Source organism: Arachis stenosperma, chromosome 10 (assembly GCF_014773155.1).
Source record: "Arachis stenosperma cultivar V10309 chromosome 10, arast.V10309.gnm1.PFL2, whole genome shotgun sequence".
Lineage (NCBI taxonomy): Eukaryota > Viridiplantae > Streptophyta > Magnoliopsida > Fabales > Fabaceae > Arachis > Arachis stenosperma.
Window position 1 is genome coordinate 6249474 of NC_080386.1, and position 108294 is coordinate 6357767.

The window sequence follows — 108294 nt, forward strand, 5'->3', positions numbered from 1 at the left end:
TTCTTTGAACCTTCCAAATTAATAATCAATTGTCATGTTCATGTATTAGCATACTTCCAGCATTACTATTTTCCCCCTTATATATATATACACCTCATCTTCCAGATCCGTAGAAAACAAAAATTTCTCAAGAACTAATTGTTAAAGACATCACCTTCAAGAAGAAATAATTTTGGATCTAAACAATTGATAACACAATTGGATTTTACAAGAAATATTGCAGATCACACTTTGGACAAAAATAAGAACTACATTTTAATTTATTATATTTAAACATGAACGTTTGAGTCTTAGAACTAGAAATGTATATAGTATATACCATACTATCCATTTAATAATGCTGCTATTTACAAAATGAAGGCTAACTTTTTTCCTTTGCAGTTCATAGATGGCAAATATTTATCTTGCTAAGTGATAGATTAACTGATTAACCTATATATCATAGCCTAATTTTATGATGGACAAATATTTTGTGTACTCCTTTTAATTTACATTATATATATAAACTAAATAGAATATGAGATCATCTAAATTAGATTAGACGAGTCTTACACTCCATTGTTTAATAATGAATTTTTTTTTAACTCAATGTATAAAGTAAAATAAATATAAATAACATATCTCATTCAAAGAATGACATAGTACGTAACTTGAGCCATGTTATCTTTAATAGAAGAATATTTGTTTTGTATATTCATAGAAAGATATTAAAACTTAAAAATTTTCGTTATCCCTTTGAAAAGTAAAGCTTTTCTTTTGTTTAGACTTGAATCAAATCAGTGGGTCATTAAGTATTAATATTACAACAAAAACAATTTCGCCTTATCCCACTAGACAGAATTTACTACGGTCATTTTAAGTCTTTTTTATTATTTATTATTAAATGCTAATATTAATTAATATATTAAATTATTATGTTAACCTATAAAAGAGGGGATGAATGGCGTTTTGGTTAGGGTCGCATTATAGTATAAGTTATAATCACTGTGGAAATAGCTAGGAAAATATATATATGGAAACAAGCATGCAATATAAAATGTCAATCAATGTTTATATTGTTCTCTCTTTCAAGAACACTGAATGTTGACTAACATTTGTGCATGCAATATCTACATGTGCCAAATATCAGTGGAAAATGTTAACCCACTTTTGACCATTTAATTCAATATACGTATTATGGTACTAACTACTAATCCACTCAAATAAAAGATTAGACAGATGTGGCAAAAAGAAATTACGTGGAAAATTACTTCATTAAAATAATGAGAAAATATCACTCCCCTCTTTTGCGAGATGTTAAAATGATATTCTCCTCTTCTCTATTTATAAAATGTATATTCTCTTTCTTTATAATTTTTAAAAAATTTCATCTTTAATCTATTTAAATTTTTTTGTGTTAACTAATGTTAACTTTATTTATTTTAAAAAAAAAATAAATTATTTTTTTATTAACAAAATACTCTTTAATAAATTATTTTTTAATTAATTAAATTATATTTTTATCAAAATATTTTTTTAGATTAATAATTAAATTATTTTTTAAAATATCTTTCAATAATTTTTTAATTATTAAATTATAATTTTATCAAAAATTTTTGTTAACAATTTTTTTATATTTTACTATTAATTTTCTGATATCAATATATATTATTTTAACATTAAATAAAAAATTTTAGTAAGATTATTTTTCAATATAAATATGTATTAATTATTATACATATTAACAATAGTAAATTTTTTTTATTTAATTTTAAAATAATATATATTGATATTGAAAAATTAATAGTAAAATATAAAAATAATTGTTAATAAAAATTTTGATAAAATTATAATTTAATAATTAAAAAATTATTGAAAGATATCTTAAAAAAATAATTATGAAATTTTTTTAAAAATAGTTTGGTAAAAATATAATTTAATCAATAAAAAAATAATTTATTAAAAAGTATTTTGGTAAACAAAATTTAATGATAAAAAATTAAATTTTTGACAAAGGATATTTTTATAAAAAATAATTTATTTTTTTTAAAAATAGATAAAGTTAACATTAATTAACACAAAAAATTTAAAACGGATTAAAGAAAAATTTTTTTAAAATTTATAAGAAAGTGAAATATACATTTTATAAATAGAGAGGAGGGGAGTATCATTTTAGTATCTTATAAGAAGGGAAAATGGCATTTTCTCTAAAATAATTCGTACAATACTACTCTATAGACCTTTTTATTTTCTTTCTTTTTTAGTATGTAAAATATTAACATTATTGTTGCATGGACTTTTATTTCATATATATATATATATATATATATTGTGTTCACAAAACGACTACATGTGATGATGTGAACATACATAAGAAGTTGAGAGGTTGAATTCAATAATTCAGCAATTAAAAAAAAAAACTAGAATATTTCAAAATTTGAACTTGATATAATTAAGCTTCAATAACAATAAGAGCCATTAATTTTAAAATAAATAAATAAGATGGACCAAGAGAAGTCAAAGTAAAATCAAAACCACACAATGAGTCCTGGACTTTCATATATCTACAATTTTCAATGGTTTCAGGTTAAGATAAAGCAGTGTATTAATTAAATAATTAAAGCCAACTTAATTCAGCAGAAGATTTAAAAAATAAAAGATGCTACATGCATGCATATATGAGAGCTGTTAGATATGAAATAAAATGGTATAATATTAATATAATTTATCATTGCTTCACACGTTATTATGACAAACCTCAATTTAGACAAAATACTAACAATAAAGCCGCTACAGAAAATGATTGGTCAATTGGAAATGAATATAAAACAATATGATCAAGTTATCAACCCAAATTGATGTTGTTTTCCGACAACAAATCACAATAATAATTCACGAAAGATGATGATATTCCACGTGCGCGTGACACATGGAATTTCCAAATTTGTATTAAATCTCTCACATCCACTAAAAATTGAAAGTAGAAAACACAAACTATTACTAATTTACTATGCTAATTTTGTTAAAGGACGGGAATTACTATTATCATTATAGAAAATAGAGTTCCATATATATAATGTATTGAAATTTTAACAACTTCGTTATTGTATTTGAAATTAAATAAAATAGTTACGCACGTTAGCATCAATTATTATATATGTTGATATGACTAATGATGAAGAAAAATCTACTCAAGTTATTAGACAAAAGATTCCTCACACCAACCACAGGACAAATGGTCTATGCCCTCTATCTCATCTCCATATTTTTATATATTTAAAAAAAGAGTCCACTGATAAGGAGATTTTCTAATAATTAATTTAATTGACGAATAAAGATTCTATTAAATGTTTATGAAATAACTATTTTTAGTTTTAGAATTCTTTTAGTTGTGTCCATTTACATATAAGTATAATAATTTTGTTATATTTATGTAATATTATTTGATTTTATTTTAATCCATATAATAGTCAACAAAAAAATCCATATAATTAATCTTCATTTTAAAATATTTAAAACTCAAAATTTTTTTAGATAAAAATTTACATGCAATTCTCTTAATATAAAATTGATAATTAAAAATTATTAAATACTAATTTAATCGAATATATTAAATTATCTAATAATTTTCAACCATTAATTTTATATAAAAATATCTATTCGTGAGCCTTTATTTTTTTTTCTTCTCTCTCATCTCTATCATTTTCAACCATCAATTTTATATAAATTTTTCTTCTTTCTTTCAATTTTTTCCCTTACATTTCTCTATGTGTAACATATACTATTGTCAATTTATCAGTATTGTGCCGACAGAATATTGTTTTTAAAACATTAATATATATTTTTAGTGATAATTAATATTTATATTATTATCTTGCTTTTATAAGAAAAAAATAAAATAAAGTATATTCTGTTAATTTCTTTTATATATATTTCTCAAAGATGTTAATAAAATTTAAAAACAAAAAATAGTTAATTTAAAATAAAAAGGCAAATAATTTAAAATGAATATAGTATTTCATCCACAGTGGCAATGTTTTTTCTTTCCCCAAAAAAAAAAAAAAATCTAATGTCCAAATAGTTTTGTCTTTTACCGCAAAAAGTAATGACTAGAATTAATGAGGGGAAATCGTCAAACTATGACGTGAACTACGTACACCGGGAAACTTATTTGCAATATCCATGCAACTTCGCTTTTTACTCATTTAATTTAAGAGCAATGCTAGGGCCAGCAATTTTTGTGATTGTTAGTCATCAACTAACCATCAATGATGATTTGATGGTGTGAGATTGGTGTGAAATTTCATTCAATGACTCACCTTCCTCTGCTGGTTACATGCTGGCCAAAATTCAATAAAACTGCTGGTCCCCTAGACTATATATTCGACACAGCACTTTCCCGCAAGAAATTATTATTAGGGGAATGCTTTTACAATAACGTGTAAAACTTCTTTTTGTAAAGATGTTTACGTGTTACATTATTATTAAATGTATTAATAAATTAATTATTTTTTATTTTTTTAATAAATTAGAGTTGTTCGGTAGATTGAGTACCGAACAGTTTTGGAAGATTCTTGAGTTGATAGGTGGAGTGTGACCTGGAACCAGGTCGCGAGGGTGAAACTGGAGTAGCCGACGTTCCGAGCTCCGGATATAAAGGGGGTGTCACCTGCAAAGGTACTCCAACGCGCTAGTCAGTTGAGTGTGCAGGCGAAAAAGGGATAAAGTGGTAGGTGTCGTACCTTGGGGGAGGGGTTGGACCCTCCCCATATATACTGCGTCAGAAGTGGGTCCCACCAGAGAAGACCCACCTTCCTCGAAACTTCCTTATATAGCTGTAGTGATGAGCTGCCAAGGAGCGTGTCCGGGTCGGTGGTTAAGCAGCTCGCACCCGACTGTTCGGGTCGGGTGGTCTATGGGTTGGGTCGGCCTGCAATCTGTTTGGGTCAGGCCGCAACAGTGCCCCCACGCGCCAGCAATAGTCGTGAGGGCTGTTGGCGGCGTGTTGTCTCTTCTTTCGCGCGTTGTCGCGAGGTCGGCCATCCGTAGGGGAACGTGCCTCTTGCGCGCGTCTGTTTGTTGTTAGGGTGATCATTCGTCGCCTCGTTTCTCGCGCCGAGCATTAAATGCTCATAATGAGTTAAAAAAAAACCCGCGCAAAGACCATTTTTTCCCCAGTCTTTTCGCGCCTCTTGAGTGGCAGTTTTAAACCGTTTGCGTTTCTTTTTCCTTTCCCATTCTCGTTTCTCCTATCTTCATCTTCTTCTCTCCTAAGTATTCCAGAGCATCATTTCTGCATCCTTGTGCATTTCTTTTTTTTTTCAGGTTTTCGCAACTACTCCAGGTAAATATCAATCCCTTCTCTTTCTGTTGCAAGGTCCTTTTTTCTTCATTATTGGTTCTTCTGCTTGCATGCTGCTTGTTTGTTTTGTATGATAAATGATCTTAGTGTTGAGTAGGTGTGTTAGGGGGTCACCATTTCAGGATATTAGCTTTTAGGCTTTTGCTTGGATTTTGCTTTAGCCCTGCTTGATTTTAGTTGCTGGATAGGCTAAATGTAGTTTCTAAATTTTTTCCGAGCTCCCGATCTCATAGACTAACCGAGTGGTACCCCCACTGTAGGTATGCCTCGCGTCGTCTCTCGAGCTTCTACCTCCGCCGCAGATTACGACCCATACGCTTGGGTGGCTTCCGACTTGAGGGACTCCCCGAACCAGATGGGTGAGGAGGAGCTTACTGAGTTTCGTCAGGTCAAGTACCTGTGCGAGGGTACTGACGAGGAGGCCAACTACGACGTCTTTGTTCCTGCCCCCACGAACAGTTGTACGAACTCAATTTTCACGTCCCGGGTTGCCGACTGAATTTGGTTTTACAAAACCATGTTCACTCAAGTGGGGGTCCGCATCCCCTTCTCCGCTTTTCAATGGCGCTCCTCAGTCGGATCTCCGTGGCACCGTCGCAAGAGTAAAGTCAATTTTTTTATAATAATAATAAATCTATTTTTTTAGAAATTTAATTATATTTTTAATTTTTTAGGAATTTAAATATTCATAAAACAAAAAATTAGGGATATATTTGTCTTTTTATCAAAAAATTTAAAGATATTCGGTTTAAATTGTGTAATTCGATCGGATCAAATCAGATCTAATAATTATAATGTAGATAATTGAGTTTATTATTATTACTAAAATAAACTAATTTTGTTCTGATTTATTAAAAAATAAATTATTAATCGATTTAATAAAAATGTCCAATAATAATATAACACATGTAAACATTAAAAAAAAACATTTTTAATGTATTTATTAAAATAATCTCCTTATTTTATATATGGTAATATTTCTCACTATTATTATTTAAAATATTATTTTGTAAAGAGTTTAACTAGCTATGTTTTGACTTGGGAGTTGGAGCAGTTATAATTACCCCTGGTTTATCGCCGGTGTGTATTTGTATAGAGAAGATAGTGCACGTATATAAGTACGAATATTGGGAAAATATTCACGTTGTTATTCTTGATTTTTATTCCCTATTATTCTTGGTACTACTCTTACCATTTTTTATTATTATTAGAATGGTGATATTATCACTCTTATTTTTGATAATGTTATTTTGCATATAATTTTAAAATTTTTTAAGTATATTAATATATTGGTGTTTTAGTAATTTTTAACTGTATGTTGATCTTAATTATAAAAATTATATATAATATATGATTGAGATTAACAGTAAAAAATTACTAAAATATTAATATATTAATATAATTTTTTATATTATATATTTGTATGATTCATAATTATACGTAAAAAATGAATAATATTATTAAAATAAAAGTGACAGTACAATGTATATTTTCTTATTTAAAATGCAATTTATCTGAATCTTTCATATTATATAATATTTTTAATGAGAATTAGGGATCAATACTTTTTTATTAATATTATCTAACACTTGACCACCACTTTATTTTTATATTATTAAAATTTCAAATTTAATATTTAATATTTAAAATTTTATTTGGCTAATAAATATTTGCCAAAGATAATAAATCTTTTTATTCATATAATATTACTAATTTTTAATATCTCTTTTATATTGCTTAGCTAGTTCAGTCTTGCATTCATTTGAATAAAAAGATATCTTACATATGTAAAAGAAAAAGAAATTCCACAAAAATTAAATTAGGGCAACTTCTTTAATGCTAAAATAAAAAAGTAATATTTGTACTAATTTTTTATAATTTTTTACGAAAAATTATACTAAAATATTTATAATATTATTATTGATATATCTCTTCGTATCAATTTAAATTTAAATTAAAAAAAAAATAATTTTATCATATAATATTAAAAGGGTAAATTTATACAAAAAAATTTATGTAAATCTAAAAAAAAACTATTGCATTTTAGATTATATTAAAAATATAATTATTTATGTGTTTTATTTTTGTTATTTTAAATTTTTAAAAGAATAATCTCATAACGGCTAAAATAAAGGAAAACTGACTTTTCTGGCCATCCAATTATATTTAAAGGAAATATATATCCAGATTATATATGACTTTAATTTTGGTACATTAAAAAGTTTTCTAGATATAGAGTAGTAGCAGTAGTAATAACAATAATAATAATACGTCACGACTGCTACAAATTAAATAAATACAAAATATATGGCCATCCATTATTATTCTGGTCAACATAAAAAAATTATGATTAATATCTGAGGTCTTATATGAATGGGTTGACTTGATGGCTTGCATTCCCATACAGCATGCAAGGTCAGAATAGTGTTCTATTTCCATTGATAATTAGTACACTGCACGTAATTTTATTTGGTCATGAATTATGTATATATGCATGATAGGAACTGGAATACATGCATGTGTTTTTTAATTTGCTTTTTGCCTAACACCTTATTCAGTTATTATTACCTTACTACTCATCAACGTATTCAACGATGCCTTTTCCATCTATATATAGAGTGGCAACTAATTAGTCATTATCATCATTTTTGGAATATAAATAGTCTACATATAATTAGGTTGCACGGTGTAATGTTAAAAAAAAAAAAAACAAAATTTGTTTTATTTAATATTCATTAATTATCACAAAACACTAAAAAAATTGTCATAATTCGTTTCTCTTCCTTTCTTTTTTTTTTCTTTTGTTTTTCTATCAATATAACTATTTTTGTGTGACTTATGAATATAAATATATAACTGTATTTTAAAGTAATTTTATTATTTAATATTATATTTTTTATGACAAAAAAATTTAGAATTTGTTTTTGTTATTCAAATGAAAAAAAAAATTATTGTTAGACAAACTAAAAAAAGCAAACAACAACAATGAAGTTTTATTCTGTAATAAGGTGAGGTTGACTTAGAGATGACAATACTATTCGAATTTGTGGGTATCTATTCTGTCTCTACCCGTTCGGAGCAAATAATTACCCGTCCGCCGCATCGGAGATGAATTTTTAGTAGGACGGGTTCTGGACGGGACAGGACGATGTTGGGTTTAGGTTAAATCCGCTCCTATCTATTTTGGCATATATAATATATATACTTTTAATATATAATATATGTAATATATATAAAATAATTAGTAAAATGATTATTAATATTGTATTATAACTAAATTTGTACTTTAATTTATGTTATGTATGTGATGATGGTTATATAAATTTTAAAATTTAATTTTATTTATTGGATTTTAATAATGATAGGGGCAAGTAGTAGGAACGAGACGAATACCTGCACGCACGGTTTAATTTTTTACTATTCGTGAGTAGAAGTGGGATAGGTTCGATGCAGGTTATTGTATGAAGGGATTTGGTCGGATAGGACAAAAACCCGCCCCATTATTACCACTAGGTCGACTACATGGATCAAATGATATTATTACACTTTATCATGTATATATCATGTTTATAGCAAAACAATTGACATGTAGATCTCCTATTATCACTTCATATATAATCTTTTTAAATTTTTTTCTATTGATCCTTAGTTGTCCACCTTCTATCTTATCTATCCTGGGTGTTATTCTTTTTATATATTCAAACCACCTAAGACAAAATTTTACCATATTTTTTACAACAGACACTACTTTAATTTTATATCTTTATTTATTATTTTGTTTATACGTGTGTGAATGATTATCCATCTCAACATTCTCATTTTTGTCACATTAAATTTCTATACGCACAGTTACATTTTTTGTCTAAAAAAAGTTATTTTGTGAAAAAAATATATTAAAAATATAATGAACTATATCATTTATGTTATTTTTTTTATTAATTTAAAATTTTAACAGAAATAATTTCATGATAAAACGTTTGTCTACTAATACTATTCAATAAAATGAAAAATTATTATAAGTTGATTCATTTATTAAATAAGACTTTTTTGTTTTATTATTAGTGAAATATATCTTTGTTTTCATCAAATTTCTATGATAAACATTTGACCATCATATTCCCCTAGTTTGATCAATTTATTGCGTCAAGTGTTACCATTCCACCATCTTGGGTCCGCCATTTTGCATTATTATGATTGACCAAGTGCCATTAATCAAATACTCTTCAAAATTGCCAGATTACAACATCATCATCAAACAGGAATTCAAGGGTTTTGGGACACTAGGTTTTATGAGAGAGGGAAAAAAAAAAGTGCTGCCAAAATGGAAAATGTAGTTGATTTTTTCATGCTTTTCTCTTTTAAAAAGAGATGGATACATCATACGTCTAATTAAACTAGAAAAAACAAAAATGCACCTATATATTCAATAAATTAAGTTGATATTTCATTTCTATCGCGAATAGAAGTTGTATCTGAATTTCATTTGAATTCTTTTGTATGATATTTATTATTATTAATAACTATATGACTAGTATTACTTGAGAATCTTTGATATATAATTTTAATTAATAAAAACAAAATTTTTTGCCTTTTTCTAAACGCAAAATCGAACTAAAGACTTAGTATTAAATAATAAATACGAAAAACAGATTAGTAATGCCTTACTTTTAATACGATCATGACGTGTTGAACAATAACAGATAATTTTCTTTTCTCTGTCGGTAAGTGCAAGCAAGCCAGCTAGCTAAATTTATATCTTAATCGAACATTAACACATTTCTCTTATATATATTGGATTAATAATATCAACCTCCTTCAATAATATACTTGTCTTTTCATTTCAATACGCAAGACAAAAATCTAAGTATATTCAATAATAGGTCTACTATTATGCTTGATTATTGCATGCGCTCAAAGGCCAGAAACAAAGGGGAAAACCAAATAATAAATTTAAGCATTATAAATGTACGTAATATAAATCAATCGAGTTAAGTATACACTAAAATTAATTATCAAAATAAATTATTAGTATAGAATACATATAAAAATACAAAATATACATTAAAAATAAATTAAATTATAGATATATTTATACACAAATATATATAATGACTAATTTTAATATATAAATAGTATTTTTGAATATAAAAAATATAGAATAAATATGAAAAAAACTATTTTTTAATTAGTTAATATTAGTCATTTTTTTAACTCTCATTTTTTGAGATGATTTATGATTTAGAGTTAAGATTTATATTTTAAAATTTATGATAAAAAGAATTTTAAAATGTTGGCAAATTGGGCTCTCTAATTAAATTCTTTAGCTGTGATCAAATGTGCATTTGTACTTTATAGTATAATAATATTTTGTATTCTCATCCAACAAATACCATAAGATGTGGTTGTGTGACTCTATTTACATTGATAGTTTTAAATTATGCAAGTCAATCAAATAAATAATACTTCTTTATGTCACCATGATCTAACAATTTGGAATTCATGTTAATCACAGGTTAAGGACTAATCCGTCGCGTATATAAGCTGCATTTAAGGGTCTGCCGCTGGCCAATGAGTTGCTACATGCACAAGGCGGGGTTTGAACTCCCGACACTTGTTTAAGCGAACGAGTGAGCTGACCACTCGACCAACCCAATTTTATAACATACTTAATACAATTTTTTTGAGTTAATACTCAAATTCGCCCCTGAAAGATACCTCGATCTCCATATTAGTCCCCGGATGATAAAGTTAATCAAAAGAGTCCCCGAAAGTTACACGAGTTAATCAGGTTCGTCCTTCTGTCAAATTGCTTGATGACATGGCTAACGTCTGCTCACGTGGCACGTTAACTGCCATGCTGGCAAAGAAGGAATACGACGCCGTTTTGATGGTTCGGCCAGATAGACATGAATCGGCGTCGTTTTGTGGAGATAGTGGATTCAAAACGTTTCAGAGTGGAATCACCCTCCTCCATAACTAGTATCTTCACCGTTGGCTCCAAATTGTTTCGTCTTCGTCAAGCCATGCCCTAACCCGTTCACGTTGCATTCGAACATCGCCATCCACGTTTGTCGTCGTTGGTTGACGATCAAAGCGGAGCAGCTGTTGGTAATGAGAAGAGCGGTCATCAGCGGTTAGCAGCATTGATTGTGGAAGAAGCAAGCTTGACGGTTAGAGGTAAGCAGTAAAGTTTTTTCCTTTTTTTTTGAAGTCAGTTTGTAGGCTGATGTCGTAGGGGTGTCGTTATGTATAACTGTGTCTGGTTAGGGGTAGGGGTTTCTGTGATTGTTGTTTAAGGTCAGAATGCATTGCTTTGAATGCCGTTGTGATGATATTGTGTTATTGTTGTTTGATGTTAATGGGAGTTAGTTTTCGGTGTTGCATGTTTGTTTTGGGGTTAGGGTTTCTTATGTTATCATTGAGAATAGGCAGTTGCAATCTGTGTGGGCTAAGGAGGTTTTCTTCTTTCTGCTTGTAGATGGAAGGTCCTCCGATGACCTTTGTGTTTCACCATGGGGGACTGTTTAAGAAGAATGAGGAAGGAGATATGGTATACGAACCCGATAATACAGAGGTGCTGATGGGGGTTGAGGGAGACACGCTTGACGTCTTCTTTGTAAGGGGTTATTATAGGGAGTTGGGTTACATTGAAGCTGGAAGTTGTTGGTGGAAAGATCCTGGAGTTCCTCTTGCATCAGGGTTGAGAAGCTTAGTGACAGATGCAGACTTGGTTGCCATGTGCAAGGATTGCAGGAGAAACCACAATCTGATCAATATCTACTTGGAGCATTGTATATCTCAGCCTTGTATAGTAGAGGAGATTGAGGATGAAGTAGTGAATGTGGAAGCAGAAGGGTTGAAACAGGGGAACTGCAGCTCCCAACCTGTGAAGAAAACAACAAGAATTGGTCCTCAGTCCCAGAAGCAAACCTCTCACCCCAACAGAACAACCTCACAGCCCAAGTCACAGCCTAATCCTACAATAAAGCCCATATCTGAGCCCAATCAACCAAAGGTGAAGCCCATGTCTCAGCCCAATAAAGCAGCCCACCAACCCAACAAGACAACATCTCAGCCCAAGAAGACAGCTGCTCAGCCCATGAAGCGTGTTCCTCAGGCAAAGAAGACCAGTTATCAGGCCAAATCAGTCCCACCTCAATCAAATTCGTCATCAGAGGCAGGCAGTAACTCACAAGGGGCAAAGGACAAACAAAATAGCATTGGCTGCAGAGTCACAAGGTGTGGAAGACAAGTGAAGAAAGCTCCCCTCCAGGAAGATGACACTGACTCTCATGACTCTTATGAGAGTACTGAAGATGAACTGTATAGGCCTCCAAAGGTTGTAGGAGACAACCTCTATAGCAGTGAGAGTGATACTGACTCTGGGAAGGGAAAAAGAAGTGCAAAAAGGGACAGCAGGTCTGAAGTCAAAGAAAAGCACAAGCCCCCTAAGAAAAGACTAGCTGATAAAGAGATAGACACTGATGATTCCAACTATGAGGGCTCTGAAGATGAAGAAAGTTCTGAGTCTGGTATGTTAATTCCTTTAGGGTTAGTTGTTTGGGGTTTTTATTATGCAAATGTTAGCCTTTGTAATGTGTTACAATTTTTTTTGTTGCCAGATTTAGATGAAAGTGATGCTGCCTCAGATGCTGACTCCTGGCATTCAGAGGATTCTGATAAGGTGTTGGAGTCTGATGAAGAATCACCAGCTGTGTACCCACAGTTCAATGAAAAAACAAAGTTTGGAGAGTTAAAATTCGAGGTCAGTATGGTATTTAAATCCAAGTCTGAATTCATGCAAGCAACTAGGGATTATACAATCCAGTGGGGTAGAAATATTCTATTTTCAAAAAATGACAAAGTTAGAGTTAGGGCTGTCTGTAAGTCTGAAGATTGTCCCTGGGTAGTTTACTGTGCATGTAATAAGCAAGATGGTTCTTGGCAAATTAAGACACTAGTAGATAGTCACACTTGTCCGAGAAGGAGAAAAAACAGAGCTGCAACCCAAACCTGGACTCTAAGTAAACTAGTACCTAAGCTTAGAAAACACCCAACCATGAAGCACCGAGAGGTTTACGATTGGTTTGTTAGAAAGTGCAACGTCTATCTGAACAGCACATGCATTACAAGAGCCTTGAAAGCGGCTAGGAAAATAGTTGAAGGTGATGAGATAGCTCAATATGGGTTGGTGTGGGACTACGCGAATGAGTTGCTCACTAGTAACCCCGGATCCACAGTTCAAGTGTCTGTTATCCCCATGCCTGAGAGTCCTCCCCTGTTTGATCGCTTTTATGTTTGCCTTGATGCCTGCAAGAGAGGTTTTAAGGCTGCTTGCAGGCCCTTAATCGGTCTGGATGGGGCGTTTCTCAAAACACTACATGGGGGTAAGATTTTAACAGCTTGTGGGCAAGATGCTAACAATCACATAGTTGTGATTGCTTATGCCATAGTCAGTGTTGAAAACAAGGACAACTGGAAGTGGTTCCTTGAGTTACTGCACAGTGACCTGGGAGACTACAGGGAGAACAAATGGTGCTTCATTTCAGACATGCAGAAGGTGAGCATTGTTTTTGATTCAGATAAGACAATACTGGGACTATTTTGACTTGATCAATTAACATTGAGGGATCAATTTGATTTAATGAAGTTAGTGTAGGGACGAATTTGACATGTTAACTTGTCGTGTCTGTTTTAACTTGCAGGGGTTAATACCAGCTGTTCAGGAAGTATTTCCCAGGGTACACCATCGATTCTGCGTCTGGCATTTATGGCGCAATTTCTCAAAGCAGTGGTCTAGTACTGAACTGAAGGATATGGTTTGGGAATGTGCTCGGTCTAGGACAACAGTTGAATTCAACAGAAACATGAACAAAGTGAAGCTAATAAATCAAAAAGCATGGGAATATCTCGACAAGTGGCCAAAAGATGCATGGACAAAGGCCCACTTCAGTGAACTGCCAAAGGTTGATAACATATGCAACAATGCTTGCGAGTCTTTCAATGCAAAAATCAAGCATGATAGGGGCAAGCCGATTCTGACATTAGCTGAGGAAGTAAGGAGAATCATCATGAAGAGTATTGTTGACAATCGGAAGAAGCTAGAGAATTATCAAGGGATTCTCCCCCCTGTTCAGCAGAGCAGACTTGAAGCCATGACAGCTTGTCTAGCCACTGGGCTCCTCAATGGTCTGGTGATGAAAAAGAAGAACTGTATGAAGTTCATGGGTGGCCAACCAATATGGTGGTTGACCTGGGAAAGCATACATGCAGCTGTCGTTTTTGGCAACTAACAGGTAAATAATTCGAGATTTACTCAATATAATTTACTTTTATGCACGACTTTAAAATAATGATTGGTTTCTCTATGCAAGGGATGCCGTGTATGCATGCAATCTCAGCTATACAGGATAAGAATGACAAGCGTGTTGAAGACTACTGTCACCATTGGTTGAAGATGGAAGCGTACAGGAAGACTTATTGCTTCAATGTGAATCCTGTGAAAGGTCAGGATCTGTGGGAAAAAACTCCACACCCAGCTCCCGTCCCACCACCATTTAAGGCAAAGCCTGGAAGACCAACGAAGAAGAGGAGAAGAGACAAAGAGGAACAACCCACTGGGTCAAAAACAAAGATGAAGAGGAAGTATAACCCTATCAGATGCATGTATTGCAGTGAGATAGGACACAACAAACGAAGCTGTGCAAAGAAAAAAGCTACCGAAGCTGAGGAGCATGCTAGGCAGCTGCAGCTGCAACTAGCTCTGGTTGCCCCTGCTGCAGAAGGGGCTGCCCCTGAAGCAACCACTGTCCCAGCTGAGCCTACTCCAGCTCCATCACCAACACAGACTCCGACAGTAATTGATATTAGCCAGTGTGACAGTATACCACCAACCCAGGAAACACAACAGGTAATCTGCAATATGTGATTCATTTTAAACATTTTCATAAATCTCATTTCTTTACTAAGCTAAATCTAAATTGTACCATTAATTTGTTTAGGAACAAGTCGCTGTTAGGCCATCCAAGTTGAAGGTCATTAAAGGGAAAGCCAGAGTTCAGTCGTCTCCTAAAGCTACTGTAGCCGCACCAGTCGCTATCTCCGCTGAGACAATCAAGGGGACTAGTTCAGCTACTGCTAAAAAACTGGCCGACTTTATGACCTTCGTTCCTACTCCCGCCTTCAAGCCCCCAAAAAAGACTGATAAATGACTTTGATTAGAGTTACATTATCTACATTTTGGTCATCTATGTCACTGAAACTTGTACTCTGCCCTTTTATTTTGGTCTATTATGTATCCTCATGTAAAAGCTTATGACTTTGATGTGGTCTGTTTAGTTTGTTAAACCTTTTGTTGTTCAATGTGACATCTAGCCTTCTATGGCAACTCAAATATAATAGTACTTTGACTACTCAATGTTTAACACTACTTTCACTACTGATTATGTCCATTCCTTGGTACATGTTACTTTAATAGTCATTGAATTGGTTTGGAACCTTTCAATCAGATTGTGTTGTTTACATATAAAAAAAACCAAATGAAACATCTATTCTCATTCAATACATTCATCTCATTACATCATCAAGTGTTTGGAATTTGCTTTACTTGGAACGACACAACAAACTACAAACAATCACATTAAGCACAACTACCACAAACAGGAAAACTATCAACATTTTCAATGCTTTTACTTCAGCTTCCAAGCAGCCCAGTCTCCATGCCACCTTCAACCTCCATTCATCATAGTCACTATCAACCTGCAGCTCAGCCCCATAATCTTTCTTCGTCCCACCTTGGCCCATCCCTTCATACTCATCATCCTCAACCCACTTAAAGTAGTTGCAGTGGCTGCCCTTCTAAAAATTCGGAAATCAGAAAATAAAAAAATTAAACATAATCCCAACACACAAAACAACATCAAAAACCATTAACATCTGTCACAACACTCACCCGGTACCTTGGACATGCACGGAATAGTCTATCTGGGTTCTCCGCTGTCCCAGACTTTCTTATTGCAGCCTTCAACCCACAGAAACATGATTCCTCATGAGGTTTCCTCCTGCTTCGCATTGAGGCGCTGGAACCATTACTGCCGTTCGAGAACAACGACACACCTCCACCACGGCCTCCATTTCCATTTCCGGCCTCCATCGTCGCCCAAAACCACTAATTCCAACACGAACCCAGGCATATGGCCATCTGATTGATGAAGGCGACCTATTTATCGTGGAATTTAGGATTAGGTTTCAAACACTTAGGGACTTATTTGAACTGTTTTCTCAAACTCTCCTTGTCAGCAACAGCTCATGACACGTGGGCCTCTTCCACGTTGCAAGCTAACCACACACATCAGCAACAGTTAGCCAGGTCACCAACGGAGTTAACGGAAGGACAAACGTGATTAACTCCTGTAACTTTCGGGGACTCTTTTGATTAACTTTATCATCCGGGGACTAATATGGAGATCGAGATATCTTTCAGGGACGAATTTGAGTATTAACTCCAATTTTTTTTTAGTCACCAAAAACCTGCACAACACTGCAGATTGGAGACGGACTTTTATTTTATTTTCCATCCTTTTTAGTTATATACATGTTTTTTTTTCCCTTGGACCGTACAAGAGGACTAAGTAGGAAAGAAACAAATATATAACTCTGGCCCAAAATAGTGGCCAATAATGGAGAAACAAAAAAAAAAGCCCATAAGCAATGTCCAAAAACACCCATAATGAAAGCGTCATAAGCACGCTGAGCCCTTGATAATAGCCCATAAAAAAGGCGTGGCAAAAACGCTAGGTCGCAGCATTAAATTCCTACACCTGCTCTTACCGCAACTAAACCCTTTCCTGCACACTCGAGTCATTTCTTTTTCTTTTACTAACTCTCCCTCCAAACTGCAAACACTTTTTTTTCTTTTCATTTCTTTTCTGTTTTTCAGTGATTTTCTCAGAGAAAATCTTCCGAAAAAAAAATTGGCGTAAAAAATGTCGAATTTCTTGACAAGCACGAATCATAACCCTAACAAGTCCATTGAGGTATCATAGAATTCTCTATCTCTTCCTCTTTTCTTCTTCATCAGAAGCAGCTTCTGAACTTGTGTTTTTGGGGATTTAATTTTTGTCAGGTGAATCAACCTCCAACTGATTCAGTCTCAAGTCTCAGTTTCAGTCCCAAAGCTAATTTCCTCGTTGCCACTTCCTGGGACAACCAGGTGAATCATCATCATTCTCTTAATTGTTTACTTGTGTAGCGTAAATTTCACCCTTTTTTTTTTCTCTGCTTGCAATTGAATGCAACATTTTGAAAAGGTCTCAGTTCAACAGGCTTATGATATAGTGCTACTTTGTGAATCTTTTTCTTGTAGGTTCGGTGTTGGGAGGTAGCAAGGAATGGGGTGAATGTTGGTACTGTCCCCAAGGCATCTATATCTCATGACCACCCGGTAAGGTGTTTAGGTTGTGCTAAGTTATCATTACCATGTATTGCATGTGAATTTATGAGTGTGTGTGTGTTCAGTGTTCTGTATAAGCAAGATGGTTTTTAAAATTAGGAATGAGAAGTAGATGGTCATGGTTAGAGTGCAAGAACCAGGGTGTTATGTTTCACTATGACATACAGGATTGACTACTATTTCAATGTCTGACTGATTTAAATGAAGAACATAGTTAGATCACTTGCATGTGTGATCTTCGTGGGTTGATTATGCATTGTTGTCCTGTTGGACTTTCAATGTATGTGTGCTAGTTACCACATGTTTTTTTTTTGTTGATATATGCAACTAATATTTAATGAGATGCATTCACTGTCGAAATGATTAAGGTAATAGATTAATAGTAGTAGTAGTAGTAGTACTTAGTAGTAGTACTTGACGATTAAAACCTACATTCTGGAAGCAGTAAGCTCTTTCAATTGGTCTGCACATCATAATGTTTCTCTTTCTGCATAGGTTTTGTGCTCTACTTGGAAAGATGATGGCACAACTGTCTTCTCTGGTGGCTGTGACAAGCAAGTAAAGATGTGGCCTTTGTTATCTGGTGGTCAACCAATGACTGTTGCAATGCATGATGCACCAATCAAAGAGATCGCCTGGATTCCGGAGATGAGTCTTTTAGTAACAGGAAGCTGGGACAAAACTCTGAGGTAAGGTACTAGAATAGAATTTGCTGATTTTACGGTATCCATTGAATAATATAGCATGACTCAGGTGGTTTTTTTTGTTTTTAATTAGAATTGAAGTAAATTATTACAGGAAAAAAAGGGGGGGGGGGGGTATGAAAAATAAGTCTCACTCTATATATAGCCTCACTATAAGACATATGAGGATGGTTTCATATCTAGCTCTTCACTGATATTTTGTGTGATCTGGTACTTCTTTCCTCTCCGTGTAACATTTTCTGGCTACTTTTAGGTACTGGGATACAAGGCAACCAAATCCAGTGCACACCCAGCAACTCCCGGAGCGCTGCTATGCAATGACAGTGAGGCATCCTCTGATGGTTGTTGGCACAGCTGATAGAAATCTGATTGTATACAACTTGCAAAATCCTCAGGTAATACTTCACTTGGATCTAGTTTATCACAACTTAATCATATTTTACATTAGATTTGTGTTGTCTTTCAGTCATATAATTAACTTGTGATATTGGGTCTACTTTCTCTTTATTTCATGAGGCTGTTTTGTTGCTTACACATCATTGGTTTCTCAAATTGCTTAGCTTGGGCATTATTGTTCATGTGCAACAGGTTGAATTCAAGAGAATCGTTTCACCCTTAAAGTATCAAACAAGGTGCCTTGCAGCATTCCCTGATCAACAAGGTTTCTTGGTATGTATCATGCTCCACTTCTTTTAGATGTTTGGTTATTTTTACAAGTCACGCTTATATCTATTCTTTCCAGCAAAGAAAGGGGAACTACACTTCAATTTCTGTCTGTCGTCTAATGAAACTAAGTTCACCTGTTAGCCTAACTATTTGTCCTCCATGGTTGGGCTCCATCTGTATAAGTCTAAGTTGATTAATTTGAACTGTTGAAACTGAGAATATACTTACTGCAGGTTGGATCAATTGAAGGAAGAGTTGGGGTGCATCATTTGGATGATGGTCAGCAGGGAAAAAACTTCACTTTCAAATGCCACAGAGAGGGAAATGAAATATACTCTGTCAACTCCTTAAATTTCCATCCGGTGAGATATATGCTCCCGACTATGCTGATTTGAGTCTTGATTTACTTTATATTTTACCGATGATCTAAAGGTCTGGTGTGTTGCAATATTTGACAAATGCGTAGCCTGTGGCAATTTACGATTTACTTATTTTATCTATTTTTTCTTTTAAATCTACTATTCTATATCCTTTAGTTGTGCAATTTTCTGGAATTCTATGCACGAATTCTATTTTGTCTTCTGTCTAGTGCATAGCTGATTCTTTACTTATGTATGATTTGTGGGCCTCCCTGTTAATGCAACAGTTGTCCTTAATTTCTACTTTTTAACCACAGTTCTACCAATGGTAGACATCCTATATCATTGGGAACTATGTTGACCCTTGCCTATTATCGGTTCTCTCGTTACTTTCCCATTGTCCTTAGATACACCACACATTTGCAACTGCTGGATCAGATGGTGCTTTCAATTTTTGGGACAAGGATAGTAAACAGAGGTTGAAGGTAATTTGTCTTTGATGACATTCGTTGAATTTCTAACTGGCACATGCATAGTAGTATTTCTGATAAATACATGCTTTTCTAATTCAAGATTTCTTATCCAGGCCATGTTAAGATGCAACCAACCTATTCCTTGCAGTACCTTCAATAATGATGGTTCAATATTTGCCTACTCGGTATACCCACATCAATTCTTGAGTTTGCAGCATTAATGAATAAACTTTAGCACCAATTTAATTTCAAGCACTTCTTTAAGTTAATTATGGTACTTGTGCATCAGATTTACCAAAACTTGCATATGTATCTCATGGTTTCAACTAAAATTAAGATTAATACTACTTGTGGTGATGCCGAGATGGGAAGAGTTTGTAAACATTTAGCATTAATTTGTTTGTATCTTGCTTATAGGTCTGCTATGACTGGAGTAAAGGGGCAGAAAATTGTAATCCTGCTACAGCAAAGACGTACATCTTCCTCCACTTGCCACAGGTATTTTGGTTTGATGACTCATATCTAAAAGAATATATCTTTATTATCTCTTAATGACATTTATGCACATGTGATACACAGGAGTCTGAGGTTAAGGGCAAACCACGCATTGGTACCACAGGAAGAAAATAATGAAATGGAGATGATCCTCTTCTGGGATTCTGTTCTATGTATAGTATATTAGCTGGCTCTGTATATAAATAGAAATTTGCGAACGCTTGAACGAGATTTGTTGCCTTATGACAATTTTTTTTCTTTAAAAATATTGTCGAGCAATTTTGGGTTATGACAAGGTGAGATGTAGGTACAATTGTGGATTAGATAGTGTAATGCTCCTAGTCCCTTACCTGTTCACTCTTGGTTATTGTGGTCAGTGATTCTTGTTCTTTTTCATTTTTAATCTCTGGGTCACAAACTACAATGGCAGTGCTTCTGGTTAGTTAATTTGGAACTTCATACGCGGGTTTGTTTCATGGCTGACATATAGTGATACAGATAGGGATTTCAAGTTACCTTATGGCTTATGGGTGCATATATAACTTGAGATTCGTTCTTGTTATCTAGTAGCAGTTAATATGTAGGAAGATCCACATTAAAACTTCGTAGCCAAAGTAGGTGCATATCTTATGGACGAGTCAAATTAATTTAAAAAAAAATTATATTTGCATGATTCTTTGATAAATATATATTTTTACGGTATAAAAGATAAATTTTTTATTCTCTTATTTCTTATTAATTAGTTTAATACCAAAAATAAAAATGCACACACAAAATGTACACAAAAAGTGATGCATAATATTTTGTTCGCATAATAATGTAACATTCATGATTGTCGGAATGGCTGAATCCACATCAACAGAAGACTACCTACCAAAATATACCTGTCTGAGAACGATAACAGAATTGTATTTATTTCCATAAAGATCTATACTAATTTTCTCATACATACATTGACAAAAGTGGTGGTTTGCTTGTTGGGCCACACTTTATCCTGCAACATGACAACCCAACTGAAATTACAACAAATTTCTTCTTTCTTTTAATAATCACAACATATGATCAATGGGGCATGTTTTCTTAACATTAACATAATTTCAAAAAGGATGAAAAAGAAAGGGTGAAGAAAATCATTATGCACAAATCAGAAGTGTATCTATTTTCCAACAGAAAAAGCATTGTCAGTGCAGGATTTTGGTATCCTTCTGCTGCCTTCTGAATGTTGAAAAGGATCATCTAGGACCAGATAGTTCATCTGCTTGGATGTGAGAAGTAGAGTCTACTATCCAATTTGCATTGGGATGATGGATGTGGTTAAAATCTTGACGGAACATCTCCTCTTTCTGCCACTGCTCCCATTTTTCGGCCAAACCGTCGCCTTCTAGCATTCTAACCACCTCGGACATCTTCGGTCTTTCCATAGGGGAGCCTTGTGTGCATAGCAACGCTACTTGGATTAGCTGCTCTACCTCCTCATCGTTATAATTGCCCTGCAGATCCGCGTCAACCAGTGTTTCCAACTTCTTGTCTTTAAGAAGCCCTTTAACCTGCACCCACAAAACAATGCCAGTTGCCAAAAATGGTTACTCATTCATGCTAATATTACACATGGCCTATGCAATTCAGAACAATGCAGCCAGGAACTTGAGGTTACAGAATCATGGATAGAAAGCAACAAAATAAAATATTCAGCATGAGTAATCATGTCAAGAGATTCATAGATAATACAGTTAGCAAAATTTGTTCAACTCCTTGGGATGACATGTTTTGAAAAATCTGAATACTTACCCAATCAAGCAACATGACATCATCATCATTGGCAAGTCGAGCCAGATCGAAAGCCCTCTGCCCGGTTATTAGTTCAAGAAGCATCACACCGTATCCAAAAACATCTGTCTTCTCTGATGACTTCCCAGTTGAGAGGTACTCTGGTGCTATATGCCCAATTGTACCACGTACAGCAGTGGTAACATGAGTATCTTTGTAATCCATAAGTTTCGCTAAGCCAAAATCTCCAACAACTGCTTCAAATTCTTCATCCAATAATATATTTGCAGCTTTGACATCACGATGAATAATCTTAGGGTCACAATGGTCGTGCAAATAAGCAAGCCCCCTAGCAGCTCCCAATGCAATACGCTTGCGTATTGGCCAGTCAAGTGGCGGTTGAGATTCATTACGTTCTACAATAAGACAAGCAATATCAATCAACAAGTATCTAACATAAAACAGTTTGAATACCAGCCGTAAGAATTAATTTGCATTTGAACTGTATAAAATTTTCTGTATATCTATGCGTGTTATGTTCTAGAATAGATAACATCCAAAAATACATAAATGTCATTTCTTCAATACTAAATAAAAAAGAAATCCATGATTTGACTATAACATTTCTAACATAAACAGCATACAAGAGAAGTTATATATAATGCATAGGAAGAAAAGTAATTTATGAATAAAAGCAGTTTGTATTGTTGACTCAATAATTACCTCGTAAACATGATGCCACACTTCCGTTAACCATGAAAGGATACACAAGCAACCGTTCAGTAGGTGTCATGCAAAAACCACGGAGCCGAAGCAAATTGCGATGCACGGCCATGCTGATCATTTCCACTTCTGTTTGAAATTGCAGCTCCCCACCCTGTGTGCGCTCCTCTTTCAGCCTTTTTACTGCTACAAGACTACCATCAGCTAAACGCCCTTTATATACCTTCCCAAATCCACCTCTACCAAGAATATGTTTGTTACTAAAGTTATCTGTTGCAACTTGCAGCTCACGCAGCGAAAACCTTTTAAGCTGGCCTAGGTGAACTTCAGGATCCTCCTCAGCTGTCATTGAAAGACAGATAAGATGTCAGAAAATCAGTGGCAACTATAATGCACAGCATTTATCATTATGTATACCATCTTTTGTGTATTCAACTAACCAGGGACATCAAAGAAATGATCCTGAGGCTTCCTTCTTCGCCAATATGCAAGTGCGATAGCAGGGGCTGCAAACAACAAAGCAGCACCTGCAGCAACTCCTCCAGCAATAGCTCCAGTAGCACTGTTACCTGCAAAAAGAATTAACGGATTGAGTAATAAGTCATGAGTCTATTCAAAGAAATTGAATTTAATTTAATGGGATAAGAATCCCAAGGTTCTACATAATTATATTTTGACTTATACGACTACACCATTAGGCACATTAACCTGTGGAGGCAATACATTTAAGCATGAGACATATACACTTGTCCTAAAGGGGCTATCCTTAATGTCTTCAGAGACTAGTGTTCATCATTTCATCCTTTTCATTAATTAAAAAATAAACGCGGGGAAAAACAGTAGCCTGCCACTTATCAAAAATTACTTTTCTCCTTGTCCTTCAGGGGTAACAGGGTGAACATAATGTTGGAATGCAAGGTAAAGACCGGAGACAGCTTCTAAAGGAAACAAAAGTAAAGTATGCACAACATGAAAAAGTTGTTTCACAAAGTACTAAAATTGTGAACATTGAATTTTATCAATTCAACTGTTGAATTAAATTTTCCTACTAGCACTAAATATAACAAACGACTTCATACCATGTTAAAAAGTTTCTTTTACTTTTATTTGATAAAATACTATTAAGAAAAGATTTGAAGCTTCGTTGGGGACTCATTTACTTCAAGAGTATACGAGTACATCTTCACACATTTACATTTTTGAATAACTTTTAACAGACATTTAACATTTTGGATGAGCTGCTATTAACATGTTATTGATCTAGTTGGCCTGAAGGAGCTGTGGCCCCTAGCCCCCAGTCTCATTATTTTCCAAACCAAAATTGGGTCTGGCTTCAAGTTAAGGTAGTTATAGTTATAAACTTGTAATTTGTTCTAGCGTCTAGCTCAACAGACTGTGACATCAATGGGAACTAGAGTTACGATACAAACAAACATATTTAGGTCAAGTTATCTTCAACAATTCAAAATCATCAACAATAGAAGAACAAAAAACCTGAAGAAGGTGCTGATGGAGGAGATAATGGCGCAGAAGGAGCATTCTTTGGTTGTATCAAGCCAGGATTATTTTGATAACTGTAATTGGAATCCACCAACTGTCAACAGTGAGGTCACCTCTTAACAATAGTCATAGATATAAATAAAACTATTGGCACCAACCTGATCGGAGTAAACAATGAAAATGAACCATTGACTGGCACAGTTCCTTTTAGCTGGTTGTTTGAGAGATCACTGCATTCCACAACAATCATGGTGTTGCACTCTCAAAAATATAGTAAACAATTATAAATAAAAATACATGTCTATATTAACTCAGTGGGAAATGAAAATATAGGAGTCACACTCACAGAACTTGCAGTGAATTGATCCCGGTCAAAGACATGGGAATGCCTCCTGACAAGGTGTTATTGTTGAGACGCCTATTTCAGAGGGCAGGAAGAATTAATTTGCAGGTAATAAGATTTGATACTTTAATATAAAACAGTATCAGCAAAAAGGTGCAACAATGATTACTAAATAGTAAATTGTGCAAGTTTCAAGCAGGAAAGAGTTAAAAATAGAATAAGCCTATCACTAATATACTACTTATATTGAAACATGAAAAAAAAGAGAGAGTAAAAGATAGAGGGCATGGATGCATCACAGTTCACCGAAGTTACTTAACAAATATAACTATATGATTAAGCATGAGTGTGGACCTTTGACCATATTTAATTAGTGCTTCATTTATTCATTTTTACAACCACTGAGCACTATCATTAATTACCATATATTTCATGCAATTCAACACACACTCATTATTGAGTCAAATAGAAGTACATGAAAGATACTTTTACTATAGGTATATGCTCATTTATACCACAGCCTTTATTGGAAATTAAATAGCATGTCGCAGACAATGTACTCTACCACTAACTATATTGCATGGGAAATCAAACAATAAATTGGATGCTGAAAAGGTAAAGGGAGAAACGAAATTGAAATCAAGTCAAATATATTTTGCATATAAATATGAGAATAAGGGAAGTATTTCATACAGGAAGCGTAGATTACTAAGCTTGCCCAATGTAGCTGGTATTGGACCAGTTAGCACATTCAAGTAAAGATCCAAGCTCACCAAGTTTGTCAAATTTCCGAGCTCGTCTGGGATTTTTCCAGTTATATTATTACTATAAAGCTCCCTGTAATTGAAACCCCCCGAATATAAACTCAAAAGATTTCGATAATGAAATAATCTGATCACAAAGAGTATATGGATAGCAACTTACAGGTACTGTAAATTTGGTAGATTACCAAGGTTTGGAACCAATGTACCCGATAGATCTGCATTTCCAAGATCACTGACCAGAAAGGGATTAATAATCACTATACAGACAACCAACCGTAAATAAACAGGAAATTTAAATGTTACATATCAACTTACACACGGGTCACACTATTATCACTATTGCATGTAACATGAAACCATGTGCATGGATTGACAAGGGTGGCATCCCAGCTTTGAAGAACATTGTTAGGATCTTGTAAGTTGCTCTTCAATGCATTTAGGGCATCACCTGTGTTAGATAGAAGCAATATTCAGGTGCAAAGATATTCATTATTATGTTGTATGGTCTCACATTTATGGTGCAATGCGAAATATTGTCAGATTCAGGAATCACAAAACATGAATCCCAACTTCAATGAGTCAACCCTAGTAACCTCCATCTCACAATTAACTAACTCACAAAAAAAGATTAAACTTTAAAGCAAATGGAAAGCCACTTCTTTCTCTCCAAGGACAAAAGCATTTCCACAAGCCACTCTGAGATAAAGAAGCCTCCCTACTATTAGAATCACCAATTATGGTGATCCTGTACTAAAGATGAACATTCCTACTCAACATCAACAAATAAGTGAATAACCCAAACTGATGACACAGATCAAGGCTATCATCAAACTAAGAAAACCATAAAGCCATTCAATTCTATCAATATATATACACAAGGGAAGCACTAAGTGAAACTAACAAAAGCTACTCCAAGTGTATTATTAAGTTCTCCAGTTCTAACACATGACCCAGCTACAATAAAGCCGAAAGGGATGTAGATCAAAAAGAAGAACAAAAGGAACAAGTAGCTTAATTGGGGCAAAATTTCCCCACCTGATCATTAAAGCTGCTTAATGGGAACAAACATTTATGGGAACAATTAAAACACAATAGAGAGCAAGGACAAAAGGGAACCCACCTTCTGCATTGCCAGCGACCTTAAGCACCAAATCCAGCAAAATTGCACACCCGAAAAGCCCCTTGCAAGTTGAAGTCACCATCTCCACGTTTCCACACTAATCTTCACCTACCTTCAGAATAATCACGTCATAAACCAATTGCTCACTACTTCACACGCCCTCTGTGTCCTATTCGATCTACATGATACCCTTCAAGCTCAGCAGCATCTTGACCTCGTTGACCAACCGAAACAAAAAGGAACCACTTTGGACTTGGAAGATGAGGCAGAATCGAAGTCTGGGTAGTTGCAAGTTGCGTTCTTTTTTGTGTCTAAGGTAGTTTGGAATCTGGAGGTGAAATCAGAGATGGATGTGCACAACAAGAAAAGAACCCTTGCAAGTTGAAGTCACCATCTCCACGTTTCCCACACTAATCTTCACCTACACCTTCATAATAATCAAGTCATAAAACCAATTGACTCACTAATTCACAGACCCCTCTGTGTCCTATTCGATCTACATGATACCCTTCAAGCTCAGCAGCATCTTGACCTCGTTGACCAACCGAAAACAAAAAGGAACCACTTTGGACTTGGAAGATGAGGCAGAATCGAAGTCTGGGTAGTTGCAAGTTGCGTTCTTTTTTGTGTCTAAGGTCTTAGTTTGGAATCTGGAGGTGAAATCAGAGATGGATGTGGGGAGTTTCAGCTGAAAAATGCAGGGAACACGGTCGACGGAAGAAGGGTGAAGGGGAGGAAGAGAGTCAATGAATGCTGCATCCTGTGTTAGAATTTTCGACCTTCTAATAATAGTAGTTGTTAATGTTATTCACTTTAATTATTACTATTATTATTTAAATGAATTATGGAGTGTGATTAGAATTTAATTGAGAGAGAGAAAAAGAAGAGCGAGGGTTATTGGAACAGTAACAAGTAAAGCAAGTTGGGTCAAAGACGCACGCTTGCACGCCTGTGACTGTCCCCACCACACCCCTTCATATCTCAACAATCAACAAAACTTGGTTTTTCTTTAATTCAAAGTTTCAAGCAAACAATTTCAAAAATTAATATTCTTCTTTTCAGAAAATACTTAATTTAGTCTTTAAAATTACACTCGAGTCTTAATTTAATTTTTAAAATTTTAATTGTCTCAATTTAATCTCTAAATTTTTCAATTGATTCTGCGGTAGTTTTCGTCACAGAATTAATTGAAAAATTTAGAGACTAAATTGAGACAATTGAAATTTTAAGAACTAAATTGAGTATTTTCTCTTTTTCTTTCATATTCGTTAATTTAATTTCAAAATAAACATAAAATATAATAATTTAATATTTTTAATATAATATTATTATTTATATTTCATCTATCAAATATAATTTTATATTTTTATTTTAATATCCCATGTCTGTAAATAAATGCATTCTTTATTGCCTTAAAATTTTGGTCAACTAATGGTGATTTCATTTTTCAAGCTTGTCTGCACTTTGAATAAATTTCCTTATAGTATTGTATAGAACAATAAAGTGTTCTCTTTTATATTGTTGTGACTTGTGAGGGTTCTTTTAATTTGTTAGTGACTCAGTTATAATTTGGTAGATGTCTTGTAGTTATACGTGAAAGAAGTGTATCAATTGTTTATTATTATATAAGAGAAGTTATTTTCTCAATTTAGGATATAGTAACCAAAGAAAGATACTATCATGTATTGCTGAGGTATCAGTGTTTTTGTCTTAACAAATAAACTCCCATTGATAGTTCTAATATCAAAATCCTCGTTAATTATTAGCCCAAGACAATGAAATTTTTAGGGGAAAAGTCATGCTTTAGGATACGGATTGTGATGATGATAGATTTGGTGTTTTAGTTAATTAATAATTACAGATTTTATAGGATAGTTATAATTAATATGCATATAATTCATGATGAATATAATTATCATCGTGACTTAATTTCTTTGACAATCCCCCCCCCCCCCCCCTTTGATGAAAACCTTAACTCATGATTTTTATACTAATAAAAATGAAGGTGCTTACATTAATTTATGAGTGTTCCTAAGTTCCATCAGAAAAGTAAATAATATTAAGTGTCCAAGTTGTCACGTGATTAGCAAAAACTAATGACAATATATACATATTATAAAATTTCTCATATTTGAATAGTTTTGTTAACAGATTATTTAAAAGCAAATTTCCCCTAAAGCATTATATATGAATTTATAATGGATCCCAAATTGCCAACTTATTATTATTATTGATAGTCTAACGTATTTGGTAGTCGCTTTAAACTATTTCAATATTTTTATTAGGTCTTTACAATTCAAAAAGTTACAATTACTAAATACTAATATAAAAATACTTAGAACATACATGTATGTAATCAGGTCAAAATTGAAATTAATAGAAAAATGTACAATTTTTTTAGACACTACATCATCCAATGAATTTAAAAGAAAATAGGGATGGCCTTAGTCAAATATTTGACTATAGAAAACAGGAACAATGTGTCGCCACATGATTATTTGGGGTAATATATATAATATCGGAAGATGTGGCACCAAATTGCAAGTAAACCATTAGTTAGATTAGAGCATAATGTTGTAGTACAACTCGGTGATGTTTTAACGGTTTATTAAAGTGACCAAGTCATGCCAATGACATACGCAACACTCATTAGGGTTATATACTATGTCTATAACTACATCACTCACCCCAACCACTCCAATTATTCTCTACTCATAGTAATAAGAGGTAAGTATTATTTTAGATTCTAAAATTATATTAAAATCGTTATTTTTAATAAAATTTTTAATTTTATTATTAAATTATTCTTATTTTAATAAAAAAATTATAAAATTAAAAAAAAACATAAGAGAGAGAAAGAAAAAGAAAGAAGGACGCGACGGGAGAGGGAGAAAAAGGGAAAATGAGAAAGAAAAAAGCTCGCGAGAGAGAGGAGACTCAAATCGGGAGAGAGCTTGCTGCTGCTGCACCTCCCCATTTTTGCTTTTGCTTCTTGCTTCGACTTTTGATTTTTGCTTCAACCTCTGCTTTCTGCTTCTTCTTGTGCCGGTTTCTGCTTTCTGCTTCTGCTTTTGCTTCTTACTTCGACTTTTGCTTCTTGCTTCGACTTTTACTTCTTACTTTGGCCTCTGCTTTCTGTTTCTTTTTGCTTCGGCCTCTACTTTTTATTTCTACTTAAGCTTTTGCTTCTACTTCTTCTATTTCTGTATTTGTTTCTGCTTCTATTTTTGCTTCTAATTTTGATTTTAATTTGTTATTTTTTTATTTCATTGTTGTTGTGTGTTGATTTTATTGTTGAATTTGATGTTGTTGTTTCTAAATTTGAATAATGTGTTCTTGAATCTGATTATTAGTATCTGGTGGGAGTAAGGGAGGTGGTGGTAGTGGTAAATGTGCTGGTGATGATGGAGAGTATTTTTGTCTATAAAATGTTAAAAAGACGATTTTAATACGAAATAAAACGTTTGGGACGATTCTAAATAAAAAATTACATGAGGCACGGTTTCGATTCTGACCTTAAACGTTAGGGACTAAAACAATACTTACCCCTAATAATAACTTATATGAATTTAAACAAAAGATAAATTATTTCTTGTGATATATCTATTTATTATTGGATAAAATGAGTTAGTTTAGGGTTAAGTACGATTTTGGTCCCTTAAGTATAAGTTGAAAATTTTTTCGTCTCCAACCTTTTTTTGCATACAAAATCATCCCTAAGGTTTAAAACCAAGTTTTAAAATCGTCATTTTTACTTAAATCTTAAAATTTTAAACCAAATAACTCATAATAAAAAATTATAAAAAAAGAGTATTTTTGCTCGTACAAAGGGAAAAGGAAAAAGAAGGGAGAAGAAAAGAAGTTGTCCACGATCCACCTCCGACTCTGCTTCCGTCGCCAGCTTTGTACAATTTTGATCCCTAAATTAAGGACGATTTTAAAACCAAATTAAACTTTAGAGATGATTTTGTATGCAAAAAATATTGAAGACAAAAAAAAAATTTCAACTTATATTTTAAGGACCAAAATCATACTTAATCTATTAATTTATTATAATTAATATTAATTCTTAATTTAACCTGAGTTATAATAATTGAAATTAAACTTTAAGTGACTTTACATGGTTCATAATAACAAAGAATAACAAATTTTAGCAATTACTTTTCATCATAATTATAAAATAGAATTCTCTAATAATTCTTATTAGTTACAAAAAAAAGTTATACCTTGATTAATTAATTAGGTTATCATAATTTAAATTAAATTAAAAATTAATATTAACTATGATAATCAACATATTTTATCTAATGATAATTAGAGATATTATAAGAAATAACTTATTATTTATAGAGAAGATTGAGTAGAATTTATCTAGTATAATACTGATCAAGAATTTTTGAACGCAGTAATTTGGGCCATGCTTCAATTTCAGTTAGATATAAAATCTTGTATATTTTTTTAGATTGGGCCATTCGCCAATGTGTACTATCGTTTCGGCCCATTTTGTACTAGTTTAATATACCACCATAAGTTGGGCTTTTTAAATGAAAATGTAGTTTATTATACCAAAAACAAATAATTGTTGTGATAAGCTTAAGTTACGTGGATGCCCATTTATGATGGACGGTTTAGTTTTTTCAAGGAAGAATACATTTAATGATAATTTGGAAAAGCTACCTCATGAACACTCTAAATAGAGGCTTAAGCCCCTGTACGTAACACAACAACAACAACTATTGAATATTATTCTCTCTCCCTTTATACACATAGCAATAATAAAAACAAATGCTATTCTCTCTCTCTTTACTTTTTATACTTCTTTCCATCTTTATATATATATTTATGCAATTCTCTCTCTCTTTACTTTTTATACTCCTTTCTATCTTTATTGGGGATAAATATTGTTTTCGTCCCTCACGTTGAGGGTTGGAATCGAACCCGTCCCTAATCTAATTTTCGATTTAGAATTGTCCTTAACATTTTTTTTCGTATTAAAATCATCCTTTTCTACTTTTTATTTTTTTGTTTTTACCAAATTACCCTTTATTATTAAAAAATTATATAATAAAATAATTATAAAATAAATAAAAAAAAGAAGAAAAGGGGGTGGGGGGAGAGTCTGCGAGAAAAAGGGAGGGGGGAGGAGGGGGGAGAAGGAAATCGGAGGGGAAGGGGCCGCGCTCCACGCGATCCGGTCGCACCGCCGTCGCGCCGTGCTCATCCCGCCGCGCCTCGCCGCCAGATCCGCGCCTCACGCCGTCACCCATGGAGCCACGAGCTGCGCCGGTCGCCGCCGCTTCGCCGCTGCACCGCACCGCACCAACCCACCACCCCTTCTTCTTCTTCTTCTTTTTCTTCTTCTTCTTCTATGAAATCTGTGAATTTTCTGTGAAATCTATGAATTTTTTGGTGAAATCTGTGAATTTTCTGTTGATGATGATGATTACCATGAAGAGTGGGGTGAGGGGTGGGGGTGAAGGAGTGGGGTGAGGGAGTGGGTGAGGGGGGTTACGATGAGGAGGTGAGGGAGTAGGTGAAGGGGAGGCGGTGAGGGGTGAGGGGTGGGGGGGAGGCAGTGAGGGGGGCGGGTGAGGTGTTGAGGGGTGGGGGGGAGGCAGTGAGGGGTGGCGGGTGAAGGGGGGGAGGGGTGGGAGAGGGAGAGGGGAGGGGGAGGGGGAAGGGGAGACTAGGGGTGGGGGTGGGAGGCGGGAAGGGAGAGGGGGGACCGGGGAAGGGAGGAGGAGGGGGAGGCGGGAAGGGAGACTGGGGGTGGGGGTGGTGGGGGGAGGGGAGGGGGACCGAGGAAGGGGAGGAGGAGGGGGGAAGGGGAGACCGGGGTGCGGTGGGGGTAGGGAGGGGAGGCGGGAAGGGGAGGGGAGGGGGAGAAGGGGAGACCGGGGTGGGGGAGGGGGAAGGGTATTTTTGTCCATAAAAAATAAAAAGGACGATTTTAATACGAAAAAAAAACGTTAAGTACGATTCTAAATCGAAAATTAGATCAGGGACGGGTTCGATTCCGACCCTCAACGTGAGGGACCAAAACAATACTTATCCCTTATTATTGAGCTAATTATTTTAATACTAGAGTCTTCTATTTATACATCTTTATTTTATATATATCTTTTATTTTACAACACGTTATCAGCACGAGACTTTGATCAAATTTTTAGGAAGACTCAGGTAACAAATTTTTCATTATGTCGAAACTCTCTCATCTTGAATTTAATGCTCTTGATATATCTGGAAACAATTATTTATCATGGATATTAGATGCTGAAATCCATCTTGATTCAATGGATCTTGGAGATACCATTAAGGCTGAAAATAATGCATCCCAGAAGGATAAAGCTAAAACCATGATTTTTCTTCATCGTCATCTTGACGAAGGATTGAAAAATGAATATCTCACATTAAAAGATCCTGCAGATCTTTGGAAAGACCTTGAAGAAAGGTATAATCATCAGAAAACGGTGATACTTCCTCAAACCCGATATGAATGGACGCATTTGCGTTTACAAGATTTTAAATCTATAAATGAATATAATTCTACCATGTTTCGAATCACCTCACGAATGAAATTGTGTGGGGAAAAAATAACTGATCATGATATGTTGGAGAAAACTTTCTCAACCTTCCATGCCTCGAATGTGCTCCTACAGCAGTAGTATCGAGAGAGGTTTAAAAAATATTCTGAGTTAATTTCTTGCGTTCTTGTTGCTGAACGCAACAATGAGTTGTTATTGAAAAATCATGAAGCGCGCCCAGCTGGCGCTGCCCCATTTCCTGAAGTAAATGTGGCAAATTACCCCAGAAGAGGTAAATGGCAAGGTTTTAATAATAAGAAAAATTATGGAAGGAAAAAGAATTATGTTCAAAAGAGAGGATCTCACCAGAAGTGGGATAAAGAAAGGAATATCGGGCAGAATAAATCAACAGAGGATAAGTGTTTCCGTTGTGGTGGAAATGGCCATTGGTCTCGTACTTGTCGTACCCCAAGGCACCTAGTCGATCTTTACCAGGCATCTTTGAAAAAGGACGACAAAGTAAAGGAAACAAATTTTGTTTCAAATGATGCTGAGAACTCCACCACTCATTATGATGTATCTGATTTCTTTGAGGATCCTGAAGGAAATATTGGTCATTTGATCAATGATGGAATAGTTTAATATGTGGGATTGTGAAGTATCTATGTAAATAAATAATGTAAAGAACTTATTATTAAGTTTTATTTTCTATGTATTTGAGTTTCAAATATGATGTACATAAATAATGAAATATTAATGTTTATGAATTTTGAAATTATTAAATGTGTCAAATTTTAAAATAAAATTTTAGTATATGACATTATTTTATGTACAGTGTTTCTTAGAAAAATAATTCTGATCAAGTATTCAATTTAACTATGCATACTACTCATTTTATTATTATTTATTTTTTGAAGAGAATGGCAAGGATATGTAATGAAGATGTATGCCTTGTAGATAGTGCAAGTTCACACACTATTCTCAAAAGTGATATATATTTTACCCATCTTGTGCCAAAAGAGGAATATGTTAATACTATTATTGGCTCAGGCAATGTGATAGAAGGCTCCGAAAGAGCTATAATTTTGTTTCCTGGAGGAACAAAATTTATAATAAATAATGCACTGTTGTCTACCAAGTCTCGAAGAAACTTGTTGAGCTTTAAAGATATTCCCCGAAATGGATATCATATTGAGACGATGAATGAGGGAAATCATGAGTATTTATGTATCACAACTCATGATTCAAATAAGAAAGTTATATTAGAAAAATTACCCTCACTTTCATCTGGGTTGTATTATACCAAGATTAGTGCAATTGAATCACATGCCATTGTAAACCAAAAGTTTACTAACTCAAATGAGTTCATAACTTGGCACGACCGATTGGGTCATCCGGGAACAACCATGATGAGGAGAATTATTGAAAACTCTCATGGACATTCACTAAAGAACCAGAAGATTCTTAAAACTAGTGAATTTTGTTGTGCTGCATGTTCTCAGGGAAAGTTAATTTTAAGGCCATCACCAGTAAATGTTGGATTTGAGTCCCCTGAATTCCTAGAAAGAATTCAAGGTGATATATGTGGACCTATTCATCCACCATGTGGATCTTTTAGATACTTTATGGTCCTAATAGACGCATCTTCGAGATGGTCACATGTGTGCTTATTATATTCTCGTAACCTGGCATTTGCGAGATTACTGGCTCAAATTATTCGATTAAAAGCACAATTTCCAGAAAATCCAATCAAAGCAATTCGTCTTGATAATGTTGGTGAATTTACTTCCCAAGCCTTTGATGCTTATTGTATTGCTAATGGAATAAGTGTTGAACATCCAGTAGCTTATGTTCACACATAAAATGGGTTAGCAGAATCACTTATTAAGCGCCTCCAATTAATTGCTAGACCCTTGCTTATGAGAACAAATCTTCCAACCTCGATTTGGGGGCATGCTATTTTACATGCCGCAACACTTATTCGTTTGAGGCCAACGAGTTATCATCAATTCTCTCCTATGCAATTAGCTTTTGGCCAGCAGCCAAATGTTTCCCATTTAAGAATATTTGGGTGTGCGATATATGTTCCCATTGCACCACCTAATCGCACCAAAATGGGACCCCAAAGAAAATTGGGAATATATGTTGAATATGATTCTCCCTCTATAGTGAGGTATCTTGAGATACAAACTGGAGATGTATTTAAAGCCCGGTTTGCGGATTGTCATTTTGATGAATCAAAATTTCCAACATTAGGTGGAGATAATAAGCTTCCTGAAAAAGAGCTTAACTAGAATGCATCATCATTGATGCATTTAGATCCTCGATCAGGATAATGTGAACTGGAAGTTCAAAAGATTATACATTTGCAAAGAATAGCAAATGAATTGCCTGATGCATTTTTCGATACAAAGAGGATAACCAAATCTTATATACCAGCGGAAAATGTTCCAATTCGAATTGATGTCCCAGTAGGACAAGTAGCCACTGAAGCAAATTCACGCCAGAAGCGTGGCAGGCCTGTCGGTTCTAAAGACAAAAATCCTCGAAAGAGAAAAGAGGTAAATAATATTCCTGTTGAAAAAGACATAGTAGAGACACTTGCAGTTGTCCAAAATCATGATATAACACCAGAAGACGTTCAGGTACCTGAAAATAGTGAAAATGACGAGATCTCGATAAATTATGTCTTTACAGGAGAGAAATTGGACCGAAATAAGACAATTGTCAATGAAATATTTGCATATAATGTGGCATTGAATATCATGCATGAAAATAAGGATCTTGAACCAAGATCAGTCGAAGAATGTCGACAAAGGAATGATTGGCCAAAATAGAAAGAAGCCATTAAAGCTAAATTAGACTCACTTGCAAAACGTGAAGTCTTTGGACCTGTAGTCCGTACACCTGAAGATGTAAAACCTGTTGGATATAAGTGGGTATTTGTGAGAAAACGAAATGAGAAAAATGAAGTTGTGTGCTATAAAGCCCGACTTGTGGCACAAGGTTTTTCACAAAGGCCCGGTATAGATTATGAAGAAACGTATTCCCCTGTAGTGGATGCGATAACATTGCGTTATTTGGTCAGTTTATCTGCATATCATAAACTGCATATGCATTTAATGGATGTAGTAACAGCCTACTTATACGGCTCATTAGATCAGGATATCTATATGAAAGTCCCTGAAGGACTAAAGATATCTAAACCATCCAATGAATATTCGCAAGGGTTATACTCAGTCAAATTGCAAAGATCTTTATATGGTCTGAAGCAATCTGGACGAATGTGGTATAATCGTCTTACTGAGTAACTGGCCAAAAATGGATTCAAGAATGATGATATCTGTCCATGTGTTTTCATAAAGAAATCTGTATCTGGATTCATTATAATTGCTGTGTACGTTGATGATTTAAATATCATTGGAACTCCTGAAGAGATTCCAACGATTATAAAAACTCTGAAAGAAGAGTTTGAGATGAAAAATCTTGGAAATACTAAATTTTGTCTCGGCCTGCAGATCGAGCATACAAAGAATGGGATCTTTATTCATCAAGCGACATACACAGAGAAGATATTGAAGAGATTTTATATGGATATGTCACATCCATTAAGTACCCCAATGATCGTAAGATCTTTGGATGTGGAAAAGGATCAATTCCGTCCTAAAGAAGAAAATGAAGATATCCTTGGTCCTGAAGTACCATATCTTAGTGCCATTGGAGCGCTAATGTATCTTGCTAATAATACGCGACCTGACATATCATTTGCTGTGAATTTACTAGCAAGATATAGTTCCTCTCCAACCAGAAGACATTGGAGTGGAATCAAACAGATCTTTCGATATCTTCATGGAACGATTGATATGGGGTTATTTTATCCATATGGATCCAAGTCACAACTAGTTGGCTATGCAGATGTCGGATACTTGTCTGATCCACATAAAGGGAGATCTCAAATAGGATACCTGTTTACATATGGGGGTACAGCTATATCATGGAGGTCCACGAAACAGACTATAGCAGCAACCTCCTCTAATCATGCTGAAATACTAGCAATTCATGAAGCTAGTCACGAGTGTTTTTGGCTGAGGAGTCTGATTCAATATATTCTGTTATCATGTGGACTGATTGATCATAAGATAGCTCCAATTGTCCTGTTTGAAGATAATACAGCATGCATTGCTCAACTTAAGGGTGGATACATCAAAGGTGATAGAAAGAAGCATATTTCTCCCAAATTCTTCTTCACTCATGATCTTCAAAATCAAGGGACAATTGATGTCCAACAGATCCGCTCAAGTGACAATCTGGCAGATTTATTTACAAAGTCACTCCCAAAATCTTCCTTTGAAAGATTTGTACATAAGATTGGGATGCGCCAATTTCGAGACATTAAATGATGTCGGCAAGAGGGGGAGACTGTACTCTTTTTTTCTTGGTCAAGTTTTTTTTCCCATTGGGTTTTTCTTAACAAGGTTTTTAATGAGGCAGTTCTCATCACTAAAGGATTTTGTACTGTTTTTCCTTAACTAAGGTTTTTCCCATTGGGTTTTTCTTTAGTAAGGTTTTAACGAGGCATAATCCTAAATGGTCATCCAAGGGGGAGTGTTGTGATAAGCTTAAGTTACGTGGATGCCCATTTATGATGGACGGTTCAGTTTTTCCAAGGAAGAATACATTTAATGATAATTTGAAAAAGCTACCTCATGAACACTATAAACAGAGGCTTAAGCCCAACAACAACAACTATTGAATATTATTCTCTCTCCCTTGATACACATAGTAATAATAAAAACAAATGTTATTCTCTCTCTCTTTACTTTTTATACTCCTTTCCATCTTTATATATATATTTATGTAATTCTCTCTCTCTTTACTTTTTATACTCCTTTCTATCTTTGTGTATATATATATATATATATATATATATATATATATATATATATATATATATATACATTACAACATATAATATTATTATATATATATATATAAATTATTATTGAGCTAATTATTTTAATACTAGAGTCTTCTATTTATACATCTTTATTTTATATATATCTTTTATTTTACAACAATAATCATAATATACCACCATGTAGTTTATTATACCACAAATCAAGTTAGATTGGTTTAGTGGTTAACTCACTAGTCCGCTTAAGCAAGTGTCGGAGATTCAAATCCCACCTTGTACATGCAGCAACCCATTGGCAGATACCGTGGGAAACAAAAAAAAAATCATATCACAATGTGTTGCGTAAGCATAATTAAAAAAAATTTACGTTTATTACAAAAAAAATTACGTTTATAATCAAAATAAGAACCAAATTAGAAAAAAAATATAGTCTTGCATGCCTGACTTTTGTATTGGTAAAAATTTTAATTATTCTGGTATATATATATATATATATATATATATATATATATATATATATATATATATATATATATATATATATATATATATATATATATATATATGCAAGATTGTGAGAATCGGACCGGTTAATAAATTGATAGAATGACTGATCCATTAATTTAAAGGTTCGACCGATTTAATTAAATATTAAATAAAATTATTAACAATTAAATATACAATGAAACATGTAGTATGATCTTTTTTGGTTACATTAACAATATCTAATAAGTAAAATCTTATCTCTTTTTATTCTTTCAAAATTAAAATAAGGAAAATCCAAACCAACTTTTAATTTTCTAAATTTAGTGTAAAAGGAGAAATTAAAAAAAGAAATCATTGAAGAATTAACAATGCTAAAATGGAAGGAATAAAGATGAGGGCATAAGGGTGAAGATTTTATTCTGTTTCTGAGTTTTTTTTTTGCAACCTTTCTGCTGGGTCTAATAAATTTGTATAAAGAAATTGAAATACATGTATGTCCTCATATGTAGATTATATGCAGATCAATGTAAAACACCGTGACAAAATTAATCATACCACCACCAACTCTAATTCAGAAGTCAGAATACAACAAACAGAAAAAAAACAGCAACTCACCCCAATTTAGATTCAGAACACAATAGAAAAAAATAGCAACTCAAGAATCAGATTTCAATAGCTCAGTAAAATTAACAAAATACACAACCATAAATTGAAGCAAACATAGATTTGAATCATTAGAAAAAAATAGGAACTCAAAATTATAGAAATTAACAAAAGAAAAAAAAATTGAAGCAGAGCTACCAATGACAGAGGACCCAAGAACAAAACAGGCGGCGAGGAAGGAACAAAACTCAACTACCGGCAAGGGAGGAGCGGCGAGACAGAGACGGGATCGAGCAACCTGACCACCGATGGAGGAATCCAACCGACTGCGCTTCGATCTGCAAGTCCACGACGACGAAAACGAAGACGATGTAAAGAAGAAGACGGTCACGAGCTTCAATCTTCAAGACCAAATGCAGGCGGCGAGGAGGATGGACGGCCAAGAGCTTTGAGCTAACCCTATGTGTGTCACTACCGGCGGCGAGGCACCCTTTGGTTGACGAAAAGAGTTCGGCGACGACGGGGGCGGTGACTGCTGTTGTTGCTGGCTGAGAGAAAGAGAGGGGTAGTGCGCCGTAGGGGATTAGGGTTTTTGGGGGTTACTGGGTTAGGATGCTATTTATATAATCCATTTCACACTTCGGTTAATGGTGAGTGGTTGGGTAGTTGACATGGAGTTATATAATTTACAATGATCAAATCTTAATTCTATCAGTCTGAGTAATTACACTAATGGAGATTATATCTTGGCTAGGTAATCTTAGAGACAACATTTGTTCTATATTTAAAAACATATACTGATTTCACTAAAATTTAAATAAGAAAAGCTCTACATCCATGTAATTTTTTTTTATCCAAGCTATTTAAGTAACTTCCTCCACACGCGTGTTCCCCCCTCAGTCATTTGTATACACGCGCTTCATATAACGTAAATCTTCTTCTGTGTGATAAACCTTTCTCAACGTAAGTCTTGTTCTCTGCTCTCATTATTCTTCTTCTTTTTCTCCCCTTGCGTTTTTGTTCTTCTTCTTCTTCTATGCTCGCGTTCTACCTAATAAGCTTCGTCGTTCTCCTCTGTTCGCATTTTCTTGTTCTTTGTCGTTCTTCTTCTTCTTTGTTTTCCTCTTCGATTTACACTTTTGAATGGATTCAATGAATGATTCAACTTCAAATCAGTTGAATGAGAACGATCTGGTTTAATCTTCTGAAATGAATGATGCTGATGAGGTTTGGATTGTTCAAATTTGAATCGAATTGAATGGAATGTGATTGTTAATTTTATTTGAATTGAATTCAATGGACGTAGGTGTTTTTGACTCTAAATTGAATTGAATTGATAATATCTAAATTGTAGACAGATGTGTTTCTATTTTTGCTTTTGTATAATGCATTATGTTTCATTCACTAAGTACTATACAATTCTTTCACTGTGAGTAATTGTTCAGTTCGGTAAGCATAAAGGAGTTTGAATTTATTTTAACACACTGGATTATGTTTCGTTCATTCAGTACTCGTTCACTCAGTACTATAGAGTTTTTTCACCATGAGTACATGTTCGGTTCACCATAGTTACGTTTTCGATTCACCATGTAGACCAGCTGTGTTGTGGATGAAAAATTTATCCCAAAGGTGGGAATGATTTTCAAGACACTAAAAGAAGCTGAAAAGTTCTACAAAGATTATTCCAAACTTGCTGGTTTTTCTACCAAAATAAGAAACACGACTCGGGACGGAGGCAAGATTAAGAATCAACTAATCGTATGCAGCAGAGAGGGGATGTGGAAATCCAAGATATCTCCAACTCTGAAGACAAACCCCTCAGTGGTTAAGCTGTTCAGCCAGGATTTACGTACACATAATGAAGGACGTCGGTCTTTGAACAATTTCCAAAGTCGTTCTGAATCATTCACATCCTTGCTGTCCAGACTCGGCAGAGATTCTCAAACAACATAGGGAGCTTAGCATGTTGTGCGTTGTACAATCGAAACCAACGAGGAAGCTAGAATCAGATTGAGCAAAATTTACTAATCATTTATGGCAGCAACTGGCAGCCACCGTGAACTAAGTTTTATAGAAAAAGACGTGAGGGATTATATCACAAGGGAAGTACGAAATATTTTCCAAGAAAACGATGCCAAAGAATTTGGTAAGTACCTACTAAGAATGAAAGAGAAGAACCAAAATTTCTTCTTTGAGCTCAACCTTGAAGGCGATCATTGCATCAAGCATGCATTCTGGGCCGACACAAGAAGCAGGGCCGCATGTGAGTATTTTGGAGACGTGGTTTCATTCAACACTACGTACAACACAAACAGGTATTCCATTCAGTCACATATAGTGTTTTCTTCGGTGAATGTACACATTTCGGTTCACCACTGTCTGGGTGCGTCTATTTATGCAGGTACAATATGGTTTTAGGTTCTTTTGTAGGCATGAATCACCATGGTCAGTCGATACTTCGCGGATGTGCGTTGATAAAAAATGAGGACATCCAATCATTCAAATGGCTATTTGAGTGTTGGCTACGTTGCATGGGAGGGAAGGCACCAAAAGGTATTCTTATCGATCAATGCGCATCGATTCAAAAGGCAATTGAGCTGTGCATGCCAACAACAATTCATTGATGGTGCATCTAGCACATCATGAAGAGGATCCTACACAAACTAAACGGCTACAAGCAACACGACAAAATTGAACAAGAGATGAGCCATGTTGTTTGGAACTCGTACACAAAAGACGCATTTGACAAAAACTGGAACAATTTCCTCACAAAGTATGGCCTCGGAGGGAACAAGTGGCTTTCAGGTAATCGAGGTTTCAATTTGAATTATTTTCATGCCTATACCTTTTTTTTCAAAACATGCATTGGTTTCGGTTCACCACACCATTTTGGTTCGGTTTATTTTGCAGAGTTGTACGAGGATCGCATATATGGATTCCAGTTTACTTGAATCACCACTTCTGGGTCAGAATGAGAAGCACACAAAGGAGCGAGAGCATGCGTTCATTTTTCAACAAGTTCATCACATGCAACAGCTCCTTGAGACAATTCGTGAAGCAATACGACAATTGCCTAGCAAGCAGAGAGCAAAAAGAGAGAATTCGAAGCTGCAGATTTTCACACTGTGATATCATGCGCAACGAAATCAGCAATAAAGGCGCAGTTTCAGTATGTGTATACCCAGGAGAAGTTCAGGGAAGTTCAAGCTCAATTCAGAGATAAAGTGAACTACATCACAAGATCAATGCATTCCACCTTAGGTTTCACAACATACGAAGTCGTAGAGCAGGTTTCCAACTCTACGTTCAACAAGTTTTTCGTCACCTACGACGCAGTATCACGAGAGGTAAAATGCAGTGCTTGCTGTTCGAGTCAAGGGGCATATTGTGCCGCCATTCCCTGAGCGTCCTAAGCTTCGAGCGAGTGGATAATGTGGCACCGAAATACATACTGGAACACTGGAGCAAGAACATAAAGAGGAGGCACACACACATTAAGAGCAGGCAAGATGAGCCTCTACTAGAGTCGAGAAGTAAGAGATTCGATGAATTGGTGTTTCGATCACATAATATATGCGAATTTGCATCCGAGTCCGAGAAGTTGACCGGAATTCTGCACCGGGCATTTGACAAAGTCATAGCCGAGATGCAAGAATATCAAGAGAGAAGCAAAGGAAAAAGTTCGTTATCCCACGAAGAAGCGACGTTGAGCGACGTGAACAACCTTCAAAGCCCGCCACGCGTCAAAACAAGAGGTCGGCCCAAGAACAGACTTGGATCAAACATGAAAAAAAAGATCTCAAATGCCATGAAGAAAAAGAAAAAGACAGCTCCAAGTGAGGTAAAATTGACTTGCTTTTGATTAGGGAAAATTTCATTTGTGCATTTTTTTAATATACAATTAACTATGTCTTTTGTAGTTGAACCTTTTAGAAGGCGGAATATCGATTCAGTCAAGCTCCAGCCTTTACAATACACCAGATATGAATTATCATGGAGAGGATTATACGAGTTTTAGTTTTTATTAATATAAATTTCTTTTCACCCATGAACAAATTTCGGTTCACCAAGGTTATAGGAGGGTTAATTTTTTTACTGTTATTAGTCTTTAATGAATAGTAATTTTTTTAATGAAATTCTTTATTCCAAAAGTCAATCTTTTCTTTATTGAATAGTGAATTTATTGTGCTATGTCAGAGAGTTCAGGTATTTTTGAAAATTGAATACTGATAGAAACATTTTTTTATAATTAGCTCTCTGTATTTGTGTACTGTGTTTGCAACTTTCGATTTGGTCAGTGTATTAATTTTGGTTCACTGTATTTTTTGGTGTTCCTAATGTATCGGTAAATGCACTGATTACAATCACTGAGAACCTGGAACAAAACAGCAGCCAGATAGTTCTAACAGATATATAAATTATCATCTCAGACCGACAGAACAAGGAGTAATCCATCTTGAATCAGATATAAATATTAACATTCGATATATACATTGATATTAAGATTAGATATATACATTAACATTTACATTAACATTGACATATATACATTGAAAGAAGCATTGTTTTCTTTTTCAACAAGTTAAACAAAATATTGTTAATTACAACCAGTCAATCATAGTATATCCTATTTACTATCTAAATCCCCATATGAGAATTTATAATAAGGGCTGGAGAGGGCAACAGATGGCTTCGGGAGTCTGATTGCTTCAGATGTCTGAATCACTTGGTCTCTGATTTTGTTCATTTTATGCAACAGAATATTCGGAACATATTGGTACCCGAAGTCATCAATCTCTTCCTACATTTCAATTGAAAGGAATTAGTTACATAAAAAATGAACCTAAGTGAAATAAGAAATGAAAGAACTTTATTAATTTAGAAAGAACTTACTTGTGTCCAAGCTTTATATTTATATCTTTTCCCGTTTTTGATCTTTTGTGGACCAATTGTTTCGATCCATTTCATGACATATATGCCACAATCATAGCTAAGCAATAATTGAGTATAATACGATTAATAGTATACAAAATAAACACATTAAAAATAGCACTATAGAAGCAAAAGATTCTTACTCTGTACGTTGACCGTTCAACATGATATACTTTGCTTCCTCTCCCTTTCCATCCATTAAGGGTTCCGCCCCAGCATACACCCTCATCTGAGAAATTATTAAACCCTGAAAGGGACATAAAAAGTAAATAAAGAGAAGCAACAACAGTGAACCGAACTCCTCTCATATACTGTACAATTTGAATAATTTACAACAAAATAATTTACAACAAATTTGTTCAGTTTCACTCTTGATTCTGGTAACTCTTCTTTCTTTTTATTGATAGGGTCAAGGACATAGAATGCCTTTTTCTTGACATCGGCAATCCACAACCACCAATGCCCTCCGTTGCAAAGCGGCACAAACAGCTGAAGTTTGGGAAAATGATAGAATATTTTAGTTGAAACAATAGCAAATGAGAAAATTATCAAAGAATTTTTAGAAATGAATAACTTACAAATGGATGCGATGCAAGTTTTCTTTTGTCAAGAAAACAGTGATGGTGATCATATTGTGGGATATCGAACCGGTAGGTCTTATTTGTCCTTTTATAAGTGTTTTCCATGCCATGACTTTCCAACATAAACATCTGTAAAACGAATATCAGTTAAAGCAGAAGCGACCAGACTAGTGAATTAATATGAACATTCCCACCGAAGCGAATAGGAATCATGCTCAGAATCAACATGAACAAGTCCACTGAATAGAACTCCATGATTCGAATAAAACATGATAAACATCAATCAATAGGGAATAAGATATTTAGCTTACCACAATATCCTGTGGCACAATGTATATTTGTTCCTGATACCGACGATATTTTATGCTGTTAAGAATCATGCTATGTATAGTCACCACCGATAGGAAGAAAATCTATGAGATATAATGTATAAGAGTCTTTAGAAAAATCATTAACATTAATGCAATTGGCAAAGAATTTACTGTGCTTTTCACTTGTTCTTTGGGCATTAGAGACATGAAATGTTCTCTAACCCCCTCGTAAAGTGCCTCATGCTTTAAGACAAATATGGCATCATATTCGTTGCTATTATCTTTGGTCCGTTTAACAAGTGTCATCCAATGATAACACTTTTCGATAAACTCCTTTGTGATGTTCTTTTTGTTCAGAGTTTTGAAAACTTCAACAATTGTAAAGGTTGACTCGGCAGTTGTTGCTTCAACAAACTTCAATGCTGCCGTCACCCTAGTATCTACCACCGCCTCTGCCAGAATTTTCAGGTGTGAAACAGTCGGTTCAGATGGCTGAGTTGGTTGAGAGGGGGGAGTTTGAAACCTGAAAATACTTAACACACAAATCACGGCATCGAATGGTAATAAAGGATAATTAAATTTAATATTTTTAAAGCATAGAAAACATGTTTTCACATATATCATAAAATAAGGAAGGAATAGTAAAACCATGCAATTTACATGAATAAGTGGGTGAAGATTTGATAAAAACACTCAATTTAAGCACAAGATGACTCATAAAATAGGGAGTTTATCAGAGTTACTTGAGATGCTAGGGGACTTATCCCAAGGCTAAAGGAAGGCATGTTATCTTCCCGTTGCTTAGGATCGGCAGCACTGCAAGATGATAAACATATTAAATAATGATATGAAACAAATGATATCAAACAACTTAGGGTGTGTTTGGATTTACGTTGGAGAAGAGAAAAGCTCGTTTGAGCTCCTTGAACGCTTCATCTTCATGTTTGGCAATGGTTTTATTCTGTAAACGTAGAAGTGATTTTTGTCTTCAACCCACGTTTACCAAAAGCTAAAAATTCTAGCTTTTCCGTTCAGCTTTTCACGTTGGATTAAACTTTATGTTCTATGTACCAATTATACCCTTTATTATTCATATATTTATTATTTTCTTTTTTATAATATATCTTTTTAATACTTTCTTATGCATATTATTTTTTATAAAACTTCTGTTTTTTTATATGAGTTCTTTTACTGTTATTGTTATTTCTTTTTTGTATAGAATATTTTTTTTACTTTGTATTATGATTCTATTAATTCTATTAGAGTACTAAAGAATACTGAGAATACTAAAAAAATATTAAAATTTATTTAAATATTTAAAATAAAATTATAAGATAACATAAAATAATTATTTAAACTCATGTCCTTTTTTGTAATTTTCTATCTAAAAGTGATTTTGAATAATGTAATCCAAACAATATTTAGTTTACTATAATCCATTTTGAATAAAAATTACCAAACATAAACCACGTTAATACTAACTCACTTTTGATCAAAATCACTTTTACAAAATCAATTTTATACAAACCTCTGTTTGCAAACGGTAATCCAAACACACACTTAGTGAAACAAAATGATACAATATGGTGAACAATGGTAAAACATACAATTCAGGCTGTGCTTCTTCTTCTAATTGCGTGCCACCGGAGGTTCTTGTTATTGTTGTTGTTTAGGAGGGTTGCTGCATTAAACAGAAAAGATTTCAGTAATGATACAAATTTTACTAATAAAAAGAATTCTAATTACCAGCTAGACCAGAAGATTATAAAAAATGATATTAATTAAAACTTACACATTCATTGGAGGTTTTGGCTCCGTATTTCGTAGTGAAGATTCCTCAACAGCCTGCTTTTGTTGTTCGGATTGTTGTGCCAGTGCTTCTTCGCAGCACTGTTGTTACGGTTCCAAAGGGCTGCTGCATTAAATAGGAAGCAGGTCAATAATGATCCTAAACTATTATTATATTCCATTAAAAATAATAAAAAGTATTTTATGAGCCCACCGAACCGAACCCTATTGATGCACTGAATAAAACATGATAAATAATAAAACAGCTAGAGCATTGCTGCATGCAATCAGAATAACCCTAAACCTTGAACACACTAGCTATCAACTGATTTAAAATTACCAAGTCCACCGAATTGAAATAATACAACGTGGTGAACAATGGTATTTTATTGTATTTATGTTTCTGTTTGATTGGTAGGCAGCGACTAGAGGAAGGGACACTATTGTTCTTTTAATGTCATTTACAGATAGAGGTGTGCAATGAGTTTGTAATATGTTTTAGGGTCTTTGATTGCAGATGAGATAACTGAGGATAGAATAATTGCCCTACGAAAGCGAGCAGATGTAGATGCTAAATATGTAATTATGTGAAACCCAAATTACAACTCAAATCTCAATTAGTCACTTGACAGGGATGCTTTATCTTTCTAAATTTTTTTTGTCTAATTTCTCTATAAACAACAACATTGTCGTCATGCTCTGTTCTCCTTTTTTGTGCATGATGGCAAATGCGTTTTATGGATTAGCCACTACGTATTACCGAGAAGAAGGAAGAAAGGTAAAATAGAGGATAGAAAAGAAGAATGTTAGCTCAGTTGAGTTGATTGTTCGCTATTGCTTCAAAGTAGGAATTCATTTTTCTTCTTTTCCTCTTTACTTTTTATGCCGGTGCCACTAACATGCCAACCAAGGTCCTATTGGATGCTATTTTGAGTTGGAAATCCAAATGCTTATATTATGTATGGATGCATGTATGAATGTATGATTGATTGAATTTTAGTAGTAGAAAAAGGATTAAAGGAATAACAGTGATCATGCTTTCTGAAGGAGTAGAAAAGGAATTACAGTGATCATGCCTTTTGACTTTCTTATGTTGTTTATTGTACTCAAGAACTTGTGCATGCTTTGCTTCTTTATACTTTTATTAAATAGAAAGTGTGCATTATTTATCTAGATGCTATGAATTGCTAGGTTGCTGTATATGTAGAATTCTAAAGTGACTGGCCCGAAGCACTAAAATATTACGAAGAGAGATATCATACACTGCGAGAGGTGCGTTTCATGTGAATAGTCTTTGAAAATTGTTTATTTGCATTTTTAATTTTTATCTGTTGTTCTCATTCTTGACGATTGTCAAGATATATTCATTGAGTGCAAGTGTTATTAGTATTACTATTTACTGTTAGTCAACTATCGAAATATAACTTCTCAATTATCATTTGCAAACTATATTTCTGTTTAGAAGTTATAGCCTTGCAAGGAGCTTGTCTTGTCATCCTCCAAGAGCATCTATAGTATCTGATTTTGTAGTATATTATTTGCACTATTGTCTAAGATGCTTGAAATCTTCTATTGTCTCCCTTACTATTAAATGAAGTTGCATGTGTTTGACTTGAGTTTGGTTGTGTTTTTGTAACAATTGTCTCCAAAGCAAATGTTAAAGTTGTGACATACATTTTTTCTGTTTATATTCGTCATACAGATTGTTAGGGTGACAACAAGGTTACTTGCAATACAACGGTTGGTTGAGATAAAATATGTTTTCGAACAGTTGAATTTCAAGATATGCACCTTACTACTACATAGTGGGAAGGTCACAGAATCAGTGGCATGGTTTCGTCAGCACAAGAATGCATACAAAAGGCTTGTTGGTACTCTAGAAGCTATATTTGTTCACTGGGACTGGATGAGTAGGTAGTATTTGGTATTTGGTGAATTGTTGGAGACAAGTTCAAAAACCGCTCAAATATTTCCTCCTATTACTCTAGGTTCCGCTTCTAAACCCCTGTTTGAGTGGGAATTTCATCCAGTCTATTACTACCATGTGAGAACTGCTCTTTTACTATCTAACTTTTGTTATGCTGCTAACATGTTTAGGAAAGAAAATGCCTACACCAGTTTTAGGTTGTATTCGTAACATTGGTAACATAGAGGTTTGAATTTTAATCTTGAACTTTCTTCAATAAAATGTTTATATGTAAAATCCATGCTAACGCTTGGTGGGAATTTTAGAATACTTTTATTTTTGTGACTGGTTGGCAATGTAAAGTTTGAATGTTATTTTATTAAAAATAAATTTATAAAATGCATTTTATCGATTGATTTATGTATTTATATTTCACTTTTAACTTTTTATCTACCATGTTTATCTAGTGGGATAAGGTTTTGTTTTTATTTTTTTAATTTCCTACCCATTATTCATATTAAACATTAACGAGAAGGAAATTACAAGTTTGTTATACTATTAAGGAGGGGGGTTCTACCACATTGCTGTGATCCATGGTTCCAATCTTAGTTGGGAGAGTCCTCTACATTGAGTTCCCTATAGTACTAAAATATACATATGTTTTTCAGCATCCATGTGTGTTTTTACAAACTGTTACTCCTCGTTTGTATGTGCAAAGTTGTATTATGAACCTATTCATGTGCTTGTGTAAACTCACTGGGTGATCCTAATTAATATCTATAAAACAGTTAGCAACCCACTATTTGGGCCAGAAGAGGTCATCACTGGAGCTTGTAATCTCAACGACAGAAACCTCTAGTGATACTAATAGTGCTGATTCTGTTGTTCCTTTAACCTATGTTGGTCGATTCGCTCGGATACTTGAGCTAGGAGATAATGTTGATATGATGGCGTAAGTGTTAGTTGAAGTGTTTGAATATATTATATTATCAAATGTACAGGGAATCATCCTCTTTATAGAAGAATTACAAAAATAGAAATAAATAGAAAATAGAAAAGAAGGAAAAAAATACTAGCCTAAAATAAAAGAAAGATTTCTAATCATAAAATCCCTAAAATTAAGTTAAACCAAAAAGGAAAAAATTTATAATTAATTATATTTACATAAAAGATTCATGAAAGGAATTAGGAATTTGATTTTGATTTGATCTAGTCAACACTCCCCCTCAAGCTAGCTTGAAGATATCATTTATTGACAGCTTGCTTATTATGCTATCAAAAGTCTTCTTGGGTAATCCTTTAGTTAGAACATCTGCTAATTGTTCTGTTGTTGGAACATATGAGATGCAAATCTGTTCTCTCTCAATCTTTTCCCTGATAAAATGCTTGTCAACTTCAACATGTTTAGTTCTATCAACACTGGATTATGAGAAATGGAAATTGGAGATTTGTTGTCACAATACAACCTCATTGGTGGAGAAATGGAAACTTTTAATTCTTGTAGGATTTTCTCTACCCATAGTGCTTCACATATTCCATGAGCCACTGCTCTAAACTTAGCTTCTGCACTACTTCGTGCCACAACACTTTGTTTTTTACTCCTCCAACTAACCAAGTTTTCGCCAACAAAAGTATAATACCCAGATGTTGACCTTCTATCCATGACATTCCCAGCCCAATCCGCATATGTATAAGCTTCTACTTGAAGATGTCCATGCTTTTTGTAGAGTAACCCTTTCCCTGGCGACCCTTTCAAGTACCTTAGCATTCTAAAGACAACGTCCATGTGTTCTTGACCAGGTGAATGAATAAACTGGCTTACCATGCTCACAGCAAAGGCTATATCTGGACGTGTATGAGATAAATAGATTAGCCTCCCTACCAACCGCTGATGTCTCCCTTTGTCCATTACATTTTCTGGTTCAGCTGACTTCAATTTTAAGTTAGGCTCTATAGGTGTTTCAACAGCTTTACAACCAAGTAATCCCGTATCTTTTAAAAGATCTAGGATGTACTTTCGTTGGTTCATGAAAATGCCTTCCTTAGACCTTGCAAATTCAATTCCAAGAAAGTATTTTAATGAGCCAAGTTCTTTGATTTTAATTGCTTTGGCAAGCTTCTCCTTCAAGTCTTTTAGCTCCAAAAAATCATCACCTGTCAGAATAATGTCATCCACATATACAATTAAGATGGCAGTTTTATTAGCTGCTGAATGTTTATAGAAAAGTGTATGGTCAGCTTGGCTTTGAGTATAACCAAGTCCCTTCACCACCATTCCAAGTCGTTCAAAGCAAGCTCTTAGGGATTGTTTCAATCCATAGAGAGATTTCTTTAGTTTGCACACTTTATTCCTCCCTAGTTCAGCCTTAAATCCAGGTGAAAGTTTCATAAACACCTCTTCCTCTAGCTCCCAATTCAGGAAAGCATTCTTTTTATCCAATTGATGTAAAGGACAATTGTAATTCGCAGCAAGAGATAAGAGAATCCGTATAGAGCTGAGTTTGGCAACTGGAGCAAAAGTCTCTCGATAGTCTACTCCATAGGTTTGTGTGTATACCCTAGCTATTAACCTAGCCTTATACCTCTCTATGCTTCCATCAGTATTGCACTTGATGGTAAAAACCCACCTGCAGCCAACCAATTTTGTATTCTGTGGCAGATCTACAGTCTCCCAAGTTTCATTCTTCTTGAGTGCATGCCACTCTTCCATCACTACTAATTTTCAGTTGGAATCATCTAGTGCTTCCTCTATGTTCTTAGACTCAAACAGATTTGTAATTTTAGAAGTAAAAGCTCGATATTTTTTAGAGAGATTTTGGTAAGAGACATAATTGGAAATAGGATGGTTGGTGCTGGTTTTGAGTACCTTTTTAGTGCAGGTTCTGGTTTCTTTCCTAAGGGCTATTGGCAAGTTATTATTAGAAGTGACAATTTTAGATTTACCTGGAAGTTCCTGAAGTACTACAGTTGGGCTGTATTCCAAATTTTCAGATTGGGTTGGTGCAGAGATGATGGGATGGTCTCTAGTCTTCTTGGGATATTTTCAAACATAAGACCGAAACTCCTTTTTTAATTGTGGTATTTTTTTTTCTGTTTGGATTCTAACTAATTCTGGCACAATTTCAGAATTGGTTTTCATATCTTGTTTTGTAATTGTTTCAGAATTTACTTGATTAGTTAAAGTTGTATCCTTAATATGTAAGATAGGAGTGGGTAAAGGTTCATGCAAAAAATTTTCTTTCCTTAGACTCTCCCCCTGAAGAGAATTTTTCTAAAAAAAGGTTTCATGTTCCAAAAAACTAACATCCATGCTTACATGAAATTTCTTGGTGTGTGGCTTGAAACATTTATAACCCTTTTGACTTGAAGAATAGCCAATAAAAATGCATTTTTCTGCCCTTAGATCAAGTTTACTTCGATATGAAGGTGTATGTAAAAACACAGTGCAACCAAATACTTTTAAAGGTAACTCATAATGCAACTTACATGCTGAAAAATTCTTTTTGAAAGTATCCAACGGTGTGCAGTAATTTAACATATGTGTGAGCATTTGATTTATGAGATAAGCTGCTGTTAGGACAACATGTCCCCATAAATACTTTGAAACATTACCTTCAAACATAATGGCACGTACTACTTCAAGAAGATATTTATTCTTTCTTTCAGCAATGCCATTTTGTTGGGGTGTATTGGGACATGTAGATTGATGTTGAATACCTTTCTTTTGAAGAAATTTACCAAGATTTTTATTAAAGTATTTAGTGTTATTATCACTTCTTAATATTGAAATTTTTGTGTCAAATTGTGTTTTTACCATTGTTGAAAAATACTGAAAAATTTTAGAAACCTCATATTTTTCATGCATGAGATAGATCCAACATAGTTGTGTGTGGTCATCGATAAAAGTTACAAACCATTTTTTTCCAAATTGAGTTGTTATTTTTTATGGATCCCATACATCACTATGAATCAAGTGGAAAGGTTTAGATGCATGATAATGTTAAGAGTAATAAGGAGCTCTATGACTCTTTGAACGAATACAACTTTCACATTTAAGTAAGGAAGAATCAATATTCTTAAACAATCTTGGAAACAAATGTTTGAGATATGGAAAACTAGGGTGTCCTAGTCTATAGTGCCAGAGCATTATTTGAACCTTTATAGGCATAGAACTTATATCACTAAATCCTTGAGCTATTGTATCCTTTGAGATATCCTCAAAATGATAAAATCCGTCCATCATCTTAGCACTGCCAATCATCTTTTCCGATGTCTGATCGTGAAAAATACCATTAGTGTCAAAGAATGTCACAGCACAATTGGAATCCTTGCAGATTTTACTAATAGAGAGAAGATTACAAGAAAATTACAAGAAAGCTTTGGTACATGTTTTTGAACTTAGTATCAGAGCAAGATCTTTGTACTGTGCCTCTGATTTATAGCTATGGCTGACAGTTCCTCAGTCATTAATCCTGAACAGAAGGAGAACATCACTCCTACACCATCAAATTTTAAATATGAGCAACGAATACTAGTTAGTGGTGACTCCTATTCAATTCAGATCACCACATTTTGACTTAATGGGTCAAACTACCTTAGGTGGTCTCAATCAGTTCAGATGTATATTCGTGAAAGAGGGATGATTGGATATCTCACCAGTGAGCGAAGCCAGCCTATCATCACTGACCTGCAATATAATGTGTGGGATACCAAAAATTCTATGGTGATGATATGGCTGGTGAACTCAATGGAGGAGAATATCAGTAGTAACTACATGTACTATGCCACTGCCAAAGAATTGTGGGATAATGTCAAGGAGATGTACTTTGATCTTAGGAATAAATCCCAGATTTATGAACTTACTCTAAAAGCTAGAGAAATTCAACAAGGGAGTGACAATATCACCAAATATTTCTACACATTAAAGCGGGTGTAGCAGGATCTTGACCACTTCAATAACTACAAGTGAAATTCAGCTGCTGATGCCAAACACCACCAACAAACAGTGGAAGAAGGGAGGATATTCCAGTTTCTTACAGGCCTCAACGTGGAGCTAGATGAAGTTCGTGGCAGAATTATTGGAAGAGCAATCCTACCCTAAATTGGAGAAGTATTTGGTGAAGTTAGAAGAGAGGAAACTCGTAGAGCTATTGATGATGGGAAAAGGCAAGACTGAATAGACTTCTTTAGAGTCTAATGCACTCTTAATGGCACCAGCTGCACTTAAAAGTTCATCAAATCAAAAGCACCCCTCCAATGTGGGTGTGACCATTGTAATAAATCGTCACACCCAAAAAACCTGCTAGAAGATTCTTGGAAAACCAGCACATCTCAAAGGCAGCAAATCTGGTTCCAAAATACGCTTTATCCTAACTGTTCATGAGGCTGAAAAATCATCATTGAGTAAGGAACAGGTTGAGCAGCTCTGATACCAAGTTGAAGTGTTTAAATATAGAGGTAATGACCAAATCAGTACTCAAAAGATTCAAACGCTGACATTTTGGTACCTCGCTATTGTTATTGACAAAATGGTCTTTAAAAAAATTTAAAATTTGACAAGCGTATCCCCGAGTTCGCCGGAGCACATCTCTGGCAAGCACAGTGCTGACATGGCAACTAAATTTTGATGACATGGCAAACCTCCCTCCCTCCCCCCCCAAACCCTACTTCTTCCTTCCTTCCTTTCCAACACACTTCTCCTTCTCCTTCCCTCCCCTTCCTGAATGCATTCTCCCCCCTCCCCAACTCTAATCCTTCCCTCCCCCTCCCTAACCCCAATCCCCCATCCCCAATGCACTTTTCCCCCTCCTCAATCCAAAATCCCCCTTTCTGAACCCTAATCCCCTTCCCTTTCCCCTTTGAATTCTAATCCACTTCCCAACACAGTGTCTCACACTCTTAACTCACTCTTTCCCAAAATAGCAGTGGAGTTCAACCTTCTCAATCTTACAGAGCCAGTGTCATCGACACCGCACTGTCGCCATCTCATCGTTGGGTCTTCTGCGGTCGCCAGTGTCGTCTATCTCCTTTGTGGCAGTGGTTGTCTGTGCGCCTTCACCGCTGTCGCCTTCACTGCTTGTATCTGCTTGCTGCTAGTCCCCAGTCGCTGCCATGCCTCCTCTGTCTGGGTTTCATCTTGGCTCCATTGTGTCGTGCCCCCTCTGTGTCTGGTGTTCTTCTTCTATTCTTCCTTTAGTGGTGTTGTATTAAGTTTTATTTTATTTTATTTTGATTATTGTATATGAATTTTTTTGTTTTCTCTAAATTTTATTGTTATTAATTTTTTTGAATGATAATTTAACCTAAAAATTTGGGACAATTCATGATTTGGGGCAACTCTGTTGATGTTGAGGGAGGGAGAGGAGAGTGTGCATTGGGGAAGGGAGAGTGGTAGAGATTATTGTTGCTGTTGATATTAAGGCTATTGTTACTGCGAGTGGTGGGGTAGAGGGAGGGAGTGGTAGTGTGCGTTGGAGAGGGAGAGTGGTGGAGGTTGTTGTTGCTGTTGATGTTAAAGTTGTTGTTGCTGTGAATGGTGGTGTTGAGGGAAAAAGGAAAAGTGTACGTTGGGGAGGGGGTTGTGATACGGCTGGGACTACAATGGGGGAGAAGTGTGCGTTGGGGATGTGGGCTGTGACAGGGGGGAGAGGGAAGGGGAGGGAGTGTGCGTTGGGAAGGGAACTTTGGGGTGGTTTGTTAAGTCACTAAAATACGGTGGCCACATCAGTATTGTGCTTACTGGAAATTTGTTCCGGTGAGCTCGGGGGCACGCTTGTCAAATTTTAAAATCTTTTAAGAACTATTTTGTTAATAACAATAGTGAGGTACCAAAACGTCAGCGTTTGAATCTTTCGGGTACTGATTTGGTCATTACCTCTTAAATATATTATATTATCAAATGTACAGGAAATCAGCTTTTTTACAGAGGAATTATAAAAATAGAAATAACTAAAAAATAAAAAAGAAAAAAAATACTAGTCTAAAACAAAAAAAAGATTTCTAATCATACAATTCCTAAAAGTAAACTAAACAAAAAAATTATAATTAATTTTATTTATATAAAAAATTCATGAAAGAAATTAAGAATTTGATTTTGATTTGATCTATTAAACAGTTTTAATTGGTTGAAATAAGTTCATTTTATCTATTTATTTATTTTTTAATGGGTATCATCTGCATATTGATTTTTATTTGCAGCCTCAGTGATGAAGAGTACATGCGCTATGCTGTGTCTGAAGGAAGAAGATTCCGAGACTCACTTGAAATTATTGCTCTCCTTGAAAGTAGTAACTTTCAGAGGATGGGCGCACTTTGTGGGTTCCAGATGGGTAAAGAATATTTCTCCGAAGGTGATTAAAGCAATGCAAAGCAGATTTTTGACAGTAGAAAAGAGGGATGTCTTGCGGGAGTGCTCGCGGAAGAGTTCTCTTGAAATGGCTGCACTCCCAATATCATCTGATGCCAATCTCCAGAGAGACACCGCTCCGGCTGGTCCTGCAAGTCGAATCCAAATGAACAACTGAATAACCTCAAGATCAATGGGGACAAACCACTTCAGCTTCAGGTTGGTAATGATTGGCGTTAGTTGCTTTCCATGAACAGACAATGAAGCCTGGGTCATCGACCTCGATTTCAGTATCACTTCTTTCCCACTTAGAAATCCAGTTCAACCAACCTAGGTGTAATTTCTTTGTTTCAAATGCGCAAAAACCTCAATCAGTAGGAGTTAGTGATACTCAACAGCACCGAGTGGAGACATCAACTTCACTCTACTTGCTTTTCCAGATCAAAGTGGAAAACTCGAATGCCAGTTTGTCCAGTGGCGGAGCTTAGTTCAGACAAGGGGTGGCCACGGCCCCCCAAACTTTTATTAAAAAAATTAGTAATATTTTTTCAAAAAATAAAAAATAGTTCAATTGGCTCAAATATTTTATTATGACTTAAAATACTAAAGTTTAATCTTCATTTCTTGTTTTTATTGCACAATAGTTTTAGTTTTAAACGTTCAAAACATATCGAATTTGGGCTGAATTGAGTGTATTCGCATTTCGCAGCTCTCTATTCAATAAGCAACACTCCTTCTACCTTTGAGTTCAAATATAAAAAATTAGGTATTTTTTATTTATGTAATTTAATATTATTTTATATTTTACTATTTATTTAATTTAATTTTTTTATATGATAAAAAATATTAGAATATTCAATAAGTATTGATATTATTGTATTTGTATAAATTGATAAAAAATTTAATAAATATTATAAATTTTAATATTTGTCCTTCTAATTTTTTTTATATATTTTATTGGATATATATTCAAATTTTTATATAAAATAATTATAAAAAATCAAAGAGTTGATGATGCATTTTTTAAGAGGAAGGCTAATATTCAAGAAGGAAAACATATAACTTTTACAATATCAACATCTGTAGATAGTTCTTCTACTCCAATGAATCACGAAGAAAGTAAGATACAACCTTCAAAAATTTAAAGAGTTACATCTGATGAGTTTGACCTTAATTTTTTGAAACGATACTCTGAAAAACGACTTCAAATTTGGGAAAATCACCCAAATTAGAGAGATGAGGTTAGATGAGCTTATCTTAAACGGGGTCTATATTAAAAGTATCTTGACAATTATCTTCTATTTGCTCCCCCCCCCCAAAAATTTCGTTTCAAGCTCCGCCGCTGAGTTTGTTATTGCAAAAATTGGACCACACTTCAGAATCTGCTTCAGAGCTGAAAGCCCTGCTTCACTGGATAGTTTACCAATTTGGACATTGGATGATTGTATGCAAAGTGTTCCAATAAAAGATTCCGTTCTTGTGTTATCTGGTCAGAAGATCATCCAAGTTGAAGAACCAGAACCACAGGTAGATGTTCCTCTTGGTGCCTTTGGTCCTGCATTAGTAGGAGAGATTTTCTTGGTACCTGTTACAGTGATTTCCAAAGGTCATGATGTGTACTCAGGTGAGTTGAAGATCAATCTTGTAGATGTGAGGGGAGGTGGCTTGTTTAGTCCAGCTGCTTGGTATTTCTGGACCAGAAGGGGAAGATGATTCTCATTTAGATTCTGACAAAATAAAGCAAGTACAGCAATCATTTCGATTAATTTCTGTCCCTTTTAGAAAAGGGATTCCTGGTCATGCAAACTAGAAATCAAGTGGCACCGGCCTAAACCTATTGAACTTAACCATCATTTTTTGATGCCATTCAGACGGGACCCATTAATTCTCTCTAAGAACAAGCAAGCTTCAGAATGTAACATGTCACAATCACTTCCCTTAAACCAAAAAACTCTGCTCATTGTCAGCGCAAAGAATTGCACGGAGTTGCCAATAAGGTTGAAGTCCATTTCCATAGAAGCAGACAATGATGTTGAAAGGACTTGCTCCAACCAACATGGAAATGAGGAGCTTTCAAACCCTGCCCTTGTTGCTCCTGGGAGAGAGTTCAAGAAGGTATTCTCAGTGAGTTCCGACAAAAACATTTCAAAGCTTGTACTAGGAACTGTGTGTTTGACATGGAGGAAGGACTTGGGGGTGGAAGAGCAATCTGCTTCTACCACGGCGACATTGTCTTGGGTTGTGACCAAGCAAAAGCTGCCAGACATGAATGTCGAGCTACCACCATTGATTGTGAATTTGGAATGTCCTCCTTATGCCATCTTGGGAGACCCCTTCACATACTATATTAGGATTTTGAACCAGACACCATTGTTGCAGGAAATCAAATACACACTGGCAGATGCACAAAGTTTTGTATTATCAGGGTATCATAATGACACTGTATATGTTCTTCCAAAATCTGAGCACATTCTCAGTTACAAATTAGTTCCACTTGCTTCTGGGCTGCAACAGTTACCTAGATTTTCCATGACTTCAGTGAGATACTCAGCAGCATACCAGCCTTCAAGTTCTTCAAATTCTATTTTTGTTTTTCCTTCGAAGCCTCATTTCAAGAATGCAGCCTCGACCAAATTTAGGTTGGAGTCAATTGCCAATGAATAGATCTTGTACATTGTTCCCTTTTTTTATATAATTATTTTCATTCTATCATATTCATCTTCCTTGGGATTGAAGGAAACTACATATGTTGCATGGAAAATCTGTATACATGTCCTCTTTTGGATCTGTTTCTTGTTTATTATTGATTTGGGTCATTAAAACACTTCTAGATATGTTAATCAATAGTTACACGTTAACACAAGCAATAGTTTTAGACTGGAATCGGTTCTAACTGCTTTTGCATTGACTGGTTAATGAAATTTTTTTATTTATATTCCTCTAGAAAAAAAAAAAAAAAAACTAGTGCAAATATTTACTCCTTAAGTATTTAGCTTTGTCCTATGATGTTTGAATGAGGAGTTTCTTGCAACTAAATGATTTATAATGCTGTATCTCTAACTCATAATGATCAAGTGTCATTATCTTTTTAATATAATCTTCAAACTTCAGAAATGAACATGATTGGTTGAGATATTGATGGTGCAATGTGCTCAGATTAAGTGACTAAGTGTATTATGAACCTATGTGCTCCATAAGAGTTGCAACCCAATCGCAAAACTGTAGCAGTTCCATCTCTTTCTATTAGAAATTTAGAACTAGCTAACTCGATTTCTTTGTATCATAATGAATAATGAATATCAATTATCTTTTCTTTTTGTATGTAAGGTAATGAATATGATGCACGTCAAAGATAGTTATAAATAACTAAGATATTAATAGGAACACAAAATCGAGACTGTTATCTGATAGTGATATTTGTTCGATCAATTATTTTGTCACATTACCATTCTATTTTTCTATTTTTGGCAAGTTAGTAGTCTCTATCTACATCGTACATATCGATATTCCTTCCTGCCCTTCACTAGAATTTTATTGTGGGTAGAAAAAGACTAAACCCAACGAACCGTACCCTTAGCTTCTAAGGCAATGGCCCATATGTTTTGCAGTAAATAAATATTACTTTGACGTAGTTATTTTTAGAACATTACAATTACAAGATAGTGAAGAGGAACAGAATCTTAAAACTGTTGGCTCCTCTACTCATTTTCTTTAATAGGCAGCACAAAGTGTACAGACGTTAAAAACTACACTTACAATTGCCCGAATATGGGAGCAAAATACCCCAAAACACTGCACAATGCTCCCCGCTGTTTTCTTCACTATAAAGAACACCAACAAGACTTCCTAATCCTACCACACCAAAACATATGCAAAATTGACATGTTTTTCGACACAAGAATATCATTACAAAGACTCTGGACTAGTGGATGGTCTGATTCTTGCGGGCATTCTTGCATTTTGCTGTTGAAAATGCAACAAAGACTTGTTCTTGGGTGTGATTGACATTCTATTCAAGTCAGGATTGAAATCCAAACCTGCTTGTACACTCACTGTCATGTCATCTTCAATCGTATCATTCTCATTCATGTCGGCAAATTCGTCATCAGATGCATCGCTGCCACTTTCACTGAATTCGCCATCATCGGCGCCATCACATTTGATCTTTGACCAGCGTGCAAAATGTGGCCTTATATAACTGTAGACAGCAATGAAATTTAGAGTGGAAGGCAGAAGCAACACCAACAACTAAACTAAGAAAAAAGTCTGGACAAATCTAACGATTTTTTCCTTCATAAAACTAGATTACAAACCTTTCACTTTTCTTCAGTAAACAAGGATCAAAAGGAAAGAACATGTCGAGTCTATCTATCCCGCCAAATGCCCTTGAAAGATCAGATTCGAGCATATCATCGAAGGCAAATGATTCCGATGTCATGAAGAGCTTAGCAGCCTTTGCTTGTCTTAGGAATTCCACTACTACAGTAGGAAGACAAACCTGTTGGAGAAATGTAAGCTTAATTATACATTTTAGATAGAATAATCAAGATTGGAGCAAATAAGAATAGTTAACCAAAATCAGTCCAGTCTTTAGCTGACTATATCACTGTCCATAAAATCTTAGCATTTTATGCTCTCTATAAACCATGATGGCTTTTGAGAAGTTCATTACCTTCAAAGGATTCAATTTATGTTGCAAGATTGGCTCCATGGGCATATTTAGAAGTTGCATTTTGAGCCTTGGAGCATCCATCAGAGATCTCAATCGAAAACACAGCAAATACATGAGCGCCTGCTCACGAAAACAAGCTTATGAACACTAAAATCCAAATAATCTACCAAAAAACTTGAAAATAAAAATAATAAACACGGTAACATTAACATGAAATGATTTTGCAGTTCATAGAAATACTTAAGTTTTCTAACCAGGTTAAAATAATTTGTAAAGTAACCAAACCAAACCAATTGCTTACAATAAACAGCCAATGAAACAGAAGAGGATTGAGGGCTCAAAAGCACATATCAAAGGATGCAATAACTGGAAGCTTTCAAACAATGGCATTGAAAAATGATTTATCTTCCTATCAACTTCTGCCAAGCATCCTCTTAATTACTAAATTAAGAATTTTCTTATAAATATTTCTAGAGATTAATTATATCTGTGTTTTAAGAGAATCTTTAGAATGTTATAACATTATTCCTGTTGCATTACTTGTCCAGTTAGTGTCAAGTCATCAGATTTATAGCCCTTCCCTCACCATATGCAAGAATAGAATGTCAAATGCTAATCGACATACCTGACAACCAGAATAAAAAACTTGATGTGCTCGCGGGTTCATAACGGAATCATGTGACTTGCAATAGTTAAGACACCAATCTACCAATCTGAAACCTCATGGGAAGATAATCATATCAGTTAGTACCATTTCCTATTTTATATGATAAGACAGAAAAAGTAATTAGGCCATGCAAGGAAACTAATGTTCCCAAACCTTTGTAAGATGCTAGCAACCAATGCTGCTGAAACAAACTTTGCACGGGACAAATAACTAGCAAGATAAGCAACAGCACTCATCCTGCGATAAATGAAAACAACTAGTAATGTCATATGTGAAGTCTATACAATGCTCAGCATCATATGCACCACATTACATCTTCCACAAAAATGATGTTAAAACAAAACAAATAATTCAATAAATAGGAGAAGCACACTAAATCATTTAAGTTCAATTAAATAATTAAATTCCATAATAAGCTGCTAAGGGGCCCCATTTGATAAGCATTAAATCATTTACAGTTAAAAAAATATCAACCACAAATAAAAAAATATATATGACCACACTAACATCAATTACGACACTTCACAATGAATGGGGGCAAAATAATTAAGAGTTCATCAATTGGTGATGACAGCCACCTGAACTTTTAATTTTCAAGTTTAACCACAACGTAAAATCAATTTTACCTAGTATTGGGGGGATTAACATTGCTAAGAAACATCTCTGTAAGAACCATGGCGAACTTCTCCCCACAATCTTCAGGATCAAGTGCACATGCATAGAACACCACAAACTGCAATAAAATAAAGGCATTGATAATGTATTTCACAAAGCAGTACCAACTTGAGAGAGAGAGAGAGAGAGAGAGAGAGAGAGAGAGAGAGAGAGAGAGAGAGAGTACCTGGGTGAATTTTGATTTGTAGGCATTCAAAATAGTCCTTTGAAATGATCTCACTAGAACATCAAATACCTAATTAAGAATTTAATGAACATATAGAAGTTAAGTATATAGTACAAAGTAATCAAAGCAAATATATGCAATGTCTGAAAAATACCTCAGACAAACGGCCACTGCTTTGACAGGACTCAAGATGCAAAAAAGTCAGCTCAATCAAGCTATCTAATTTCTCAGCAATTGTGTTTCCCTCCAAACTTTTCCTATTTAAATATTCTGCAGCAGGCTGTTATAAAATAAAAAACAACCATGAGATAGCACATAAGATATGTGATATTGTGGAACACACAAAAGTGAAGACAAAATCTAGAACACATTTATGTTAATAAGATGATATATAGACTGGCAACTAACATACGTAGTAAATTGGAAGAATTACATAATGAATAAAAGTTGGAAATATATTCCTCATAGATGAGCCAATAGCCTAATATAACCTAACTACATTCATCTTTCAAAACCTTGCAACTAATTCGCATAGAAGTTGGCTGAAAAATTAACAGTAAGCTGACTGCAGAACAAAGATTCAATCTGATGCATGAGCAAGGCTTTGCCATGACAGGAAAGGAGTTTCATCCATGATCTTAGGTTAATGAACTTTAAAAGTATTATAAAGGGAGAGCTCAAATGATCACTGCTAAAGGAAAAATGATGAACCAGCCAAACTCTAATTACTATCATATTATAACTCTTCTAAATTGTATAAGGAAATGTGATTGCGAACTGTATACTGCTTATTTAGCATTAACACCTGTCCACTACAAGTTTACTGCACAATGACTTCCCTTCTTGGGAATCCAGCAATACATAATGTCAATGTAATTTATGGCAGAAGAGATAACTCTATGGCTGAATAGTCTATTACTTTCTGAATTCCAAGTTCTATTATGAACACATTTCAGCAGATTCTCAGTTAGTTTACCATAATATATCTAGATTCACTTTTGTCGTTAAATTTGGCAGAAAAAATTATACCAGGTTTGCTTCCAAGTCCTTGCTTTTTTGCTTTCTGGTCCTACTCATTTTTGGCCTTTTGCCAAGATAATTACATCCCGAAAGATGGATATTTTCTTTTATTCAATTTGATTTTCCCTTGCATTTTCTATCACAACACTGATACTTCCAGCAACAATTAGTGTATATCAAGTCATGCAGCTGTTAACATGACTCACATACACTGCCCATTGTCAACTGTTCCCCATTGCAAACTACTAATTTACCCCTTAAATATAAATGGACGAGCATAAATAGTCAAATTGTACGGCAAATGAATACAACTGCCAATATTTACGAGGCTCTATTTTTCTTTAAACAATATCAACACCTTTCTTAAGCAAGCAGACAGTATTGGTGCCTCTTGCCTAAAGATAGTAGTAATATACCCCTTTGTGCTTTAAGAGTTGTGTTATACTTTGAATATTGGGTGTAGTAGAAGTTCAGTAGTTTGAATCCATTCTACGCAACAATGCATCCAGTTACGGACTATTTATGTCCCCGCTCCCAAATACGGGAGAAAAAGACACTGGTATAGATTCACAAAAAAAAAAATGAAAGCAGAACGATGTTTACTCGTATCTCAAAAATCTACAAAATATCACGATGATCAAAACAAGTTTCAGTCTTCCATATTGACAGCTCAAAACATTGCAATTGAGACATGTATAGGACATATCTAGTATGGTTAAAAAATTACTCATCATCGACAACTCAATCCCAGCATGGTATATGATATACAGAGAGTTAAAGTACCTGAGTTCACCATATGAAGTTTTGCCACTTCACAAAGCCACCTAACCTCACCCACAGCCTGATCAAGCCAAGCCTGAGTATAATCAGCTTGGCATGTTAGCCTGAAACAGGCAAACACCAGAATAAGGCCCTTCATAGTTTGATAGGGCTAACGGCTGCTTCCACAGCCTTATAAACATACATACAGGCATGCTCTGACAAAATCACCGTCGAAACGTCAACCTATGTCAGATTGACCACAACTTGCATTTCAGATAAACTTCAATCTTCCTGTTTCCCATCAACATCTATCTTACATCTCTTGCTAAGAAAAATTTGCAAAAAGGAAACTCTTTCACAGCTCCACATTACTCTAGCAAGCACCATTTCAGCAACAGAACTAGCATCAATGGATGACTATGGAACTATTAGCAATAATAACAACCTCGTTCAATCTTTCATTTCACAAAGCATAAGAGATGGAACATAAATTAACAAAACTTCACTAGATAACACAAAAACACACTATATCATAGACACGGCATGTTAAACAGAATAAAAGATTCCCTACTGAAATCTTAATTTCATTTTTTTTTTATCTGACCAATTAAGAGGAGCATCATCTTAATTTTCAAAATGCCATTAAAAAAGGAGACATCAAGATGAACCCTAAATTAAAAATATTGGACCATACCATATTATCATCCCCATCCCCATCCGCAAATTCGGCATCCTCTAATTCCATTTCAAATATGCCTTTGGCATCTTCCTGCAAGAGGCCATCCCATCCAATTTCGACCTGAAATAGATCAAAAGGGATTAATTTAATGGTCAACTGCCATCACTTCCTTTAAACTAAAACTTAAAGGGTGGCTTAACCAACATACATCGAGTTCTATCAACCTATCTACAATAGCAGGCAGCATCGTAACACCAACAATTTCTCCAATTGCACCACTTTCCAACTTTAACATGTTCTCCACGTACATGAGAATCTCCTACAAGTATCAAAAAAAGTAAATTAAACTTTGACAAAATACTGCAATTGTCAAATTAGTTCTTCTTACATATGTTGAAAAGCTACATAAAAGAAATCTGAAAATTAGAAATGCTCCTCAAATTAACATATTGGTTTCCTCATATTGTTTTGGCATCAAAATGCATACAACAAAAGCATGTAAATGATTACTGGAGCAACTGGACATAGTTCAGAGTGCAAGAGTAAATAATGCCTCCACGTTGTAAACATGAATAAATTTCGGATACAACAAGGTGGGGAAATGAAGCTTAGATGGATGCTAATTGCCGTCAACCAAGTTGACAGTCCATCACATACAACAACAAATTCACAAAATGGAGCAACAACTAGCATAAAGCGGTTACGTAAGAACTTCCAATGGAAGTGGATGGAAGTGAAGATTGAACTCACCGGTCCCTTACTGTAGGTTAAGGGCATCCTCTGGACAACTATTGGAGAGAGTCGCAAAGGGGCAAGAGGCACCAAAACAGCTATGGCTTCAAAAGCAGCATGCACACGAGACAGAACTTTATTCTTCTTTTCAATTCCACTCTCCTGCTTCAGACTATCCATGAGATGATAAGGTGGAGTGAAGTTATTCACAAGCAACTCCAAAGACCAATCGATATATTTCCCATTTGAAGCAGCCTTCAAATAGGGTAAAAATGACAAGAAAGGTCAATCAAGGAACATTAAAACTCTGCAAATGGATCCTAATAACAAAGATAAAAGGGGGGGGGGGGGGGGGGGAACAGAAAAGAAACTCGTACCAAGGATACAATAAGCTCAATCAGTGCATCCATAATAGAAGTTCCATAATTCCACAGGCTCATTCTATAAATCTGGCAAAAACAAATTCAGGGAGAATAACTATATCTTTATAAATTATCCATTTCCTTCCAACATTAACAAGTTCAACACTTCAAGCACAACATAAACATAAACACAAGCAACAAGTCCAATGTGAAAAAGAACTTACTGCAGAAAGAAGAGATTCGTGATGAACAGAATCTATGCATGAGACTGTTCCAGAGAGTGCCTTCAAAGTTGTCTGTAACCAACGTCATTCAAATATCAGCACTATGTACTAATTAATGTCACAATTTTCACGTGCTCTAATTTAAGAACTCACCTCAAGTAGAGCAATCTGATCGGGATTAAGACTCTCTTTCCGGTGCAAATAACCAACAAGCTCATCATAATTCTCTCTGTCACCCTAAGAGTGAGTAAAATCCACCATTTTAATTATCAGAAAAATAATAAACATCTAAGAAAAAAGATTCTAGAATGATATTTTGCTCTACGTACCAAAGTGACTGCTAAAAGTGCATCTCTAACATGACAAATTAGCTGAGAATCAGTGAATTCAGTCTCCTCCATCTCCCTAAACTCTTGCTTCTCGGTTCCACTAACCCTTCCCATTAAGCAGAGAGTTTAAAAAAAGGGGCAGAACGCAAAACGCAAAATGCGATCCAAACAAAACGGAGTTCGTTGTTGTCGTTTGGAGAGAGTAAAGAAGTGCTGCTGCAGCTGCTACCTCTTCATTAAAGAGAAGGGAATGGCGGCTAAGAAGAGGCAACAGGAAAGAGGGTTTTGATGGAAGAGCAATTCATACTTTATATACGTATCTTTTTTTGCTGTGCGAATTTATAGCCCTTCAAATTTCAAAATATATAAATCAACCCATCAACTTTGCAAAATATATAAATTAGTCAAACATAAGCAAGGTTCTGAAAAACGAACCGGTCATCAAACCGCTCTAGCTACTGGTTCAATGGTTTATTGGTTCAACCGGTTTGACTGTGGTTCAACCCAAAAAACCATTTTATTCCAGCAATTAATTAACAACAGCAAGGTTTATAACAACAAAGTGCATTTATGATTTATATCTCTATCTCTATGCATAAGAGTCTGATCTGAATAATAAATTGATAATGCATTGAATGGTTAGCAACAAATAGAGTTACTTATATGTTATCGGTATTGAAGACAATGTCATAGTGCACAAACATTTGACTAGTTAGGCCTCGGCCATGTAGAAGAAGATAACATAAAACTAAAGAAGCAATTCATCACCGAAGGCATAAAAAAGTTGGTGAGCTTCTGATCTGGGGAGGGAATACAGTGTGAATATGTGGTAATAGCATAAACTAATAGATTTGCCCAAGTGGCTTAAGTAATCAGGCAGTAACAGCAGCAATTATTCATAGATTAATTAATAATTATTCAACCCTCACAGATTATTCAACAATACATATTCAACAATTATTGTTATAAAAAAAATAAAAAATACCTAGAAGCTAGAAGTATAGAACAGAACAGAACAGAGCAGAGCAGATCCAGGGGCAGTAGCACTGGCCAGTGGAACAGAGATGGCGTCGGCGACGGTGAAACAGAGTTCACGACTGAGGCAGGAGGCGATCCCGGCGACTGTGCTTCACTGCAACCCACAACAAAGTTCAGCCAATAACAGCAGCAAAATTCACAGATTAATTAACAATTATTCAACCCATAACAAGTTTACAGATTTTTCAACAATAATTAATTAATTATTCAACAATTAAGAAAAACCCAAGGTTCTAAAAACCGAATCGATCATCGAATCGCTCTAATTACTGGTTCATTAGTTTATAGGTTCAACCGGTTCGACCGTTGGTTGACCGAAAAAACCGTTTTATAATAATTAAAAAAATTACAATAGAACCCTAATAGAAGTTATTTTCTTCTAATAACTAAATATAACTACAGATACTTCTGACCAGTTGTAACCTCTGCATGAGAGTACACAAATTATAATTTCAGAGTACACAAATTGTAACTTTTGTAAGATATGTAACTGGCACTTTTGCTGAGCATATTATTCAACAAGTCTTCACAATTTCTTAGACCATTACATGTCGAATTTCAACCAAGTTGCTCCCCATTAGTGCATGGCCAATTTTACATACATATAGAAGAAGAAGCTTCATTATAAAGTGTGTTCAAGAACATGTACAGAGCAATCGCACAAAAATATACGCATGATAAATCAAGATTATGACCCTAAATCTGACTTCCATCCAGATAACATGATATAAGCAGGGCTGGACTTGCAAAATTAACATTATATAACCTAGTATGTTTGTTTTATAAATACGACTACACAAATACATGATATTTTAAAATAAACCAAACAAACACGCAATCCAGAAATTACAACTCAGGAAAAATTCTGAAACTTTGAAGCATACTACTGTTAAATTAGTCACCAAAAAAAATACTACTGTCAAATTATTTCCACTCCTAGTGATCAAAACCACTTTGATTATTCAAAGAAATATTCAGTAGCAACACACAATGGTTAATGCAGAATGCCTTCACATATGGTGAAAACATAACAATTGTTCCCCAGAACAATGGCTCGTTGATTTTTAAAACAGACTTTCCTTACTAGATGAAGTCAAAGTTAATACTGCAATGATGCACTACAACTCATAAAAGATTATAGGAAACGACATATCCAGAATTTCACCACCAATACAAACAGTTTCTGTGTTTCATAATTTACCGATCATAGAGTAGAAGATATCATTCTGATTTGATTTGCCATGTCACCATTTTCATGCATATATTCACCAAGAAATTAAATAAAATACAACAGATAAAAGAAGGGGGTTGGAGGGGAAAAAACAGCAAAGTTCATAGATTAATTAAGAACAATTATTCAACCTAGTAATTCACAAATTAATTAACAATTATTCAACCCATAACAAGTTCACAGATTATTCAACAATTATTGTTAAAAAAATACCTAGAAGCTAGAAGCAACGAAGCATAGAACAGAGCTGGCGACGGAGGCAGGAACAGAGCTTGCGACGGAGGAACAGAGATGGGCCGGTGACGGTGGGAGAGAGCTTCGCGATGGAGGCAGGAGGCGAGCCCGGCGACTGTGCTTCCACTGCTGAGAGTCTGAGGCGTTAGCTGCACGAGCAGGAGTGAGGGACCGAGTGAGCTTCGAAGCTCCAACTTGCGATGGCGTCAAGATCAGTCCGGCGGCTGAACGAAAGGGAGGGACTGAGCTCGCCGGCGTTGAGAGGAACGACCACCTCGAGGGCGATGGGAGGGACGAGGGAGAGAGTGTGTGCTGCTGCTGCTGCGCCGTTGTTGACCTGGAGTGAGTGAGGGTTGGGAGGGTTACTGGTTATGGATCATAATGCTAAACGGCTGCGTTTTGGCGTGTTTTGGGCAAAATAAAAAAACCGGCCGGGTTCCGGTTCGGTTCGACCGACCTATTATTGGCCGGTTTAATGGTTCAATTCTGGTTTTTATGTTTTGCGGTTTTGACATCTAACCGAACCATAATTCTCATCGGTTTGTGATTTAACCGGTTAGACCGGCTAATTCGAACCGATTTTCAGAACATTAGAAAACCTAAAGCTAGAAGCATAAAAGTATAAAACATAGGGGAATTGGTGACCAAAACTGACCGGTGCAACCGAGCTGACGCTGGCGACGGTGGAACAAAGGTGCGCGACGGAGACAGGAGGCGAGTCCGGCGATGTTGCTTCCAAAGCTGAAACGGCGACGATGGTGGAGAGCTGCACGATCACGACTGTAATATTTAAGGCTCCAACTTGCGACGGCGGTAGGAGCAATCCAACGGCTGGACGGAAATGACGGAGACATCTCGCCGACGGTGAGATGAAGGACTAGCTCGAGCGTGAAGGAGGGAGAGGGAGTGTTGCGCCGTTGTGTCTTGTGTGGAGCAAGGGTTAGTGGATTACTGAGTTAAGGGTGCTGGGTTAAATGGAAATGGCAAACGGCGCTATTTTCGTAAAATTTCAAAAATCGACTGATTTACGGTTCAATTTAACCGACCGATTCTTGACCGATTTGGCGGTTCGATGTCAGTTTTATAATTTCACGATTTTATCATTAGTCTGAACCGAAAATTCCATTAGTTTACGGTTTAATCAGTCAATTTGAACCGATTTTCAGAACCTTGATAAATATGTAATGACCTATGTACAAGATTTATAATGTATTTTTTTATTTTTATTTATATATATGCTAATTTGCTTAAAGATAGCATGATTACACAATTGCTACGTAATTATCTTTTTTGTTACTCTTTTACTTTCAAAAAAGCTATTAAATATTTTTTTAAGGTGTTTGTTATGGTACGATGATAAATTCATACGTACCGATACGTTTAAAATATGGACAAATAGTAACAAGTCATGTGGAATTTATTTTCCACGTTAGTATTTAATTTTTTCTTTTTTAAATATATTATATCATCACTTTTACTAATATACCCCTTTAATTAAATAAAAATAAAAATATATTTTTATTTAATTTTATAAAAAAATCTTAAACATCCTTACTTTATTTGATTAAACAAAAATACTATTTTAAATCAATCAAATTTTAGAATTCAATTAATCCTAATTTTATAGTTTCAATTAATTTAAACAACAAAACAAAAACATATTAAAAAAACAAAAATCAATCGTTCTTCGTTTTCTCCAATTCCCCTAATCATTCATCTCCCTCTAAAGCAAAAGAAAACATATCAAAAAAATAAAAAATCAATCTGTTCTTAATCTTCTCCTAATATTGGAACATGACATGACATGAATCATCTCTCAAGTAAACTAACACTAGTAATTTGGACCTCAGAAGGTCATTAATCCAGCCGCAAATATCGAACCGGAACAAAATAAGATAAGGCCAGCATTGCCAAACGAATCACTCTTCCATAGGTTGATTCGGCTGTGATTGCTGTTGGGAAACCATGACTTTGATCTTTGGTAAAGTGAGAGACGGATCCTGCTGAAGGGCCAAAGGAGCTTTGACCAAACTGATACCCTGCTCCAACTCCTTCGTTGCCTCCCTCTGCACCTTCACCTTGTTTCCCTTCATCCTGCAAAAGTCGCCGCAAAACATCAACAAACAACCACATTAAGGACATTTACGAAGTTCTTCAATACAGTTTCATTTGATTCAGTTTTTTCGTTATTGACTAGAGTAAAAAAAATTAAAGACATTTTTCATAGAAACCAAGGTTCCACAAATCCACACTATATACATAATAATAGAATGTCTCTCCTCTCTGGTGACTCTAATTTTATCAATCTTAGGAATGGCCTTAAGCACATTCTCAGCAAGGTTCCTATCATATCTCTCCGATTTGTTCCGCTTCCTCTCGAATTCAAACGTTGAATCCTGAAACAATAGCACAATAACTCTGAAACCCTAAGCATACCACGATAAATAAAATTACAAGATATATAAAAAAAAATAAATCAAAGATAAAATTTGATAATAAATAGTAATAATTGACCTGAGTCATATCCTTTCCATGCGCTCTTCGATATGCCTTGGTCCATTTGACCTTACGAGGGTTCCTCTTCATTTTAAAGTTCTTATGGCATTTAGACCTACAAAATCGAAAAATATGCGCACCAAAACGAGGAGTTAACTTATGATTTCTCTAGTGAATTGATTGTATAAGAAATTCATAGAATTGAAACTTTGACTTGCACCTTGGCATCATTACGAATGAATTGGATTCCATGACCAGGATATACGGTTGAGGAACAAAACCAACACTTCTCCAAGAACTTCTATAGAGGAGAAAGACGCAGTGTTTGTTAGTTTAGCCTTCTTTCTCTTTTAGGTTCTTTAAATTTAGTGAATGGCTAGTTACCCAGATCAATACAGTCCATTATTGTTAAGATTTTGTCGTTTTGGTGTGCTTCAGAGGAGAAGGGGGGCACGAATGATATTAGGAGAAGATGAAGAATATATTGATTTTTTATTTTTTTGATATGTTTTCTTTTAGGAAAATTGGAGAAGACAAAAAACAATTGTTTTTGTTTTTTTTAATATATTTTTGTTTAAATTAATTGAAATTATAAAATTAGGATTAATTGATCTAAAATTTGATTGATTTAAAAAGGTATTTTTGTCTAATCAAATAAAGTAAAGATGTTTAAGACTTTTTATAAAATTAAATAAAAAATATAATTTTATTTTTATTTAATTAAAGAGATATATTAATAAAAGTGGTGATATAATATATATTTAAAAAAAAATAAATGATGTAAAAAATAAATTCCACGTAACTTGTTACTACTTATCCATATTTTAAACATATCGGTACGTATGAATTTATCATCGTACCATAACAAACACTTTTTTTTAAATATAAAGCACTTTAATAAGCATCCAACATTTATCAGTAAGATCCTAAAAATAAAAATACTACTAAAAGATTCGATATAAAATTCATGGTCAAGAATGTCCATCAGGAGTCAACGGAGATTTTTGAAAAGTTATAATTTGTTGATAAACATTTAACAGAGATTTATTCTTTTAGTATTAATGAGCATGATATAAAATAAATAGATAATAAATATGTAATTTTTAAATATTATACGCATAAAATTATAGATATTAAATTAAATATATTAATTTTAAATTATTATCTCTTTAATATTATTAATTATTTAAATAAAAAATTAATAATATTAAAGAAATAAAAAATTTTAAATTTATTTTATTTAATATTTATTAATTATAATAACAATTAATAAAGTTTGAGATATTTTGACTGATTTTTTTTTCACAACCATAATTGAAATTTGCTCCACTATTAACATTTTCAATAATGTTAATGAGGCATAAAATTAGTCAAAATTTGTTTTACTTAATTTTTATTAAATTAATTATTACTATAATTAGTAAATAATAAATAAGGTAAATTCTGATTTTTATTTGTTGTTACATATTTCCGTAACATTTTTTCTTTTCTTCTGTCTGCACGAGACACCTTTCATTCCTTCCACACGCACTTTCGATCGGATCCTAAGTTCCCAACCAATGATGGTGATGAAGACTAGTAATGCATATTCCTTGATCATTTTTGCAGTCCTACTCCTATACGGTTGTTATCTCATTGATCATGTTGCAAATGCTGAAGTTCATCATCACAACTTTGTGCTAAGTCTACTTTATTTCATCATACATGCATGTTACATAACACTTAGATGAATTATGCCTTTAATTTCTGCAGATAAAATCTTCAAGTTACACTAGATTATGCAGCACCAAGAATATTTTGACAGTAAATGGAGAGTTTCCAGGTCCAACCTTGAAGGCCCACACAGGAGACACCCTTATTGTCGATGTTTATAACCAAGCAAACCATAATATAACAATACATTAGTATGTGCCTTAGCTTCTACTCTATACAACACAGAGTATATGCATTAATTACTGAAAGAATATTTGCATTATTTTTCAAAGGCATGGGGCTAGACAAGGGAGGAATCCATGATCAGATGGAGCTGCTTACATAACACAGTGTCCAATTCAACCAGGTGCAGTGTTCAAACGAGTTATCCATTTGACCACAGAGGAAGGAACCATATGGTGGCATGGACATGATGGTTGGTCAAGAGCCACAGTTCATGGAGCTTTCATCATTTATCCCAAGCATGGACAAAACTATCCCTTTCCCAAACCCCATGCTGAGATTCCAATCTTACTAGGTATGTACTAAATACTACTGCACCAACCTGGTTATCTACATCTTTGGTTGTATCAAGCCAGGATTATTTTGAAAACTGTAATTGGAATCCACCAACTATCAACAGTGAGGTCACCTCTTAATAATAGTCACAGATATAAATAAAACTATTGGCACCAACCTGATCGGAGTAAACATTGAAAATGAACCATTGACTGGCACAGTCCCTTTTAGCTGGTTGTTTGAGAGATCACTGCATTCCACAACAATCATGGTGTTGCACTCTCAAAAATATAGTAAACGATTCTAAACAAGAATACATGTCTATATTAACTCAGTGGGAAATGAAAATATAGGAGTCACACTCACAGAACTTGCAGTGAATTGATCCCGGTCAAAGACATGGGAATGCCTCCTGACAAGGCGTTATTGTTGAGACGCCTATTTCAGAGGGCAAGAAGAATTAATTTGCAGGTAATAAGATTTGATACTTTAATAAAAAACATTATCAGCAAACACGTGCAACAATGATTACCAAATAGCAAGTTTTGCAAGTTTCATGCAGGAAAGAGTTAAAAATAGAATAAGCCTATCACCAATATAAACTTATATTGAAACATGGAAAAAAAGAGAGTAAAAGATAGAGGGCATGGATGCATCACAGTTCACCGAAGTTACTTAACAAATATAACTATATGATTAAGCATGAGTGTGGACCTTTGACCATATTTAATTAGTGCTTCATTTATTCATTTTTACAACCACTGAGCACTATCATTAATTACCATATATTTCATGCAATTCAACAGACACTCATTATTGAGTCAACCAGAAGTACTAGCAACAATAAAAATATGAAAGATACTTTTCCTATAGGTATATGCTCATTTATACCACAGCCTTTATTGGAAATGAAATAGCATGTCGCAGACAATGTACTCTACCACTATATTGCATGGGAAATCAAACAATAAATTGGATGCTGAAAAGGTAAAGGGAGAAACGAAATTGAAATCAAGTCAAATATATTTTGCATATAAATATGAGAATAAGGAAAGTATTTCATACAGCACGCGTAGATAACTAAGCTTGCCCAATGTAGCTGGTATTGGACCAGTTAGCACATTCAAGTAAAGATCCAAGCTCACCAAGTTTTTCAAATTTCCAAGCTCGTCCGGGATTTTTCCAGTTATATTATTATTAAAAAGCTCCCTGTAATTGAAACCCCCCAATATAAACTCAAAGATTTTGATAATGAAATAATCTGATCATAAAGAGTATATGGATAGCAACTTACAGGTACTGTAAATTTGGTAGATTACCAAGGTTTGGAACCAGTGTACCCGATAGATCTGCATTTCCAAGATCACTGACCAGAAAGGGATTAATAATCACTATACAGACAACCAATCATAAATAAACAGGAAATTTTAAATGTTACATATCAACTTACACACGGGTCACACTATTATCACTATTGCATGTAACATGAAACCATGTGCATGGATTGACAAGGGTGGCATCCCAGCTTTGAAGAACATTGTTAGGATCTTGTAGGTTGCTCTTCAATGCATATAGGGCATCACCTGTGTTAGATAGAAGCAATATTCAGGTGCAAAGATATTCATTATTATGTTGTATGGTCTCCACATAACCACGTTTATGGTGCAATGCGAAATATTGTCAGATTTAGGAATCACAAACATGAATCCCAACTTCAATGAGTCAACCATAGTAGCCTCCATCTCACAATTAACTAACTCACAAGAAAAGATTAAACTTTAAAGCGAATGGAAAGCCACTTCTTTTTCTCCAAGGACAAAAGCATTTCCACAAACCACTCTGAGATAAAGAAGCCTCCCATACTATTAGAATCACCAATTATGGTGATATCCTGTACTAAAGATTGAACATTCCCTACTCAACAATCAACAAATAAGTGAATAACCCAAACTAATGACACAGATACAAGGGTATCATCAAACTAAGAAAAACCATAAAGCCATTCAATTCTATCAACTCATATATTACAACTAGGGAAGCACTAAGTTGAAACTTAACAAAAGCTACTCCAAGTGTATTATTAAGTTCTCCAGTTCTAACACATGACCCAGCTACAATAAAGCCGAAAGGAAATCAAGTAGATCAAAAAGAAAGAACAAAAGGAACAAGTAGCTTAATTGGGGCAAAATTTCCCCACCCTGATCATTTAAAGCACCTGCTTAATGGGAACAAACATTTATGGGAACAATTAAAACACAATAGAGAGCAAGGACAAAAGGGAACCACCCACCTTCTGCATTGCCAGCGACCTTAAGCACCAAATCAAGCAGCAAAATTGCACAAACAAGAAAAGAACCCTTGCAAGTTGAAGTCACCATCTCCACGTTTCCCACACTAATCTTCACCTACAGCTTCGTAATAATCAAGTCATAAACCAATTGATTCACTAATTCACGCACCCCTTTGTGTCCTATTCGATCTACATGATACCCTTGAAGCTCAGCAGCATCTTGACCTCGTTGACCAACCGAAAACAAAAAGGAACCACTTTGGACTTGGAAGATGAGGCAGAATCGAAGTCTGGGTAGTTGCAAGTTGCGTTCTTTTTTGTGTCTAAGGTCTTAGTTTGGAATCTGGAGGTGAAATCAGAGATGGGTGTGAGGAGTTTCAGCTGAAAAATGCAGGGAACACGGTCGACGTAAGAAGGGTGAAGGAGAGGAAGAGAGTCAATGAATGCTGCATCCTGTGTTAGAATTTTCGACCTTCTAATAATAGTAGTTGTTGTTGTGATAACGATGAGAGCTGAGTTGGCGCATTAATATCTGGCGGCTCGGTTTCTAACCAAAGAATGTTTAATTTTTTATTAATAAAGTTTGAAAATTTAAAGTTTCGTGTATGTATAAATAAGAGTAAAGTATTAACTCTGGTCCCGGTTCTTGATCTTGAATTTCGTCTGCTAATTCGGTTTTTTTGTCACTTTTATGACGGAAAGTTAACGGAAAATACTGAGGTATGAAGGCTAGAGTATGATACGGATGACTCGGGTTGTTACGTAGAAGATGGAATCCTACGTGAAAAGATGAAATGGACAAGGGCCTTTCTATCCTCGTCTAAAAAACAAAAACGATGGCATTTTAAGGGTTTAGGGCGTCGTTTGGTTTCGCGCCTTATATATTATCCCTTAAAGACCCTTTGTCTCTATAATACAATTACATTCTAAACCGTAACAGACAGCTCTCTTCTCCATCAAGGCAGTGGTGACTGGTGAAAATCTTGGTGATAAGGTTGCTAACGAAGCTCTTGACGGAGACGTGGACGGTTGTTGGACGGCGCTCTTGACGGAAGTTGGACGGTTCGGCACACATCAATGATTGCTGAGGGACCGGGTTGGTAGACGGAGTTCAGGGTTAGGGACCGTAATGGAACGTGTTTTTTATTAAGGATCGTCTTGACATTTTGGGAAATGCACAGGGACCGTGTTGGTACTTTACTCTATAAATAAAGGTTGACAATAAGCATTACAATAACACATAATTTTTTTTCTATGAGTTGTTAAGTTGTAATATATATAATATTAATAAATATATAAGTTATTTCTATTATTATAATGAGATAATTATATTGATAAATATTAATATTAGAGTCTTTTATTTATATTTTTTTATTTTATATTTATTATATCTTTTTGTTTATTTATTTTACAACACGTTATCAGCACGAGTGATAAACTACAATTTTATGATTTATCTTGTGTCTTATTTGGTGGATTTTATCAACTTTTTTCACATTTATTCACTAAAATAGTATAGTTTTATAATTTTTCCTAATTTGTACTTAAGAGTGAAAACATACTTTTTAAGCTTTAAAATAGCTAAATTTAATTCACTTTAATTCTATTCGATATCTTGATATGTTTGTTGAGTGATTTCAGGCTTATAAGGTAAGGATTTGATGGAAGAAGTGAAGAAAAAAGCATGCAAAATGGAGAATTCATGAAGAAATGAGTATTTGAAGGATTCATGGCCACGTGCACGCGTCCTTCACGCGTACACGTGAGAGGGAATTTTACCAAGCGACGCGTACGCGTCATTTATGCGTACGCGTCGATTTCTGAGCCATCCAAACCCAAATCCAACTCATTTCTATAGCTATTAAAGGCTGAATTTAAGATGGATCAAATGGAGAGCAATTAGGACTAGATTAGAAACATGTTTTAGGTCACATTCTAGAGAGAGAAGCTCTCTCTTCACTCTAGAATTAGGTTAGATTAGGATAGATTCCTCTTAGATATAGGTTTAATTGTTGTTTTGATTTACTTTTCTTTGAAATTTATTGTTCTTACATCTTTACTTTTCTAGTTTTACTTGTTATTTCTTTTTATTTGTTGCCTTTATGTTCATGCACTCTTGTTGATTTAATTTCATTAATGCAATTTATGTTTGATATTTTTTTGTTTAATTGGCTTGTTATTGTTATTTTCTTGCCTTGGGTAGTTATTAGATTTTATTATTGTTACAGTTTTAATATGCTTTCCTTTTATGCCTTCCAAGTGTTTGATAAAATGTTTGATTGGATTTTAGAGTATATTTTGGTACTCTTGACTTGTGATTGAGGACTTAGGTCTCTTGAGATCATTGATGTCCAGTTTCATTGGTGATATAGGATTGTTAATTGGTTCTAAGACCAATTATATCCACTTGACTTAATCCTCTGATGTTAGAAGGCAACTAAGTGGAATTAATCCTTTGTAATCACCATATTGTGGTCAATGATCCAAGATAGGAACCCTTGACCCTTGATCCTTGTCAAGACCCATTTTAGTTGTTAGTTTTACTTTCTTGCAATTTACATTTTTTGTTAATCAAACCCAAAAACCCCCCCAAAAGATATAATTATAACCAATAATAAATACACTTCCCTGCAATTCCTTGAGAGATGACTCGAGGTTTAAATACTTCGGTTATTTTTGTTGGATTTGTACTTGTCACAAATAAATTAAATTTTGATTGAGGATTGTTTGTTGGTTTGGAACTATACTTGCAACGTGATTATTTTTGTGAAAATTCCTAACCGACATTAATCCTCCGTCAAGTTTTTGGCACCGTTGCCAGAGAATTGCAATGTGTGCTTGTTATTGGTTATTGTTCATATGTGAATATTGTGAATATATTTTTCTTTTGCTTGTTTGTTAGTTTTTGTTAGTTGTAGGACTTTGTTTGCTTAATTCTTGTTAGTTTTTGTTTTTATTTTCTATTGCTACTATGAATTCTCATAACTTTGGCTATGAGTGTGGTTACAATTATGTTGTAGGAAATGGGAATCATAATGAGAACATGCATCAAGGATGGAACAATCAAAGGTGGAAAGAGCCCCAAGATTATGGACAACCCTCTTGGCAACAACCTCCACCAATGTACTATGAGCAAGAGCCATTCCAAGATGCATACCAACCCAATGGCTATGGTAGACCCCTTTGTGGTTATCAACCACACCCACCATATGCCTATGAGCCCTCTTCTCAATATAGTCCTCAACCACCATACTCACAAGTCCCCTACCACCAAACACCTCCATATGCTCCTAACCCATATCCACCATACCAAGAACCATATGAGACATATGAACCATACTTAGAGCCACAACCATTCCAACATCAATAATCCCAAGAACCACCACCTCAATATGCACCATCTCCATATTCTTACCAATATGAGCCACCTTCCTATTATGAACTCTTTCTCCCAAATAAGGAACCTTCCTATCCACCCCAAGCCCCAATGGATGATTCTCTTACTTCATTACTTCAAGAGCAACGTGAAGCTCAAAGGAGGCTTCTAGAATGCATGGCTACCTTGACCAAAGTAATAAACAACTTAGCCTCCCAACGCTTAAGCAATCAAAGCACTCCTATGGCCACATGTGGAGAATCAAATGAAGAGCGTAGTATGAAGGAGAGATTATAAAATTTGGTGGAGAATGAGAAATTGGATTTTGTATTGGAACAATTGGAGGAAGCCGTAATTGTTGAAGAGGAAGAAGTGGTTGAAGACTTAGGAGATGTGAAACCTCCATAGGAATCTCAAGTCATAGAGCCTCCTTCCAAGAAGTTTGAATTTGATGTTGAGGAGGGTGTATAACCTCCAAAGCATATCATGGTTGAAGACTTTGAAGAGGTTGATTAAGAGATGGATTCAATAATTGATGAGTTTTTATCTACAATTGAATCCTCTCCCATTAGACTTAAAAAAGAGGTTAAGCAAGAAGGTGCACAATCTCCCATGCCCTTGTGAAGCAATGAAGAAGAAATTGACTTGGAAGAAAGCTACAAAGAGGTGGAGGTAAATCAAGAAGAGCACAAAGGAGTGGAGCTTGCAAGAACATTGGAGACACCTCTTCCCAAGCCATCACCATCCATTATTTCATTCAAGTGGGTAAATCTCTTATCTCTAAGTTTTATTATTCCACTTGAATATGGTTTGCTTGAGATGGATGGTCAACTTAGAGCTCTTTCTGGCTTTAAGAGTAAAAGGGAGATGGTTAGTGGTTGGAAACAACACTCAAGGTTCGTTATGGTTAAGAGCTCAAAGTCTAATTGCAAAGGTTGGTGTGGAGCTCAATTTCTTGGGTTTAGGAAGTTGTTTGGGTGTTTACTTGAGAATTTGGATCACTTACCACCCGATGGGAATTATGATGATCAACTTGAAGACGGGTATAGAAATAAGATTGGGATCCCGGCGTATATGAGGATCAATTTTGGGAGCCCTTAGCTTGTGTGGAACTCCATCAAAGCTTGGGGTTATTGATTTTGAACTTTGGAGCTTATTGGAAGTCCAAGCATTGGTGGAAGTTCAAAGATGAGTACAAGCACAAGCCACCATGACAAGGAGCTTTTCAAATGTCCAACTTAAGGACAATAAATAAAAGTGCTAGGAGGGAGACACCCCACCATGGTAGCATCTTTTTATTTTATCTTTTGTAAATATTGATAAATTAGTTTAATTTCATGTTTAGTTTGGTTTTTTTAGTTTATTTGGTAGTCTAGTATGTTAAATAAGGTTTGATGGTGTCTTTGTAGCTGTTTGGATTCTTGGAATACTTGGGGTAGTGCTAGAACTTGAAAAATTAAAAAAAAAAAACAGAGCACCCTCGCACGCATACGCGTCACCCACGATATAGGTGTGTATATATGTATGGGTGCAATGATATGATATAGGTGTGTATATATGTGAATTGGAGCTTAATTGTAAATGTTGGATGCTTGGTGAAACTTTGGAGGTTGAATTTTAGTGGTAGAACTTGTGAGCTTGCCTTGTGGGTTGCCTTTAGGTTATACGAGAAAATCGGCCAAGAAATTATTTTGATTTCTCGTATATAATATATAATATTTTGTGAAAAACTTAGGCTAGATGACTTAAGATAAGTTGAATTGAATGTTTGATGCATGTTGGGTGGTTTTAGTTGATGCCGTGTGTGTTGGGTTGTATATGATGTTGGATGATATGAATGTGGTGGATGGTTGATTTAGTAATGTATGAATAATGTTATGTTAATGAGTAAGTTGAAGATTAAGGTCCAGTTTAGGTAAATAACTTAATTAAGCTTCTTTTAAAAAAATAGCTTAAACAATAAATGACTATATTAAAAGTAGCTTATAAATAAGTTATTTTGTGTTTGGATTCTTAGTTCTAAAAGTGCTTATTTTATAAAAATGTGGTAAAAAGTAGTAGTATTACGAGAGAAGTCATTTTTTAAACTTCTTTATAAGCTCTTAAATAGCTTCTTAGAAAGCTGCAATTTGGTTTTGAAAATTGCACCAGACATTAATACTACTACTTTTTATAAGTCAAAAACTCAAAAAAGTTACTTTTGAAGCTTCCCAAACGGGCCCTAAATTATGTTGAGTTTTGAAATTTTGAGGTTGAAATTGAGGTATATGTATGTTAATGAGTAATGGAATGATTGAGAAGGATTGGGATTAAATATAGTTTGTTTGTGGTTGGTTTGAAAACTTGAAATTTTGAATTGAGTTGGAAATGTGGTAAAAATAGAGGTTTGGTGTTTTAGTTGAAAAACTTGATTTTAATGAACTTCGGCGGTTCATAACTTCGCTTGTGCATACGCACACCATGGTGCGCACGCACACACATGGACATGCTTGCTGTTGAGCGCGTCTGCACCTCCTAGTGCGTACGCACATCTTTGAAAAATTGTACAAATGTGCGCAGGCACACTTGTGTACGTACGCGCACACCTTGTTTTTAGCAACATATTTTTTTTGTGATTTAAACATGGTTTCGAACTTCTAAACTTCTATTTTTTTTCCTTCTAGGACCCTAGAAATGAGTTATAGTGGTAGTGAAAGGGTTTGAACTAGGAAGGTGAAGTAACTTGGAGATGAAGAAAGCTTGAGAAGTAATGAATTAGGTATAAGGAAATAGGTTGCATATATATATATATATATATATATATATATATATATATATATATATATATATACACTTTTTTATATTATAAAGATGATTAAAGAAAGGAATAAATGTTACATCTGAGCAATCTTTCTTGAAAGTGCGACCCCAGAAGATAGTTGAAGATGAGGATCCTCTTCTTTATTCCTCTTGGTATTGTAAAATCGCCCCCAGTGAGATGGTGGAAGGTTAGGATCCCCTCTTTTGTTCCTCCTAAGCATATGAGAACGTACCTCCTAGATAGACGCAAGGGTTGTGGTTTCGCCCTACTTGCTCCAGGTTGGTTAGTATAGAGGCTCCTTGGGTAGATGCAAGGGTGTGGTTTGCCCCACTTGCTCTGGGTTATGATGAATTACGTATAAAGGTGCAAATATATGATGTATAAGTGATGTTACGGCTATAATGAATGGTTATGAAATAATTATAAATGAGTATGAATGAAAATGAGATTTTTGCACTTATTTTATCTGAGATATGAGTTTTTCTGGGTAAAGAGCAGTGGCTTGCCACCACGGGCTCCAAGTTGAGACTTGATACTCTGTTGACCTTACGACGTAAGGGTGATCGGTCACGTATAAATTTTCAGGAAGGATATCCCCCAATGAGAAAGATTTATATATGAGAAAAAGCTATGCATAGACTCTTGGGATGCACGTCGAGGAACAATCCAGGGTTTAGCTGCTGGACTTGTCGGGTTGGCTTGATAACCAACAGATGAGACTCATTAGCCATAGGACAAGCATGCATCATATGTATATTGTTTGATTTGCTTATTTGTGCATTAATTGAGAATGCCTAAGTGAACTTACTATGTTTAATTGTTATATTTGCTATCTGCAGGTCTTGTATTCTACCTGTGTTTGCCATTGTTTGTTTGTTTGTCTGTGTGGTTTCACCGGTGTTGGAGGATTGGAGGAAAAGCGGAAGAGTTGAGGGTTTTAGTACGGTTTTGGTTAGGTCTAGAAATCCTTAAAGGAACACCCTGATTTATGGTTTCTGCTTTAGTTCTTTAAGTTTTATAATCTGAGTGTCGACGTTCTAGGATGGCCTCTGGATTTTTCGAGATCTTATATCTTATGTATGCGGTAGCATTAACATGCTTAGAACCCTCGGTTCTCATTCCATACAGATATTTGTGTTTTTCAGATGCAGGTCGAGAGGCACCTCGCTAGGTGTCTGGAGTTCTCTGCACCGAAATGGGGCTTTTGGGAGTTTACATTTTGTTCTATTTTGTTATATCTATATGTATAGACTCTCCTTATATATATATATATATATATATATATATATATATATATATATATATATATATATATATATGTTTTACTTTTGCACCCCATAGAGGTTTATGGAGAACTAGGGTTGATTTTATGAATTTTGGGTTATGGATTTCTATATATATGTATATAAATATTCTCGGATCAGTCTTAGCTTTGCAGGCTGAGTTAGGAGTTTGGTTATTTTTTACCCTTGACCTTTGATTCTCACTTTCTATACACATATGTTTATGTACCTTAGCTTCCTTCGCACGCAAGTAATCCTTAGTCCTGAGCGTTGCGCTTTTAATCTTGCGATTTGGTTTTACCTATCCTTCAAGGCTCCTCATATACTATGCTCTTCCAATTATTATACGTATATATATTTTATTTTAGAGGTCGTAATACCACATCACCTCTATTTTACGACTTAAGCGTAAAGCTCTGCATGGTAGGGTGTTACATTATGGTATCAGAGCAGTTCGTTCTTGTAGAGCCTGAGGAATGGACTGACTATGCTTCTAGACATACTCTGAGTGTATATACATGCTAATTAGGATATCTAACTGATATATATGGCATGAATGTTCATGAGCATGCATTTGGGACTTTAAAGCACTAGACTTGCGATATTGAGACTGATCACCTTGATATCACTTGCTTGGCATGAACAGGAACCAAATGGCATCTCGTGGGCATAATCAAGGTCCAAAATGGAAAGGTAACAAGGTAACCATATTCGTAGGTAGTTTGACCAATTTCATGATCGCAATGACGAGTGCTGCTGCTGCCATTGGTGCTGTTGCTGCTGCGACCAGCCGAGCGATGGGCAGGATGGAACAACAAGTTAGAGTTGGTAACGACGATGGTACTGGATATGAATTTGGAAATAATGTCCCGAGTACAGTGGTAGCAGTAAAAATAGTGAATTATCCAGAGTTAGTTAACACGGGTCAAGCAACGGGAGAAAGCTCAAGAAGGACTGTGGTGGCAAGGAGTGACCGCCAGAAATCTTTCACAAAGAAAAAGGAAAAGAAGATTACACCTAGGAGCCAAAGTTTCAAAAGGGGTTATTATATCACTTCACATTCTCATCGCCTGAACAATGACCGATGAAATGACAACCGTCGGGGACAAGATTCAGAAGAGTAGACTAGTACTCAACTGGAAGACTTAAAGTGTCCAAGATGCAAAAAGTATCATTAAAACAGACCATGTAGGGGCAGACTAAGCGTATGTTACCAGTGCGTAGGGCTGGCAATGGGTAAGGTAGGGTAGGGTTTGGACCCTACCCTAACCCTACCCGCGGGTAGAAAATCTCAATAAAACTCTACCCTACTCTACCCGCGGGTTGAGAGTCTCTCAACCCGTACCCTACCCGCACCCTAAATTACAAAACCCTACCCTACCCTACCCTACCTGCAGAAGTATTAATTTTTTTAAAAATAAATATAAAACTCAATCATTCTAAATTTCATACATATTAATAAAATAAAAAAATAAACAACTAAATTCAAATTAAAATAAAAGACAATAAAATCTTAAAGAAATTCAACATAAAATTACAAACATACATATTGTTATATTAATAAAATAAAAAACTAAGTTGAAATTAAAATTAAACACGATAAAGTCCTAAACAAATCCAACATAAAATTACAAATAGCATAATTATCAAGTTCTTAATAAAATTAAAATAACATAAACAAAGATAAATGTCTTCAAACATTTCTTTTAATTTCAAGTTCTTGCAACATTATTCTTCCGTCAGTTCAGAAAATGCATCATCATCTTCATTAGCAGTTTGATAATCAGGTTTTCCACCTAAAAATCAAATACAACAATTTTATTATATAATTTTAACATAATTATAATTTCTAAACAAATTAAAAAACTTGAAAACATAAATAACCTCTTTTATAATATTCTGCCCACAACCAATTTTGATTGCACATAAGAGCTTCTACCGTATCTTCATGAAGACTACCACGATGAGTAGCAATTATACGGCCACTTGTGCTAAAAGAAGACTCAGAAGCAACAGTAGACACAGGGATGGCAAATATGTCTCTTGCAATTTTCTGAAGAGTTGGAAACCTAACGCCATTTACCTTCCACCAGGCTAATATATCAAAATCAGGAATTAAAGGATGAACATCTTCCTCTACATAGTGATCAAATTTCGTCTTCACAAATGAACATTTTTCCTTCTTCTTTTGTCTAATATACAATTGATAACCAACATCATCATCTTCATCTGCATTAACCCTAAGCTCTTGTGTAGATTCCACTGACATATTGCTTGAATTAGATGTATTCTTTTGATATTCATGAAGTAAGTCATAACATGCCTGTTTGATTCTCTCAACTTTCCTTGTGCATTCATTAGGATCTTCACATACCCTAGCAAACTTATATTCAAGCCCATCAAGCTTATACCTAGGATCTAGAATTGCAGCAACACCCATAATGCCATGAATTTCTTCCCAATACTTATCAAACTTTCTCTTCATCATACATGCCATGCTACTAATAACTGGGTTAGGAGAAACAGCCCATTTTTCCAATCCAACATGTATCTCACATACTTTATTAAAGTAAATGTTGGCAGTTGGAACTTGAGTTCCAGAAAACAACTGAGTCACATCATAAAAAAGTTTTAATTTACCACAAATTTCTTTTGCAAGTTCCCATTCCTCATTACTTGGCACACTTTTATAATTGGAATCTTTTTGTTTTAGTCGAGCAAAGACATCTCTGTACAACCATGCAGTTTCTAACATCACATAAGTGGAATTCCACCTAGTCATACAATCAAGAGATAATTTTTTGGTAAAGGGAACACCTGACTTACTACACCAACTCACAAAGGTTTCATGTCTTTTACTAGTTGAAGTCCAATACACCACACTATTACGAATTTTCTCCACACTTTCTTTAACTAAATTGAAACCATCCTTCACAATTAGGTTTAAAATATGAGCACAGCAACGCATATGCAATAACTTACCCCCTAACAACAAATAATTTGAGTCTAAACGTCCCAACAACACATCAATCATAGCATCATTTGTAGAACAATTATCCAATGTAATAGTTGATAATTTTCTATCTAAGTTCCACTCCAACAAAACTTTCATTAATGCATTAGAGAGAACTTCACTTGAATGAGGAGCAGGAACATAAGTAAAGCTGAAAATTATTATAAATATATCAGATAAAAAAATCACAAGTACATCAAGAATTAGAAAGCATATCTTATACTAGAAGCAAAGTTTAAGGTATTACCTCAATACTCGCATTTGCAAATTCCATGAATTATCAATGTAGTGTGCTGTAACAACCATGTATCCTTTTTCCTGGTTGGAAGTCCACATGTCAGTTGTAATAGCCACTCGACTATCATTTGCATCCATCATCTTGTTTATGTTAAGCTTCTCCACTTCGTACATTTCCAAGATATCCTTCTTGATTGTGTTTCGGCTTGGCATCTTAAACGTTGGTTGCATTGAAGCAAACACTTCTCTTGTTGCAACATGATCCACATATGACAAAGGATACTCATGCATACAAATGGACTTGGCAATCAATTTTCTTGTGTGAGATGCATCAAATATAAAAGAATCTGAACTATTCTTTCCATGTCTTTGAAGAGATTCGGCAATTGTTGATTGTCTTGAATTTGCTAATTTTATTCTCTTACAATAATGGAGCACATGTTTCTTCAAATTTGTAGTCCCATTCCTTGGATTGGCACCAAGAACTGACTTACAATGGTTGCACTTTGCTTTCCACTCTTCCCCCTCTTTATATCTACTAAAGTATTGCCAATAAACACTTTTCAATAAAGATTTATTGCTATTTTCACCCGAGACAGACTCATCTGGAACAAAATTAGCAGTTTCTTCAATAGGAGTTTCTTCTTGTTGTTCTTGAGCCACTACATCCATGTTGGTACTATCCATTATTACCTACACAATAGTAAAAATTGGTTGTTGTTATTCAGGTTGCTAATTATCATATAAAAAAATTACATAAATAAGTTCCTTTTTGTCGCCAAATTCTAAGTCTCCCCCATTTAACTATACATCTAATACTACTCTTATCAAATTAGCATTTTCCATTTACATGAAATCATCAAATTGAAATAAAATAAGAAATTGACCAAAATATATATGATCCGTCGGTCAACTTTCCTCATAAATCCTAAATTCGAAATGGATTGTATGTTTAGAGACAGATAATGACAACCATCAAATAAGAACTCAAGGGGTGCAGATAACTGTGGTCAAAGGTTTGAGTTAGAGCTTTTAGCCTTTTACATATTTTGGCTTTACTAATTAAATCTATTATAATATATGATATTGATACTTGAAAATTAATATAAGGTAATTGGATTGAATGATTTGTCTTAATGAAAGCTCCTTTAATTTTGTTTACATTCAGAAGTTGAATGCGACACATCACACTGTGAGAATAAGGCATTCTTTTTTCACAATAGTAAAACCTACACAATAGTACTATCATTAAGATTCAGAAAAACCATTTATACATAAAAAATAGCAAGCATTGAATAAAACAGAGCAGCAGCAGCGTATCAAGAAGAAAACAGAGCAGATTCAAGCTAGTTGGGCACAGCAAGCATTGAATGAAAGACATATGATTCACCACTAGTAAAGCCCCAATTTTCACAGATTCAAATGCAAAGTACATACCAAGAAGAAAATAGAGCAGCAGCGTAGAGAGGAGAGAAGGTCACGAATCAGCGGCGTTGCGAGGAGAGCACAGAGGAGGAAGAAGAGTGGCGGCAATGGAGGAACGACGAACGAGGAAGGAGAGTTGGAGCAATGGAGCACTGAGGTCTGAGGCTTAGGGCTTGGGAAGAAACTTGGGAAGAAACGGCACCAGCCTCCCACTTCGTCTTAGCCTTTTAGGGTTTCTAATGAGTGATTTCTGAATCTTGAATAATATATATGATTTTTATTTTTGTTTAACTTTTATTTTATGGTAACTTTATAAATATACAAATGCAATATATTATCAAAGCAAGTAACTAGTTTAGTGGTTACTTAATTCCTACACATGAAGGAGGTTAAGGGTTCAACTCCCACTTCCTTCACTATGCATATAAATTTTTAAAAACATGTTATATATGGGGGGTGCGGGTAGAGTAGGGTAGAGTACACCCTAAACCCGTACCCTACCCTACCCGCAGGCCTACCCGGACCGCACTCTATCCTACCCGCAGCGGGTCGGGTAGCCTACCCTACCCGAACGGGTTGGGCCGGGTAGGGTACCCGCGGGTAGGGTATGTATTGCCAGCCCTACCAGTGCGGGAAGCCAGGGCATATATCTCGAGATTGTTCACATAGGAGGAGCTGGGACTCAGTTAAGTTTAATTCTTAGACCCGAGGTAATGGTAAACTAGTTACTGAATTTTTAACTGCCTTGCATGATATTTGTATATAGCATTCAATTGTAACGCGCGGTATGTTTTGATAATAGTGGTTTCTAAACGAATGATCGACCAATGATTTCCAATTATTGAGATAGAGTATTTATTTAACTTAAAAGAGTGGCTTAGTTCTTGAAGCTTAAGAATCAGAGTGAATGCAGTGGAAGCGGGTTGGATTATATGTAAGGAATCGGAAGTGTGGAGAACTACGCAGAGTTATTATTCGAAACACATTGAAAATAAACTACGAGGAAGAGGAATGGGGTGGATTCAACCTTTAGCTAGAAATTGTTTAAGAGGCGAGTGAAGATGAGGCCAAATCCTTATTGCGAGAAAGTTCTCGGAGTAATTCTTGAAGGTATACCAGAATATCTATCTTAGAGAGAAAGTGAGTTTGCGATAGACTTAGTGCCAGAAGCCGGATTAACTTCGATTGTACCATGATAGAAGACACCGTGATAATCGACAGAATTTAGGAGGTAGTTGAAGGAAGTAGCAAAAAAGAAACCCATTCGACCAAGTATTTTTCTGTGGGAGGTACTAGTTATGTCAAGTGAAGAGGAAAGGCAACAACAGGAAGCTCTACGCGAGAGAGAGGGTGCGCCAACTCATCCTCACGACTTGAACTAACCTTTCTTTTATAGCTTACATTGAAAACTTTATCTTGAATTTCTTCTTGAAAAGCCAAATTTGTCGTTTTTCCAATTCTATTCCTTAATCGCATAAAGCTTGTTGCTTTTGGAATAAGCCTGAACTTGTCCTAGTATAATCACATAATCCTTGAATCTTGAAGACTTGCGATGTGTCGAGTCGCTTTCCTTTGTAAACTTGCATTTCTTTAGAGTTAACTAGAACTTATTTAATTTGACATGCCTTGTTCTTTCTATCCAGGTTTTGATTTGAATTTCTTTCTTGAGATGCTCCTTAGTTTTTATTCTTGTGTATTTCATTATTTTTGTACAACTCTATTTGACCGTATACAAGACTTTCTTCAGATTTCTTATAAACACCGTATGTGTTGTTCGTTCTTCTTTGAGATTAATAATTCCTTGGAAATCAATTCGAGCTTAGTTAGACTATCGTACAATTTCTAGATATACCCATCAAGACAATAGTCTCTTAAAGTAAGATTTCTGGATGTGAAATATGAAACGTGGAGGAATGCGATATTAAGGAGAGTTCTGGAGCCTTAATTCTCGTCGATCGTATTACATACGATTAAGTTAACTCGATGTGATGCACCGTGTGTATGGACACCTAAATATGATGGAAGCTTCAAAACACGAGAGAAAAGGTTAACCTTAGTGCCAGTATTTGGGATACCCGAACCTAAAGGACTATTCGGAGTTACTGTGATGCGTCGTTGACTGACTTAGAATGCATGCTGATGCAACATTGTGAGGTAGTAGCGGATGCCCTGAGCAAGAAATTTCTTAATCCTAGAGGAAGGAATGCTAGGCAAATTGAATTTCTAATTTGGATATTGAGAGTGTAGTTGGAGGTGTTGGACTAAATCCATTGCAATTTTGAAATGTGGTAAAAATGAGATACAGGAAGTGTAACAAGACAATAGAGAGCTATCAAGGATGTCGAAGTCTGGTAAACAAAAGGGAATCAAGAAGAGATCGAGGGAAATAAAGAATAAAACTTAGAAGAATGAAGAAACGGATTCGAAAGTATAAGAAGAGATTAGTGTACCTAATGTAGAAAGTGGAGACGTAAACCATTGTCTGAAGCCATCAAGAACGAATTTCAATTCAACCTAGAATTACTAAAATGTATCACAATTTTGATAAAATAGGGTTGGGTGGCCCAAAATGATGAATAACATGGCGGCGCGTGTGACTAAATATCTGACATGGTAGAAGATGAGGAGCAAGTACTAAAAGTCATCCATGATGTGGCAACCATGGAAAGGTTTCACAATGAAAGTGAAAAGGGATTGTTACTGATTATAAAAGGGGTTATCGAGGGCTAGGACAGGAAGTAATGCTGCAAGGTAATCGCAGATTAATTGACCAAGTCCATTCCGTCCATCGGAGCAGACCATTTATCAGAGATACTGACGAAACTATACATCAGAAAGAAGATGAGGTTTTACGATGCGCTAAAAGCCTCTGTGTTGATTTGAAACTGGAGCATCAAACATCTTAGTATTAGTTCCCGAATTTGATAGTTGATACCAATCACGTATTTCACGTTTCATAGTTTTAAGAGTACACTTCTGATACCAATCACGTATTAGAACCTGAACCAGTGCAACTGAGAAAGGATCTAACGGTTCAAGTAACTTCGGTTAGAATTAAAAATATGATACCAGTGCTAAGTGGCTATGCAGAGAAAGAGTTTTGTTAGCAGAGGAATGCTGAGAGTAGAGCTGGAATTGGGAAACATATTTGGGAACTCAAATAAGATATGCGGAAGGACTACCCACACCTCTTTTTAGGTAACTGAATCTAAATTTTAAGGGCAAAATTCTTAATTAAGTGGGTAGGATGTAAACTCTGTAAAATTAGTGAATAATTAATCAATAAATTAATTTCTAATAAAAGAAATTAGAAATATGAATTTTATAGTTTAATAAGATAAAGCTAATTAAAAGAAGAATTTTGACACTAATTTGGCCCAAGACTGGGCCAAACGGGCCGAACCGGTCAAACCGGGCCCAACCCAAGCCTCATTAACCAAGGACTTAGCATTCTCTTCATCCCCCAAATATTATTCACGCTGCACAAAGGAAGGGACGGAGGAAGAAGAGCTTCCAACCCTAACATCATAATCAATTCCATATAACATTTCACCCCGAGTTTCGATCACCGCACTGTTTGTGGCCACGTGATGAGCGGATAATTTATACACTTTTTGGCATTATTTTTAGGTAGTTTTCAGTAAGATCTAGCTACTTTTAGGGATGTTTTTATTAGTTTTTATGCAAAATTCACATTTCTAGACTTTACTATGAGTTTGTGTGTTTTTCTATGATTTCAAATATTTTCTGGCTGAAATTGAGGGACCTGAGCAAAAATCTGATAGGAGGCTGAAAAAGGACTACAGATGTTGTTGGATTCTGACCTCCCTACACTCGAAATGGATTTTCTAGAGCTAAAGAACTCCAAATGGCACGCTCTCAATTGCGTTGGAAAGTAGAGATCCAGGACTTTCCAGAAATATATAATAGTCCATACTTTATTCGAGTTTAGATGATGCAAACTGGCATTCAACGCCAGCTCCATGCTGCATTCTGTAGTAAAACGCTAGAAACACGTCACAAACCAGAGTTAAACGCCAAAAACACATTACAACTTGGCGTTTAACCCCAAGAGAAGCCTCTGCACGTGTAAAGCTCAAGCTCAGCCCAAGCACACACTAAAGTGGGCTCCGAAAGTGGATTTCTGCACTTAGACTTATTTTTGTAAACCCTAGTAACTAGTCTAGTATAAATAGGACTTTTTACTATTGTATTCGGATCTTTGGACGTTTAGTCCTTAGACCAGAGTCTTGGTTATCCTGGTTCCCTCTCTGGGGCCAGAACCAATGAACACATTCATCACTTATGTATTTTCAACGGTGGAGTTTCTACACACCATAGATTAAGATGTGGAGCTCTGCTGTACCTCGAGTATTAATGCAAAGTACTATTGTTCTTCTATTCAATTCATGCTTATTATTATTCTAAGATATCCATTCGCACCCAAGAACCTGATGAATGTGATGATTATGTGACGCTCATCACCATTCTCACTTATGAACGTGTGCCTGACAACCACTTTCGTTCTACATGCAAATAAGCTTGAATGAATATCTCTTGGATTCCTTAATCAAAATCTTCGTGGTATAAGCTAGAATCCATTGGCAGCATTCTTGAGAATCCGAAAAGTCTAAACCTTGTCTGTGGTATTCCGAGTAGGATTTAGGGATTGAATGACTGTGACGAGCTTCAAACTTGCGACTGTAGGGCATGGTAACAGACGCAAAAGGATAGTAAATCCTATTCCTACATGATCGATAACCGACAGATGATTAGCCGTGCGGTGACAGCGCACCTGGACCATTTTCACTGAGAGGATGGACGGTAGCCATTGACAACGGTGATCCCCCAACATACAGCTTGCCATGGAAAGGAGTAAGAATGATTGGATGAAAGCAGTAGGAAAGCAGAGATTCAGAAGGAACACAGCATCTTCATGCGCTTATCTGAAATTCCCACCAATGAATTACATAAGTATCTTTATCTTTATTTTATGCTTTATTTATCTTTATATTCGAAAACCATTATAACCATTAGAATCTGCCTGACTGAGATCTACAAGATGACCATAGCTTGCTTCATACCAACAATCTCCGTGGGATCGACCCTTACTCACGTAAGGTTTATTACTTGGATGACCCAGTGCACTTGCTGGTTAGTTGTGCGAAGTTGTGAAGAATGTGTGTGAACCATAGTATTGTGCACCAAGTTTTTGGAGCCATTGCTAGGAATTGTTCGAGTTGTGAAAAGTATAAGTCACAATTTTGCCTACCAAGTTTTTGGCGCCGTTGCCGGGGATTGTTTGAGTTTGGACAACTGACGGTTCATCTTGTTACTCAGATTAGGTAATTTTCTTCTTGTTTTAACCTTTATTTTATTCTCAAAAAGTTTTCAAAAATTTTTTCTCTTTTTCGTTTTTCCAAAAAGATATTTTCGAAAAATTCAAAAAAATTTATAAAATCATAAAAAAAAAATTTGTGTTTCTTATTTGAGTCTTTTGACATGTTTTAAGTTTGGTGTCAATTGCATGTATCTATGTTTCTTGCATTTTTCGAAAAACTCATGCATGGTGTTCTTCATGATCTTCAAGTTGTTCTTGATAAGTCTTCTTGTTTGATCTTCATATTTTCTTGTTTTGTGTCTTTTGTTATTTTTCATATGCATTTTTTTATCCATAGTGTCTAAACATTGAAAATTTCTAAGTTTGGTGTCTTGCATGTTTTCCTCTCTTGAAAATTTTTCAAAAATAAGTCTTGATGTTCATCTTGATCTTCAAAGTGTTCTTGGTGTTCATCTTGACATTCATAGTGTTCTTGCATGCATTAGTTGTTTTGATTCATAATTTTTATGTCTTGAGTCATTTTGTTGTTTTTCTCTTTCCACATTAAATTCAAAAAAATAAAAAAAATATCTTTTCCTCATTTTACTCATAAATTTCGAAATCTTTGTGTTGACTTAGTCAAAAATTTTTAAAATAAGTTGTTTCTTGTTAGTTAAGTCAAGATTTCAATTTTAAAAATCTTATCTTTTCAAAACTTTTTCAAAAATAAATCTTTTTCATTTTTCTTTTTTTTTTCGAAAATTTTAAAAATTGATTTTCAAAATCTTTTTCTTAATTTTATTTAATAATTTTCAAAAATTTTACTAACAATTAATGTGATTGATTCAAAAATTTGAAGTTTGTTACTTTCTTGTTAAGAAAGGTTCAATCTTTAAATTCTATAATCATATCTTTTAGTTTCTTGTTAGTCAAGTAATCAATTTTAATTTTAAAAATCAAATCTTTCTAAATTTCTTTTTCAAAATAAATTTCAATCAAATCTTTTTCAACCATATCTTTTCAATCATATCTCTTTCAAAATCAATTTCAAAAATCTTTTCTAACTCCCTTATCTTTTCAAAATTGATTTTCAAATCTTTTTCAACTAACTAATTGACTTTTTGTTTGTTTTACTATTTCTTATCTTTTTCAAAACCACCTAACTACTTTTCTCTCTCTAATTTTCGAAATTCACCTCCCTCTTTTCCAAAAATCTTTTTATTTAACTAATTGTTTTAAATTTTAATTTTATTCCTTTTTATAAATTCGAATTTTAACTTTAATCTAAAATAAAAACAAAAATATTTTTCTTTTATTTTAGTTAATTTTCGAAAACTCATCTCTCTCATCTTCTTCTATTTATTTATTTATGTACTAACACTTCTCTTCTACTCAAAATTCAAACCCTCTTCTCCCCTCTACCTATGTTCGGATTTTCTTCTTATTTTCTTCTACTCACATAAAGGAATCTCTCTACTATGGTAAAGAGGATCCCTATTATTATTTTCTGTTCCCTTCTTTTTCATATGAGCAGGAGCAAGGACAAGAACATTCTTGTTGAAGTAGATCCTGAACCTGAAAGGACTCTGAAGAAGAAACTAAGAGAAGCTAAAATACAACAATCCAGAGAAAACCTTACAGAAATTTTCGAAAAAGAAGAGGAGATGGCAGCCAAAAATAATGACAACAACAATAATGTAAGGAGGATGCTTGGTGATTATACTACACCTACTTCCAATTTTTATGGAAGAAGCATCTCAATTCCTGCCATCAGAAGATCCCTATCAGTTTTTAACTGAGTTCTTGCAGATCTGTGATACTGTTAAGACTAATGGAGTAGATCCTGAAGTCTACAGGCTCATGCTTTTCCCTTTTGCTGTAAGTGACAGAGCTAGAACATGGTTGGACTCACAACCTAAAGATAGCCTGGACTCTTGGGATAAGCTGGTCACGGCCTTCTTGGCCAAGTTCTTTCCTCCTCAAAAGCTGAGCAAGCTTAGAGTGGATGTTCAGACCTTCAGAAAAAAAGATGGTGAATCCCTCTATGAAGCTTGGGAAAGATACAAGCAGTTGATAAAAAAGTATCCTTCTGACATGCTTTCAGAGTGGACCATTTTGGATATATTCTATGATGGTCTATCTGAGTTCTCTAAGATGTCACTGGACCATTCTGCAGGTGAATCCATTCACCTAAAGAAAACGCCTGCAGAAGCTCAAGAACTCATTGACATGGTTACAAATAACCAATTCATGTACACCTCTGAGAGGAATCCTATAAGTAATGGGACGCCTCAGAAGAATGGAGTTCTTGAAATTGATGCTCTGAATGCCATACTGGCCCAGAACAAAATATTGACCCATCAAGTCAATATGATATCTCAAAGTCTGAATGGATTGCAAAATACATCCAACAGTACTAAAGAAGCATCTTTTGAAGAAGAAGCTTATGATCCTGAGAACCCTACAATGGTAGAGGTGAATTACATGGGTGAACTCTATAGAAACACCTATAATTCCTCATGGAGAAATCATCCAAATTTCTCATGGAAGGATCAACAAAAGCCTCAACAAGGCTTTAATAATGGTGGAAGAAACAGGTTTAGCAATAGCAAGCCTTTTCCATCATCTTCTCAGCAACAGACAGAGAATTCTGAGCAGAGCCCCTCTAGCTTAGCAAACATAGTCTCTAATCTATCTAAGGCCACTTTAAGTTTTATGAATGAAACAAGGTCCTCCATTAGAAACTTGGAGGCACAAGTGGGTCAGCTGAGTAAGAAAATCATTGAAACTCCTCCTAGTACTCTCCCAAGCAATATAGAAGAGAATCCAAAAAGAGAGTGCAAGGCCATTGATATAATCAAAATGTCCAAATCCAAAGAGGAAGGGGAGGACATGAATTTCAATGAGGAAGACCTCATGGGACGTCCTCCAGACAGAAAGGAGTTTCCTATTGAGGACCTAAAGGAATCAGAGACTCATATAGAGACCATAGAGATTCCTTTAAACTTTCTTCTGCCATTCATGAGCTCTGAGAACTATTCTTCCTCTGAAGAGGATGAAGATGTAGCTGAAGAGCAAGTTGCTCAATATCTAGGAGCCATCATGAAGCTGAATGCCAAGTTGTTTGGTAATGAGACTTGGGAAGATGAACTTCCCTTGCTCATTAGTGAACTAAATACATGGGTTCAGTAAACTTTACCTCAAAAAAAAAAAAAGATCCTGGTAAATTCTTAATACCCTGTACCATAGGCACTATGACCTTTGAGAAGGCTCTGTGTGACCTGGGGTCAGGTATAAATCTTATGCTACTCTCTGTAATGGAGAAACTGGGGATCTTTGAGGTACAAGCTGCAAGAATCTCATTAGAGATGGCAGACAAGTCAATAAAACAAGCTTATGGATTGGTAGAGGACGTGTTAGTGAAGGTTATAGGCCTTTACATCCCTGCTGATTTCATAATCCTAGACACTGGGAAGGATAATGATGAATGCATCATCCTTGGAAGACCCTTCCTAGCCATAGCAGGAGCTGTGATTGATGTTGACAGAGGAGAGCTAGTCCTTCAATTGAATGGGGACTACCTTGTGTTTAAAGCTCAAGGATCTTCCTCTGCAACCATGGAGAGGAAGCATGAAAATCTTCTCTCAATACAGAGTCAAACAAAGCCCCTACAATCAAACTCTAAGTTTGGTGTTGGGAGGCCACAACCAAACTCTAAGTTTGGTGTTGAGAAGCCCCACATTCAAACTCTAAGTTTGGTGTTGGGAGGCCCTCATCATGCTCTGAACATCTGTAAAGCTCCATGAGAGCTCACTGTCAAGCTATTGACATTAAAGAAGCGCTTATAGGGAGGCAACCCAATTTTTATTTATTTATATTTCTATTGTTCTTTTATGTTTTATTAGGTTTATGATCATGTGGAGTCATAAAACAATTGCAAAAATTAAAAACAGAATCAAAAATAGCAAAAAGAAAAAGCACACCCTGGAGGAAGAGCTGTCTGGCGTTTAAGCATCAGGTTGGCGTTAAACGCCAGAAACAGGCTATATTTGGGCGTTTAACGCCAGAAACAGGCTACATTTGGGCGTTTAATGCCAGAAACAAGCATCAGCCTGGTGTTAAACGCCAGGATTGTATACAGAGGGCGTTTTACACGCCTAAAAGATGTAGGGATGAGAAATCCTTGACACCTCAAGATCTATGGACCCCACAGGATCACCTCAGGATTTGTGGACCCCACAGAATCCCCACCTACCCCACTTCTCTCTTCTTCACACAATCCAATAACACTATACCCTTCACCAATCACCTCATTCTCTCTTCCCCATTACCCCTTCACCAATCACATCCATCCACTCTTTCCCATAAACCCCACCTACCTTCAAATTCAAAATCTCTTTCCCACCCAAACCCACCCTAAATGACCGAACCCAAACCCCTATCCCTCCACTATATAAACCCCTCAATCCTTCTTCATTTTCACACAACACAACCCTCTCTTCTCCTCTTTGGCTGAAACCCTCACCTCTCTCCCTCTCCTCCATATCTTCTTCTTCTATTCTTTCTTCTTTTGCTTAAGGGTGAGCAATATTCTAAGTTTGGTGTGGTAAAAGCATAGCTTTTTTGTTTTTCCATAACCATTGATGGCACCTAAGGCCAGAGAAACCTCAAGAAAGAGGAAAGGGAAGGCAATTGCTTCCACCTCTGAGTCATGGGAGATGGAGAGATTTATCTCAAAAGCCCATCAAGACCACTTCTATGAAGTTGTGGCCAAGAAAAAGGTGATCCCTGAGATCCCTTTTAAGCTAAAAAAGGGCGAATATCTAGAGATTAGAAGAAGGGGATGGGAAGTTCTCTCCAATCCCATTCAACAAGTTGAAATCTTAACGGTTCAAGAGTTCTATGCAAACGCATGGATCACTAGGAACCATGATCAAAGCATGAACCCAAACCCAAGGAATTGGCTTACAATGGTTCGGGAGAAATGCTTAGATTTCAGTCCGGAGAACATAAGGTTGGCATTTAACTTGCCTATGATGCAAGAAGACGCACGCCCCTACACTAGAAGGGTCAACTTTGATCAAAGATTGGACCAAGTCCTCATGGACATATGTGTGGAAGGAGCTCAATGGAAAAGAGACTCAAAAAGCAAGCCAGTTCAATTGAGAAGACTTGACTTTAAGCCTGTGGCTAGAGGATGGTTGGAGTTTATCCAACGCTCCATCATCCCCACTAGCAACTGAACTGAAGTAACTGTAGATCGGGCCATCATGATCCATAGCATCATGATTGGAGAGGAAGTAGAAGTTCATGAAGTCATCTCTCTAAAACTCTACGAAGTAGCCGAAAAGCCCTCCACCTTGGCAAGACTAGCTTTTCCTCATCTCATTTTCCATCTATGCAACTTAGCTGGAGTTGTCATAGAAGGAGACATCCTCATTGAAGAGGACAAGCCCATCACTAAGAAGAGGATGGAGCAAACAAGAGAGCCCATTCATGGATCTCAAGAGACGCATGAGGAAGCTCATCATCAAGAAATCTCTGAGATGCCTCAAGAGATGCATTTTCCTCCAAACAACTATTGGAAATAACTCAACACTTCTCTAGAAGGATTAAGTCATAACATAAACCAATTAAGGGTGGAACACCAAGAGCACTCCATCATTCTCAATGAGATTAGAGAAGATCAAAGAGCTATGAGAGAGGAGCAACAAAGGCAAGGAAGAGACATAGAGGAGCTCAAGAACACCATTGGTCCTTCAAGAAGAAGGCGCCACCCTCACTAAGGTGGACTCATTCCTTAACTTCCTTGTTCTTATCTCTCTATTTTTCAGTTTTATGCTATATGTTTGTCTATGTTTTGAGTCTTTACTACATGATCATTAGTATTTAGTAACTATGTCTTAAGGCTATGAATAATTCCATGAATCCTTCACCTTTCTTAAATGAAAAATGTTTTTAATACAAAAGAACAAGAAGTACATGAGTTTCGAATTCATCCTTGAAATTAGTTTAATTATATTGATGTGGTGACAATACTTTTTGTTTTCTGAATGAATGCTTAAACAGTGCATATTTTTTATCTTGTTGTTTATGAATGTTAAAATTGTTGGCTCTTGAAAGAATGATGAACAAAGAGAAATGTTATTGATAATCTGAAAAATCATAAAATTGATTCTTGAAGCAAGAAAAAGTAGTGAAAAAGAAGAAGCTTGCGAAAAAAAAGAGAAAGAGAAAGAAAAAGCAAGGAGAAAAAGCCAATAGCCCTTAAAACCAAAAGGCAAGGGTAAAAAGGATCCAAGGCTTTGAGCATCAATGGATAGGAGGGCCCAAGGAAATAAAATCCAGGCCTAAGCGGCTAAATCAAGCTGTCCTTAACTATGTACTTGTGTCATGAAGGTCCAAGTGAAAAGTTTGAGACTGAGTGGTTAAAGTCGTAATCCAAAGCAAAAAGAGTGTGCTTAAGAGCTCTGAACACCTCTAATTGGGGACTTTAGCAAAGTTGAGTCACAATCTGAAAAGGTTCACCCAGTCATGTGTCTGTGGCATTTATGTATCCGGTGGTAATACTGGAAAACAAAGTGCTTAGGGCCACGGCCAAGACTCATAAAAGTAGCTGTGTTCAATAATCAACATACTTAACTAGGAGAATCAATAACACTATCTGAACTCTGAGTTCCTATGGATGTCAATCATTCTAAACTTCTAAGGATAAAGTGAGATGCCAAAACTGTTCAGAAGCAAAAAGCTAGAAGTCCAGCTCATCTAATTAGAACTAATATTCATTGATATTTTGGGATTTATAGTATATTCTATTCTTTTTATCCTATTTGATTTTCAGTTGCTTGGGGACAAGCAACAATTTAAGTTTTATGTTGTGATGAGCGGATAATTTATACGCTTTTTGGCATTGTTTTTAGGTAGTTTTCAGTAAGATCTAGCTACTTTTATGGATGTTTTTATTAGTTTTTATGCAAAATTCATATTTCTGGACTTTACTATGAGTTTGTATATTTTTCTGTGATTTTAGGTATTTTCTAGCTGAAATTGAGGGACCTGAGCAAAAATCTGATAGGAGGCTGAAAAAGGACTACAGATGCTGTTGGATTCTGACCTCCCTACACTTGAAATAGATTTTCTAGAGTTACATAACTCCAAATGGTGCGCTCTTAATTGTGTTGGAAAGTAGACATCCAGGGCTTTCCAGCAATATATAATAGTTCATATTTTATTTGCGTTTATACGATACAAACTGGCGTTCAATGCCAGCTCCATGCTGCATTCTGTAGTAAAACGCCAGAAACACGTCACAAACCAGAGTTAAACGCCAAAAACACGTTACAACTTGGCGTTTAACCCCAAGAGAAGCCTCTGCACGTGTAAAGCTCAAGCTCAGCCCAAGTACACACCAAAGTGGACACCGGAAGTGGATTTCTGCACTTAGACTTATTTTTGTAAACCCTAGTAACTAGTCTAGTATAAATAGGACTTTTTACTATTGTATTCAGATCTTTGGACGTTTAGTCCTTAGACCAGAGTCTTGGTTATCCTGGTTCCCTCTCTGGGGCCGGAACCAATGAACACCTTCATCACTTATGTATTTTCAACGGTGGAGTTTCTACACACCATAGATTAAGGTGTGGAGCTCTGCTGTACCTCGAGTATTAATACAAAGTACTATTATTCTTCTATTCAATTCACGCTTATTTTTATTCTAAGATATTAATTCGTACCCAAGAACCTGATGAATGTGATGATTATGTGACGCTCATCACCATTCTCACTTATGAACGTGTGCCTGACAACCACTTTCGTTCTACATGCAAATAAGCTTGAATGAATATCTCTTGGATTCCTTAATCAGAATCTTCGTGGTATAAGCTAGAATCCATTGGCAGTATTCTTGAGAATCCGGAAAGTCTAAACCTTGTCTGTGGTATTCCGAGTAGGATTCAAGGATTGAATGACTGTGACGAGCTTCAAACTCGCGACTGTAGGGCGTGGTGATAGACGCAAAAGGATAGTAAATCCTATTCCTGCATGATCGAGAACCGACCGATGATTAGCCGTGCGGTGACAGCCACCTGGAACGGACGGTAGCCATTGACAACGGTGATCTCCCAACATACAGCTTGCCATGGAAAAGAATAAGAATGATTGGATGAAATTAGTAGGAAAGCAGAGATTCAGAAGGAACACATCATCTTCATGAGCTTATCTGAAATTCCCACCAATGAATTACATAAGTATCTCTATCTTTTTTTATGCTTTATTTATCTTTATATTCGAAAACCATTATAACCATTAGAATCCGCCTGACTGAGATCTACAAGATGACCATAGCTTGCTTCATACCAACAATCTCCGTGGGATCGACTCTTACTCACGTAAGGTTTATTACTTGGACGACCCAGTGCACTTACTGGTTAGTTGTGCAAAGTTGTGAAGAATGTGTGTGAACCATAGTATTGTGCACCAAGTTTTTGGAGCCATTGCTAGGAATTGTTTGAGTTGTGAAAAGTATGAGTCACAATTTTGCCTACCACCACGCGTCTACGGTGATGAGCTTTACAAAGCCCAGTACATTGTAAGGTAAGAAAATCACATTCCCAGTTTCAATCTCCTCTTCTCAAATCCAAAAATGGCATGGTCTTGGCTATTAAGATTTGTGGTTAATTACTTAATTTGATGTTTTAGGACTAAATTGACTTGAGGAATTAGTAAGTTTTGGCTTAATTGAGGTACATACAAGGTAAAAATATTCAACCCTAATAAATCCCTTAGTTAATTGTAATTTTTGGTATTAAGTGTGTATGTATGGGTGTAATGATATGATATAGGTGTGTACATATGTGAATTGGAGCTTAATTGTGAATGTTGGATGCTTGGTGAAACTTTGGAGGCTGAATTTTGGTGGTAGAACTTGTGAGCTTGCCTTGTGGGGTTGCCTTTAGATTATACGGAAAAATTGGCCAAGGTATGATTTTGATTTCTCGTATATAATATATAATATTTTGTGAAAATTTAGGCTAGATGACTTAAGATAAGTTGAATTGTATGTTTGATGCATGTTGGGTAGTTTTAGTTAATGTCGTGTGTGTTGGGTTGTATGTGCATAAATGGGAGTGATGTTGGATGATATGAATGTGGTGGATGATTGATTTTGTAATGTGTGAATAATGCTATGTTAATGAGTAAGTTGAAGATTAAACTATGTTAAGTTTTGAATTTTTGAGGTCGAAATTGAGGTATATGTATGTTAATGAGTAATAGAATGATTGAGAAGGTTTTGGATTAAATATAGTTTGTTTGTGGTTGGTTTGAAAACTTGGAATTTTGAATTGAGTTGGAAATGTGGTAAAAATAGAAGTTTGGTGTTTTAGTTGAAAAACTTTATTTTAATGAACTTCGGTGGTCCATAACTGGAGCCTCTAATTTTGGATGGGAATGAAATTTGTCTCAAATCAAAGATAGTTTTACAAACTTTAAAAAAGGTATAAATTTTGAAGGAAATGGAATTTTGTAGAGGAAGTTATGGACGTCGGAAGTTTTGTGCAAAAATTGAAATTTTCTTAAGTTATAGCAAAACCAGGTCTTTTCCTTTGTGTACGTACGCACACTAATGTGCACACGCGCCGAGCAGGAGCTATGTTTTCGCTTGTGCGTACGCACGAGCGGTGTGCGCTCGCACACCCTGTGATTTTTGGCAAACGTACATACGCACACCATGGTGCGCACACACACACATGGACATGCTTGCTGTTGAGCGCGTCCGCACCTCCTGGTGCGTACGCACATCTTTGAAAAATTGTACAAGTGTGCACACGCACACATGTGTGAGTACGCACACACCCTATTTTTAGCAACATATATTTTTTGTGATTTAGACATGATTTTGCACTTCTTAACTTCTATTGTTTACCCTTTAGGACCCTAGAAATGAGTTGTACTGGTAGTGAAAGGGTTTGAACTAAGAAGGTGAAATAACTTGGAGATGAAGAAAGCTTGAGAAGTGATGAATTAGGTAAGGAATAAATGTTATATCTGAGCACTCTTTCTTAAAAGTGCGACCCCAGGAGATTGTGAAAGGTGAGGATCCCCTTCTTTGTTCCTCCTGGTATTGTAAAATTGCCTCCAGCGAGATGATGGGAGGTTAAAATCCCCTCATTTATTCCTCCTGGCATATGAGAACGTACCTCCTGGATAAACACAAGGGTTGTGATTTCGCCCACTTGCTCCAGGTTGGTAGTATAGAGGCTCCCCAAGTAGATGCAAGGATGTGGTTCGCCCCACTTGCTCCGGGTTATCATGAATAATGTATAAAAGTGCAAATATATGATGTATAAGTGATGTTATGGCTATAATGAATTGTTATGAAATGATTATGAATGAGTATGAATGAAAATGAGGTTTTTGCACTAATTTTATCTGAGATACGAGTTTCTCTGGGTAAAGAGCAGTGGCTTGCCACTATGGACTCCAGGTTGAGAGTCGATACTCTGTTGACCCTACAACGTAAGGGTGACCGGGCACGTATAAACTTCCGGAAAGGATATCCCCTAATGAGAAAGATTTATATATGACAAAAAGCTATCTATAGACTCTTGGGGATGCACGTCGAGGGCCAGTCCAGGTTTTAGCAGCCGGACTTGTCGGGTTGACTTGATAACCGACAAATAAGGCTCATCAGCCATAGGACAGGCATGCATCATACACATATTGTTTGATTTGCTTTCTTGTGCATTAATTGCGAATCCCTAAGTGAACTTACTATGTTTAATTGTTATATTTGCTATCTGCAGTACTTATATTCTACCTGTGTTTGCCATTGTCTGCTTGTTTATTTGTGTGGTTTCATCGATGTTGGAGGATTGGAGGAAAGGCAGAAGAGTTTAGGGTTTTAGTATGGTTTTGGTTAGGTCTAGGAATCCTTAGAGGACCACCCTAATTTATGGTTTCTTCTTTAGTCCTTTAGGTTTTATAATCTGAGTGTCGGCGTTCTAGGATTGTCTTTAACTTTTTCGGGACCTTATATCTTATGTTTGTGGCACCATTACCATGCTGAGAACCCCCGGTTCTCATTCCATATGGATATTTGTGTTTCTCAGATGCAGGTTGAGAAGCACCTCGCTAGGCGTTTGGAGTTTTTTGCAGTGAAGTGGCGCTTTTGGGAGTTTACATTTTGTTCTATTTTGTTATATCTATATGTATATACTCTTCTTATGCATATATGCTTTACTTTTGCACCCCATAGAGGTTTATGGAAAACTAGGGTTGCTTTTATGTATTTTGGGTTATGGATTTCTATATATATGTATAAATATTCTCCGGCCAGCCTTAGCTTTGCAGGCTGAGTTAAGAGCTTGGTTATTTTGTATCTTTGACCTTCTATTCTCACTTTCTATACACATATGTTTATGTACCTTAGCTTCCTTCGTACGCAAGTAATCCTTATTCCTGAGCGTTGCGCTTTTAATCTTGCGATTTGGTTTTACTTATCCTTCAAGGCTTCTCGTATACTACGCTCTTCCAATTATTATATGTATATATATTTTATTTTAGAGGTCGTAATGCTACACTACCTCTGTTTTATTTTTTAAGCGTAAAGCTCTGTGTGGTAGGGTATTACATTTCTTACCCTAGAAGAACGAGTGGAAGAAGAAGGCATGACGGTAGGAGTAAAATCGCCGTTCGGTCTAGAATTATCAAGAGATGAAAAAGGTGGAAGAACAGGAGGCTGTAGAGGGTGACTCGAGATAGAACCTGTAGAATCATCACTAGGAAAAAGATCAACATTGGGGTTAGTGAAAAAAGGTGACACGATAGGAGGAATGGACTCAAAGGTGGAGAACCGAGAAAACATGTGATGTTCCCAGAAGACAACGTGACGAGATATACAAATACGTTTAGAGGAAGGATCCCAACAACAATAACCCTTGTGTTCAGTGCCATAACCAAGGAAACAACACATACGAGCCCGAGGTTCAAGTTTACTAAGTTCATGAGACTGAAGAAGAACAAAACAGATACAATCAAAAAGTCGAAGAGAACTGTAATCTGGAGAGGTATGATAAATACGCTCAAAGGGAGCAATGTTACCCAGAACAGAAGAAGGAAATCTATTGATAACTTGAATAGTAGTAAGAACAGCTTCACCCCAAGTCCGCTCAGGACACGAAGAAGAAAGAAGCATTGCACGAACAGAGTCAAGAATATGACGATGTTTACGTTCAGCTCGTCCATTTTGTTGAGACGTACCAGGACAAGAAAACTCAGACAAAGTACCTTGTTCTACAAGAAAGGTTAAAAGTTTGGAATCACGGTCTTCCATAGTATTATCGCGTCGAAAAAACTTAATGACCTTGGAAAACTGAGTTTTAATTATAGTGGCAAAGTTAATATAAATTTAAGGTAACTCATGGTGATTAGTCATCAAATAAACCCAAGTAAAGCATGAATAATCATCAATGAAAACAACAAAGTATCGAGCTCCTCCCATAGAAGTGGTGGGAGCGGAGCCCTAAACATCAGAGTGAATAACATCAAAAGGAGAGCAAGCAAGAGAGGAATTATTGTGAAAAGATAAAGCATGTTGTTTGGCAGTTTGACAAGAAATACAATCAAAAGACTCATTAGGAACCTAACCTAAAACACCCTGAGACACAAAAGGATGCAATTTTTCTAAGGAGCTGTGGGCAAGACGTTGATGCCATAAGTGAAGGATAGAAGAAGAAGAAGAAGCAGCACAGAGATTTGGCACAGGAGGAATATGAAGATTCTCGAGTTCAAACAACCTTCCAACCTTATGTATAATCCCGATGATTTGTCCCATCTGACGATCCTGTACACGACAACCAGAAATAGAAAAAGTAACATAATCAGATCAACAAGTTGACTAACAGAAATAAGACTAAAGTTAAATTTGTGAATATAAAAAGTATTAGGGAGATTAAGAGTCGACTGGGAGATAGAAACCTTGTGTGTTGCATGCAAGAGGAAAACATTAGCAGTATTGAAAGAAGGTGTATTTGTAGTGGTAGACAAAGACGAGAAAAGATTACGCAACGGAGATATGTGATTAAAGTAACCCGAGTCAAAATATCATTTAAAATTACCTGGAAGAGTCGAAAAAGCAGCATGAGTATTACTAGAAAGGGAGATAATTGGGTTGTTGACTACATCCTGGTATTCTGGTTTCGACTCGGACGCCGTACATCCGCCCTCAAGATGATCGTTTGCCAGGGGGTGTTGATTTCCAGGTTCCCAGCAACGGCACCAATGTTTCGAGAGTTACCTGAAACGTTGATTTGGGCCTAAACGTGAGATCCAGGTCCCTTTGGGTTGCAGCGTCTAACTTGTTTGGTGCCGAGGTGCCGCCTATCCGAGTTCCTCTTGAGGAGGTGAGGGGTGGTACCTGCAAGGGACTCCGATGCTTAAGTTAGCAAGAGTATCAGTAGGTTTATAGTGTATTGGATCTTAAGTATACCTGAGAGTGTCAGTGTATTTATAGGTGATGAACCAATAACCACCGTTGAAGTAGCTCCAGTATTGATGGTGGATAACCGTCCCTTTATTAAGGGGTTGTTAAGATATCTCTTCTAGAAGTGGGTGAAAGATATTAAGGGTTAGTTATAACTCTTTCAGAGAAAAATTATCACCTTATAGCGTTTTGTCTGACCTCTCAAGAGGTTAGTCATATGATAATTGTCTTTTGGGCTTTTTCTGCTTTTAGGTCTTATGAACAATAATTATAAAATAGAATTCTCTAAGGATTCTTATAAATTACACAAAAAGTTATACCTTAGTTAATTAATTAAGTTATCAAAATTTAAATTAAATTAATAGTTAATATTAACTATGATAAATCAACATACATCTAATAATAATTAGACATGTTATAAGGAATAACTTACTATTTATAGAGAATATTGAGTAGAATTTAACTAGTATAATAATGAACAAGAAATTTTTTAACCCAGCATTTTGGGCTATGCTTCAATTTCAATCTACAGATATAAAATCTTGCATATTTTATTGGATTGGGCTGTTTGCCAATGTGTACTATCGTTTCAGCCCATTTTGTACTACTCTAATGATACCACCATAAATTGGGTGTTTTCAATAAAAATGAAGTTCGCGGAGAGTTCTGCCGGGCCCAAAGCCCAAAAAAATGAAGTTTATTATACCAAAAACAAATAATCATACCACAGTGTGTTGCGTAAGCATAATTAAAATTAATTTACGTTTATTACCAATATATATATATATAGTCTTGCATGCCTGACTTTTGTATTGGTAAAAGTTTTAATTATTTTGGTATTGATTATTCTAGTATATATATATATATATATATATACAAAAATATGTGATGACCTATGTACAAGATTTATAGAGTATTTTTTTTTCTATTTTTATTTATATATATGCTCATTTGCTTAAAGATATGTTAAATCAACCATAGGCATGATTACACAATTGCTACACAATTATCTTTTTTACTTTCAAAAAGTTTATTAAATAATTTTTTTAATATAAAGCACTTTAATAAGCATCGAACATTTATCACTAAAATCCTAAAAATAAAAATAATACTAAAAGGTTCCATATAAAATTCATGGTTAAGGATGTTATTAATGAATAATTTAAATTATAGAAATATTATTAATATAATATTAATATAATATTTTTATATATATTTAAATTATCTATTAATAGATGTTTATTAGGAGTCAACGGAAATTTTTGAAAAGTTATAATTTGTTGATAAATAGTCAACAGAAATTTATTCTTTAGTATTAATGAGCATGTTATAAAATAAATAGATAACAAATATGTAATTTTTAAATATTATACGCAAAAAAATTATAAATATTAAACTAAATATATTAATTTTAGATTATTATCTCTTTAATATTATTAATTATTTAAATAAAAAAATTAATAATATTAGAAAAA

At 35.2% G+C, this 108294-nt stretch overlaps 6 protein-coding genes across 8 annotated transcripts; 1 reads left to right on the top strand and 5 right to left on the bottom strand.

The window, feature by feature from the left end:
- Positions 1–15943: 15943 nt before the first annotated feature.
- LOC130956652 (uncharacterized) lies at positions 15944–16493 on the bottom strand. Its single transcript, XM_057883673.1, has 2 exons — positions 16293–16493; positions 15944–16198 (listed from the first exon to the last, which is right to left on the bottom strand). The coding sequence occupies exons 1-2, from the start codon at positions 16491–16493 to the stop codon at positions 15944–15946; spliced, it is 456 nt and encodes a 151-aa protein (XP_057739656.1).
- A 692-nt stretch (positions 16494–17185) lies between these two features.
- On the top strand, positions 17186–21076 carry LOC130955912 (protein RAE1-like). The gene is made up of 11 exons (XM_057882913.1): positions 17186–17376; positions 17466–17552; positions 17706–17783; positions 18288–18481; positions 18750–18891; positions 19085–19165; positions 19396–19524; positions 19929–20006; positions 20108–20179; positions 20412–20492; positions 20574–21076. Exons 1-11 carry the CDS (start codon positions 17326–17328, stop codon positions 20622–20624), a joined length of 1044 nt encoding a protein of 347 aa, XP_057738896.1. The 5' UTR covers positions 17186–17325; the 3' UTR covers positions 20625–21076.
- Positions 21077–21378: 302 nt separating this feature from the next.
- On the bottom strand, positions 21379–76386 carry LOC130955911 (BRASSINOSTEROID INSENSITIVE 1-associated receptor kinase 1-like). Its single transcript, XM_057882912.1, has 11 exons — positions 75886–76386; positions 25902–26034; positions 25747–25818; positions 25516–25659; positions 24826–24897; positions 24638–24709; positions 24474–24553; positions 23420–23548; positions 22980–23321; positions 22278–22672; positions 21379–22036 (listed from the first exon to the last, which is right to left on the bottom strand). Exons 1-11 carry the CDS (start codon positions 75971–75973, stop codon positions 21722–21724), a joined length of 1842 nt encoding a protein of 613 aa, XP_057738895.1. The 5' UTR covers positions 75974–76386; the 3' UTR covers positions 21379–21721.
- LOC130955910 (uncharacterized) lies at positions 59778–69220 on the bottom strand. 2 transcript variants are annotated; one of them, XM_057882910.1, is made up of 17 exons: positions 68868–69220; positions 67371–67517; positions 66386–66732; positions 66210–66293; positions 66057–66128; positions 65848–65919; positions 65489–65725; positions 64947–65057; positions 64754–64858; positions 62432–62557; positions 62278–62346; positions 62063–62169; positions 61590–61673; positions 61395–61482; positions 60770–60889; positions 60411–60595; positions 59778–60295 (listed from the first exon to the last, which is right to left on the bottom strand). In XM_057882910.1, exons 3-17 carry the CDS (start codon positions 66497–66499, stop codon positions 60004–60006), a joined length of 1866 nt encoding a protein of 621 aa, XP_057738893.1. In that variant the 5' UTR covers positions 66500–66732; positions 67371–67517; positions 68868–69220; the 3' UTR covers positions 59778–60003. The 2 variants fall into 2 exon arrangements, with proteins under 2 accessions (XP_057738893.1, XP_057738894.1); XM_057882911.1 differs by lacking the exon at positions 68868–69220 and having other exon boundaries at positions 67371–67661.
- LOC130955913 (probable ribosome biogenesis protein RLP24) lies at positions 70589–71939 on the bottom strand. 2 transcript variants are annotated; one of them, XM_057882915.1, is made up of 5 exons: positions 71769–71939; positions 71605–71685; positions 71403–71499; positions 71148–71284; positions 70589–70982 (listed from the first exon to the last, which is right to left on the bottom strand). In XM_057882915.1, exons 2-5 carry the CDS (start codon positions 71634–71636, stop codon positions 70808–70810), a joined length of 441 nt encoding a protein of 146 aa, XP_057738898.1. In that variant the 5' UTR covers positions 71637–71685; positions 71769–71939; the 3' UTR covers positions 70589–70807. The 2 variants fall into 2 exon arrangements, with proteins under 2 accessions (XP_057738898.1, XP_057738897.1); XM_057882914.1 differs by having other exon boundaries at positions 71605–71939.
- An 8686-nt stretch (positions 76387–85072) lies between the features above and the next one.
- On the bottom strand, positions 85073–105670 carry LOC130956653 (zinc finger BED domain-containing protein RICESLEEPER 2-like). The gene is made up of 4 exons (XM_057883674.1): positions 104978–105670; positions 86605–87287; positions 85229–86508; positions 85073–85140 (listed from the first exon to the last, which is right to left on the bottom strand). Exons 1-4 carry the CDS (start codon positions 105668–105670, stop codon positions 85073–85075), a joined length of 2724 nt encoding a protein of 907 aa, XP_057739657.1.
- Positions 105671–108294: the final 2624 nt, after the last annotated feature.

What these genes read in the sequence shown, in the direction of transcription:
- LOC130956652 (XM_057883673.1), bottom strand. Translation starts at nt 16,493, where the DNA reads ATGGAGGCCGGAAATGGAAATGGAGGCCGTGGTGGAGGTGTGTCGTTG. An exon ending in GTGCATGTCCAAGGTACCGG is followed by an intron (nt 16,199 to 16,292) that starts GTGAGTGTTGTG and finishes CCGAATTTTTAG; the next exon opens with AAGGGCAGCCACTGCAACTA.
- LOC130955910 (XM_057882910.1), bottom strand. Translation starts at nt 66,499, where the DNA reads ATGGGAAGGGTTAGTGGAACCGAGAAGCAAGAGTTTAGGGAGATGGAG. An exon ending in ATAGGTTGATAGAACTCGAT is followed by an intron (nt 64,859 to 64,946) that starts GTATGTTGGTTA and finishes GATCTATTTCAG; the next exon opens with GTCGAAATTGGATGGGATGG. An exon ending in GTTGCTAGCATCTTACAAAG is followed by an intron (nt 61,483 to 61,589) that starts GTTTGGGAACAT and finishes ATGAGGTTTCAG; the next exon opens with ATTGGTAGATTGGTGTCTTA.
- LOC130955911 (XM_057882912.1), bottom strand. Translation starts at nt 75,973, where the DNA reads ATGGTGACTTCAACTTGCAAGGGTTCTTTTCTTGTTTGTGCAATTTTG. An exon ending in TCCATCAGCACCTTCTTCAG is followed by an intron (nt 23,549 to 24,473) that starts GTTTTTTGTTCT and finishes TTCTTTTTGCAG; the next exon opens with GTAACAGTGCTACTGGAGCT. An exon ending in TCATTTCTTTGATGTCCCTG is followed by an intron (nt 23,322 to 23,419) that starts GTTAGTTGAATA and finishes TTTCAATGACAG; the next exon opens with CTGAGGAGGATCCTGAAGTT.
- LOC130956653 (XM_057883674.1), bottom strand. Translation starts at nt 105,670, where the DNA reads ATGGAAGACCGTGATTCCAAACTTTTAACCTTTCTTGTAGAACAAGGT. An exon ending in CTTCCACTCGTTCTTCTAGG is followed by an intron (nt 87,288 to 104,977) that starts GTAAGAAATGTA and finishes ACTATTGTGTAG; the next exon opens with GTAATAATGGATAGTACCAA. An exon ending in TTGCAAATGCGAGTATTGAG is followed by an intron (nt 86,509 to 86,604) that starts GTAATACCTTAA and finishes AATAATTTTCAG; the next exon opens with CTTTACTTATGTTCCTGCTC.
- LOC130955912 (XM_057882913.1), top strand. Translation starts at nt 17,326, where the DNA reads ATGTCGAATTTCTTGACAAGCACGAATCATAACCCTAACAAGTCCATT. An exon ending in CCACTTCCTGGGACAACCAG is followed by an intron (nt 17,553 to 17,705) that starts GTGAATCATCAT and finishes TTTTTCTTGTAG; the next exon opens with GTTCGGTGTTGGGAGGTAGC. An exon ending in ACTCCTTAAATTTCCATCCG is followed by an intron (nt 19,525 to 19,928) that starts GTGAGATATATG and finishes CATTGTCCTTAG; the next exon opens with ATACACCACACATTTGCAAC.
- LOC130955913 (XM_057882915.1), bottom strand. Translation starts at nt 71,636, where the DNA reads ATGGAATCCAATTCATTCGTAATGATGCCAAG. An exon ending in TCATTCGTAATGATGCCAAG is followed by an intron (nt 71,500 to 71,604) that starts GTGCAAGTCAAA and finishes TCGATTTTGTAG; the next exon opens with GTCTAAATGCCATAAGAACT. An exon ending in ATGGAAAGGATATGACTCAG is followed by an intron (nt 71,285 to 71,402) that starts GTCAATTATTAC and finishes CTATTGTTTCAG; the next exon opens with GATTCAACGTTTGAATTCGA.